This window comes from Antechinus flavipes, chromosome 1 (genome assembly GCF_016432865.1).
Source record: "Antechinus flavipes isolate AdamAnt ecotype Samford, QLD, Australia chromosome 1, AdamAnt_v2, whole genome shotgun sequence".
Taxonomy (NCBI): domain Eukaryota; kingdom Metazoa; phylum Chordata; class Mammalia; order Dasyuromorphia; family Dasyuridae; genus Antechinus; species Antechinus flavipes.
Genome location: NC_067398.1, coordinates 61,227,364 through 61,371,542, shown reverse-complemented (window position 1 = coordinate 61,371,542; position 144,179 = coordinate 61,227,364). Strand labels below are relative to the sequence as shown.

The 144,179-nt window shown below is 35.9% G+C and overlaps 2 protein-coding genes across 3 annotated transcripts in view; both read left to right on the top strand.

The window, feature by feature from the left end:
- Nucleotides 1-61,705: 61,705 nt before the first annotated feature.
- PTPDC1 (protein tyrosine phosphatase domain containing 1) lies at nt 61,706-133,941 on the top strand. Of its 2 annotated transcripts, XM_051983834.1 has the most exons (10): nt 61,706-62,628; nt 109,273-109,359; nt 119,522-119,693; nt 120,830-120,910; nt 121,120-121,238; nt 122,711-122,848; nt 124,374-125,641; nt 128,433-128,618; nt 129,631-129,741; nt 132,525-133,941. In XM_051983834.1, exons 2-10 carry the CDS (start codon nt 109,281-109,283, stop codon nt 132,639-132,641), a joined length of 2,271 nt encoding a protein of 756 aa, XP_051839794.1. In that variant the 5' UTR covers nt 61,706-62,628; nt 109,273-109,280; the 3' UTR covers nt 132,642-133,941. The 2 variants fall into 2 exon arrangements, with proteins under 2 accessions (XP_051839794.1, XP_051839802.1); XM_051983842.1 differs by lacking the exons at nt 61,706-62,628; nt 109,273-109,359 and adding an exon at nt 118,797-119,049.
- An 8,927-nt stretch (nt 133,942-142,868) lies between these two features.
- Nucleotides 142,869-144,179, top strand: part of LOC127553257 (tripartite motif-containing protein 54-like) — an 18,357-nt gene continuing 17,046 nt past the window's right edge. Inside the window, exon 1 of the mRNA XM_051983850.1 lies at nt 142,869-143,569. Within this exon, the coding sequence (XP_051839810.1) occupies nt 143,396-143,569 (174 nt within the window). The 5' untranslated portion in view covers nt 142,869-143,395. The remainder of the gene's footprint in view (nt 143,570-144,179) is intronic.

The window sequence follows — 144,179 nt, the reverse complement described above, 5'->3', positions numbered from 1 at the left end:
AGCCGAGTGAGGAACAGCAGGTGGGAGATCTTAGTGAGGGTTTCGTAATCCAGTTATATCCCTTATCTCGTATCAGAACCTTGTCCACCAATCTCAAGGACCTCACGCCCAGTGTCAGAACCCGATCGAAGAGTCGGAAATCGGGTGGTGTAGAGGGACAGTACGCGACTCTTACTACCCAAAACTATTTGGATTCTTTTTTCTCGAGTGTCTCAGCAATGACACAGCATTGAGTACCCAGGCCTGGGCCCAAAGGGTTTTCTTAGACAAGAGTTTTGAATCAATAACTCTGGAATGATTCATCTAAACCGTAATTCGTTTGCTCCGGCTTCTACAGGCACCCTCTCCTTGAAATCTCTGCGCACCCCTTCCTCAATCCTATCCTCACGCCCAAAGAGATATATTTTACGCTATTCCTGGTAAAACCGTCAGGAGAGTGGACGGAGGTGATCTTCTAAATTGCTCAAGGGCTAACTACGCGCTTGGAGAATTCAACTTTCAGCTGAAGTATTCAGATAATCGTCAATGGAGAGACACCTGGATTCTTCGATAGTCTCTAGGGCTCGAAAAACTGACCTGTCCCCCATCCTCACTGAAGGTGATCTCGGGGCTTATCTTGCCCAAGATCTGATCGAGGGGTACAGACAGGGCAAGTGACTTTAGGAGGGGAAAAAGGAGAGGAATCTTCCAGAGGCCCGATCCCAATTCTCCCTTCTACGAAATCGACAGCTGTTTACAATTGGCCTTGACCTGAAAGATCTTCGCTCAAATCACTGCCCCCCCCCCCTCGCCTCCCGGCCCCAAATTCTCCAAGGGTTGCAGGGCACACGGCCAGTGGAAAACTAGGTCCTATGACTTTTCTCCATCCCTACTGCCCGATCTTCCTTTCCACGGGCACCTCAAATTCAGGAAACCCTCAACGTGGTAAGAACCTGTGGAAAGCGTGACATCACATGCCCCATCACCCTTCCCCCCCCCTCCGCGCCCCAACCTCTTCCCCTTCCCTCCGAGGTGAAAGGACTAGCCCAGGTTTGAGTAATTCCGTCTCGGTGAGCAACGCTTGAGTGAAGTTACGTTCTTATTTACACTCATTCAGCCGATTTGGGGGCGGACACCTGGAAGTCCAGACAGTCTGCGTGTTTTGCCACCTCGGAGAATCGTGCTCGGGCAGACTACTTCCCAGGCACCAAGTTCTCCCAGAAGGAACCACCTGTCCTCGGAACCCATTTCCCCTTCCGAGTCAATCCCAGCCTTCTTGGCTTTCGGAGAGTCCTTTACTGAATCCGGGGCCCCATCACGAGCTCTCAGGACCCATGGTCCACAAATTCTCTACTAAACTGCCTCTCTTTCTAGCAACCCTAAAAAGAGGGCCTTCGCGCTGAACTTTTACAATCAGCTGAGGCGTTGGCAGACAGTGAAAACAGCGCCCTGGGCGGCGAGAACAAGGTTCCCCAGTGAGAGGCGCATTATTCGGGTTAGTTTGGAACCAAATTTGAAAGGGAGAACAGCGCTTTTCCTTAGTTTCCTCGGGGCAATCTGTCGGAGCTTGTAACGCGCGGAAACAACAGGTAGGGAAAGTGGAATCCAGGAGATCGATTCTCTTCTGAGGCTAGCGTGGAGCACTCGGGGTATGGATGTGGGGAGGCTGTCCCGCTTCGCTGCCGGAGAGCGCAAAATGAGAGCTACTTCCCGAAGTTTCGAGATTGCAAACCCCACAGTGTGTAGAGCAGAACCTAAAGCTGCTTTCCACCGCAGAATTTGTTCACCTCCCCAGTTCGAAATTAAAGATGAGCTGTTGAACTCCTTCCCCCAAATTCAAGAGTTGAATTTACCGCTCCGACACTAAAAAGGCAAAATAGTAAATAAGTGGAGAATCTATCCTTTAGTTTATTACGGTAAAAATCTATTTCAGAGAGAGAGAAAGAAAGTCATCCGTTTCTTTTAAATATGACTGATCATCAAATCAATTACTTGTTCAAAAATAATTGATCGTTAAATCATTCTGGGAAGAAGTTTTTCGTCATAATGACTTTTTAAGTTTTATTTTTTTAAATAGGAGGTGGATCTAATGTAAGACTAGTAATTGCAACTTTAAAAAAAAGAAACAACTTTCTCTTTCCTTCGTTATTAGCTAACTCGAAACAAAGACTTACTTTGAGTAACTTATTTATGCAATGATGCAATTGTTGTTTCGAATCTAGATCCTAGTTGATCAATTTATATTTAGAGACACAGAGCCCCTCTAAGATTTCATAACCGAAAGAAAAATGTATTTTTAAAGCAAATGTTTTCTCCTAAATCATTTAAAGATTTCTTTCTGATTTGCTTAGGAGGTTTCAGAATAGACCCTTTTCTTTTCTATTTTTAAAAATCTAGTAGATCTTTTAAAATTGAATTTGTAATCTCTTACTAAAGGCCCCGGTTTTATAATCTTTACATAATTCCAAGGCTGAAAATGCTTTCTCCTCTAAAGGGCTAGATGACCGGGAATTTTGAATATTAAAACTAATTAGTTTTCCAACAAATAGAGAAAATATGTTCACAACAGCAGAGCAATCTATGTCTTTTTCTCTCCACCTCAAATGAGCAAGATGACAGAGAAACCTAATATTCTGATTTCTACGATAAATTCGTCTCCATTGCATCAGTGTAATTCAAGCAAGGTATTTGGTTAGCTGGTATGTAGCACTAAGTTTAACAAAATTAAATAGCTAAAATGGAGGTTGGTTGGCTTAAATATTTGAAGCAATACACAAACTAGCTAAAAATCAGCAAATGGAAGTAAGTGTATACAATATAAACAAATATATGTCCACCACAGAAATGGCTTACATTTCTAGAAAGGGAGAGCCGTCTTTGAAATCCTCTAAAATATCCCGTTTTTAAAAGCTCCCCTTTGGGTTGCTGACAAATCTGAACATTCGGATTGCAATGGACTGTTTCAAGAAGCTTTGAAATGAAGGTTTCCCCCTCCTACCCAATTCCAACCCACACCTACCCCCCTCTACCCCGGACCAACGAGCTCCCTACCCACGCACAGGCGGATGTTCTTGAGGGACTGGAAAGCTTTTCCAAAATCAAGATTTTTCATTCTCACTCTGAGTGTATGGAAAGTTCAGATGTGAAGTTAATGTGATTTATGATCTTAGTCTAGAATAACACAGTGGGGGCGAAATCCACAACACTTGAAATAAATAGCTTATGTAATGTACATTTCCAGTGCTCTTTGGGAGACAGAACTCTTCTTGCTTTCATTCTCTCTGGCCTTCTAAAGAAGGAAAGCTAACTTGGGGAGTACGTTTATAGTCCAAGATTTATTTACAGACTGTAATGAGGCTGTCCATCACAGAGACACCTGTGCTGCTCAGGTATAGGAAACCTTTTTTGCAAGTTTATTCTTTATTAAGTTTATTTGACAGAAGTTAGAGGTAGCAGGTGTAATTGAGGCATTGAGAAAACTAGGTGACTCCTTATCATTAAGTTAGACCAGGCCAATAGAATTCCAAATTCCGTAGACAACCTCACTCAATACTTGCCCCAGTGGGTTGCCTTCTGAGGCCAGAATTCCCTTTAAGCGACAGGATTCTGTAGCTTCATCTACATACTATCTGTATTCATCAGAACAGAAAGGTTTGAAAATGAACGGTCATCAGAGCTGAAAGTTCGTATGTTTTGTTTGTTTGGGTTCAGTTTAAGAAATGTTCAACTATTGTTTTCAAACAGCACTTCACTAAGGGGAACGCTAGGAAGAATATCTCTGGAGCCAACTAAATTTATCATCCAAAGAATGGGTATGGGAGCAATGTGGGCATAATCATATCAAAACTTTCAGTTTTCAAAACTCTTTCAGCCAAGGATTGCCATAGGTCTTAATAATTATGTTATTTGTTAACTATAATAATTATGTCTGATATCTGCACAGTAAATTAGCCATGATGCCTATGCTTTATATATGCATGAGTGCTGGGCAAAAATGGTACATCAACTTTATGATGGCCTAGAGAAAATTAATTTTTTTTCTGAGGCAATTGGGGTCTCTTCCTAACTTCAAGGCTTGTGCTCTACCCACTGCACCACCTACCTGCCCCCAAACTAATTTTTTAAATATGAAAAGACTGAAGTCCAGAGAGGTAAAATAAATTACCTCAATACACCCAGCTAGTTAGTAGCAGGCTTCCCCAGTCTCCATCTAATGCTCTTTAAACTGTTTTCTATCGCCTGTGTGAATGACTCCTTAGGATAAAGGTTATTCAGTCTGAATTTATGGTTCCCAATAACTCTCTCCCTCCTATCCATTAGAAGGCAGGGGCTGGGTATTTTCTTTCATTTTATCTATTTCCAGAGTTTAGTACAGTGCCTGGCACATAGAAAATGCTTAATAAATGCTTGGAAGTGACTCAATTTGGATTTTTTCTGCCTTCTTTTCTTAGGGACTTTCTAGGCAGAAACAACAAGCACTTTATTTGCTTATCTGCTAGAAAATGTATTGACATAATAAATATCATAATTTCCATTTCTAAAGAGATACGGAAACAGGCCCAAGATGGGGTTTTCTATCCACTCTGCTACTGTAGGAAACAATACCACATCTCAGTCTAGCTCACAATAAAGATGCCATCCTTAATTCTTCATTATCTCTCCCCCTCCCCCCTCAATTGCCTGTCAATTTCATCTTTCCTACCTCTTTCTAATATGATCTTCTATCTCCTTTGTCATGATGCAGACTTTCATAATTTCACTCCTAAACTACTGAAATAACCTAGTCTGCTTACTTTAGGTCTTTTCCTATTTTAATCCACCCTTCAACTCCCTACTCAATAAACTATTGTGATTCCCTCTTGCCTACAAATCAAATATAAAATCTCTTGTTTGGTAAAGTCCTTCATAACCTAGTCCCCTTCTGTCTTCCCCATCTTCTTATACTTGACTTCCTGACATATACCCTTCCATTGAATGAAGGCCTCATTACTATTAAATGAACAAGACCCTCTATTTCTCACCTACAGGCATTTTCTCTGGCTGTCTTCCATGCTTAAAATGCTTTCCCCCTTTCATCTTTACATATTGGTTTCCCTGGCTTCATTTAAGTCCCAACTAAAATCCTATCTTCTACAACTCAGTTTCTTAAACTAGGATTCACAGGCCCACATGGGGTCTTGTAACTGAATGCGGGGGTCCTAAAATTATGATTTTTTATTAGTAAATGTTTGATTTGTATACTTATTTTATATACCCAGGTATATATCTGGGGTTCTGAAAATTTTCTGTACTGAAAAGAGATTTGAGTAAGAAAAGTTTAAGAAGTTCTGTATCTTACAGCCTTTCCCAAACCCTCTTAATTCTAGTACCTTCCCAGAACTCTTATTTCCTATTTATCCTGTGTACACATACACACCACAAACACACACACACATACGTATATACATATATGCATACTCAAGTACATGTACACATATACTGTGGTATATATATATGTATATATAATATGCCTATACATATGTATGTATATATATATATATTTATATTATACTTGTTTGTTTTTTGTCTCATCTATTAGGTTGTGAAGTCCTCTATGGCAAGAATTGTCTTTTGCCTCTTTTTTGTACAGTGTCTGGCATAAAACAGGCATTTAATAAATGGTTATTGACTGACTGACTGAAGTGACTTGTCTAAGGTTATATGTTGATTCAAAACAGTATGAATCCAGGTGACCTTCTGACTTTGTAGTTTCCTTCCTTTGATGTTTTTAAGTGACTCAAATAAGTGAGGTGCCCCCTCACTACCTTCCCCCCATTTGGACTTCCTCAGTTCCTGTTCCCAAAGGAAAACCCCTAGGAATAAGGCTAATCTTTTGGGATACTTTTGGAACACCAAAGTCTGCTCTAAGTGATGTGTTGTTATTGGCTTGTTTCCTTTGAAATTTCCTTTCTTTCTTCCTTTTTTTTTTTTTTTTTTTTTTTTGATCTACAAAATCTATCTAATTGTTGAAATGTTGAGAAAAGGGTGGTTCAGATCTTAATTTTCTGGGAGTTTCCCTGGGTTTTGCATAAGTTACAAATTTGTAAACAATAGCTTTCAAAGGCTCAGATATCAACTCTGTGAAGGAATAAGACAAAGGGAAGATATATGAAAAACAGCTATTGTAAATGAGCTACTTGTTATAGAAGCGCTTGCAAGAAATCTGTTGTGTTTCCTGGAAATTGCTAAATATAACCCATAGTCCCTGTGGGCTCCCAACACTTTCAATCACCTTTATATACAATAATCTTACGCCATCTGCTGGCAACAGTTAGCTTTGCAACTTTTAGCCATGTATCAAAAAGTTCTGGATACCTTTTACTCAGCATTGAAAGATCACATAGACGTAGAGCTGTAAGGTACTTTCGAGGTTGCTTAGTCTAATTATTTCATTTGAATGTAAGTTTCCTAGGAAACGGAACCTTTATTTTTCTCCTCTTTTCCTCCCTTTCCCTCTCCTCAGCACTTAGCATAAAACAAGCGCTAATGTTTGTTGACTTATTGATTGCTTAAAGAAATGAGAAAACTGCAATTCAAAAATTATTTATTCAGATTGGAGTAGTCAGTGATAGAATCAGAATTTGAACCCTGGTCCCCTGATTATTAATTCTGGACTTTTTTGATTATTCCAGTTCTTTGATCTACTGGATTCTCTCCCTTCCAAATGTGGTTACAAGTTTAAAGGGTAGAAATGGTCTTTCAATATTCAGTGTGTTTTGAGAGAATGAGCAGCTATATCATTTTATTAGTGTTTTGAGGTTTTACGACTTCAGCGTAAATCTTTTCCCCCTCTTTTAAAATAGCATTTTGTTTTTTCTAATTATATATAGCCATTTTTAACATGTTTGAAAAAATTAAGTCCCAAATTTTCTACCTCTCCTAATACAGTAAGCAATTTGATATTTGTTTTATATAAGTGTGTGTAGGCAGTTATGTAAAATATATTTCCATATTAGTCATTTTGTAAAAACAGACAAAAAGGAAAAACAAAATTAAAAAAAATTACAGAAAGTGAAAAATAATATGCTTCCATCTACATTCAGTTTTTTCTCCATCACTTCTTTCTCTGAATGTGAATAGCATTTTCTAATATGAGGTCTTTGGAATTGTCTTAGACCAGTATATTGCTGAGAAGAGCTAAGTCATTCAAAGTCGAACATTGCACAATGTTGCTGTTCCTGAGTCATACTTTTTTCACTGATTTCCCTATTACTTCTCTCCTTAATGAAATCATTTTCATGATAACTGGCAGGAGGTTAAGGAAAATTGTTATTTCTAAGAAAAATTGACCAATGAATATCAAAACAGACCCAAGACCTGAAAACCTATGGGAAAATCAAAAAAGTGTGTTTTTTAAAGGTCTTTTCTCTTAAAAGTTGAAAAATATCATTATGTTTTAGATTGTCATGCTTTTTAAAATAATGCAAGTTATTGAGTGGATAAAAAGATTTTTTTTGTCAATTTTTAAATTTTAAACTTAAATACAAAATGAGAAAAAGAAAGAAAAAACATTATCATGTACACAGCAGACCATAGAGAGAATTCAATATAAAACCATAAATATCCATTTCAAGAAAATCTACATAATAAATACTCCAAATTATTTTCAAAGCTGCCTAGCTTTTTTTTTGCTTCCTTGTTGATTTTCTTTTGTCCTCCACTGTGCACTTTTTACTTTGTCCCTCCTCCAAGAAGCTACACTTAAGCACAGATAAATAAATATAAATATTTGTATTTATATAGATATCTATAAGCCTACACATGTATGTATGTTTATAGATATCTATAAGCCTACACATGTATGTATGTTTACAGATATCTATAAGCCTACACATGTATGTATGTTTATAGATATCTATATAAGTACAAATATACATATATATATATAAAGCCATTCTAGGCTTATTTCCTCCTATAATCTGTTTCTTTGAAGGTGGATAGTATCTTTTTTCAGAGGTTGGTTCAGGTCTTTCTATATTTTTCTAAATCTATTAGCTCATTATTTCCTATACTATATTAATATTCCAAACCAATCACATCCTATCTGAAAGATTGTCTTATAAAAGTTTCCCCACAATTGTCTGGCAATTTTTTTCTGTTTTAGTTCCATAGGTCTTATTTATGTAAGAAGAATTTAATTAAAATAATTGAAATTATCCTTTTTACACTTCAACAATGCTCTCACCTTATAATATAGTTTTAGGACTGATACTGCTGAATCTACTAGTTCCCAATCTTTTGTTTCTTCAAATGAACTCGATAATTTTTTCTAATTCAATAAAATAATTTTATTAATTTAATTGGAATAATATTAATTAGGTAAAAGCATCATTTTAAGAATTATACCATATTTCTTATGCGACTTATGAACTGGCCCTATGTTTGGGGTTCACAGTTCTGTCAATAGAATAGAGTTCCATTTCAGAGCAGAGAGGGAAGAAAAACCTTATTACACAATTCCTTGCTTTAACATATATGACTGAGTTGCCAAGAAGCACAGAGATGATTTTAAATGGAGATAAGATCTAGAGATAATAACCCATATTTATATCTTGCCTAGCTCTTTGTGACCCCATTTGGGGCTTTCTTGGCAAAGATACTGGAGTGATGTACCATTTCCTTCTCCAGCTCATTTTATGGATAAGGAAACTGAAATAAACAAGGTTAAATGATTTGCCTAGGGTCACACAGCTAGTATGTGTCTGAAAACACATTTAAACTGAGGTCTCCCTGCCTCCAGGCCCAACACACGAATCACTGAGACACCCAGGCTCTATTATATCCCAATGTTTTACTTACAGTAGCTCTGTTTGGTAAGCTAGGGTGAATAAAGCTCATTTTACAAATGAGAAGTAGGACTCCGAGAGGATGTTAACTTGCCTATGATCATACAAGAGTATCAAAGCCAAAGCCCCCTCCAGACCTCCTTACTCTTTCTAATACTCTGCTGTTTGACAACCCCATTTCCCATTTCGATTTCCATGGTACTTGCATTCTTATCAAACATTGAACATGAAGTATTTAGAGAAGGATGAGGTTTACATGAACTGGTTTGATGTCAAGAACCAGGAAAATAATATCTATAATAATTGTAATACTATAATAGAAAGAAGAATGAAATGAAACAGTATATTATGTTATTATAATAACCAGGAAACTTGGCCCTGGAAAAGAGTTTTTTAAATGTACTTCTCTCTTTTTATTGCAAAGGTGGCAAGAATGTTAAGCAGCAGCGAATATTGTATATTTCTGCAAGGCAAGATAAATATGTCATTTGCTGAAGTGTTTTCCCATCCATCTTTCTCTATTAAGCTTTGTTTAAAAAAAGATTCACTCGAGAGGGAGAGGGGAAAGGGACATATTCAGAAATTAATAAATCATAAAACATCAATAAAGATAAAATATAAAGAAGAAAAATATGTGAATAAAAAGTTACTATGCATTTGTGAGTGCTTTTAAGTGAACTTGGACTTCGTTAATCACTACAGCATCTTCATATGTATGCAAAATATCTATCCGTTCTTCATTTTATAAAGCACTGGCTTTGAAATTCTAAGTGAAAATCAAGCTTCAGACTTTTACTATTTGTGTGATCCTTGCAAATCATTTAAACTTTTTGCCTCAGTTTCCCCCATTGAATCAGAATTATTATTAATCAGAATTAACAATTGTTTTCTATCTTGAAAAGTTATTGTGAGGATTAAAAGAGATTCATAAAAAGTGCATAGCAAACACTACCTGGCATATAATAGACTCTATATAAATGCATTTCAACATTTTCTCACTCCCCCACTTATTATACCCAATCATTACATATACTTTTGGCTGTAAAGAAAAATCAAAATGAAAATGCTCAGGGTACATATGGATTTTTTAATGTCTTGCAATAACTTCCTGTCCCCCTCTGGGGATTTTCTGTTTCATATTCCATTTAATTCAACAAGCATTTATTAAGTACTTACTATTCACAAGGTCCCATGCTAATTTTAGAGATATAAAGACAAAAAGGAAAATAGTCCCTGATCTTCAAGAAGCTTCTATTCTATTGAGGAAGTCACTACACCATAGTAAAATGCTTGTAAAATTCTCTTTAATGGTGTGGGCTAAATTTCTGTTTATCTGACACTACATAGTGGAAGCCATCTTTTGGGCATTTTTCTTCTGAAACCTATAAGGTCTCCCTGAAACTGTTAACCTTGCTAGGAAATATGATAAAATATACAGCCTCTTTTCCTCTAAAAGATAATTAAATTATAAAAATGTTGTCAAACACCAGACATAACATTTTACTCTCCAACTCTAGAAGGCAAATGCTTCTCTCCAAGACAACTTGAAAGTTTATCTTTAGAGTTGCCATCACTGCCAGGGATTGACAGGTGAGCTCAAGATTGGGGTACCACTAAAAGATAACATTTTGAAAGATATGGAAGACCTCAACTCAGCTAATAGGAAAGTGCGTCTGTGAAAACATCAGGACTTCCTCCCTTCCTCCCCAAATCCAGAGAGATTTGGGCCCTAAACTTAGATTTAATGTTTTCACTATTCACAAAGCTGAGACTAGGCAGCTGATAACATAATTTCATAACATCCAACACTCAATCTAGGAACAGGCAAAGCAAGAGACAATCCTCATGATATAATGGGTGGGTCCTAAGACATACATCCGGACTTTCCTGCTGATTGGCTCATTCTTTCTGAATGTCCATGTTGGGAAAGCTGCTCAACCTTCATTCCTTTCAAGGCTAAACTCTTGTCTTTTCTCCTGGATTTCTCTATAATGTCCTCTCTTGACTTTCAACTTCTTCTATGTTGCCTTTCCACCTTAGAATATTGGCTCCTTCAGGACAGAGATTATTTTACTTTTTGCTCGTATCTATTTCTCTAGCACTTAGAATAGGGTCTAGCATACAGTAAGTGCTTAATAGTCATTGACTTTTGTACTAAAATAGTTTCCCAAAAGTTTTGAGCAGCCTGAAATGATCACTATTCACTTCTTAATTTATTTATTGTCTCTTATTAAAAGCACATGTTTTCCAAAGATGGGGAAGAGATTCTATTAATTTATTAGGCATTTATTAAGTGCTACTATGTGCTCAGCACAAGGTTTGGCCATGAACAACTTGGTGAAAATTAATTAAATTAACTACTTTCCTAATAGAAACTAAAGGATAATAGGGAGGTGACAAGAAGAGGAAAAAGGAAAGAGATGGGAAAGTCTCAGAATATAGAATGCTATGGGATACAGAGGAATTAATGGGCCTCAGTGAAGGATATTAGCTGCCTAGATTGGACAAACCTGTGGAGAGGTACTTAAAAGAAATCTTGCCTGGGCAATGAAATGACTCTTTTATGGGCAGAAATTGTATATGTTCCTAATGGGAAGAGAGAGGGGGGTAGCATAACATACCTGAGAGCATACTAATAAAGTCCTTGACTTAGAGCCAGATACAAATGCTGCCTCTGATGCTTAACTTGACAGAGCTTAAATGTTTCTATACTGCCATAGGCAGGACACAATGTCCCTGAGCCTCAGGCAGCTCTATAAGATCATAAAGTTACAGATGACTTTGTACCTCACTGGAGGGAGTTCTTATGCTGAGGAAGCACAGACCACTACTGGGAAAACAGTGTGAAAAAATGGAATGTTCTGAGGTCCTCGAAGCTGGTAGATTTGGGTTTGAGTCCTGGCCTTGTCTTACTTAGGTAATAAGTTCTTCATGCCTCTGGGGAGCTGAGTGAGTGAAATAGGTTATTGAGAAAATAAGGAAGGCAAATGGTTTTTCAAGTTCTTTTCCCTCAGATTTCCAATTGACCATCCCATGTCATTCTTTCAAACCTGCTAATAGCTGGGCAGCCTCTTAGCTGCTTGTTGATGAAATTTTTATTTACTGAACTCACAGTGGCATAATGAAAGGTGAGTTGGGATAGATTCTAGAGAACTTAAAACTGAGATTACATTTTGTTATCATAAAATAAACCATGCATTTCCATATAGGCCCAGTTTTGCAAAAGATACTACTTTGGAAACTGCTATTAAAAAGAAAATCTTCCATTAGTGAGAGCAAGCAGGGAGAACAATACTACTCTGTCTCAGTTTCTTTTTCTTTTATTTTTTTAATGGAGTAAGTCTTGAGTGATCCCAAACTTGAAACTCTTCCCCCAGCTCTAAACCTTTAACAAATTTGGAAAAAGCAGAAAGAATGGAAAGGAGATTGGTCAAAACAATTTCTTTACAGTTTTGCTATGCAAAATATGCTATAGCATCAACTCCTTTATTGTGGTTAATAAATAAACCATGTGTCCACTAAAAAAAACAATCATTTGAGTTTTACAAATGAAGCTGGTTTACTGACAGTAAGATATTTTCCAATGGTAGAGTCCCTGAAAGAACCATGCTGATTTTTCACAATATTCATATTTCAGAATATTTCATTTTTTTCCCTCTAGGCTAAGTTTTAAAATCTGGCAAGTGAGCATGACTGAACCTATCCAGTTCAGACAGTTGTGGGAGGATAGTTTATCATAAGTTTGCAGCAAAACACCCTCTAGTGAGCAATGAGAATAAAACAGCAGTTGGGAAAAGCCCACACTACCTTCAGAGGATGCTCTTTGAGGAAACCACATAGCTGGTGCTTTGATTATATCACCACCTGGTGGACAAACTGTATATTACATTCTCCTGCTGGATTATTCATGTCTGTGGGTTGTATATAGAAAGCTAAGGGGAAAAAACCTGCTACAGGCTGCAATTGATAAAACAATCTTGGACACCCATCAAATAGACACAGTCTATGTCACAGTCATAGTTATTAACTGTGTGTTCCATGGATGGGTCACTTTACCTATCGTCTTGCAATTTAGTTTCTCCTGTAAAACAAATAACATTTTAATCAAAAATTTCCAAGGTTATTATAAAGATAAGGACTTTGTAAATCTTAATTATCTCTATGTGTGTTATTGGTATTTATATCATATTGTAAAATTATAAGATAAATGGAAGAACCCACTAAAAGTGTGACATTATCTTGAAAGTTGAGGGAAATAGGTGGAGCCAACAGCTGGACTAGTTTAGAAATGAAGTGTTTATTGGACCTAATAGACACCAGGCTTTCCAAATTTTTTCCGTAAGCTGGAAGTTAATTAAATTCTAAAACATTCATACCAGAGATCAGAGTTTGGTAGAAGATCTCAGGAGAGGCACTAACTTTGTAAAAAAAAATCTGCTAAATATAGGGGCAGAAAGGACTGGTGAAGGAAGCAGAAGATTCACGGGCATAAAATCTGATTTCAAAACTATTCCTGGCTTTGAGGACTAAGGTAGACAAGACACTACTTAAAAGTGATACAGTTGAGTACAACCTAAGGGAGAAAAAACTGCATCTATATTCAATGAATGTTCCTGGGATTAGAGCTTTGCAAGCAGAGTTCACCAGAAAAGATTATTACACTTTTGTAAACTTCATAACCAGCATTTCCCTATTTTATTTTGTTTTTATTCAATTCCCTAGCAAAAATGTTCATAGCATTTTGCTCTGCATTTTGAGCAGAGAGAAACCATAGAATTCATTGTATAAATAAGGAAACTGAGGCCCAGAGATGGGAAATAAGTAGCCTAAGATATAATTAAAGAAAGGAGACTTTACTAACTACTAAAAGGGATAACAAAAGGCAGCAATATTTAAATTCCCTAAAGAATCTTATGAAGACTGGTACCACCTGGGGAGAGAGTCACAATAAGGACTCAGCTGAGTGACCTAAGATATGTCATTGAATCTGTGTGACCCTCAGCTTCTTATCTCTATAGATGTTCTGGAGAGAGGGAAGAATTATTTGTTTTCTGACCAGTTGATTATGCTGTAGTTGTTGTCACATAAAGAATGGGTAATTAGTTGTTAATTAATTGTGAGAATATGACCATCTCTGGCAATCCTTTTATGAAATGTGAACAGTTTTGTCATTGACTAAAATAGAAAAGGCAAGACTTTTGTCTTTGTCTGGGAAATAACTGACCATGACTTGGATAGGCTCAGTTGAAGCTGAGCTGCTCAAAACAGATTTGTGACCTGTGATCCCTATGCCTATTCTAGACTGGGAAGCAGGGTTCCTCTCATATTAGCCATGACCTCTAGCATCAATGTTGCTTACTCAGTGGTGTGAGAAATTGAAGGGACTAGTCTACATTATTCCTATGATCCTATACCCGTTACAATCTCTTTCAACTCTAAATTTTTGTGTATGGCTAAAGGAATGGCTGTGATAAAAGAAAAAACTCTCTGGGAAAGGGGCTTTGGGACTAAATTGTAAGATAACTATTTTCCCAACTTCCTTAGGATCTTTCTTTATTAATTCACTTTACCAAGGGTAAATAACCTTTTCACTCTAAGTCTGGACATTGTTCATTTCCTTCCCCTATCCATATGTAGCCCTATTAGAAGTGGGGACCAAATAGCTCCTAGGCCAGGCAAGACAAGAGCTAAATGAAAGATAGAACTCAACTGTAGAACCAAGACTTTGATGGCCATCTCTGGTGTGACAGAAGTGTCTACTCCCAATTTACTATCCAGGAAGCTCACCCACTCAGCTAAGTAATCTCCATAAGGTTATGTGTGATGGAGTTTATGGAAATCTATGGCTCTCTGTGTACACAGTGGGAGAATTGTTTCCCTTCTAGATCATACTTAAGATGAAGTACTTTTTATTCAAGAAAAAAAGAAAAGTACTCACAAGTAGTGAGAAAGACTAGTTGTATATAAGCCAATTGAGCTTTAAATGACAAGAAATAAACTTCTCTCTCAAAGCCAGAGATCTTAGTAGAGAATGCTTTCTTGCCTGCTCCACTTGCTGAGACTTTAAAAACTTTAGTGATTTTGTTCTCCTGAAACGGAGGGAGGAAGGAAATAAATATTTACATAGCTCCTACTGTGTGACAGACACTATGCTAAGTATTTTAAAAATATTCTCTCTTTTGATCTTCCCAATAACTCTGAGAGGGAGGTGCCATTATTATTCCTAATTTATAGTTGAGGAAACTGAAGTAAACAGTTAAGTAACAGAGGTGTCATTGTTGCCACACAAATTGATACTTCTAAAGTACAAGTCTTAGCTCTTCAGATTCTCTTTATCAAGAAGTTCTAGAGATTCCTACTGCCTCCAGGATCATACAACTAATAAGTATGGAAACTTAATAATTGGAACCTGGGTTTCCCTGATTCTAGACCTAGTACTCTATCTATTGCAATACCATTTGTTTCCTTTTGTCTTCCTGGGATTGATCTTGAAGCCCAGAGAGTTTGGGCAGAATCACTAAAAGGATTTTAAATTCATGGCCCAAAGAAAGTGATCCATCACCTCTTTGTCCCCCAACTGTCTCTGGAAGAGAATGAGAAGTTCTTATGTGTTAGGTTTCAGAGTTCAATCAAACTAAAAACCAGCTGGACCTCTCTTATCTTCCTTCTACCTTCAACCTTTTCCCTTTTTTACAGGTTAAGAACTAAAATTCATTAGGGCTCTGGAGTAGACCTGGTTTTCCCCAAATCATGGTTACATAGAGCTAGGAAAAAACCTCAGAGGTCATCTAATCCAACACTCACAAAGAAATTTAAACTCTGATTGGTTAAGTGATTTTCACAGACCACATGGGTTGTTTGTGGCAAGTTTTCTCTTTTCACAGCCTTAGAGATTTCATGGGTTTCTACCAGAGATCCCTCCTAGTTCCTGATTTAATCATCCTTAGTTTTAAAGCTTTGCGAGACAATCTCAATCCAAACTTTTTAGCCTAAAATTCAAAGGCCTTAACAACTCTATGCCTCCCTACCTTTCCACTATAAATTCAACTATTTGCCTCTTCAGTGACAGCCATGTTGCAATGGCCATACTGAACTACTCACTGTCTCTTGTTAGTGTCAACTACCTTCCTATCTATATGTCTTTGTTCAAGATATGCTTTATACTGGAATCCATCTCTTCAGCTCCTATTTCAGTCCATCTGATAATTGACAAACTGTGATTTATTCATGGCACGGAATAAATGTTACTATATCTTTTCAATATAAGATACAGATACAGAAACAAAACTAGTACTGGGTAGCTGGGACTTTGTAAGTATATAAGGACACTGTTAGGCTCTTCTATTTCTAATTGTACCTCTAATTAGCATGGTTCTGATCCTGTCACTTCCCTGATCAAGAAATCTTTGCATCTTCCTCTATTTGTGCTCTTGTTCTCACTTCTTCCTTTCACCTCAAAAGACAGGACTTTTTGAGTTATTTTAAAGTACTATTTCAAAGAGTTTCCCAGAATGTTCAGATCAATTCAATTTAACCAAATTTTTGAGGGTCACTTTTGCCAGACAAATTTTTGCCAAACTAAAAACTGATACTTCTAAAGTGCAATGAATTTTCTTTATCAAGAATATCTCTTTATCTTTATCCAGAAGTTCCTACTGACTCTAGGATAAAATACAAATTCTTCTGTTTAGCATCTAAAACCATTCAAACCTTAGCTAGAGTTTCCCTTTTGAGGCTTATTACCCATGAATTCTACATGAATGCTACACACACACAACACTCGATTTCTGGTCTCCTTGCTTTCATAAAAGTGGTTGCCCACAGACTGGAATTCTCTCTCCCTTATCACTGCTGCCCCCAGTATCTTTTTCTTTCTTCCTGGCTCTTCTTGATAGTACCTCCAGATGACATATTTCACAATTCCCTCTAGTTTGATGTGCTTGCTACCATATCCCTAAATTATTTTGTATGTATATGTGTGTATATTTACCACTTCCATATAAGTTATTATTTGTAAAGCATTAGCATAGTTCCTGACTTGTAAGTAAGCACTTAATACTTCTTCCCTTTCTTTCCCCCTTCTAGAGTCACTCCCTCCTGCACTGGCCCTGTTGGGTTTGGTTCCTTCAGAGGAGGACACTGCTAATCCCACAATCATAGGGATAGTCCTATTGGTGACTAACTTCCACTTGTGTCCATCCCATTAAGTCAATAAACTTACTGCTGCTCTGGGTCTGGGCAGGTTGCTCTGCTACTGGGTTCTGCTGAGTAACTCTAGGCTGAGTAGGTTAGTGAGCTGCTGAGGTTCTTCACAATGTGAGGACATAGTGATCCATTGGGATTTCCTGGGCTCAGCATGTAACAGACAGCCATAGTCTTTCACTATCTCAAGCTATTATTTGGAATTGGTGAGATTGTTTCCTTTTTAGCAGGAATACTTTCTAGCCAAGGTAAAATGATCTTTAATGTAGAATTTATAGGAGCTTCTCCCCTTTGACTTCTTTAAAACTTTGACTCTTTGATCTATTACATCTGGGAAAAAGTGAAAGAACTATTTGTGTCTCCTATTGGCCAATTATGCCTTTCTCCAATCTAGTGTTGATCAGTCCTAATTAGTATGTTAGACTTCCCATCCTCTTTTGGATATGATAGATATAAGAGGAGGTAGCCCAGGGAGATTTCCATAGAAACTAAAATCAGGGAGAGGCATAAAAAGAGATAACTGAAATATAAAAAGGAAGTACTTTCAGATGAAAAATAGATATTCTTTGCCCTAGAAAGGATCTGAGACCTGAATAGTTCAGTTGCATATAAAAAAACTAACAGGAGAATTTATTTACCTCCAGAACATAGACTGGATTCCTATCTTTCTCCCTAAGCTTTAACTGAATGAGCCCCTAAAAGAAATTTTAGAATAAGATAGAATGGCTTACTGGAAGAAAGGGCTTTTAAGTCATTGAAGATTGTTTTTCAGGAGAATCAAGACCTTTTCCTATCTTCTGCTTAGAGGAGACAAGCAATCTCAGAACTGTGATTCTGAAGGACTTAAAGGAAAAAGGTTTCTACAATCCTAAGAGTGCTATAGGATAGCCAAAGAGAGAGCAATACCACACAATCAAACCAGCAGTTGAATGTAGAAAAGATAATAGCTGTTCACTGAAGAGTGAGCCTTGGACTTGCAGGTAATCAAAAGATATCTTATATCCGAGAAAAGCCCAGCAGCCAAGTACCTATTCAGCCTGCCCAAGCAATATTAACTAGCAATGGAGTAGTTTGCTTGATACTATCTGATAACCACTGTCCAATGAAAAATTGAATTGATGGGATCAATCCAGCAACAGCTGACCCCACTGAGGGGCTGGTGCAATTGTTGAATAAACCTGTTTGACTCAGTACAGAAGTGAATTGATCTATCTAAACAAAACAATGTGATCTATAGTGCCCAAGTCTAGTTTGTGTTCCCTAATTTGTGTGTAGCTCATTACCAATGCACTTTATATTCATGCCTTATCTTTTCTCTACTAACTGTGCACTTTAGATTTGGGAAAAAATATTTTGGAACAATTATTCTTCATACATCCTTGCCTTCACAACTGAGTCTAATGGCCGTTAATGTTTGGAAAATAACCATTTATAGTATCCACTCTTTTTGAAACTCTACCTGCCAGAGTAAGTAAAATGGTGGGGGGACCAATATTATAAGGCCACAGAAGGGAAGGTTTCTCCAACAAGAATCTATCCTTCTAGAGAAGTACAATGGTACAGTGAGAAGATCATTGCATTTACAGTCAGAGGACCTAGATTTGAACTCAGCACCTGATGTTTACTGATTGATCCTAGCCAAATCATTTAACCTCCTTTCTATAAAAGAAGACAATTGGACTAAGTGACCTCTAAAATTTCTTCTTGATTTATATCTTGGATCCAGTCATCAGAAGACAGTTTTAGCCTGCAAGGACCAATCAGAACAACTCATTGTGTCTTCCCAGCAAAGTAAATGTTCCTTCACAAGAGGTCAAGTTCTTCCACAGAGCAGCTCCACAAAAGTTGCTCTACCCTAACAAAAATCCATACCCTATCATGATCAGAAGACATACTAGATTAATCATGTTTCATTTAATCGTTCCTACTATAGTAGTAAAATGGGGGAGAGCCTGGGAAAGATGTAGGGAGTTAGCATGACACATTTTTTGCCCTTGTGGAACATAGAGTGACTTCATTATTTTACTATATAAGATGAAGACTTCATCTTCTTTAAAAACATCCTTATTCCCTAACTCAACGGTTTCTTTTAATCTGTAACCTAGCTTTGTGGCACATCAGCTATCCCTGAATGTATTGGAAATATATCCTTGAATTTCAGAAAGAACACACAAAATTTGGGGAACAGGAAACCCCATGTAAATTTCAATGCAAGGTTTATCCAAATCCATCTTAATAAAAAAAAAAATAATCTATCAGCCAAGTGGGACCAATAAAATGAAGACAATGATTTCTTAGGCCTTCTTGCCAAGGAAACATATCATGGAATAAAAACACAATTTGAATGTTTACATTGTCCCCTCCCTTCCCTGCACATGAAACAAAAGTTAATCACAGCAAGGAGAAGTTCACTATGTTGCCAGAGCCTGCTATGGAATCCAGATGGCCCCAAAGCACATGGCCAAAGGCTGCCCAATCCCCCTCCCTCTGACTTCGATCTGAAGGGAGGTGATTCTGAGAAGCCAGGCTGGTAAGCTCAGAAATGAAACTTTCTGCAGCCTGACTGGCACATTCTTCTGTTAGTATTTATTTTTTACCATCTACTCTGACTAGAGCTTCGTGAAGTGTGAGGAGGCTGCCTCTTCAGAGCAGAAACCTCCTGCCAGGCAGAATTTGTCAAGAAGAGAGACTCAGCTTTGGAGGGAGGGTCTGTTTGTTATTTTTGCAAGTATACAATGTGCTTTTGAGATGACAGCTTAATCTCTTTCCCAACCCAGGTTCATTTCTGCCAAATGTTTTTGATCATTGTCTGTGGAACTCAGTGAGAACAAGAACAACATGAATAAAGACTTGAGGCTGGAAAGGGGCTTTGTACAAAATAAATAAATCCCTACTATAAAAATCTCATTGGAATTTCCTTCCAGAGAAGTCCTCTGTCATTAGATATTCTGGGGGTGCTACCCTCTCTAAATAGAACCTTAGTGTGAAGAGAAAATCCAGAGGCCTAAGCTCTTCCCCAAAGAAGAAATCCCCTCAATAGCATCTTAAACAGGTTCTCTGTTTCTATTTCTGTTTCCATCTTTTCTCTTTCCAGTGTCTATTTCTAGGGATAGGTAATTTATTGCCTTATGCAACAGTTCCTTCTATCATCAGAAAGCTCTAGTTATTGAAGTTCTTTCACATATTGAGCTAAAATATCTCCTTTTAATATCTATTGAAGTTTTATTCTCTATAGCTCTAGGGAATAAGATCTACTTCTTCATTCACAGTATAGTCCTGATATTTAAAAATAGCAACCATAGGGAGTTCATGTGGTTCAGCGAAAAGATTCAGGTTTTAATCTTGGTTCTGCTACTTGTTACTTGTATTACTTTGTATAATACAAGTTTCCTGGCATATAAAAAAGGAGAGGCTTGGACTACATGACCTTGAAGAGCTCCTCCAGCTCTAGTGATAGTTCTTTTATTACCTCTCCATGCTAAACATCTCTAATTCTACAAAGAACAAGATTATAGATCATATGGATTTCTTACTTTCTGACTCATATTAGAACAAGCCTACTCATTCCTTCTTTCATCTGTTTGCTTTTCAATTATTTGGAGATAGTGATCATGATTTCCCCGAGATTCCTCTTCATCACATTGAACATCTCCAGTTCTTTCAGCCAAACCTTGGGACTCAGCTTGCATTCATCTTACAAGTCACCACTCTATGGATATGCTCCAATTAGTGAATGTTCTTTAAATTCAGGGCTCAAAAATTTTGACTAGGACCAAATTTGAAACTATTCCATCAAGGTGACTACAGTGATCTCTTATGTGCCAAATCCAGTGGTATTTCTTCAGACTTCATTCTTCATCTTTGCAACATCTGATATTGGAATGACTATTATCTCTCCTAGAAACTCCCCTACTTTTTAAAACACTGTCTACCCTCCCACTCCCCTTTGCCAGACCATCATCCATGTGCTATGCCCCTAACTCTGGGTGTTATTTGAAGTTCTGTCTTAGTTCCCTTTTCTTCTTCTTCTTCTTCTTCTTCTTCTTCTTCTTCTTCTTCTTCTTCTTCTTCTTCTTCTTTTTCTTCTTTTCTTCTTTTCTTTTTCTCTTCTCTTCTTTTCTTTTCTTCTTTTCTTCTTCTTCTTCTTCTTTTCTTCTTCTTCTCTCTCTCTCTTTCTCTCTCTCTCTCTCTCTCTCTCTCTCTCTCTCTCTCCCCCCCTCTCTCTTTATTTGTTTCTATAGATTTATTGATTTTCTCTCTGCAGATGAAAGACATCATGATATAACAGGAGAAAGCTAGGGTTATAGTCAGGAAAACAAAGTTTCAGTCTCTGGTGACCATAAGCAAATTGCTTAATGACTTTGACTCTTAATTTCCTTGTCTGTAACAAAAGATGGGATTAGATGACTCTTAGGTCCCTTTCAATTTTACCTGTATGATCCAATGACTCCCAGATCTATCAATCCAATTAATGATTACTGGGGGTAGGCAAGTTCAATGACCTGGCCCAGGGTCCACAAACCATCTATTTCATTCCATCATTGTTGTGAAAAGGTAAAAGTGGAAACTTAAGATACAATTAAGTACTCAGATGTCTTGATAGAACCCTTCAATTCCCTCCCATTACTTCCAAAGAAGTATCTCTTCTTTTTCCTTCCTTTCAATATTCCCTGACATTCATGGAACTCTCATGCCCCCAGGCTACTGCCAACTACCAAGACTTGCCCTGAATGTCACTCAACTGTTCTCCACAATGTTCCACACCCCAATTCTTTTATTTCCTCTTCTACCATCAAATTTAGCTCTGCTACATCTGCCTCACCCTTAAATTTAAACAAACTAACAAAAGTGATATTTGAGAACTAATAAATATACTTGCTAAAGTTCTAATCATACCACTTAGACAGCTGTCTTCTTTTACTTGGACTCTGGCACTTAAATGAGATAACACCATGAGATTTAGAGCTAGAAGGAATCTAAGAAATAGATCATCTAAATAATCACCTCATCATACAGGTGAAAAATTGAGTCACAGAAAGGTGAAGAAGAAATGTCCTCAAAGTCACCTGGTTAGTAGAAAGGTTAGAAGTTGAATCCAGGTCTTTTAACTCAAATTCTGTTTACTGCATTCACTCCTTGAAGAGCCATTTCAGCTCATGGGCTTCTGTCTATAAGTGTCTGGTCAGAAGGCTTTTTGTAGGGGCAAGATAGTTCTTTAGAGAGGCAGAAGAAAATAAATTAGGGGAGAAAATATTCAGCAGGGCTTTTGGCCAAGACTGCTCTAGCCAAAGCTGCTAGACTTCTGAGAAGAAAAGAATAGGCCATGGGCACAATAGAAAAGATATGGAGATATGGAGGGCAGGTCTAAATAAAATACCTTGTCTGGTGGAACTTTGGGTAGTTGGAGAGCTTGTGGGTCATTGTTTGCAGAAGGCATAAGGGAGTAAGGAAGAGTCATCCTAATTAGGAGATAGGACTGACAGAGCTCCAAAAAAACTAGTCTGTGATGCTGAACTTCTACAATGTTGTTAATATCTACAAGGACATGGCTACTCTCCCAATCGGGAAATGGGACAGAACAAAATCCTAAGTTCTACCTTGAACTTTCTACCCTTTTCTATTTTTTCATACTGCCACTAGAACATAGTTGGTATATGTATTCACCTCTATTTCTTCCCCTTAGCTCATCTAAAAACAGATATGAATTTTCAGAGTTTTTAAATTAACAATTAAGGCAAAGATGAAAAGAATCCAGACAAACAAAGAATTGTAGAATCGTTTGTTTATGAAGCCTAGGATCTTTCCTCCCTTTATTATAATTTTAGAAGCTAATCCTAAATTTCCCAGATCCTCCTATTACATTAACAATATCTGTCCTTCTTCCTCCTAAAGTCAACTTACTAGTAGAGCACCCGCAGTGTACATAAGCTACCCACTGACTTAATCACTGCTTAATTGTACATTCTTCTGTGAAGCCTCCAGCCACTATGGGATCTTCCTACTAAGTTCCATACTCAGAGCTGCTGGCAGTAATGAGACAAACAGATTATCAAGATTATTTGAGTAGCCCATGTTAACATGGTACCATTTACTTCCATAGGTTATTTGATATGTCATAGCAATTATCCTGGACACTAGGGAAAATGAAAAGGTGAATGATGCATACATTCTATATAGAATTACCCCTGGACATACATGTAATTTCTGTTCCTAGTAAGAAAAGAATCAATGGTTTTCAACTTCAACTTGTATGGACTGATATTCATACCTGATTTTAAGTACTGCTAGCTAAAGGGCACGGGGCTCTGGGCCCATTTGGAGTATCTGTCCAAAATATATGTACTGACAAATTAGCTCTATGTATTATTCATTCTACTGTGTCTATAAAAATGTTTAATATTATTCTTTATTCAACATACTAATTGAGCAACTCCAGTATGCCCAGGATTGAGCTTAATGTGATGGGAATAGAGGTTAAGATTTAGTTCCTGTCCCAGGAGGGACAAAAGATCCTGGGGGGAAAAGTCCCCTGTTCCCTACCTTAAATAGGGATGTTCTTGGGGGTATAAAAGATCATAGGAGGGCCTCATTTGGGGAACATGACAGTAGCACTCTGACACCAATCCCAGAGTTCTAATTGGGGACACAAACCTTTCTCAGTAGTCAAAGGCAGATACACCACAGGAGGAACCTCAAAACCTGCTGTCAGGATCAAACAAATCCAGATTCCTTAACTCAAGACCATGGGGCAAGCAGAGCCTAACCCTGGAATAAAATTCCAAATCACGTACTTAAGTTGGAAATAATGCAAAAGATACTGAACATTATAAAATGCACAAGAAGAGTGTCCATTATGTCTAGGGAGATAACATGTATCTTTAAGCCTTGGGAAGGGGGAGAGGAGTAGTAGAGAATGGGAGAGGAATGACCAATTATTTAAGAAATAGAAAAAAAAAAAAAGAAAGAAATAGGGAAAGAGATGTTTTTCCCATTTGGAAAGACTTTTAGGAACTGATGCAGAGTTAAGTGAACAGTCCCAGCATAATTTGTAGGAAGCTTCAACATTACAAGGAAGAACAATTTCAAAAGATTTAATAATTGATAAATAAAGCAACCACAATTCCAGAGTACAGAGAATGCTTTTCACTGGTGATAGAGAAATGAACTAGAGGTACAAAAAAGATATATATTTTCATACATGAGCAACAAGTAAATGTTTTGTGTAACAGGTTACAAGGTTACAAGGGAGAGGTTTTTATTTTTATTTTGGGAGAGGTAGTTATAATTAGGCAAAAAAAAAAGGAAGAAAGGAGAAAAGGAAGGAAGGAAGAGAGCATCAATGAAGCTTTTTAAAAAAATTTCACAAAAAAGAAGGCAGGTCAGAGAGAAGTGCAAACAAGCAAGATAGTTTTGGGAACTAATGCACTGAATTTAGTATAAATTTTATTTTTTATTTTTAAAAATAAACAAACCAGCTGTATGTAATGAGATTTGTGGTTTCTTATATAATACTTTTTTCTGTTCTTTGTATATAGAAATGTTTGGGTTTGTTGATGTTTGTCAAGTTAAAAATAACAAAAAATAAAATTTAAAAACTGCTTGAAATGATAGAAGAGTTATTCCAGGATATCACATGATTGAAGTAAGGTAGAAGGGAGTGTATAAATATATGAGGAAAAGTTATAAAAGACTAATTGTGAAGGTTCTTAAATAACAGCTTGAGGAAAATAGACTTCGTCAGTGAAGATCAGTGAAAAGGCTGAAATTTTTGTTTGTTTGTTTTTAATCAGAGTGATCTGAAAAATATTTGAGAAAGATTAATGAAAAGGATTAATTGGAGAGGAAGGAGACCAGTTAAGGATACTGCTGAAGATTTCTGGAGGTGAAGTGCAAAGGTCTAAACTGAGGATTGGAGGAAAGAAGGGAGAAATGAATATGGGAAGAAAGGGACAGATAAGAGAGCTATTGTAGAGGAAGAATTGACGGGGCTCAGAGAGAGCATTTTTATAGAAGGGATACCAGAGATAAAGATGAAGTCACAGATTGCTTCAAGAGTTTAGCATGTGTGACAAGAAAAATGGTGGTCTCATTAAGAGAAATAGGAAAGCCAGAATTGGGAGAAGTAAAGAAAAGCTTGGAATATGGTGGGGTACTTAAGTAAGAAGTCTAGCAAAGAAAACACTGAGCAGTGCTCAGAGGTGGTAAAGTTTGGTCTAGAGAAATACAGTTCTAAGTAACTAGCAAAAAGATCATAGAAATGGTTGAGATCTTCAAAGGAAAGTATAGAAATCTGAAAAAAGAGGTTCAAGCTCTGAACTTGGGAAAATGTATATATGTAGGAGACAGGAAGAGAAAAAAGACCAAGTGAAAGTTTTAGAGTTGTGATTAGAGATTATTGTGACATTAAATTGTAACATTAAATTAGGATTATAACTATAAAGATAGATGGGATCTTAGAAATTATCTAGTTCAACCCCCTAATTTTGCAATTGAGGAAACTGAGGCCCAGAGGTTTTAAGACGTATGGTCACACATGAATTAAAGGAACCAGAATCAGAATTTGAATCCAGGTTCTCTGGCTTAAAATCCTGCATTCTTTCCATTGAGCACAGAAGATATTGAGTTCTAGTTCCAGGTTGTCTCATTTGCTCATCTATAAGATAACAAAATTGGACTAAATCATCTAAAGTCTAGTCTATCTATACAAATTTCCCTAATTCATAAACTAGAAGGAAAATCAGGAAAGCCTGGCATTATTGAAGCCAAAGAAAGAAAGCATTTTAAAAGAAAAGGAGGTCAACAGTGTCAAATGCTGCAGAAAAGTAAAGGAAAATGAAAGCTGAAAAATGCCCAATAGATCTGGTGATTAGAAAATCAATAAAGACCTCATAAAACAATTTACATAAAGATGAATCTCAAGACCATGGAATACACTTTCCCTTTCATTTAACTTTTAAAATGTGTTTTTTTTTTAACTGTACCCAAGCAGCTTCTTTTTATTTTTCTATCACAGTTCTCATTTTTGAATACTCTTTTGCCCCAATCATACCCAATTGAATCTTCTCTTTTAACAAAGAAAATTAAAAGTTAAGTAAAATCATCCAACATATTGATGGCATCTGATAGAATATTTAATATTTCACAACCAGAGTTTCCCATCTCTCTAAAGAAAGAAGGAAGATACATTTTCTCATATTTTGTCCAGGGCAAAGAGTGGTCATTATAATTACAAATCATTAAGTTTTAGTGTGTGTTTTTAGATTTATTGTATTACAGTCATTGCATATATTGCTTTCTAGTTCAATTTACTTCATTCTGCATCAATTCATTTTTTTAAAAAATGAGACAAGTCTAATCCTTCTTCCATGTCAGTTCTTCATATGGTTGATGACGACTATCATGAGATTTCTAAGTAATTTCTTCCCTCTTTTCTTCAATCTCATATCATACGATACATTCTCCAGTTTTCTGACCATCTTGCTCAGCCTCTTCTGTTTGTATTTCACTGTCTCGATCTTCATTAAAAACAAGTACATGGTATTCAGAAATGAACCCAATACTCCAAATTTGGCTTGAACAGGGCAGAATAGAAAAGGATTACTTTCTTCATTCTAGACACAATAGTTCTTTTAAGGCTGCCCGGGAAAGCATTATCTTCCCTCTAACTTTTTAATATTTAATCACACTTTTGACTCATAATGAATCTGAAATCCACTAAAACCTTCAGACCTTTTTCACAGAAACTGTGGTCTAACAATTCCTACTTAGAAAATTGATTTTTTAGGGGCAGCTAGGTGGCTCAGTGGATAGAGTACCAACCCTTAAGTCAGGAGAACCTGAGTTCAAATCTGACCTCAGACACTTAGCACTTCCTACCTGTGTGACCCTGGGCAAGTCACTTAACCCCAATTGCCTCATCAAAAAAAAAAAAAAAGTTGATTTTTTAAAAATTGAAACTAAGCTTAAAACTTTACATATGTACCCATTACATTTCATCTTTCTTGATCTGGTCTACCTTTCTGATAAGGCAATTGGATCCAAACTATCATCCAGTATGCTAGCTATGCCTCCACATTTTGTCATTTGAAAATTCACCAAAACACAATTTAAGTCTTAATCCAGGTTACTGATTTAAAAAAATGTTGCATGGCACAGGGCCAAGCAAAGATTTTTAGGGTTCTCCACTAGTGACCAGTTGACATTAATAATTTCTCTTTCGGTCTATTATTTATCTAGGTCCAAATCCACCTAACTATACAATAGCTAATCCTTATTCCTCACCATTTGTCTACAAAGATATCATGAGAGAATATGTCAAGTGTACCACTGAAATCTAAGCATCTACAGCTACAACACTGCCCCGAAAAGTCTAATTATCCTGTCAAGAAAGAATATGATGTTCCTCTGATATGTCATGCTCTTCAGGAAGCACTAGTTAAAGCATCTACTTCACAAAGCTGTTAAAAGGATCAAATGAAATCATGTTAGTAAAGCATTTTGCAAATCTTAAAAGTGCTACATAAACATTCCAGTACTATTTCAATGCCTCATTATAGTCAATAATAATAATGATAATGATAATGATAAAGGAAGGAACCCACATGCTCAAAAATGTTTGTGGAAGCCCTTTTTGTAGTGACAAGGAATTGGAAATTGAGTGGATGCCCATCAGTTAGAGAATGGATAAATAAGTTATTATATGAATGTTATGAAATATTATTTTTCTATAAGGAATGATCATAATTCCTTATAGAAAGGCCTGGAGAGACTTACATGAACTGATGCTAAGTGAAATAAGCAAAACCAGGAGATCATTATACACGGCAACCACAAGATTATATGAGCATCAATTCTGATGAATGTAGCTCTCTTCAACAATGAAAATATTCAGGACAGTTCCAATACTCTTGTAACCAAGAGAAACATTTGCACCCTGAGAGAGGACTGTGGGAACTGAGTATGAATCACAACATAATATTTTCACTCTTTTTGTTGTTTGCTTGCATTTTATTTTTTCTCATTTTTTCTTTTTGATCTGATTTTTCTTGTGCAGCATGATATTTGTGGAAATATGTATAGAAAAATTGCACATGTTTATATATTGGATTACTTGCCATCTAGGGAAGGGAGTGGGAAGAGGGAAAAATTTGGAACACAAGGTTTTGCAAGGATGAATGTTGAAAATAATCCATGCATATGTTTTGAAAATAAAAAGCTTTAATTAAAAATTATAATGATAGAAGGAGGAGGAGTGAGCTGTTAATTAGTGAAATAGATAGGGCACTGGGCCTAAAATCAGGAAAATTTATCTTTCTGAGTTCCAGTCTGGCCTCAGACACTTACCAACTGTATGACTCTGGACAAGTCACTTCTGTTTGTCTCAGTTTTCTCTGTAAAATGAGGTGAAAAAGAAAATGGTAAATCACTCCAGTATCTTTGCTAAGAAAAATCCCAGAAGGGAGTCATGAAAAGTTGTATATGACTGCAACAATTTAACAACCAGAAATAGTAGTAGTAATAGAGAAAGAGTAGCAGCAGCAGTCTCCTAAGATGCCTCTTACCATTCAGTTAAGACACATACTGACTCTCACAACTTTATGCATTTCAATCCCAGGCCAAAAGAGGGCAAGGCAGATGCTTCCTGATCAGATTACAGCTTGATTTAAATTAAAAGGGTTATGTCCTGGGGCTTTGCTTGCCAAGTTCAGGATGGGACAAGATCTAGCTGGTAGGAGTTATAAATAAATAAGCTAAAAAAAAAAAAAAAGCTTGGCCAATGGATAGGCATTGAAGCTGGAGGTTTAAAGCGGGGGACTGGACAAGCACCTGGCCAGGTGAATTGAAGATTGCTACTTAAAATTCAGAACCTGAGACAGGGCAAAGGTTACACAGGTGGCTAAATTGGAAAGCCATGGGAATGAATCAGACTCCTTACTGGCAAGCCAGATGGGGTGGAGGAAGTCACCATCCAGGACTCCAGCTGGGTTGCAATGGAACAGACAGATTTGTTTTGTCTATTTGTCTTGGATTATAGAAGCTAATAGTATGGTAGACAAACTTTAATATGGTAAGATAGTGGACAAAATGAACACAAAACCTGGTCAAAGATTGCCCCCCAAAAGTAATGAATTACACTGACAGGTTTTCTGTCACCTGGTATCTTTTAATGAACTAACTCAGAGCTTTTTTGTCAGCCCCACTTTAGGAAAAGCCAGGAAGAATCTTTAGGTCTCCTGAGGCAATCACTGTATGTTCTTTGGAACCTAGAAATCCCTGGGATTTCCCCTCGAGAGGGGAGAAAATATATGCCCTTAAGATTGATAGGTGTAATGTCCAGGCTAGCTTTCTGGAGGTCGTCCGGAAGGGATAATTATAGTCCCTATCTCACAAGGTTGCTTGAGTTTCAAAAGAGAAACTATATTTCCAAGCATTTTGTAATCTTTAAATGATACATAAATATAAGCTGATCTATTAATATTACTTCCTTGTTTCCAATGTCTACAGGAATAGATAGCACCTATTCCACTTCTACTAGTTTGAGATTTAGCCTAGAAAATAGGCACATGCCTACCAACATCTAGATCAAAAGTTAACACAAAACACCTAATCAAAATTTTTCTTATGTTAAAAAAAAGCTCTGGAAGCAAAAATGCATTTTGTTTTTGGAGAAATAAGCCTGAATAGAAATATATGAAGACCTTATCTTGGTAATGTTATTGTCAAATAAAAATTTGACAATGGAAATAGAAATTTTTTTTTCAAAATAGAGGAGAAAAGTAAACCTTGAGCAAAACATTTTTGTTTCAATCAATCCTCCAATGTTATGTTGGTGTTCTTGCTTTTGGGGTTTTCTTATTTCTAATTTAAAAATAACACCCAGTTTATTTTTTCAATGCAGATTTTGGGATGCACATTTCTACCCAAGTGCTCAACCAGGAGTAAGATCACAGAACCTGAAACTTCAGGAAGGAAGGAATGGATTCTCATTGCCCTTCTGGTTTCTTTCATCTGCTTATTTCAAAGTATCAATCTATATTAATTAGTTAAGATATGAATTAAACAACAAAGCTACTTGTTAATTGGGTTTTATTTTGCTTTTGTCTAGGAACTTTCCTCTGAAGAGGAAACGACATTTTCCGAGTTGTTAAAAATGCATGCCCATGGCTTTACTCAGCAAGCTCCATTTATAGGCATCTTTGCTTATCCAAGATCAGAGAGAATATGGGCATTGGTTCCCGGTTTTCTCTGGGCTCATATTTTGTGGAAAAGAGACCATTCCTCCTGTCTCAGTGACTTATATGGAAAAATACGAGCATTCTTGTCAGATTATTATGTTTCATTATTTTTCAGGGGTTGCTTTGTTGCTTGAGGTATGATGATGTTATCTCTGTGTTCTAATTTGACTCTGTTTTCCAAAAAGAATTTCCTATGAGAAGAGGCAAATGAAGGATCTGGACCAGGCTAGTTGACTACTTTCAATCACCTTTCCCAAAAATCATCTCATCTGCTTGCCTTTTGCCTTTCAATGCCATCTAAACTTTCCCAAATACTGAAACCTTGCAAAATAAATATATCCTCAAGTGGCTGGATGCCTCTTTGAAAAAGGATCAAGGTGCAGTTTTGAATTAAAGATGGAAACACCCAAAAAACTTCATTGCCAATAGAAAATTTGAGGTATCAAGGAACATAAATGTTTCTTCTAGAAGGAATAATTTTTTCCTCTTAAAAATTCGAAAACATTTCTATTATGAAGTTACTATTTTCTGGACATCTTAGATCTCTGAAATGGTTTGATTTCTTGGGACATTGGTTCCAAATGAATTCTAATAATTCCCTCTCCTGCCACTATATGTTAATGCGCTTTACAATGCCTTTTCCCTTGTTTACTAATTACAGAATTTCAGAGTTGGAAGGGACTTTCAAGGCCATCTAGCCTAGTCTGTACCCAACTAGTAGTCATCCAACCTTCTCTTTAGTATCTCTAGGTGGGAGCAATCCATCTCTTAATACAACCCATTTCATTATTGACCAGTTCTAATTATTAGGAAATTTTTCCTTATAGCAAGTCTAAATTTACTCTTTTGCAACTTCTCTCATTGCTTCTAGTTTTTCCCTCTAGAATCAAAGTAAGTTTCATTGCTCTTTTATATGACAAGCTTTTGCATGTTTTAAGGTGGCTGTAAATACCTACCCTGAGCCTGCTCTTCTCCAGGCTAAAACTCCTAGTTCTTTTCATCTGTCCTTAGATGGAATGAACCCAATATCAAGGGTTGCTCACCCTAAAATTTCTTAGGATTAGATAGAACACAGATCTAGAGCTGGAAGGTGCTTCAGGGGTTACTTAGACCAATAATTTATTTAACATAAAAAACATCATGAAATCAAGGATATCTTAGAAATAAATTCCCCTAATACCTATGGTTCAAGGAAGCAACCCTACATTTCCCCAATCCTCATAACTAAAGGGTTGGGAATCAAGTTTTCTTTAGCCCCATTGCCTGGAGAGACTTACATGAAATGATGCTAAGTGAAGTGAGTAGAAGCAAGAGAATATTGTACACAGCAACAAGATTATGCAATGATCAATTCTGATGGATGTGGCTCTCTTCAACAATGAGATGATTGAGGCCAGTTCCAATGGACTTGTGATGGAGAGAGCCATTTGCATCCAGAGAGACTGGGGGGAGTGAATGTGGATCACAAATTAGTATTTTCATCTTTTTGTTGTTCTTTGCTGTTCTTTGCTTGCTTGTTTTCTTTCTCATTTTTTCCTTTTTGATGTGATTTTTCTTGTGCAGCATGATAAATGTAGAAATATGTATAAAAGAATTGTACATGTTTAACATATGTTGGATTGCTTGTTGTCTAGGCAAGGGTGTGGAGAAAGGGGAGGGAGAAGAATTTGGAACGCAAGGCTTTGCAGGGGTGAATGTTGAAAACTATCTCTGTATATGTTTTGAAAATAAAAAGCCATTATTTAAAAAATATTTATTGACTGAACTATATACTATAATATACATGCCTATATACAATATATATATATATATAAATATATATATGTAATACACATATACATATTTATGTATTATAAGCTCACAGCTTTACTAATAGTGGCTGTTTTTCTCCCATAATTTTTCCAGCAGTTGTCATTTGTTTTTGTCAGAGTTGTTTTTGTCTCAGTTATTTCATTTGCATGTCCATAATTATTAGAGATTTAAAATTTTTTAAATATGGTTAATTATGGTTTGTATTTTCTCCTCTGCAAATTCTCTTGACCTTTTCAAGAACACTCAAAAGATCACATTTTCTAATATGAAAAATCTCAGAAATGTCCATTAATCAACAATTTTATCACAGAGACCAGTAGTCCATAGTCTTGTCCATAGTAGTGATAAAGAATGTACACTGGAATGTATAGACTATTGAATACTAAACAAGGGAACTAAAATGGAACAAGATTCTGTGCCATGAGTTCAAGATGCCCTAGTTGTTTGCTAGGTAGCCAGTAACTTTATTTTTTTTAAAGCATTTTTTAGGAGGGCCCTGCCATATTTCGACATCTTATGAAGAAAAGGTTTGGAGATATGAACTGGACATATTGGTATTCTTGGAGTTTATCCAAGATAAACTCATTATTTTTGGGAGAATAAGAGAAATTGGTAATGAAAGTATTAGAGTTGATATGAAATCCTGGTTTAAAGGTGTCAATTGACAGTTTTTCAGACCCTCTCTCAAATCAGTATTTTAGTAGCAAGTGAGAGCCCTAAAAGAGAAACACTCATCACTTCATATTCAGAGAATTTGGGAGACTTACTATCAAAAACTTGTGAAGAATTATTCTAGGATTAATAAATTCTTCAATGGCCTCATTCATGGGTATATATTAGAAGAAATAAAAGCAGAAAGGCAAGAATGGCAATTTAACCTTACTCCGTTAGTACTATTTAGAGCTCCTTAAAACAAAAAGTATGTATGCAATAGGTTTTAAAGACCATATTGACTTATTACAGCCCAAGAAAACTTATTGTCTTACACAGTGATACTAATTTGGAAGAGTTGGTCATAAGAAATCTATCTTATTTGCTCATAAAGGACTTACTGATAATGAGATTTGTTTCACACACAAACTACAACTCTTGATTTAGATCTGTCATTGATAGGTTCTAGGACTATGCAGATAAACCTCAATAAAAATATATACTGAAAACAATCTACCAGCATCTTCTGACCAGCACTAAGTTGGTTATTATATACTGGAGATGGATATCAGTAAATCTCTCAGGGTAGACTGAACTATTTACCCAGAAAACTAACATAAATGAAAATACACTATCCCATAAGATACCTGCTATCTATCTGATATCTACTAGATCCCACAGAGGGATAATTTGTGGTATAGAGGGAGGCAGGCCAGCATCACAGATGATTACAGTTAAGAGACTGGGAAACCTGCCAGAGAAATGTCATCAGTAGATATGAACTTTATTGGGTTAAACTGATCCTCTTTATCTTAGTTGTCCTTGAATGATGTAGTAATCATCTGTAACTACATGACAAAGAACTACAAAGACTGATATAGTCTAAGAAGCAAGTGTAAACCTTTGAAACTCAAATTTTATTCTCCAGAGAGTAGTCATTGAAAGAATTATGCAAAGGGATATTATACCAAAATGACCACATAGGTGATAATTGAGCTTTTGGTACTAGCTAAGTCATTTTACTCAACGACCATGACATCATTACATTTGAACACTTTATTCAAAAGAGAATTCTAGAGATGGCCAGAAATAGATTTTTCCATCATAATATGGCATCAGATATTCATTCAAAGTGGGACTTATCTGTGAATAAATATTATATGACAAAGGAAAATGAATCAACACCTGAGGAGGCAGAGGAATCTGTGGGCTCCCAAGAGAACATGGAACCACAGAAATATGTTCCTAGATAGTTTAAAAGAGAAACAAGGAGTATAATCACAGAATTTGTGATCTACAGCAGAAATAATTGGCAGAATAGAAAAATTTGACTCCAAGGTAGCAAGTCTTACTAAAGAAACAAAGGAGAGAATAATTTATTATAAATGCAAATATGTGGGAATGAAGGAAAATCTATGAAAAGAGAAATAAAAATCAAGAATATTAAAAGAAAACCCAATCTTCTTATAAGAAAAACACCTTGATCTGACAGGATATTAGCTTAATTAGGGATTTTTTTTTTTGGCTGAGGCAATTGGGGTTAAGTGACTTGCCCAGGGTCACATAGTTAGGAAGTCTTAAGTATCTGAGGCCAAATTTGAACTCAGGTCTTGTACTTTATCCACTGCTTCATCTATCTGCCCCCTAATTAAGGATTCTTGGTCTCTCAGAAGAATATGCTAAGTCAGAAGTGTGAGACTTGTGGTAAATATGCTCAAAGGAAAATTCTGCCAATTCATATTTCATACTTGGAGAATATAAGTACCAGCAAACAGTTGGAGCTTGTCTGTAGAGTCTTTGCATTCCTTAAAGGAAATAGGAAAAATATGAACAACATCCTAGTGATAACAGAACACTTCATATGGTAGATACAGGCATAGCCAAATGAGAACCCAAACTTCTATAACTGACAGACTGTTGTGGAAGAAGTATTACTCTGTGCAAAAAAAAAATCCTTCCATGCCAGGATTAATTTTGACTAAGATAGAAAATTTAAGAGCGAGCTACTTAAGAAGATTTTTTTTTTAACAACAGTCAAGAAATCCAGCGCCATGCATTTGCATCCTCCGGGTTACCTATTGTCTAAGCATTTTCACTGTACATTATGAAATACATCGTGGACCTTGAAAGTATGATAATGATGATGAGCATTTATTTAACACTTCAATACATGCAATGTGCATCATATATCATGACAGTTGATCCTCACAACAATCCTGTGACATAGGTACTGTTAGCTCCATTTTATAAATGAGAACACTGAAGCTGGGAGACAGTCAGTGACTTAACTGAAAATGTCACAAAGCAGATAAGTACCTGAGATAGAACTTTAATTAAGGTCTTCTTGACTTGTAGTTCAACATTCTATTCACTGAACCACATAGATGCCTCTCAACAAAATCAACATGTGGTTCCTAATGAAAGTATATAATGTTCACAAGAACTTGATGTTATTTAATATTGATAATCATTATTATATTGCTTTAGTTTTTTATTTGATGGTGTTTATGTTTGCTGAATTTTCATGGTTATACTGATGACATGTAAATTTCCCCTCTCAAATTAATCTATGGTCAGTCTTCTAAGTAGTGTGATTATAGCCTGATTTAGTTTACCTGTAGAGTCTATTTAACAATGTCTCAGAGGACATATGAGACTGTAATTGCTTTTAGTTTTTGTGCCTTTCACCCCACTCCTTTGATGTCCTTTAAGGCAGATTATTATTCCATCCAGAAATCTCTAATAGATAAAGTGTTTAAATAAGTTTTTGTGGGGGCTAAGCACCTCAGGATCAAAAGGGGAAATGTTACACTAAAAATAATATGAATAAATCCATTTTGCCTTAATCTACCATTTTGTAAAGTTAAGTTCCAACTTCTTGTAAGTCATCTGATCATGAGAAAGTCATAAGACTACCTTGCCTCTCACCAATGTCTCCAAATTCCCTCCACCAATAAGTACAAAAGAGGTTCTATCCTTACATCTTGTTTTTTTTATTCCTTTAACGTTATTAACTGTATAGAAATCCTCATGCAGATAGAGAGCTTTGGACCCAATTTGTTTCTGCAAATGCATGCATTGTTAATTGTTGTCTGGATGTTGGGGGAGGGGTAAAGGGAACAATGCTATGTCTTATGTGATACTATTTATATTTGATCAAAAATCACCTTTGCCTTCTGACTTAGTGCAACCACTGATGAATTAATTGAATTCTCTGAGAAGCAGAAAGAAAAAAGTAATGGGAATTAATCCAAGTTCTAAAAAGAAGGATCCATTCACAAGTAGCACAGAGAATAATTAATTTCTCAGGAGATTATTCTTGATGTTGGTACCTATTGGAGAGTCAGAAATTCATTCAGAGTTCAGTTCTTTGCTCCTTAATACTCCAGCTAGTGACAATTTGGAATTATGCCCAAAGGATTATAAAACTGTACATATCCATTGAACCAACAGTGCCACTACTGGTTTGTATTCCAAAGAAATCATAAAGAACGGAAAAGGACCAACATGTGCAAAAATATTTGTAGCAGCTCTTTTTGTGGTAGAAAAGAATTGGAAATTAGGGAATGGCTGAATAAGTTATAGTATATGAAAGCAATGGAATACCATTTTTTCTGTAAAAAATGATGGACAAACTGATTTCAGAAAAGCTTAGAAAGATTTATGTCAATTGATGTGAGTAAAATAAGCAGAACCAGGAATACACTATGTACAGAAAGACTTGTGTAATAATCAACTGTGATAGATATGGTTCTTCTCAGTGGTTCAGTGAAACAAATCAAGTCCAATAAACTTTGGATAGAAAACTCCACATCCAGAGAGAGAGAACTATGGAGACTGAGTGTAAATCAACACATGCTATGCTCACTTTTTTTTTTTTTTTTCTTTTTCTTTCATGTTTTTTCTCTTTTGTTCTGATTTTTTCTCTCCCAACATGATTCATAAGGAAATATATAAAACCAAACCAAAGCAAAACAAAGAATATACATGTGTAACCCCCCCAAAAAAGGTTGTTTTTACATATAACTGGGAAAAATATAAATAATTTTTTTTAAAAAATAAGCCAGATAGTGGAGGTCCCTCAGTATAATGTTCTGGCTAGCTCTCTGGAAGGCCTCAAGATCAATCAGAATCAGAATCAGAATCAAAGTCCTTGGTCTTTAGAAGGAGAAGTGAAGAAGGCAGGCAAGCTGCCACGTGTCTGGTCAAAGATGAGTCCTGGACTTTGGAGTCTGGAGCCTGAAGTCTTCCCTGCTGAGCATGCAGCGGCAGAGAGACTCTGACTCTCTCCCCTCAGTCCTCCAATCCTTCCCTACGATTATCTCCCCACAACACATTCAGCAGGTGCCAAACATGAGGAAAGCCATGACATCACCTTATCATCTAAGTATATGTTTATAGAACCATTATCTCTCACTGAGTAGGTACTTAGCCTTAAGTACTCTGCTGTCTTACGTTCCAGTACACCTTTTTCAGAGTTTCATCCTTCTGCAATCATTCCAGCCCTTTACATCTCAGGAACAAAGACTAGACTTAGTGCCTGAACAAGGACATTAGGTAATTCACAAATTCATGTTTGATAAGCCAGTGAAACTAAGAATGGAGGATTCTCCTTGAACTATCAATTAACCCAAGAGTAGGACTATAGACTAACATATCTAATGAAACTAAGGGTACATAGTTGACAACATGTCATGATAGGAAAAACAGGTAGACAGTGTATTAGATAAAATGCTGGGCTTGAAGTTAGGAAGACATGACTTTGAATTCTGCCATAGACACAAGTTTTGTGAAACAAAATATAGATAATAATAGCTCCTACTTCCAGGAATCAAAGGAGAGGATCAAATGAGATAGTAAGTGTAAAGTTCTTTATAAACCATATAATGATTTGTTCATATTAGCTTTTGTTGCTGTTGTTTAAAGTTTTAATATTTTATTTTATTTTCCAATTACATGTAAAAACAATTTTAAGTTTGTGAGAAAAACAGAATTATAATAGCTCAAAAGAAATATTTTCTCACAGTTTTTTTTTTTTGAGCTAATGCAATTCTGCTTTATTTATGGAGAGTAGTATTTATTATGGACTCTGTAGAATTTCAGTTTGGCAAGCAGTCTAATACTTCTCTCCCACACTTTCCTTCAGGGACCTTCCAAACATTGATTTAGGTTTAGCAATGTGTGAACCAACCTCACCATTTATATGTATGTCCCTGGGAAGTTATTGCCAAGCCAAGTGAACTTATCCACAGCATTAACAATTTCTCCATTTGCTGTAACCAAGGGTTCCATATATGGATGGTGCGGTGTTGAATGATAAGAGAACCTCTGTTTTCTTGATGTTAATTGTTTTGGCCGAAATTAGCACAAGCAGCAGAGAAACGCTCTTTGCTCTGTCAACTCAGTTTTAGACTGCATTGAGTGCACAATCATCTGCAAACAAAAAAATCATGCACTAATTCTCTTTCTACTTTAGTCTAGTTTTGCAGCCTTTTCATGTTAAATAATTTACTTTCACTGTAGTAACTGACCTTGAGGCTATTTTCCTTCTTATTGAAGACATCTGACAATACTTCTAAAAACATGATGCTAAAAAGTATGGAAGCAAGCACACAGCCTTGCTTCACTCCATTGATCATTTGGAAAGTGTGAGAGCATCAGCTATTATCCAGGCAATCAAATTTTGACAAAATTTTCCAGAAGCCTTCATTACTGACAGCATCAAAGTCCTTGATCAGATTGACAAATGTATTCAGACCTTTGTTGCGCTCCTGGCATTTTTCCTAGAGTTGTCAGGCAGCAAACACTATATCAAACTTTCGCCAGCCCTTTCTAAAACCACACTGGTTTTCCTGTAGATGACTATCTTCCAAGTAAAGGATAAGCCTATTAGGAAAATTCTGACCAAAATCTTGCTAGCAATGATTAAGAGAAAGACACCCTTGTGATTTATTACAGGACAACCTTTTCCTTTATAGAAATGGATAATGGAGGCATCCATGAACTCCTGAGGGATACCTATTCCAGCCATATAATGCAGAAAATTTCAGCCAGTTTTTGTATAAGCAGTGAACCACTTGCCTTATAAATCTCAGCTGCAATAGAATAAGCACCAGATACTTTGCAACACAAGAGAAGCCTTATTGCATGCAAAATCTTTTTTTTTTTTTCAGTTGAAAGTTTGACCAGGGAGAGACTGATTTCAATCTGAGTATATTATTGATGGCTTCAGCATAATTGATGATGGTCTGCTGAAAACACCATGAAAGTGTTCAGCTCATCTCTTTAGAATCGCATCCTTTGCATTGTTGGTGGAGTTGTGAACGAATCCAGCCATTCTGGAGAGCAATCTGGAATTATGCCCAAAAAGTTATCAAACTGTGCATACCCTTTGATCCAGCAGTGTTTCTATTGGGCTTATACCCCAAAGAGATACTAAAAAAGGGAAGGGGACCTGTATGTGCCAAAATGTTTGTAGCAGCCCTGTTTGTAGTGGCTAGAAACTGGAAAATGAATGGATGCCCATCAATTGGAGAATGGCTGGGTAAATTGTGGTATATGAATGTTATGGAATATTATTGCTCTGTAAGGAATGACCAGCAGGATGAATACAGAGAGGACTGGCGAGACTTACATGAACTGATGCTAAGTGAAATGAGCAGAACCAGGAGATCATTATACACTTCGACAACGATATTGTATGAGGATGTATTCTGATGGAAGTGGATTTCTCTGACAAAGAGACGTAACTGAGTTTCATTGGAGAAATGATGGACAGAAACAGCTACACCCAAAGAAGGAATACTGGGAAATGAATGTGAACTATTTGCATTTTTGATTTTCTTCCTGAGTTATTTTTACCTTCTGAATCCAATTCTCCCTGTGCAGCGGGAGAACTGTTCGGTTCTGCAAATATGTATTGTATCTAGGATATACTGCAACATATTTAACATATATAGGACTGCTTGCCATCTTGGGGCGAGGGGGAGGAGGGAGGGAGGGGAAAAAAACGAAACATAAGTGATTGCAAGGGATAATGTCGTGTAAAAATTATCCTGGCATGGATTCTGTCAATACAAAGTTATTATTAAATTTAAAAAAAAAATAGAATCGCATCCTTATCACTAATCAATGTAGATTCAACATCACTGAGTAGTTGAGATGCACCATAAGTCTCTAGCCCATAAATAGTCATCAAAATATATAAAAGCACTTTAGATTATTACTATCAGCATAAAATGGAATTTCATCTGCCTTCTAACTAAACCAAGATACAGGTATCTCTAAGCTTTGCTTGTACTTTACTTTTGTTGAATTAAACTGCTTTCAGAGACATAAACTATCCTGAACCCTACGGAGTTCTTGTATTTCATTTAGCAGTCTCTGAATTTCATATAATTTTCATCAAACCAAGCTTGATGTTTGCAAGTGGTCTGATTCAGATGAGCAAATGTGATACTATACATTAAATCTCTGAAAGCTGCCTAGTTTTTTTTTTTTTTTTTGCTCCCCTGTTGCCAATCATATGTTGGCTCAGTTTTCCTTTCAAATTATCATTGAACTATTTAAGCTCAGAGAAGCACTCTAATCTGTTAACCTTAAGTCATCTTTCTTTGGGACTGCTACTTTTATTAAATATGAATATTTAGCTTGAAGAAGATATCTAGGATCAGTCCAGCCTCTGTGTCACACATCTCTTGTCACTCTTATATCCTGTCTGTCTTCTCCTTACAATGACAGTCTATTAAATACCAGTTTTTGCTACAAGGATGCCTCCATGAAGTTTTATTGCTTTTAGGTAAATAGAAGACAGTTGCAATAAGATCAAGAGACACACAAGTCTTCAGTATAAGTGACCACTGCTGTTACTGTTTCTGACTACATTCTTCTGAGTACTCCTTGCCATGTCTGGTCGTCTGTGTCTACTCTGGCATTAAAGTAAGAATGATAAGCTTATCTTCATTTGGTACATCAATGATGAGGGTCTCTGGGTCCTCTTAAAATTTTCTTTGACTTCATCATGATTCTTTATGGTGATATTACATCCACTGATGATAGTAGTGTGGTGCTTTCCTATTCCATTGTCATGAACCTGTTGTTCACTCCTTTTGGGAGGCATATAAACTTATGGATTAAATTCATTTTGATTATGAAACCTATGCCAGCTTCACGGTGCTCTCCATCACTGAAGTCACTCCAGAAAAATGTGTATCTAGCTTTTACTCAAGTAAGCTGGCCTTCATTTGCCAGCCTTGTTTTACCCTTTTCACTAATATTTGGATGTAACACATGCTGAGTTCTCTTGCAACAAGAACTCTTCATTTGGGGGGGTCTACAAGATTTAATATTGTCCATAAGCATGCACACATTTCATATATGAAGTGGAATCATTGTCTCAAAAGTTTCTGTATTTTTTTATTTCAACCATAAGTTGGGACTTCCACCTTCCAGGGCTAGCAGATCAGAGTAGGGCAAATCAGACAATTCTAAGGCACTTTTTCCAGCTCCTTTCTCATGTCAGGAGGTGAGTGAAACCTTTAAAAAGGTTTCTCAGACACCCAGAAGGCTATCAACTCCCACTACTGCTTCAGTCCAGTGAGAAAATGACTCTATGACGTAGGCTGCCTATATGAAGGGTTGTCACTATGGCTCCCAATATATACACAGGGATATATACATACATACATACACACACACATATACAGCTCCTGTATCTGCTGTATTATTACTCACCTTTTACCACAGGATTTTGAGGTATATAAAAATGGCAAAATTTATAATGACATCTTTTGATCCAAGCATAAGGTAAGTTTAACAGAGACAGAGTTGTACTAAATTTCTGGTCTCATTTTCTTTTCCAGAGTTATCAGAGTCCAGTGGCAAGATAAAAGTCAAACTGACTCGGGGTAGCTCAGGATGCAGTGTATGAGTTTGCTGTCTTTAGTATCTGACCAAACTCTTAAGCATCCACAGGGCTTCCTTCAGCAATTTCATGGCTGTTGGAACCAACTGTTGTTATCTGTCCATTCTGCTGGGGGAGGTTATGTTTGGGGTAACCACCCTTCTAATTCACTGATAGGTTTGAGAACCCTCATTTACCCTCACCCAGCTTAGCCCGTCTGCTGAAACAGTTTTATTGGAGTGTTGTCACTGGACATACACAGCTTCTTGGAGCCACTGGTGAGAGTTATTAAATCAGGTAGACACCATAGGTGGAAAGCATCCCTGAAAAGTGCCTGGAAGCTTTCATACCAGAGATACTAGTCTTCTCTGAACACGCCTACACCCCACCCACCACTTAACAAAGAAGGGATGGACTCAGAGTGCAGATTGGTGTGTGTGTGTGTGTGTGTGTGTGTGTGTGTGTGTGTGTGTGTGTTTTGACATGACTAATTTAGTTTTGCTTGACAACACATGTTTATACCTGGAGAGTTTTTTGTTGTTGTTATTATTCTTTTCCAATGTTTGTGGAGAAGATTTTGGTAGGCAGCAGAAAAAGCAGATCTAATTGAATTTTTAAAATTCATTTTAAAAAGCTCAGAAATCATAAAGATGGATTTTCAGCATTGCTGCTTAGGTACACCCCCAAATGGACATTTCTTTTATTCAGTGAGAACACATAAGTCCTTGCAGTGAATTTCTTCCTCAAATCATCAAAGTTGAATAGATCTAAATCCATTTTAAATAAAGACAATATTCTTTTGGTGCTTACTGTCATCATTAATCTCTTTTTGATAATTTGATGCTTCCACAGCACAATTTTTCTTCAGATTTGGCATATGAGAGCCACGAGTTCCTCTTTTTTCTGACATCTATTCCCTGAAGGAATTTTAACTCCTACTGACACAGCTCAAATGTGGCTAATTCTTTTCACCAAATTTAGAGGCCTAATCTCTATATGTTTTATAGAGACATGTTACATCTTTCATAAAGTAAATGGAAATAATTGTCATTTGGGAACCAGATTGCAAACCAGTCATGCGTGGCTTGTGAGCTTCTCTAAACTCAGGTAGTTTAGTGCCCTTATAACTTCCAGAAGAAAATAACATTTTCACCTCTAGAATAGTTCCAAGCCAATCTGGGTATTCATGTACCTAGGCAATTAATGGAGTATATAAATCCATGCTACAGTTTGTCATACCCTACTCTCAAATTACCTCTCAGAGTTCCTCCAGAATGCAGGTCTTGTCATTGGTATCAATAGTTGATACTCCATTTCAATTTCAAAAACTGTAATTTCATCAATGTAGATATTTCCTCCAACAACCTAGATTACAAATATCCTATAACTTAGCAGATGAAGAATTTTTAAGCTTTTACAAAGGGATATTTACTTTAAAGATTTAGCAATAACAAAAGTACAAATATTTTACACACATATACGTAGGGGACATACTTTCTTATAACCAATCTCAGTCTTTCAGTAAAGCAGGCTGAGATTTAACACAGTTTCTACATAGTCTAACCTTCATCCCACCAAGTTCATACCCAAATCCAGCATAGATGAGTTTTTTCCCATATACCCATGGGCCAGGTTCCAAAAGTCTCATTAATGTTAAGCTGAATTCAAAAATCTATCATTTGGGCACTTAGAGACTGTTCTCCTAACCTTTTAGAACTCAAAAGACTGAAGCCTTGTTAACTAATTAATCAATTAGTTAATTAATAAGCTTTAAACCTTCACATAAAATAGAAAAGAACAAACTGCATATATGAAACCTGTCTAGTGAGACACAGCTTTTCAGAATTCTTCAGGAATGGCCTTAAAAGAAAGAACAATCATATCCCCATATCACGATGACATTGTGGTAATATGGAATCCAATTATATTGTTTCCTTATTATTGAGCTATTTAGATATCTGTGTTTCCTAAATAGAAAATAAGAAAATGCCTCAGGATCAGATGTTATTCCCAATACCTTAAAAAATAAGAATAATTCAATCTGCCACAAAGATCATCTCCTAAAATTCTCATATGATAGATAATCCCTTTCCTTAAAGAGTCACAATGAGACCAAAGAGTCATAGGGATTGGAGTCTTTAAAAATTCTCCTAAAAAGAAAACTCCTTGATAATATACTCTAATATTGTATAACTCTAACATAAATTCCTTTTTCTGTAATATAAATCCATTGTCTATATTGAAATAAAGGTTCAAGGGGATGGAGTACTAATTATTCATTAGAAAAGTCCTTCATCATTCAGTAGGGGCTTTATTGTATTTCTTTACAAAATTCAAAAACTTATATTTGACTATCTACATGATGTCAAAAATAGGGATAAAAATGATGTATAACCCAGATATTTTAAAATTTCTAGACATTTGGAATTATAGACAAAACACTCAGATTATTGGACTAGATGTTTGCATTTTCCAAATGTATGTTTGTGTAGACATAACTAGTACTCCAGCTCCATTCATTCCTACTGAAATTAGGAAAAGTAATAGTAACATTTTTCTTGTCTTTTACCCTTCTCAATAAAAGAAAAAATTACTTCTTAAAGAAGGAACATCTGTGAAAATACAACTTAGATACATAATGTCTTTAATGGAAGCATAATGAAAGCCTCAATCAAGTATGTGCCCACAACTTGCAAATATCGTTCAATGATTTAATTCATTCAACCAAAATAAAAAAATTTAAACACTTCCTGTATATTTTGTACTAGGATCTCTCTTAGTTTCTAAAAAGAATAAAGAATCTGTATATAATTTAGTTGCCACAAGGTGGCACATGTTTCTACTATCAAATTCCCAACTGTATCAAAATGTGACATATCAAGTAATTCATTTGATTTTTCTTCACTCTTTCTACATTATTCTAATTAAGATGTTGCATTTTAAAACATTTTATAAATATCATTTAATTTGTTAATATATTACATATAGTTACACGATAACAAAATTTCAAATTGAAAGGACCACAGAGATCACCTAGTTCAAGAGTCCCCAGGCTGTGCAGGCCATAAGTAGAACTAGGATTTAGACCCACATTCTAGAGCTCCAACTACAATGTAATGTCAAAGCTGGATCATGTCTTTTGGCTCTAAAAATTGATCCTAAGAAAAAGTCTTCATATACCTATATCTACCTCCCTATGCTATCTCTTTTATTTGCCAGTAATATTTATAACTCATTAGTAAAAATGGGCAAGCAGAACTTTTAGTGAGATTGATAATAACAAAAAAGAGACTGGAAACCTGGTCTAGGAAAAGTCCAAGTTCTACTAACTGTATGAACTTGGACAAGTCCCTTTTTCTCTCTGAGCTTCAGTTTCTCTATCTATAAAATGAGGTTGATTCCCATACTAGACCAAGACAGATAGAGAGCATATGTAACTTCCTCTATAGGATCAGAAAGTGATCATCAAATTAACATAAGACCTGGGTCCTGACACAAAACTGTTCTGCTGTCCAGGGAGAGTAAATCAATCAATCATCTCTATAAGCAAAATAGATCCAGACACTAAGTCTCTTGCTACTTGGCCCATTAACCCACCTTCTCCTCCCAATGAGAAAACTCATCATACCTGGCATCTGAGATACAACCTCCTTTGCTATTGGATAAGGTATAATCCTAAGGAAAAATTATGATTCTCATAATTGTAACAAGATGATATGTGTAATGAATATGCTAAGAATTTAGATCTCTCAGAGTTGCCTTTTCTGGCTTGGGAATCAAAGTCTTACTTGAAATGATCAATCAATTCTTGACGATGCTCTCCTATGTATGTTAAATGAAGTGAATCAAAGATTGTAGAACTTGTTCCCATCACAGAACTAAGGTCTAGTCCCCCCCCAGCCAAGCAATGACCCCCACAATTTGAAACAATCACTTATGAACTATTCCCACAGGCCTGGAGAATACCCATATTGTCCTACGTTTGTGGGCTTGTCAGGGGAAACCACTCAGACTCTGAAAATGATTGTATTGTAATCACCTTCCCTCTCCCTTCCTACTTATGAGTTGTGTATAAAATCTTTGCCTTTCCCGCAGCAGAAAGAGGTCCCCTACCTTGGAGAACTTCCAGTGTGCAAACTGTATTCCTCACTCTGAAAATGACTAATTAAACTGCTACTTGATCTCTAAAACTTATAACTTGGCCCTGCTTTGTGCAGCTCCAGCTAGTCATAGTTTAGAGACCAAGTCAGTAAAGTTTTGTTAACAAAATCTATTTTGTCATGGCTTCACAAACTCCCCTTTTAAAATTCAGAACTGAAAGCTGTTTAAATAAGTCTCCTTTCTGTACTAGCATTCCCTACTCCTTCATTCCCAGCCAGCTCTTCCTTTGCACCCTCTGAAATTCCAAAGCTGTTAATAATAAATTGGACTTCCTATGTAACATTTCTTCCTTTCACACTCCTTCTATATTCTTCCAATCAAACAACTTTAGCTTATCCCAGATGATGTGTTCTTGACCACTCTCTCCAATACTGGATACATCTTCTTTCTAGTCTCTCACACACTGGAGGAGGAAGAGTTAAGATTCTCCTTGCTTTGCATAGTTAATTCCCATTATATCCACAGTTGTGCTATCTATTTTGTGAACTTGGGCAAGTTAGTCAACTTCCCTGGACCATATTTTCCTTGTCTGTAAAATGAAAAGTTGGATTTTGTGGCTATTAAGGTCATTCAAGTGAATTGGATTTAAGTGAGGGAGGGCTGTGTAAGGTCATCTGCCTCACTTTCCCCTCCAGAGCCATCTGGGTCTAGTGGCAAGATATAGATCAAGATGACTGGAGGTTGCTCTGGATGAAATAAAATTAAGATTTTAAGATTAAGTTTAAGATAAAGATCTTCAACAAGTGTCAGTTTGACTGAGGTCACACCCATTCATTGATTAAGGCTAGATAGCAATTGAGCCAAGAATTTCCTCTTTCATCTAATCAAAAATAAACAGATAGATAGATAGATAGATAAATGAATGAATAAGTGAGTGAGTAAATAAATAAATTAATAAACAACAACAAAAGATTTAAACAAATGAATAAATGGGAAATGAAAGGGTTTCTGGCCAAAGCAAAAAGGGTTGTTATTTACATTCAATCTGAGTCAATCAGGACCCAAACAATGACCAAGTGGGGCTTGGATTGGTTTTGGTTTAAGGTATGGTCTATAAGAAAGAAATCTAGCTAACCCTCACATGTATAATGCTATGATTCTAAATATCTCCTACTACTCTCCCAGTTTTGCAACCATCTCACAACCATCTTCACTTTCACTACACCTCTCCTCTCCCTATTATTATTCATCAATCAATAAACATTTACTAAGAATCTACTATGTGCCAACCACTGTGCCAAATGCTAGAAATCTAAAAAGAGGAAAAAGGCAGTCTGCTGGAGTTTAGTCTAATAGGGAAGACAACATGCAAACCAATATATACAAAGCAAGGTATATACAAAATAAACAAGACACTGTTAACAGAGAGAAGGCACTAGAATTAAGAGTGGTTGGGGAAGGCTTCCTGTAGAGGGGGGATTCTAATTGGGACTTAAATGAAGCCAAGAAGGCCAGTAGGCAGAGCAGAGAGAGGAGAGCATTGTAGTGTAATTCTGGAGAAACTGAGGCAAGATAGAGATTAGAGAATATTTAATATTTTATTTAAAAGGGAGATATTCAAACTGTGCATACCTTTTGATCCAGCAGTGTTTCTACTGGGCTTATACCCTAAAGAGATACTAAAGAAAGGAAAGGGACCTGTATGTGCCAAAATGTTTGTGGCTGCCCTATTTGTAGTGGCTAGAAGCTGGAAAATGAAAGGATGTCCATCAATTGGAGAATGGTTGAGTAAATTGTGGTATATGAATATTATAGAATATTATTGTTCTGTAAGGAATGACCAGCAGGATGAATACAGAGAGGACTGAATACAGAGAGGACTGACGAGACTTACATGAACTGATGCTGAGTGAAATGAGCAGAACCAGAAGATCATTATATACCTCAACAATGATACTGTTTGAGGATGTATTCTGATGGAAGTGGATCTCTTCAATAAAGAGAGCCTTAATTGATCAAAGATGGACAGAAGCAGCTACACCCAGAGAAAGAACACTGGGAAATGAATATAAACTGCTTGCATTTTTGTTTTTCTTCCCGGGTTATTTATACCTTCTGAATTCAATTATCCCTGTGCAAGAAGAAAACTGTTCGGTTCTGCACACATATATTGTATCTAGGATATACTGCAACCCATTCAACATGTAATGGACTGCTTGCCATCTGGGGGAAGGGGTGGAGGGAGGGAGGGGAAAAATCGGAACAGAAGTGAATGCAAGGGATAATGCTGTAAAAAATTACCCTGGCATGCGTTCTATCAATAAAAAGTTATTAATAAAAATATATTAAAAAAATAAAAGGGAGATATTTACTGGGACCAAATGGATCCATGGTTTGGTCCCAGGACTGAATGAGACTATCATCTTCAAGAAATCAGCTGAGTTCTCAAAGACTCATATACACGTGGCTCAAACACAGGGGGTACTTCTAGGCAGGAGTGGAGTCCAGATGCTGAGAGCCAGAATGGGACTCTGACAGGGTGGGGTGAGCCATGGGAGATGCGGGGAGGCATCTTGATAAGACAGTATCTGATATTCTGATAGCTTGGGATGGAGAGAGGCATTCTGATGTTCTATCCTTATCAAATATTCTGATTAAGAGGGAGGGGTGGGTTTGCAGGATTGAGCAGAACAATTATAAACTGAGGCAGAACAATTAGGGAAATGGAGGCAGGACAATTTAGGGAAATTGAGTCAGGACTAAAAGAGAACTGTGGCATAACATTAGGCAGGTAAAAGCCAGAGGGAATACCAAGAAGCTAAGAGATGGAGTGTCCTTTTCAGTGTCACTGATTCAGAGTACATGTAAGAATGTAATATCTAAAAAGACTGGAAAGGTAGGAAAGGGTTAGGCTATAAAGAGCTTTGAATGCCAAATAGAGCATTTTGTATTTGATCTCAAAGGCAACAGGAAGCCACTGAAGTTTATTGAATAGGGAAGTGACATAATCATATCTCTACTTTAGGAAAATCATTATAGTGGATAATTGGAGAAGGATGAACTGAAGTAGAAAGAGACTTGAGTTAAGTTAATATACCAGTAGGTTATTTCAGTAGTCTAGATGTGAGGTGAAGAGGGATTGCACTAAAATGATGGAAATGTCAGAGGGGAGAAAGAAGTATATTCAAGAAATACTTTAAGGTTGAAGCCATAGCCCTTGGAAACAAACTGGATATGGAGGGAGAAAGATAATGAGGAATTCAGGATGAGTCCTAGTTTGAGAATCTGAGAGGCTGAGAGTCAAAAAAAAAAAAGGACTCTATAGTTATGGGAGAGATAGGAGGGTAGGAGGGTTGGGGGAGGGGGAAATAATGGGTTCCATTTTGGATATAATGAGTGGGAGGACTTAGGGGGAAAGATGATGCTGATAGTCTCCCACTCTTTCTCCCAGCCCTGATCCTGTCCCATTCATCTTTCACACAGCTGTCACATTCCTAATGCACAGGCCTGACCGTGTCAATTTCCCGCTCACAAAGCAAGATATACACTTTGGACATACTGAGCTTAAGATGTCTCCTGGACATCCAGTTCAAGATGGAGATGCAAGATTAAAGATCAGCCAAGAGACTGGGGCACAATAAGATCTGAAAATTAACAGCATTGAGACTGTCATTAAGTCCATGGCAACTAATGAAATCATCAAGTAAAATAATATAGGGGAAGAAGAGAAGAGGATGCAGGAGAGAACTTCAGAGACACTGGAATCAGGAAGGCTCATCTAGCCTCAGACACTTAATTAGCTGCATAAACCTGGGCTAGTCACTTTACTCTGTTTCCTCAATTGTAAAGTGAACTGGAGAAAGCCAGTATCTTTGCAAAGAAAACTTCAAATGCAAGAGTTGGACACACATAAAACAATTCAACTAAAACAACACATATGAGGCACCAAGTGTATAAAGAAAAAAAATCTAACAGTCCTTAGCTCCAAATTGCTTATAGTCTATCAAATACATCTCAGCATATAAAGACATACAAAGTATAAGGGACTCTGTGTCTACTCTGTGCCAGACATTATGTTAAGTGCTAGAGATATATAAAAAGAAGCAAAAGACAGTCTTTGCCAAGAAGCTTAAAGTCTAATGGGAAAGACAATATGCAAACAAATATATTCAAGGCAGATATATATAGGATAAATAAATCATAGGCTGCATCTGGGCCTATGATATCACTGGTATAGCCCCCTTTACCAATGCAAGTTAGCACCTTTTTTTTGCAAGATATAGTCTTAGAAATCTGCCTAGGGAAATCAAGTCTAAGTGACTAGCCCCGGGTCATACAAGTAACATCAGAGGTAAGATTTGAACTAGACCCTTTTAGTTTCAAGCACAATCCATTATCACCCTGGCAATCTGCTAAATAGGATACAATTTTGATAGGATTTGAAAAGGGAATGAATCAAGAAAGTCCCTATGTAGGAGTAGAGTTTAGAACAGAGGTGAAGAAGGAAGGAGACACAGGCCATGTTAGGGTGGGGTTAGCCCATGCAAAGGCATAGAGTTGGCAGATGGCATGTTGTGCTCCAGAATCCAGGAAGGAGGAATATATGACCTAAGTACAACAAGGCAGGCTAACCTCAGGTTGGGAAGGGTTTTAAAAGTCAAACAGGAGTTTATATTTTAATCCAGAGCAATAGGAAACCAGTCACTGGAGTTTTGTGATCAGGAAACTGACATGGTCAGGCCTGTGCATTAGGATTATGAATGTGGCATTTGTATGAAAGATAAATTGGACAGAATTGGGGCTGAGAAAAAAAGTGGGAGGCTATTACAATAGAGCAAGCTAGAGGCAATTAGGACTTGAAATAAAGTGGTTACTATGTGAATAGAGAAAAAGGGAGAGATATGTAAAATTCCATGGAGATGCAGGAGTTCTGAGCTAAAATGGGCTCAGCCAATGAGGAGGAACAAATTATCCTAGGTCAGAAATTAGAACAAGTCAAAGCTCTGGGATGATCAGAAAAGGGACTGATTAAATATGGCAGACACCCTTCCCCCATCTCTTAATATCAACAGCAAACTTCTTTTTCATATATTAAAAAGATAAAAAATTAATTATTTAATTTTGCTGATAAACATCCCTGATTAAAATGGGTCCCAAGAAAGTGTTGTCTTTAAATGCTACCTTCTATTTACAGGTAGGATGCTATTTGTTTTCCCAATTTATTTTGTATTTGGTGTTAATGTTGCACTTGTTCATGTTCTACAGTGTTTATGAGATCCTATAATCAGGATGCCTTTTTTGTAGTTATTTCTGTAAGGAAAAAAATGGAATCTACAAGGAAGCAGAATTAGGCTCATTGGGGTGGACTGGACTCAATCTAAGGGAGAATTTCCTCATGGTTAGAACTACTAGAAATGGAAATGACTGTGTTGTAGGACACCGAATACCTCTATTATAGAATATTAGAGGAGATGTTTGGGCAACTGCTCGTTCAGAAAATTGCATTCTCTCTAAAATTCCTTTTTAGGTCCTAACAACGCCTGCCATTTGTCTGTGTCATACATACTTGGGAGGTGCAATGTCTGCCCTGCTGAGAGTATGACTGACACACATGATGGGAATCACATAAGCACAGACAGCCAGGGAGTTAAATCAGGCTCCATATGGGAGAAAGCTACTTTTGTCTGCATTTTAGCTTTTCTGAGGACTCAAAAGCCCATGTCTTGGCTCTGGGGAAGGCTAAGTGTGCCAATTCCAACAGTCTCTGGAAATTCCAAGCTGGCTCAGAATGTTGCTGAAGACATCCCCAGAAATAGTGCAGCACAGGAAGTGAGCAACAGATCAGTCTTCTGTCTCTTCTTGAGGGAGCTGAATTTAAAAAGATTCCACGGAGACCAAAAACTTCTCATACAAATGGTCTTGCTATCTTACAGCCTGGTCACAAGTTACTGGTATAGTACAGATTACTTCAACTAGTTAATGGTTACAGTTTCATTTAAGAAGATTAAATGCCCCTAAATACTTACAGAATAAAAAAATTTCAGATCTGGAAAAGATCTTAGATATGAGAAATAATGTGGTGAAGTAGAAAGAGCAATAGAATTGAAATCAGAGGACCTCTGATATAATTCTGGCTCTGTGGACTTCAATTTCCTCATCTAAAAAAGGACATGGATGGACTAAATGATTTCTTCCTAATTCTAAATCCTATGATCCCTCTGGTCATTTAATACAAGTTCCAGAAAGCTGAAGCAAATTATCTGATTGTATAATGGATTTATTTGCCTTAGAAAGCAGTGTGGAAGGTAGAAACAATGCTCTTGTTACTATGTATCCATGTCATCTCCCTGAGCCTAAAGTTTCCCTATCTGTGAAATGGGCATAATATGTGTAGTACCCTATATGGTGCTATCTGGGTCCAATGAAGTAGTATATGTAGACACATGCACACACACATAACTTTAAAACTTCATCAATAAATTCAACAACACATTATATTGCACTGTTCTAGGGGCTCAAGGAGTGTACATGTTCTTGGAAAGAAATAGTATATACCCTCATAAATACAAGGTCATTTAAGAAAATGTTCTAATGATTTGAGAGAGTTGGGGAAACTCCATGAAGGAAGTAACACCTCAGTTGAGCCATGAAAACATTTTAAAGATTTAAAAGGAAATGTATGTCAGGCAGAAGGAACAGCATGTACAAATACAGAGGTGGAAAACAGACTGTTCACTTTGAAGAATAGTTATTAGACAGTCTGACTGAAATGCCAAAAACATAAAAATGACCAGTAACTCAACAGTAGAATGGCAAATTGGAGTCAGATTGTGGAAGATCTTAAACATTTTAGCATTACATAAATTCCAGCTATTAATGTGTTACATATCTTAGCTTGCCTACTAAATTATAAATTGTGAGGGTAGCAATTGTGTCAATATTATTTGCTCACTACTATCTGCATTTTTGTTTTTCTTCCCGGGTTATTTTTACCTTCTGAATCCTATTCTCCCTGTGCAACAAAAGAACTGTTCGGTTCTGCAAACATATATTGTATCTAGGATATACTGCAACATATCCAACATATATAGGACTGCTTGCCATCTAGGGGAGGGGGTGGAGGGAGGGAGGGGAAAAATTGGAACAGAAACGAGTGCAAGGTATAATGCTGTAAAAAATTACCCTGGCATGGATTCTGTCACTATAAAGTAATTATTAAATAAAAAATAAAAAAATATATTATTTGGTCACTTCTGTATAATAATTTTTTAAAAAATCTGTCTCAATACTTACATGAACTGATGAGCAGGACCAGGAGATCATTATATACTTCAACAACAATACCATATGAGGATGTATTCTGATGGATGTGGCCTTCTTCAACAATGAGATGAACCAAATCAGTTCCATTTGTTCAATGATGAATAGAACCAGCTATACCCAGTGAAAGAACTTTGGGAAATGAGTGTAAGCCACTATATAGAATTCCCAGTCCCTCTATTTTTGCCTGCGTACATTTTTGATTTCCTTCACAAGTTAATTATACACTATTTCAAAGTCCGATTCTTTTTGTACAGCAAAATAACTGTATGGACATGTATACATATGTTGTATTTAACTTATACTTTAACATATTTAACATGTATTGGTCTACCTGCCATCTGGGGAAGAGGGTGGGGTGAAGGAGGGGAAAAGTTCCAACAAAAGGTTTTGCAATTGTCAATGCTGAAAAATTACCCATGCATATATCTTGTAAATAAAAAGCTATAATAAAAAGAATTGTCTCAACATATTTTTGAATCTCTTCTAGCAATTAGAACTGGATATTAAATTCTATGTTAAATAGGTACAAAATATATATTTAATAGATGAAAGAATACTGACAGACTGCTTGCTAATTTACAATGTGGTCATGAAATGAAATAACTAATGAATTTTATCTGCTTACTCAGGCAAAGGGGCAAACTGGAACCAAAATAAGTAGCAGGTAGGTTTAAGTTTTTAATCATCAAAGAATGAGAAACCAACTTAAAGTTGGGCAAGTTTTCTCTTAGACTTCTCTTTCCTTAAGGACTTAGTAACTCCACTGTGTTAACCATAGGCCTAATTCTTAAATGTACTAAGGCTAAGGGGTAAAAAGGAGCAATTTTAGGCCTCACTGCATTCCCCAAACTTAGAGAGAGGGTATAAATCATTAAAGAAAACAAAAAAAAGAGAAAAAACCCATGAGATTTAATTAAAGAGGGTGAAGTGTTTTCTCAATTCCACCCATCCTGCCTGATCCTCCCAAAGGTGAAATGATTTAAAGATTTCCTTTTCCTCTTTCCTTCTTTCCTCCAATTAATATTTTAAGTATAGATAGTACCAATGATCCTGGTTCTGTGAAAAAGCTTAAGCTACTCTCAAGACTTGAAGTTGAATTTAGTAGAGCTAAGGGATTCTGAAACTAAAGAACAGAATGTGTTTGAGAGAGAACATCCATCAAACTGTGCATACTCTTTGATCCAGCAGTGTTTCTATTGGGCCTATATCCCAAAGAGATCTTAAAAGAAGGAAAGGGTCCGACATGTGCAAAAATGTTTGTGGCAGCCACTACTTTTCATAGTGGCAAGAAACTGGAAACTGAGTGGATGCCCATTAGTTAGAGAATGGTTGAATAAGTTATGGTTTATGAATGTTATGAAATATTTTTCTGTAAGAAACGATCAGGAGGATGATTTTAGAGAGACCTGGAGAGACTTTCAAGAACTGAAAATGAGCAGAACCAGGAGATCATTGTACATGGCAACATCAATATTATACAATGATCCATTCTGATGAACGTGACTCTTTCCAACAATGAGATGACTGATGCCAGTTCCAATGATCTTGTGACTAGACAGCCGTCTACACCCAGAGAGAGGACTGTGGGAACTGAAAGTGAATCACAACATAACATTCTCACTCTTTTTATTATTGTTCGATTGCATTTTGTTTTCTTATTCATTAACTTTCTTTTTTGATCTGATTTTTCTTGTATAACAAGATAATTGTATAAATATGTTTACATATATTGGATTTAACATATATTTTAACATGTATAACATATATTGTATTGTTTGCCATCTAGGGGAGGGGATCAGGGGAAGGAAGGGAAAATCTGAAACACAAGGCTATACAAGGATCAATGTTGAAAACTTATCTGTGCATATGGTTTGAAAATAAAAAGCTTTAAAAATAAATTTTAAAAGAGACAGAGAACACTATTTAGGTTTACTGTTTCTCTCTCATCTCTCTTACTCTTTCTTTGTTTTTTTAGTCTGGAGAATTTCAGAAATACCTTCTGGTCTCTGTCACCTTCCTTTTTATTTGTACTTTAAGAAAAGAAAAATTTCAAAATGCTTTCAATTCCAGAAACAGTCCAATAAGCCTTACAAAGATATAATATATATAATATAATCCATTTTCTTTCTGTAAGTGTGCTTCCTTTATATGACTAGGGGTTCATAGGATTTAATAGAGCTAAGTTCCTACCCTTACACATTGGACTACAGATGCCAATCTCTTTTCCTTCCTAATCATCAAGGAGCTAAGCCTCAGCTTGCCTCTTCTCCCTCAATGATTTCACCTATTCTATCAATGCTGCCTAGCTTCTATTACCCACCCCTATTTCCAATCACTGCCAGACTTCTTACTTTGAGGATCACTTCTCTTATCCCTCTTTAAAAGCTTCCATCTTGTTTATTCATTGAAGTCTTTCTGTGATGCTTTATCACGATAAGGAAAAACAGAATTAGAGTTGGAAGTGACCTTAGAAGTCATTTAGTCCAACTTGTATGTCATTTAGCTAAGTGATCATATAAATCTTTGCTTAAAGACCTTCAGTGAGGGGATACCCATTATATACCCAGACAGTCTTACTATCTTTAGATAGCTCTAAGAGCTAGAAAGTTTTACTCAATCTCAACTCTGAATTTCTTCTACTTTCACCACTGTTTTATGTTCTGCCCTCCAGGGATAAGCAGATTAAGCAAATTTCTCTTCTACAGGATAACTCATCTGACACTTATATTTTAACTGTGCTATTTACTACTTGGTGACTCATGTCCAACTTTATAAAATAAGACAATGTGGCATAACAGAAAAAGCAATGGATTTTGGAGTCAAAGGATTTGAATTTAGAACCCATCTCTGCTATTATTAATAGTGTGATCTTGGACAAGTTGTTTTCTCCACACTCCCCCTACTCCCACAACATATTCAACTATTTTTGCTCAAGGTGAAAATATTCCATTTACAATTTTGACAGGCACTTCATAAATGTTTGTTGAACAGAATCACATTGTTGAACAGTGAAAAATGACCATGAATACTGTTAAGGACAACACTCAAGTTTGAGACAAGTCAGATTGGAGGAAAAAGATATGGCCTATATTTTTATCAATACAGCATATCTGTGTGTGTGTGTGTGTGTGTGTGTGTGTGAATGTTTAAAAGAAACATATGCACAGAGACATTAGGGACAATTTGTCCAAATAAACTACTATCAAGGTCAAAGGATCTGAGTTGACAACAATCTTGGAATGTATCTAGGCCAAGGGCAGCTAGGCGTTGACATAGTACACAGAACACTGGGCCTGGAGTTTGGAAGACTCATCTTATTGAGTTCAAATCTGGTGGCCTCAGACACTTCCTAGCTGTGCGATTCTGGGTAAGTAATTAAACTTTGTTTGTCTCAGTTTTCTCCTCTGTAAAATGAGCTTGTTTGGGATGAAGACACCTACCCAAATTGACTACCTAGGAATCACTCCAAGTGAAGTGCAGAAAATTTATTAGAATCTTGAGAAGTGGACCACGCAGTTCTGTGAGCCGAAGGACAGTAAAGATGCTCACAGCAGGAAGGCCACTCGCTTGAGAGTGCTCACAGTTTTTATATATTTCAGACAAAGAACCCCCCAAATCCCACCCTCTATTCATAGACATAAGTCTCTATTCCCCTATTTGGTCAGTGAAATGCATAGATAAGGTGATGGCATAGCTTTTTTGCCCACATATACTTTTTTTTTAATTCCTTCTTTGGACAATGGAATGTAGTCCAGGCCATATCTAAAACCACGTGTCTCTGGAGAAGCTGAAACTGAGGCCTTAAGGCTTCAACTAATTTAGCTAACAGTCACTGATCAATATGTGCTTGATCTATAAGTTCTTCACCTTTTCCACACAACCTGGAGAAGGAAATGGTAAAGAACTCATGTCTAACAAAATAACCTTAAAATGGGGTCACAAAGAGTCAGACAAGACTTAAATGACTGAAACCACATACACACAAAACAGATTTTTTTTTTCACAAAACAGATTTTATAGAAAGAAGAAACATTCAAACTTGTCTTTCTTCCTTTTCACATCTAGTACTTCTTAGTAGTTATGAATTCCTAAAATTGGTTTGTGATTTGAATCTGTACGACCTTTAATATAGTTTAGCTATTTCTTCCCAGGATAAGATACCAATGGGGTAAAGCATCTTCTGCAATTTACCAAGTGCTGCCTGATTATCAGGAACATAGAAGGAAAACTGAACAGAAAATGAAAATGAAGTAACCAGGAAGCTACCCTGGCTTTCCTTTGCCAGGATTTTAGATGATTCTCTCTCTGAATTTGTCTGCCTTAGGGCAGAACAGCTGAGTCAAGAACTGACATATTAATCAAATAAGAACTCAGCTTCATTTATCTATTATGATAATTCCTAGTGTATATCTTTAAGAAGAGACTCCTCAGGCCTTACGGGCCTTGGATCTCAACTGTAGCTCTTCAAAAAATAACATCATTGTGTGAAGAGATTAAGGGTAAGAGCCCTAGTGTTTTTAGAGCATTCTGTGCTAGTTTCCAGGCCAATCATGCAAATTTAATCCTCCCCCACTGCCACCCTCACCCCATAAATTATTATATCACTCAAAAGCCCTCTTACTGAATCTTATGGTGTGATTACAATGGGAAAGAATTTTGATGAAATTTTAGACAAACAGGATATTACAGAAAAATAGAGCTCTTGGGAGAATTATGTAAAAAAAGAAGATACTTTGAAATTGTGATACTTTGAAATAGTGATTTGTTCATCCCAAATTCCCTATGATTAAAGTACTTGTTTGTCAGAAAGATTTGGGTTTTCTTTTCTTTAGTTCAAGAAGTTCACTTGTAGAATAAAAATCAAATTAAGAAACACTTAGCATTCATGGTCACCAAAGAATCATCATACAATTTCATTTAAATTCATCCTTTCAATGGATCACATCCCACAACATTATGACTCAATAGCTCTAAAACCTTGAAAATCTTGGAAATGAAACTGGAGCCAAAGAGGTCAGCAAATTCAAACTATTTCATGACAACTAAAATTAATCTTACCATTGAGATTATTTTGAGACTTACTTGACTTAAGGTGCCAGATGAACAATAACCTGAGAGTTAAGAAGATTCATAGGATTATAGATCTTGAGCTAGAAATAAATCTTAGAGGCCATCTAGTCCAATTCCCATTCTCACCTCCATTTTACAACTGAGAAAACTGAGGCTCAAAGTTTAAGTAATATATCCTAGGTCCTGTAGTTAGTAAGCTTTAGTTGGAATTTGAATCTGTATCCTCTGGCTCCTGAATCAGTGCTTTCTATTGCACTCTTCTAGAAAGTCTAATTCTCTCTTTTGTCACTAACTTCATATGACATTGAAGAAATCACTTCATTTACCTGATCTTCATTTTCCCCATCTATAAAATTAGGCTGAAAATGAACTTTAGGTACCTTTCAACTTTAAAATGCAATATTTTAGATTCAAGACTAGGCATAACTGCTTTATAATGCTGTATAATTTAGTATTTGGGGACAATAATAGCTAGCATTTATATAACACTTTAAAGTTTGCAGAGTGCTTTATATATGTTGTTTCATTTGACAAAGAACAAGGTAGACATTATGTCATAAGATTGTATGCTATAGAGTGAGAACAATTTTATCCTTAGGGCAGGTTTGGGAGCCTTTGCTAAAATACTGGTGTTTGAGCCAGTCAATTCTGCTTCTTCCTCATTCCCTTTTGGATATTGTTTCTCCAAGCAGCTCTGAGATAATTTGCAAACTCGTTACTCAAGAGAAGACAGGTGACGGTAAAGCAAGGTAAAGGTGAAGGGAGAGCTTCTCTAAACTCGTCTCAATGGGACTCAATCTTTCTTAATTCTCCAGGTTCTCTGCTAAAAGATTTAGCCCCATTTGGAACTTAGTCCCATTCAATTGGCATTACAATTACAATAAACTTTGCCCCTCGACTTGGAAAAGGGTTCAAGCCAGAAAGTTCTTTTGCGATACCTTGCAGCTCCTGTCTTCAACCCCAAACTTTTGGGTCTCCTTTTGAACCTCAACACTCTGATTGACCTGGATATTTTGAAATGGATGTCCCACAGCATCTCAAATTCAACATCCCTAAAACAGAACCCTTCTTTCCCAGAAACCCAACCACTCTTTTAAGCTCTCCTATTACAGACCAGGGCATTCCCATCTTTTAAGAACCATCTTTTTGTAACTGAAAGTGAGGGTCTTAAAATTATGACATTATCAATAACTGAATTGTATGTCTATTTTATATATCTGTATGCCTAGGGTCACATATAGATTTCTTGGGGAGGAGGGGGAAGAATGAGTCACAAATAGAAAAAGTTTTAGAAGCTCTGCTTTATTTAATTCAGATTCTAAAATAGTGTCATTTTCAACTCACACCCTTCCTCACCCCACATACCCAAAGTTGTCAAATACTGACATTTTCCCTTTATTTTATTTTAAAAATACATATTTCTTTATGAATCATGTTAGATGAGAAAAATCAAGACACACACAAAAAAACCATGAGAAAAAAACAACATAAAAAAGAAATGAACATAGCATGTGTTGATTTACATTCAATCGCCATAGTTCTTTTTCTGGCTGCAGATGACATTTGTTGTGCCAGAGTTTCCTTTTATTGTTCTTCCTCAGTTTCTTTAAATTGTCCTCAGTTCCTCTAAATAGTCCTGCCTCAGTTTCCCTAAATTGTTCTGTCTCAGTTCCTTGAATTGTTTTGCCTCAATCCCCCTGATTGCAAACTCCCCTTTCCTATTCATTTGGGCTGAATTAGGGCTGTAGAGATCTGGCCACTCTAGCATTCCAAAAGATAACATTCCAGATGTTCTATCTCAGATATCTAATTGGGATCCTCTATCTCTAAGGTTCCAGACTTTCTATCTCTAACTACTCCCTTCACTTCCAGTTTATCAGAATTTATGGTTCTACCCCAAACCTGTCAGAACTAGATTGATGGTCCCTTCTTGGAAATTTCCGTTCTCGGTGTTTGGACTCTACCCCTTGCCTTTATCTCCCGATTGCTAGAGAGCCATATATAACTTATTGGATGCTGATGCTGAATGCTTTAAGACATAACCCCTGGAATCAAAATGGATCCTTTGGTCCCAGAAAATCTCTCCCTCTCAGATATTCAAATAAAATATTTAAAACTCTCTAATCTCTATCTTGCCTCAGTTTCTCCAGCATCACAATTTTCTATCCAAAGTTTGTTGGAATTGCCTTGGATCATTGAACCATAAATACTGTCATTTCTAAGTCCAAAATGCTTCCCAATATGTTACTTTTCTCCACTTATACTGTCATCACCCTAAAGCCTGAATTCAGCCCTTCAACACCTCTTGTCTGAATTACTCCAATAGTCTCCTAACTGGCCTCCTTCCTTCAAAATCTCTCCTCACTAATTCATTCTATACACAACTACTAAAATTATTTTCCATAAGTATAGATCTATGTCACTCCTCTACTCAATAAACTTCTATGGAGTTTTATTTCCTCTTGGAGCAAATTTTAACTTCTGACATTTAAAGCTCTTCACAACCTGGCTCCATCTGTCTTTCTAACCTTATTTACAATCTCCTTATTGCAATCTACAATGCAGTCTATTCCTTGCATTATTCCATTAAGTCTCCTTTTCAATGGCTATCCCATTTGGAATGCATTAATTACTCTTTACCTATGACTCTAAATATTTCAGTTTCCTTCAAGACTTGGCTCAAGCATTATCAGAAATATCTTCTCCTGCCTCCCTCAAGCTTCCAACCTGTCCTATTTTACACATATTTGTTAGTCAGCTGTGTCCATTCTTTTTTTCCCTTTAGGCAATTGGAGTCAAGTGACTTGCCCAGGGTCACACAGGCAAGCAGTATTAACTGTCTGAGGTCACATTTGAACTCAGGTCCTCTTGACTTCAGGGATAGTGCTCTATCCACTACACCAACTAACTGCTCCAACTATTCTTAACCCCATTTAGGGTTTTCTTGGCAGAAATTTTGGAGTGGTTTCTTTCTCCAGCACATTTTACAGATGAGGAACTGAAGTAAACGGGATGAAGCGACTTACCCAGGGTCACACAGCTAGTTAAGTGTCTGAGGTGAAATTCTGACATAGAGTCTTCCTGACTCCCAGGGCCCACACTGCATTACTGCACCACCTACCTGCCCTTGTATATATCATCCCCAGAAATAGAATATAAGTTCCTGAGGACAGGGACTTTGAATTTTCACTTTTTCTTTTGTATTCCCAGTATTGAGTTCTGAGTACACATTTTATTAAGTGCTTTATTGACTTTCTTTAAACAAACACACACATCCTCTGGGTCTCACAAGCTATGGTTTTGAGTAGCTGCAGACCCCAGCATATCCTCAAACCTGAGTTAGAACATCTAGGGAAACTGACAAAGAGGGTGCCTATCAGTACCACATCAATGTCAGAAAAGCTCCACTCTAATGCTTTCCGGTTCATTGTCCATTTATAACTTTGTCCCCATTGCACCCACTTCAACCCTATCCCGATATCTAGGCCAGTGCAGTAGTTTTTGCACAGAATCCCATATAGGAGACAAGGTCGAGTGACATCGTTTGACTCGAGGGCTGTCCTTAGTAGATCGGGCCTAGAAAGGGAGCGCCCTCAGGTTGGGAAAGGCTGAGAGGGGGCGGGGAAAGGGAGTTCCTATTTGGCTGTGACCACGTGCTGTTCTCCAGAGCGGGACCCAAGTCTTTCCAGGCAATGCTTCTTAAATCGTGGTTTGCATAACTAAAAGCATGATTTGTTATCGGTAACCGTTTCATTTGTATCTAGCGGGGTCGCGAGGGGTACCAGTTAGAGAAACCCTTCTCTGGGGCACATTCCCCGGCGCACGCATTGGCGCTCGAATTCACTATGAAGACCCAGTAAACAAGTTCGGATTTAGCAAAATGCTGGGGATACAAAGAAAGACAAAAGCTCCTACGGACTCAACAACGTACATTTAGACTGGAGATCCAATCGCGGACTCCCCAAAATACAAGTATGAGCGATGGGGCGGGGCCAACCTCCGCCAAGGAAAGGGGGCCTAGGTTTGGAGTAAGAATATCTGAGTTTGAATCCTGACTCTGCAACTTACTAGCTATGTGACCTCAGACAAAGGTCCGAACTTTTCTGGGCCTCAGTTTCCCCATATGTACTGTTTGAAATCGAAGACCCTCTGATTGCGATCCCACGTTAATTTGAAAACACCAAAGAATTCAGAGCTCGCTGTCTCGAGCTCGGCTACGGCAAACCATTGGCCAGAGTATATCACGTGCCCTTCTCCGGGGCTCTGATTGGCTACAAATTACATCATCACACCGTCCTTTCCGCTTTGCTCCCCGCCTCGGGCCCCGAAAGAAGGGGGAGGGAGAGAAGGGGGGGGCGGGCCCAGGGCCGGCGGGGACCTAGCTTCAAATGCGGGCGCTGGTGGCTAAGCCTGCGGGCGGCAGCTGTGACGGCGGAGACAGAGGAAGAAAAGGAGGAGGCGGCGGTGGCGGCGGCGGCGCCTCGCCGGTGGCGGCCCTGCCCTATGTAGCACAATTGAGGCCGGGCGGGTGAGTCACTCGGCCTCCCGTCTATCCGTCAGTCACCCCGGCAGTTAGTTCGGCCGCACCCCTCGGGGGGAGGGGAGGGACGGTGCGTACAGTCTATCAGCCGACCCGGCGCGCGATCCCAAGGAGGCAGAGAGGGAGGGGCGGGAGACTCGGGGGAGGGGAGAGGGAGAAGAGAGGTAGTCTGCAGGAGGGAGGGGCAGGGGGCGGTGCGTATGTCACTTGCCCATCCCTGCGCGCGATTCCGAGAAGGCAGGGGAAAGAAAGGCCCGGGAATCTAGAGAAAAGAAGGACTGGGGGCGAGGAGAAGGGGGTGATAGGTATTTTTATCCCACCCGGCTACGCAAAGTGGAAGAGAGGAAGGAAGCGAGGGAGGGAAGGAAAAAAGGAGAGAGAGGAGGGAGGGAAGGAAAAAAGAAGAGGGCGGGGCCTTGGCCTTTCTGAGGACCCGTCGCGATACTCCCCCCTTCTCCCTCCCTCGTCCTCCGCCCCCTGCGCAGTCTCACTAGCCTGCTCCCAGCTGGAGGAGATCAGCAGGGACAGCTCCTCCTGTCCTCCTTTCCCGGGCGGGCGAGGATTGATCCCAGAACTCCATCCCAACTGCGAGTTGCTGCTTCGAAGTGCAGGAGACTCCCAAGTTCCCGAGGGCCGGAAAAGCCATCGCTGCTTGTTTAAAAACATAATGATTAATAAAAGTTAATCACTGAAGTTCACCCAATAGCAAACCGGTAAATCTGGGCTAATCTTGAGTAGCTGGGCTAATTTCAGTAAAAGCTTTGATTTGTCTGTTTAGATAGAATAAGGCAGCGAGAACTTGTGTTTAAGCTATGGGGTCCCCATGTTGATTGATGGACTGAATCGTGGTGCAAAAATACGAAAAAGTCTGCTTCCAGGGCTCTAGTCTTAATTAGACACCCTACCTCTCTTTTTAATATCATTATTCCTGTCTCCCCTCCTTCAACCCCCACCCTCACCCCGTGTGGATTGGCCCCATCCTGGAGGTCCCAACCATAACTTAAGTGAAGATGCTTTTAGGTAGTTAACCTCGGTTTTCTGTGGCGGCAAAACTTTTCATACAGCGAAAAAGATATTAAATCATTTTCTACAGGAAGTCCTTATTAATTCCTCTTAATTCCAATCTTAATTTCTAGCGTTATTCCTCGGTTGATTGTATCCTATTTATTATTTATGCAGCTTGCTTGTACTTTGCATGTACTTGCCTGATAGATTGTGAAATTCTTGAAGATGGAAACTGTCTTTGTTTTTCTTTATATCCCCAGTGGCCTGGCACATAATATGCCCTTAATAAATGCTTATTTAGTGTGTGGCATATGAGTTTATCCTTTTTTTCCTGCTAATGTTTAATAGGAGGCAATATTTGTTGTTTGCAGTTAGGGCCATCTTCTGATAGTTTTTTTTTTTTTTTTAATCTAGTACTAACTGTACTAGATGTGCTAAGCAATTACAGATCCCAGAATCTATTACTGAGATTCTCTTTCATTTCCAGTTATGTGATACATTTTAAACATATATTCATTTTTTTGTTGTTGGGTCGTGTCTGACTTATCCATTTAGGGTTTTCTTGGCAAAGACACTGGAGTAGTTTGCCATTTCCTTCTCCACCTCATTTTACAAATGAGGAAATTGAGGCAAACTAGATCAAGTGACTTGCCCAGTATCACCCAGATAGTGAGAAGCTGAGTCTGGATTTTAATTCAGGTCTCTTGACTCCTGGTCCTGCTCTATCCATTAGGTCACCTAGCTGTTCCATTAATTTTTTCTTTCAAACATCTCTCTTACCAGTTGCAGACTTCCCAGTGAATCATAAAAGGAACTGAAAATAAAACTTTCAAAACAAGATTTTCTTTCCTCTCTAGTGGTCTAATACATTTTAAAAATATATATATCCTGTCGTTTTTCCCCAAGTGCTTCTAGTATTTACAACTCTAATCTCAAAATAGCTCAGTGAAGTAGGGGAAGTGAATTTTATTTCTCCAGTTTCATATGGAAAAAGAATCTTCTACAATATCCTTGACAAATTGTGCAGCCTCACATTCAACTCTTCCAGTAACAAAGGCTATCTGTTGTAGTCACTGCTTCTGATACTCAGGCGCAGGATTGTCAAGGATCAGATGAGATAGCATCTGATAATTGCTTTGCTTTATTGTTACTAGCCTTCATCAAGAGGGACATTGCCATCTTTGGACAAGTGTCGTTTTTTCAGACAAGCTGGGAAAAGATCTAGAACCCATGTCATCTCATGAACTGATGAAATAACTCATGTGTATTCTAAAAACAATCTTCAATTATTTTAAGGGTTGTTATATAGAAGAGGAAGGAGAATGTTCTGTGTAGTTTCTACAGGATAGGACTAATGCAGTGACCAGAAACTCATTTCAAAGATCTGCAGTTGGAGCAGACCAAAAGCAGTGGCATACTGAATGCTCCATTTCTGAAGCTTTCAAGTTAGTGCTGGATGTCATTTGTTAAAGAATGTTGAAGAGGGAATTTTTACATTGATTAGAAGATCAAGTTAAACTCCTGAGAACTTGTGCTCTAAAATTTTATTACTGTGTTTTGTTTAAAGAAAACATACAATTCATTTTAAAATTCATTGGGAAAAGATTTTCTAAATCTGTCTCACTACCAGTGTGATTTTGTGCAAATGTCTCAGCAGTAAAAAGTTGATGCAGCTTCCCCTGTCCTACCCCACTAAAATCATCACAGTTTTGCTTTCTGAAAATTGCTGAGGCTAACTCCTAACTACAGCCCATTGAAGCAGCTACTTGTAGCTTGGTCCCAATATGCTGGAACTTGCTCCACAGCAAGGTATCACTTTCAAGGACCCAGAGTTGAAATAGGACATTAGCCAGTGATGCAGAAGAAAAATAAGTTATGCATATTAATTTCTTGGAAAAATAGGGAAAATGTTACAGATTAGTTTTTATGGAAGGCAAAACACACATGAAATTAGTCTTAGATATCCTGTACATTATTAGCACCTGATTAGGTGCTTAATATTTGACCTTTTATCAGCGGTCTGGTTTGACACAATCCTGCCCTGAAAGTAGCAATATCAGAAAAATAGCATGATTTTTATAATCATCCTCATCATGCTGTAATGATCTAATTACTTCTATATAAGAGAATTTAAATATGGAAAGGTTTAGCTGATGTGGGAAAGAAATGTTCAAACGATTTTTCTTCATTTTCACTGACAACAATTCAACCATGATTTATTGTCCATTTTAATCAATGCTCTTTTAAAGGTCTTAGGGACATAAAGGCAAAAACCAAATGATACCTGTTTTGAAGAAGCTTATACTATAATGGGATGTGGCATAGAGAGGGGTAAATAAATACAAAACAATAGAAAATTATTTCAAGAGTAAAGAGCATTAACTACTAAATGGATCAGGAAAGACTTCCTAGAGGAAGCTCCTGAGCTGGGTTCAGGAAAGAAAATCTAAAAGAATTAATGATACCTGAAAGGACCCTTTAAAAAAAAAAAAAGATTATCTTTTGAGGTAAAAATTCTGTGCTTGACTTAAGATTTCCATTTGAACTTTTTAAAATTCAGTGACGTTCCACAGGGGGAAAAAAGTCAACATTTTGTGAACTTGATCTATTTTATATGATCAGAATGGCATTGGAAAGAAATGAAAGAAAATTTAGGAGACAGTCCGTACAAATTTTTAATGAGATCCTGACTATTAAATTAGGAAAGGAAGCATGCTGTTGACTATAGCAATAACTAATATTTCCCAGACAATTAACAAGTGTTTATTAGGCAGGAATAAATAAAATGCCAGGCATTGCATCTACCATATTTGTACATAATTTGTAAGTTCCTTGAGGACAGGAAATGTTTTACTTTGCTTTGTATTCGCAGCATTTTAGCTCAGAGCCTGGAACAATGTAGGCACCTGATAAAATGAGTTTTGACTTATTGACTTCCCTGTGTTAAACATTAGGGATGCCAATGCAAAAGTGAAATGGTTCCTGCCTTGGGTTACTTAGGTGTATTTATGTAGCTTTAAGGTTTACAAACCATTTACATATATTAGATTATTTGATATTCACAACTCTTCTTTGGATACCATTATTACTATTTTACACTTGGTGGAAACTTGGAGATTGAATGATTTATTTGTCCATATAGCCATCTGTTAGAGACCAGACTTGGCCTGGTGATCATTCTGACTCTCAATCCTGTGAAGACTGAGTTAGCACCCTGCATACCTCAGAACCAACCAGAGTCAGAATAGGCAAAAGTCTTTGGTTTTTATTATTGGTCTTTAGGAATAGAAGTGAATTGGATAGACGCAGGATCTCCATGACCTCTCTGCTTTGTCTCCCGCCCAAAAACTGACTCTGGCTAGTCTTACTCCATCCCCTAGTTTCTCCTACAATTCTCTGTATATACCAATTATCGAGCCAGCAGAGAATAGTGGAAAGGGCCATTTTCCAAGCATATGCTAATAGAATATTGTCCAACTGGTAATTAGCCTTAAGTGATCAGTTGTCCCACCTCAGTGCATCTTCTCAAGAGTTTCAGCCCTTTACAAATCCAGCATGATTTCCACCATAACTTACTGCCTTTGTTATTGGAAGAATTCAAGGAAAGATTTTACATCTATCAGAGATGTGGGAGGATTTTAAACTTTATTCACATGAAATAGAATAAGAAGAAAACCTTCCGCCTACTTCCCTGGGCTCTTTGAGGATTAGACTAGAAACACTTGAAGTGATGCTATTTTAAATATGTGTGTATGTATGTATATATGTGTGTGTATATATATATATATATATATATCACATACATACTTATATCCCCATTGAGAGGAAAGAAAATCTTGGGAACTATTCTAGGATTTGCTTGGCCAGTCTATAGCTATTAGTAATTCAGAAAAATTCATAAAAGAATAACCTGATCTTTCTAGCAGCATTCTACATAAAAAATGTCTTCAATTAAACTGTAGCAGCAAAAGTGGGGTGAATGCTACTATTCCTTATTGTACTTGTCACAAAAGTTCTGATACTACCATAACAAACTAAAGTATCTATCTACAAATAACACCGCTAAGTTCCAGGTCCTTCTCCCTGCTTTAAAAAATAAAAGCTCTTACTTAAACTAAAATTAAATTGGCTCTGATTCACACACACACACACACACACACACACACACACACAAAATAATATATACCTATATATATAGATATCTATATATCTATATCTATATATATGTATATATAAATAAGGGACTTGAGATTCAATAATTTAAAGTCATGTAGTTTAGTTTAGTCTCATAGATTAAAAATAAATGTGGTTTTTTTTTTGGTTGGTTTGTTTAGGAAGGTACCTTCATATACTTAAACCTGAAAGTCATGTAAAAGCTGGAAAGATAATTTATTTTTGTATCTTTTTAAGTCTAAGATCTGTTTTACTTTTTCTACTGCTTAATAAAGAGTTTGGCACATAATAGGCATTTAATAGATGTTTTTTAATTGATTTTCCATCTGTATTCCTAATTGTATCCTATTGCCCTTACTTAATCACTTCTATGATTATGTCCCCATGAATATTTTATCTTTTTCTTAAAATGCTTTTTCTCCTGTCTATCTAAATCCTTCCCATTTTCCAAGACCCCAATTCAAGTTCTTTTTTCTCAGTCACATCTTTTGTGAACTTTTGTATTACACAATTTAGTGCTTAAGTCATCTGATATATTGTTTGATAATTGTTCCATGTGTTAGTTTTATTTTCCCCAACTTACACTTCTTATAATCAGGGACTTCAACCGCAGATATTTATCTTATTTTCTAATTGCTTCAGTAATTGGTCCTATAGTTATAGTTTTCCATGGAATTTTAAAACATAATATAATTAAGTTTTGGAAAATAAAGTTCTGTATCCCCTGCAGTATCTAGCACAATGCTGAGTACAAATAATCACTCAATAAATATTTTTTCAGTTGGTTATTTTGGCAGTTAGGACAAAGTAATTCCACCTTGGGCTTTTTAAATAACTATTAAGCATTAGGAGAGCCTTGCTATTATATAATTATATAAGATGATCTAAATCCTAAATTAAAAGTGATTAATTATTGTTTGTTGCACATCATCAGGCACAGAGACCTAGTGTTAGAGTGCAGAGATCTTGGTCATTTTAATTTTATTAATTCACATTTTGATTCCCAGTCTGTAATGTTGAATACATGATAGGAACTTTGGATTTCATGATGCAACTTAAAAATTTGAAAGTAAATCATTTTTCTAAGTGCTAAAAATATCTATATGTGGAAGTGAGGGGAGTAATCTAAAAATATTAATATGGATTTTGCTGCAGTTTCATAAATCTCAGATGTTTATCTTGATAATCTATTTGCTTTCATGATTGGTTCCACAGATGCTCTAGTTTTCCATGGAATTTTTAAATCTAATATAATTTTCTCTTATGTGGGAAGTAAAGTTCATAACTGTAACTTGTGCCTTCTTGGGTAACAACTAAAACCACAAGGACAACATGAGACTTCAACAAAAAGACCCATGACCTTTTTGTTTTGTGTTGGGATGACCAAAGAGCAGCTTCTAGGACAGATCTGGAAAAGGCACAAATGGCTGTTTTAGGCAAGCATTCCCCAGTGAATTATTTCAAGATGGTGCAGCCAGAGCAGTGTTGCTTATTCAGCTTGATGTCTATTTATCCGAAAGCTTGAGAAAGGTGTTTAGTTTTACATTGGGACCAGGAATAGCAGTGTTCAAGAACCTTAGCACAACACTGCAAAGCAAATCTTTGTGGGTTATGCGGTATCTAGAAATTTTTCCAGATCCTATGTAATCTTTTTCTTAACTAAAACATAAACAAACCTTTATAGAATAGCCTTCTTGATAATTAACTGTACAACTTTGAGTATCTGAAGTTTTTATATATAGAAAGTTCCAGAGAGCAGAGATTTTCCTAATTTTCTATAATCTTTTTTTTTCAAAGAAATAAAATACAGCTAAAGTTCATTACTTGTGTATTTTTGTTTTAATTTCTCACACTGGAATTCATTTTCCTATAATATATAGGTTGTTAAATTCTATAAGCATTTACTGAGCATCTGTGCTAGATGTTAGAGATGTTGTAACAACCTCACAGTGTACTGGTATGGACTCTAAGATCTCTTAAACCTTTCTGATTCAGTGAGTCTGAATCTACTTATAGCTCTTAAAAGATGAGCTATTGCTTAAGGCATTCTTATATTTATTATCCTTATATGGATTCTTTGCAATAAGAATTCTCTGGTGGTTCAGAAGAAATGTCAAATGTTCTTTATGTGTTCACATAGTCTTTCCTGTTTTTAAACATAATTTTCTGTCACAATATCAGGATATTAGTATTAGTTGAGCTCTGTTAATTCAACTTGGGCAAAACTTAAAAAGTAGACTTCTCCCAGCAAACCTTAGTTAAGTAAGCATCTTTGCTGTTGTTATTTCACAAGCTTCCTTCCAACTTTATATTTTCTACTCTAGAGTGGCAAATTGATTCCTCTTCTCCTCTTAACACAGCATCCAGATTATATTTATGCACTATTTCTTTACCTTTAACAAATTAACTCAAGCAGCTCCTTCAGTTCTTTTGATGTAGTCTGTGTTTCTGGTAAAAACAAAACAAAACAAAACCAACTTTTTTATAGCAAATGTCTTAACAAACAATATCCTGTGGTAGCATTTTTGCTAACAATTCAATGGATACTTTATGCTATTTCTTTATGATATTTCTTAGTAATATTGACCTATAGCTTTTTTTTTTTAATAACTATGTTAAAGCAAGATCCTTTTGTTCCTATGTTTTTACTGTTGTTTTTTCCCCTGAGGCAATTGGGGGTTAACTGACTTGCCCAGGGTCACACAGCTTGGAAGTGTTAAGTGTCTGAAACTAGATTTGAACTCAGGTCCTCCTGACTTCAGGGCTGGCGCTCTATCCACTGCCCCACCTAGTTGCCCTTTTTACTGTTATTTTAAAACAGAAATGGATATTGTATTTTGTTAAAACCCTTTTCTTCATCCATTGAGATAATCTTTTGCTTTTGGTTGTTATGTTTTGTTATCCAGTTTCTTAAGAGGTCATGAATGGAAAAAGTTTAAGAAGTTCTGATCTATTTGTGTTTAGAGTTTTCCTAATATTGAACTAACCCTGCATTCCTGGTTTAAATCTAATCTTCAGGAAGCCTTTCTTAGCTTCTGTACTCTGACTTCCCTCTCTTTTTCAGGTTAATTTATTACACTGTCTATGTCTGTTTATACATAATTATTTGCATGTAGTTTTCCTCTGTTAGAATGTGAATTCCTGGAGGGTGGGAAATGTATTTCTGCATTTCCTTGTACCAACAATGCTTAGCACAGGCCCTGGAATATAGTGATTAATAATCACTATTATTATTATGATGATATAAATAATAATACAGGAGCTGGATTATACAGTGGGTAGGGCAGTAGGTCTAAAATCAGGAAGATATCTTCCTGAGTCCCCTTTCTTGGGAAGTGACCTTGGGCAGGTTACTTAACCCTGTTCCCCTCAGTTTCTTCAACTTTAAAAGAAGCTGGAGAAGAAAATTGGCAACTACTCTAGTATCTTTGCCACAAAGAGTTGGACACTACTGAAACGACTGAAAAACAACAATAAATGCTTGTTGATTTGTTGATTAATCTCATGTACTTCTTTGTTTTATAATTCTTTAATGTCCTATCATCCAATATAGTGTATTCTTGTTTTCTTTGTTTTTATCTTATTCCATGTTAGTCAGGGAAGATATTTAGTGTCTTATTATATTTTTTCAATTATATATATATATTTATATATCTTATTATATATAATATATTATTATATGTTACCTTATATATTATATATTATCTTATATGTATATATATATTATATATAATATTATATTTTTCCAATGTTTAACACAGTTTTCACAGAGGTGATTCATGTTTGTTCTGTAAATAAATAAATGAATGAACTGATTTAAAATGAAAGGATTGACCCTAAAAACTTATATTAGTCAAAAGAAAACTGTTACAGTGAAGAAATGTTATCCTGCCTTTTGCCCATGCCTTCTCCACCCTACCCCCAGTATTCTGTAATTTCTTTACTAAGAAGTTTGAGTATTAGGTCACTGTTTTATTTTTAAGATCTTCCTGACAGTTTCATTGTCACCAGAGGTGTCACTGCTGTCTGTAAGAACTTGTGCAAAATTAATTCAGGTTAAAGATTCCATTTTTGTTCTAGACATATATATATATATATATATATATATATATATATATATATATATATATATATATATATATATTTAAAGATCAAAATATTTTTAAAAAATACTAAAAAGCCCTTGCTTTGCACAAGGCATTGTGCTAGGTGTTGGTGTTATAAAGATAAAAGCTAATTGATCCCTGTCCCCATGGAGCTAATGTTCTATAATGTGCAAACATAATATCATGAATTTATGATAATTAAATGGCTAACTTGTTTCAGAATATTTTACCTTTAAAAATCAAATTATGATCATCATTTATTTTTAAATTATATTTGGTCTTATAAATGGAGTCATGATTTAATTTTATGATCTTTTCCTCAGTTCAGTTCCACAGATTTTTATCAAACATCTACTATGTCTAGCAGAAAAAAAAACATTTTGAAGCACCCAATAGAAATAGAATAATCATTTAAAAAGCTAGGTCCTTTCCCTAGAAGTGAATTTTTAGTGGATTTTTGTAAAGATTTGGGCTTGGTTTATATGTTTAACAATGCCACACATAGAGACAGTGTATTGGCGTTAGAAAGACCTTAATTAAGATATAGACTCACACCTATTAGCTGTGTGACCAGGAGTAAATTACTCTCTCTATCTCAGTTTTCTTATTTGTAAAATGGAGATAATAATACCTTAGAGTGCTGTTGTGCGGATCCAATGAAGTATTATTTAGAAAATGATTTGCATATTTATAGCATATAATCACTTAATAAATATGTTCCCTTCTCCCTCTTCTCCCCTAAAATCATTCTGCAGGAATAAGTATTAACTGTTTTCTGTGTGTATTTTTCAGAGCTGTGCTTAAAAATGTTGGGTAGTTTCTTTCCTTTGGGCATATGCCCAGTGGGAATACAAAGTACGAGAGGAAGGCCATTGGGAAACTTTTCTTTACTCCATGATTGGGGAATGTATACTCCCTGGTGTACAATGAGCTCATTTAGAGGACTTCTTTATGTGACGCAAATGATTAGATATACCAAAACACAGAGAATGGTGTTCTGGTGCTGAATAACAAATCATCTGGCTGATGCTAAAGATGATTAACAAATTCAGACTTGCAAAAGTAACAATGGTGATATTTTAGTTATGACTCTATTTGGATGTTAAAAGTATAAATACTCATCGCCTTTTAAATTATTATAGAATTACTGTAGAGTAGTAGTTTCGTCTTCAGCTATGCTTTTCCCTCTTAAGTCAATGGAAGGCTCTTGACAGTCTTTGAAATTACACACAAAGGAAGACTGTTGATAAGGCTTCTTTGTAGAAACACTTATCTTCGGATTCATATTTGGGTCACCTCAAATTGAGCACATTTTATCTTATCCAAATAGATCTGGCTATCCATCTTTCATCCATACTTTACCTTGGCCATGTGACTAGCCATCTTCTCTTTCTATATGTTTGATTGATGGTATCTTTTACTTCTGGCCTTCTGTGAGTCTTCCTGATTCCAAGCTCTGTGCTCTATCTACTGTACCACTTAGCTGCCCCAAATAAAGTGTTATTTTAGTCCTTATATTTATGCCACAGTTCATTTTCTATTCAAAACTACTCAAAACCCATTTGAAATTTGTTTCTATCTAATATGAAGTATGTATACATATACTATTTAGAAATAGTTTTTATTAAAATAAGATTCACTTTTCACCCATTTTAGGCATCAAAATATTAATTAATAGGCAGCAGTATCTCACATCTTTTAAAAATTGGTTTAAATCTTTTCCTTTACATAAAACTAAATTTTATGCCACCTTACCCCCTTTTTAGCACTAAACTTCTCAACATGAAAAGTGCCTTAAGAAGGCAGGGACATTACATCTCACTGGCATATAACAACGCAAGTAGAAACAAAGTTGGGCCTTTGTTTCAAGGAAACCTTAAGATTATTTTAAAAAGGGCTTTGTCTTTCCCAAAGGCAATCTAACCTGCTCTTCTATTCAAATCTGGTCCTGATTCATTTTCCAACTTACTGTCTGTATACACTGATATAAATACTGATAGAAAAGAGATGTTATCCATCAAATGCATACCATTATCTGAGCAATAGATAATCCTTCATCGACCCTTGGTTTTTTGTTTGTGGGTGGTGGGGACAAGCTCTTTTGAGTGATTCCATTTTATTTTAGCCACCAAAAGGATGTTCATCAACAATCTCTACTGAGAAATAATAGCATTCTTATTTTATGAGGTAAAACTAATTGGATTATAAATTATGTATTTAGTCTGAAGATAAAGGAGACAATTCTTAAAGATTGTAAATTTGGGGGCAGTTGCTGATTTGCATTAATTGACATTTGTTGTTGTTTTTACAGAGAATTCCTAATACCAATAAAATCGTAGGTCTGGACATAAAAAAGTTTGACTTTCTTAGTAGAAGTCTTTTTTTTAAATCAAGTTACTATTCCAGTGCAGCAAATCATACTCCCAGGGTTAATAGTAATAATAACAATAAAATCGTATTTTTAAGTTTTGCAATGCCCTTTACATTTGTTAATTCATTTGCCTGCCCCTCACAAAATCCCTGTGATTCAGGAGCTATTATCTCCAGTTTTACAGATGAGGTACAGAGAGGCTATATATTTTCCCAGGGTCACAATTATCTGAGAGGCAGGATTAAAATTCAGTCTTCCTGACTCCAAGTCCAGAGCTCTATTCACCCTGTTAAGAGTAGAATCAAAATAGTAGTCAGGGCCTTTGACTAAAGTTTCAGCTATGCAATTGTGGTAATCATACTAATTTTTAAAAGCAAAACAAAAACAAATCTAACTCATTTTTTTTAAAGTACCAATCTACATATTGACACGTGTTCAGTGCTAAACTAAATATTAAACAGACATTCTGTCTTGGAAACTGATAATTTAAAGCACATAGTTGAAGTTGACTAACATAGCATTTTGGGGCTGTGGCATAAAATCAAATATCTAACATTTGTATCATCTATTGTTAGTTTTCATATTTGTGGTGTCCACAAGGAAAGAAAGGAGAAAATAAGAATTTGTTAAGCATTTACAAGTGACCATATAATCAGAACATGAACTTTTGGGGAAAATACTATCTTCTAACTAATTGGATAAAGTTTTGCTAAGGAACTCAAGTCTTAGAAACTAGAATTTAAAAAATCATTTCAAGCAATGAATATGGCCAGGAGAAGTCTTTCAGGTAGGATTTTTTCCTTAGGGTCTTTTTATTTCCCCTCAGGATTTTGAAGGAGACCCATTTAAGATCTCATTTATCTTTGTATTTCGTTGTCCCTTCTGGTAGGAAAAAAAAAAGAAAATTTGTATGACCACTATTGGTCTTCAGAACAAACTGACCTGCTATATAACCAAGATCTGTGTTCCTTTGTACAAGGCAGTGAATCACTATGACTGGAGCTCATGTTTCCTATTGTCTTAATACAAATGGGGATTTTATTAGTGAATATAGGAGAGCAAATATAGTACATTTTTCACATAATAGACATATTTTATCACATTTTTAGAATTTAATTCATACTGATTCTGTTATAATGTTTATATACATTATTATTATTGTGTTTTTAAAATTATAAAAATTAAGTTTGCAGGCTAGAAAAAAGTTCATTTCAATTATTTTTGAAATATTTAAATTCCTTATTTTATTCATGATATCCATAAAACAGACTAATTTTACAGTGATTGATTTATCCCTGAATCATATAAATTCATTCTACCCAACTCATTGTTTTATTTCAGAATATGACATCAAGGAACATTTTGTGGAGAAGAATGTGTGTGTATGGGAGGAGGAGAACAAGATATTATATAATTCATAAAAGAATAGTTTCTTTTTGTTCCAATGTGTTTAAAGCTTTTATCCTACACCTTTACTCTCCTATTCACCTAAATTCCTAGAAAAAAAAGTTTCCTAACATTGTGTCTACTTTTTCATTTCTGAATGCTTTTGCAGTCTGGTTTCCAACTTCATCACTCAACTTAAATTGCTGTCTCCAAAGTTATCAGAGATCTTTTTAATTGTCAAATCTGATAGTCTTTTCTTGTTACTCATCCTTGATTCTATAGCAGTTAAGACTTATTGACCACCATTCTTGCCTGACTTTTCCTACCTGTTTGATCATTTCTTCTTTGGCTACTTTGCTAGTCCTTATCCATATTGGCCCCCAACTGTGGGCACATGCCCCAATTGTCTTATGTTCTGGGCCCTCTTCTCATTTTTTTTTTACAATACATTCTTTCACTTGGTGATCTCCAATCAGCCCTCAAAGGATTAATTTATGTGTCTGAGTCCTATATCTTTGTATCTCACCTCAGTCTCTCTGTTGAGCTCCAGGCCTATATCAGCAATTTCCTATTAGACATTTCAAAGTAGGTGTCTCATAGACATCTCAAACTCAGCAAGTCCAAAATTGAATTGATTATATTTTCTCCAAAACCCAATCCTTTTCTAAGCCTCCTACTCTATTGAAGGGATTACCATTTTTCCAGTGCACTAAGTTTTCCCGCTATCATCCTTGACTCTTCCCTCTCCCTTACATATCTAGTTCTCAGAATTTAGCCATCCTTCTCTCTGTTTACATAGCTACCCTCTTTATTCAGTCCCTTATCACCTCCAGTCTAAACTATTGCAGTGGCCTCCTAATTTGTCTTCCCGCCTCTTCCCTCCCCAAGTCATCCTTCATACAGCTGTCCATATGATTTTACTTAAGCCTAGTTCTGGCCACATTGTTCCCATACTCAAGAAGCTTTAGGTTCCCTATTGATTCCAGATCAAATATAAAACCTTCTGGTTGGCTTTGAAAAGCCTTTTCAACCTGACTCCAATCAACCTTTCCATCCTTGTTTAAATAGATATTCCTTGTCTTCCTGAATTCTCCAATCTAGCCAGATTGACTTTATCAATCAATAAACATCTGTTAAGTGCCTGCTTTGTGTCAGACACTGTGCGTAATGCTGGAAATACAAAAACTGTCCCTATCCTCAAGGAACTTACAATCTAATGGGGGGAGACAACATGCAAAGAAATATATGCAAAGCAAGCTCTAGACAGAATAAACAGGAAATAATTAACAAAGCGGAATTAAGAGGGGTTGGAGAAGGCTTCTTTTCTTGTAGGAGGTGGAATTTTAGTTGAAACTTAAATGAAGCCAGGGAGATCAATAGTTCTAGAGGAGGAGGGAAAGATTTCCTGGGTGACAGCAAAGAAAATGCCTAGAGCTGAAAGGTGTAGTATTTTGTTCATATTGAACAGCCTGATGCAGGCCAGTGTTATGGACTCAGAAAGTGGCAGAAAGTGTGTAAGAAGCCAGAAGAGATGGAGGGCTAGCTTATAAAGGGCTTTGAATGCCAAATAAATCATTTTGTATTTGATCCTGAAGATGATAGGGAACCCCTGAAATTTATTTTGGAGGGGTGGATAAATAACCAAGCTGACATATTTAACCACCATGCTTTACCACTAGGTATAAAACTCTTGATCCTTCTTGAACTGGCATAGGTACAATGAGTACAGAATTCATCTGATACAAATCTGGATTATTATTTTTTTAGAATACAGGGGAAAGCAAAAAAAATATGGCAGAACAGAAATGACAAGTTTACCAAACATGTTTTTTATCCTGAAAGTATGACCATAGATTGGCTTGACTAGCATAGGGTGCCCATTTCCTGTTCGTCATCTTTTTATGTTTCCCAGATTTTAGACTATTTTATATTGATCTTGTGGTTATATTTTGAGCTTTCCAGAGGTCTCATTTACTGACCTTGAAAATTCAATTTTTGGTTAAAATATTCACTCATTAGTTGTTAAAATTTTCCTACACTTAAATGATGCTAGCACATCACCTGGCACATAGGAAGTGTGTGTGTGTATGTGTGTGTGTATACACATACACACAAACACACAAGCATGTACACATACATACATACATATACACATACACACATGATTGATTTTTTGTTTTAGATTAGCACTTAACCATAGTCTTTCTAACAACCTGACCTTGTCATTTCTGGAACCTAGCTATGATGTATATACTTCTTCCTGATCGATGGTAGCCAGAAGCAGACTGCTCCCTGACTCTTTTTTGAAAATTTTTCTCTGTTTTCCTCCCAAGTTGTCATATGCATTATGGAGGGATGCCTCTGGATCTCTGTTGGCAGAGCAGAAAACAGCACATTATGAATGCTATAACCCTCAGAATTCCTTTCCTATTCAAGTTAGTAGCTCTGTCTACTTTTCTATGTTCTCTTTATGATGTGTAGCTTCTAGAATTTTACCTTTGAAATTTTATAATCTCAAAAATATCTTTAAAACAATCATAAAGATAAAAAATATCCTTAATCGTTATAGCATGGTTTATTTGATGGTTGTCAAGTCCTACCTCTGACTCTTACTGGTTCTGTGATTCTGGGCATTTCTTAGCCTCCCAGTGTCCAAACCAACTCTCTAAAACTGTGCAGGTTGGTTAGGGTTCAGTTTTCTTGGTGTCTGTTTCAGAAAGGCGGGCTGCAAAGCCTCTTCTCAGTTCTCCAAATCTTCCATTCTCTGAAGTGGTAAAGGAGTGGTGGGTTCTGTGTTGATGAAGAAAGTTGAAAACCCAGGTCTGTGCCTCCTGCGCCTCCTGCTCCGGGCCTCCCCGCTGGCTCTGAGGGAGTCTTCTGACTCTAGGTCCACCCTGCACCCACTGCCCCGTGGCTTGGATGCCCCCTCTGCCAAGCAGACCTGGCAGCAAACACAAATGTTAACAGGCCATCAGATCAGAATATATTGTTAAGAATTATACGGGACAGGGGCGGCTAGGTAGCGCAGTGGTAGAGTCCAGCCTAAAGTCAGGAGGACCTGAGTTCAGATTTAGCCTCAGACACTTAACACTGCCGGCCTGTGTGATCCTGGGCAATTCACTTAACCCCAAGTGCCTCAGCAGAAACAAACAAATAAATAAAAGAAATTTTTAAAAAATTTAAAACCAATCATATTTCCAGGGCAGGGGGAGAGGGAGCATCTCTTGATACCTTGTGTCTTAATTGAAATACTGCTTATAATTATTGGAAACAGTCTGGCAGTGCATCAGGGCTGCCTCTGCATCCAGAGTGGGCCTTCCTAAGCTGTTTGCTGGACCTTTGCAACTCTTCTGTGTGTGTTATATTGGGGGCTTCTTCTTCAAAGAGAGCATCAGAGTGTGTGTGTGTGTGTGTGTGTGTGTGTGTGTGTGTGTGTGCGCGCGCACTTGTGTGTATGTATGTGTGTATGTATGCATGTATTATGTATGCATGCATGCGTGTGTGTATGCGTGTATGTGTGTATGTATGCGTGTATTATGTATGCATGTGTGTGTGTGCGAGCGTGTGTGTGTGTGTGTGTGTGTGTGTGTGTGTGTCTACCTTGAAGCCAGGTGTGGCGTGGCTTGCCTGTGGCACTTCTGCTGGCCAGGCTGAGGCTGATGGGTGGGTTGTCTGAGTTCCAGAGCTTCACGCTACAACAGCCAAAGCCCAGCACGGTGCTCCCTCAAGAATAGGCTTCATGCCCGTCAGTGATGAGTGGTCCCTGCATCCCAAGCCTGGGTGAGATCAGGAGAGACAGAGGCCAAGACTGTTCTGGACAATATGCATGAGGGTTAATCAACACATTTGTAGTTTTGAAGTATGTAAGTAGCTGTGCCTCGCTGCACACAAGGGCCCCTTAGGACTAACTTACATAATCACCAGCTCTGTTGATGCTAAGACCCCCCCCCCAACTTCCTTGATAGTTTAGAGTGAGCAGATTATTCCCAACTTCATCACGCCCCGCTACCTTTGACCTGCACTTCTATCTCTATACCCCGGGGTATGCCCATCTTCTTTATGTCTTTTTCCATATAATTCCAGAGGGTAGAAGTATGAAGAAGAGTCAGAGAAGAGGCCGAATTCAGGCTTTAACTCTGCATCCCCAAGTTTCTCATCTTCCTCTTAGGCTCAACTCATATTGCACCTTCTATGAGAAGCGCTTGCTGATTTCCCTCCCTTCTTTCTCCTGATGCTCCGTTGTTAGCGCCCTTTATCCCCTCACCCTGATGATGCATGAGAGACAGGAGAGGGTGGCTCGAGAAAGAGGGCCTGAGAGTATTCCAGTAGGGAGACGTTGGGAAAGGGAATGACAGGAGACAAGGTTAGTCAGGGAGTTTGAAGTCAGATTCTGGAGCGCTTTGAATGCCAGGATCAGGAGTTTGTATTTTGTTTGGTAGGTAATGGGAGAGGCTGAGGGTTTTTGAGTAGGAGTAACATAATCAGAGCAATGACTGTAGTTGGAATGAAAAAGAGAAAGAATGAATGAATATAAAAAAGCACATTATAGTAAGTCAGCTGCTTTGCAAAATGGGGAGCTGGCACTGGAAATGCCTGAGTAAAGACTAGCTGATCATTTTTCAGGAATTCATTGTATCCTTGTCTTAGATCTTCCTTTCAGCTCTTAAGTTTCTATTTCGTTTATACATTTATGGCTATTTTCTGCCCACTGAAATATCCTAGTGTAAGGTGCTCTGCTATTTCCTGCCCTTTTAAGTATTAATGTAAGGTATTCTGGAACAACATACCATACCAGAAAAGGTAGAAGGCCTAGGAACACATGTTTCAGCATTTACTGATTGTGTAACTATTGGCAAACCATTACCCTCTTGGAGCTTCGTCATCTGCAAAACAAGAATAAAAACATGTACCACTTCTGTCATAGATTATTATGGGGAAAATACAAATGAATTCATTAGTTTTATTATCTCTATTCTATATTTTTGGATTGGGTTTGGAAAGGAATGATCATTGGACAAGTTGCCATCCTACTACTATTCTTTTATATTTGCTCTTGTATGGACAGGTGGAGAAAATAACTGCTTTTTGTAATTAAATAAAGGTGGTAGTATAGAAGTTCATCCTCTGTTGACTAAAAGTATTATCAATACAACTCCATTAGAAGACAGAGGAAAATAAGGATTATATCTACCTCATCCTATTCTAACATTCATTTAAAAATATTACTACTGTCATCACCATTAATTAAAGCTTAGAATTTCTCTAGCTAGAAAAGGTCATTTTAGACTTTGGGAAGGAGTGATATCTATTGCCTCTTTATCACTGCCTAGAACAAAGACCTACATATCTATCTTTTGCTCACTTTGAAACCCTACTCACATGCCAACTCTTTCCTGAAATCTTTCTTTATATAGCTAGAGAACAGTTGTGATGGCATTAGGACAGGGATTTTTTGAGTCTTTTCTTCCCAAGAACTTGCATGGTGCTTTTCAGAAAGCAGGTGCTTAATAAATATTTGTTGAAGTATCCAATTTCAGACAATTTCCAACTTAGGTAAATCTAGTCCCAATACCAATTCCTATGGAAATTTAATGTTTTCTTTACTCATTTTTTTTATTTCACATCTTAAAAAATTTCTTGTCCTTAAGGCAATTATCTCTTATAAAACATTTTCCATAATTACATTGTTTGGTATTGTAATTTCTTTCACATTCTTTTTAATTTTTTATATATAGCCACCACCTTATTGATTGTTAAGAATTTATTTCCCTTTATAAAAATATTGTTTTTGTTTGATTCAATTTCTATTTTAGGGTACTTCTTAAAGGATTCATTTGGTTTTCATTTATTCTTTTTGAATAAATAGAAGTAGGAATGTGCCTAACATTGAATTGTTTTCTCCCTAAATCCCTTCATTGTTTTGGCCTGATTATCAGACTTGACCTTTAAGACATGGGGGTGGTCTCATCATTCATAGAATAGTAGAACCACTTTTTCTAAATGCTGATTAAGTTTCATGCACTTTAATTATAAACTTATTCACTTTATCCAAGTCTTCATATTTCTGTTTTTTAATTTGTTTAATATATTCTACTATTACTTCCAACCTGGACTTTTTTAGGGACATCTTTAACAGTGCTGAGGAGGAGAAAGTATGTCTGAGACTGGAGAAGGGTGGACAAATATGAAAAATGTGCTTAAAACAATTGTTCTCTTATTTTGGGCACAGACTGAAGTAATTGTGTGGTTTGCTTTATTTTTAAGTCTTTGATTCACTCTGATTCCATAATATAGTGGAAATAACCCTGCCTTGGGAGCCAGAAAATATGGGATCTAGACTTATGGTACCATCTGTATTTACTTATCTGCAGATTGAAGGGATATGTGTCTTCTAGCAACCATTCTGACTTATAAAGTTCTGTGGCCTTTTTGTTTAATTAATATCGCATATTTTCAATAATATTCAATAAGTATATCTTCACTACTAGCCAATATAGAAGATAAAATTTAAAACGGCCCCAGCCTTAGGGAAATTATGATGTAGTTGCAGATGTATCCATTATCTACCAAGTTACCTGAGTGCTTTTTCTTAAAGCTCAGTTCTTACTACATCATTCTCTGAGTTCAGGGAGCCAGCCAGACTGGCTTTCTTTTACCTCCAGAATCCAATATTGAGCTCTCTGTTTGGGATTTAAAGCCCTTCCCAACCTGACCTCTTTTTACCTTTCTAGTCTTTTTACACTTTACTCCCCTCCATATATTTTATGAATCAGCTACACTAGCTGCCTTGCTATTTTTGAAGGCACAAGACATTCAACTTTGTGCTTTTTCATTAACAGTCTATACCTGAAATATTCTCATTGCTTCTGCCTTCTAGCTGCCCTGGTTTCTTTCAAAACTGGGCTGAAATTCCACCTTCTAAAAGATAGTTTTTGCCAGTGCCCTTGATTCTGGTATCTCCAGCACAGGGATGGGAAGCATCTGGCCTTAGGGCCATCGAAGCCCGCAAAATCATGTAGTCTGGTCCTGCCAAGGCAACCACAGGTGGGCCTTGAAATTAATAAAGCGAGGAGCTTTTTTCAAAGCAACATAGATTTATATTAAGTGAATAATTATTATTATGTAGATATTGAGGGATAAGCAAGGAATGTCTATGATAGATAGATACATACATTACAAGATGGGACAGACCTGTATGCTTCTCATCAGCTGGCCCATGTTGAGGTGACTCAGAGGACAGTCAGCGTCAGGCAGGCTGAGTGTACAGATTGCAAAAGTGTTAGCACGTGGTGGCAAAACTGATGATGGGAGGAGAAAGAAGTGAATCCTCTCTGTCTTGATCCAAGTGATTCAATTACGTGCTACTACATCATACACCAAGAAAGTCTCTGGGCACAGTTGTTGTGACCCAACAATGTGATGTCAACAGCAGTGTGTCGTGCATAAATGTTATCAAAAGCAGAGGGTTTGACAATCGACATTTTAAAGAGTTATTAAATGATTTTGACTTTGAGCACAGTGATCTTGTTTATATCATTGTGATCTGCACTGTCCAGGGAACATGCTCATGAGGCTTTACAAACTTGAGGATGAAGTCAAGCAGTTCATGGAGGTGAAAGGAAAACTTGTCAGGAAAAGCAGTGATAGCAAGTGACTGAGTGATCTAGCGGTCAATTAAGGCTGTGGAAAGTGCAACTGGAAAGGAATAACGCAGTGCATTTCCCTCTCTGGGAGAGCAAAAACCTTCTACAATACTTGAATATGCTAATTAATGTGCCATACTAATTGAGGCATTTATTGAAAGATTCAAGAATGTGAAAAGTAAAGAAATGGAACTGAACATCTTTGCTACACCATTCCATGTGAAATGAGCTGATGTGCCTGATAAAGTGGAACATGAAATCATTCAGCTATGAAGCGATGATGAGCTGAACTCTAGGGACAACCACCTTGCACAGCCTGAGTCCTATAAACATTACATAAGTAATGATGAAGTTTTCACTTTGAGGAGACATTCATTTAAATATCCAGTTATGCTCAGAATAACTTAATGGTAAGAGCAGTTCTTTTCAAAATATAGCATTGCAAAGGTCAGCTGCCCTCAAGACTAACTGACAGAAACCTGGAAAAGCAATTGTGAGTAGCAACTAAATCAATACCAGCTAACATCACTCATTTCACCAAAGACAAACAGCTCCAACCATCCCATTAAAGGGCCTTCTTCACCTGGGAGTTCTTTATACCAAAGAAATCACTACTCCATTTCCAATGTGTCAAATATTATGCTAAGTCCTTGGGAATGGAAAGGAAAAAAATACAACAGTTGCTGTCCTTAGTAACTTACATTTATTTTTAATGAAAAACAACAGAAAATATAAATATGGAATATAAACAAAGTAAATAATATGATATTATACATATAATTACATAGTATTAAGTATGTAGTACTTAAGAAGGCTAATAATTGCACTGACTTAAACTGAAGACATTGGTACCTGGAAGATCTTGTCTAGACAGGAAAGCAAATAGTCATGTACTGTAAAGAAGCCAGTTGGGAAGTCTTGGGATAACTAAGGAATAGGAAGTTGTATAGAGACATAACTTCCTTAGAAAGGGAATACCCACAAAGTAATGATACATATCTGTGCATGAAATATGAAAGAACAGCAAGTTTATTCACTATCTTATTCTAAAGAATAATCATTTACTTTTTTAGCTTTAATCCTATAAATCCTATAAATATTAACACTTCCTAATTTGTTCCAGATATTATAAATGGTAGCACATAGTATATAATGCATTGGGATAGAGGAATATAGGAATGGTCTTTTCCTATATTTTTAAGATTTTAAATTTTTTTGTTAGCTTTTCTTTTTACATTCCTTTCATTTTTGAATATAATTTTCCCCTTCCTTACTAATTGAATCATCCCTTGTAACAAAAAATAAAAATAGGAAGGGATTAGAAAGCAATTCAGCAAAACTTACCAACACATTAAATAAGTGTGAAGTTTCATGGGTTTCATATCCACAATCCTTCACTTATACCAAAAAAAACATGAGATTTAAAAGGTACATTGTTGATTCATTTTTAGGAGTGGATGTAATTTCACAATGTTTAGTTTACTTTTTTCTTTCCATTATATTGTTTTTCTGGTTTTACTTAATGTAATTTTTTATCATTTTATATAATTTTCCATACTTTGTTCTTATTTTAATTTATTATGCTGCTGTAACAATCCATTAAATTTATTTGTAATTGTTTAGCTATTTCCCAAGGAATGGACAACTCTGTTCCTAATTCTTGGCCTCTACAAAGAGTACAGCTATCAATATTTTTTATTTCTGAATCCTTGCTTTCTTTGAACTTCTTGGGGTTATTTGCCCAACAATGAGATCTTAAGAGGTATAGCTTTCCATCAGTTTTCAGTTTCTCCAGTATCAAGTTAGTGTGGTTGTCTTTCCACAGTCCCTGAAGTATTGACTATTCCTATCTTTGCCAATTTAATGGTGTCAATTAAAAGCTCAGAATTATTTTTGAGTTTCTTTATTTGCTATTGGTTTATCTGCTTATGTTTAAAGTCTTTTACAATTTTATTCTTCTTGAGATCTTTGATAATTTCCCCTTATTTTTTCATATTGCTTATTTTCTGACCACTTCCCTTTAATGGTGCTTAACTTGGGGTTGGAACCTCAGAGCTTTCTTATTTCTTCCTGTGCTGGAGAATTCATTTTTCATTGACCTCAGTCTTTACCTCAAGTTATTTCTAGGGAGACAGAACTAGCTTCTTGCTAGACCCCTTCCCTCAGACTTGGTTGAGGGTCACGTACATTGGTGCCCTGCTGCAGTTTCCTCTGTTCCTCAGTTCTCCAGTTGAAGACTTTTGCAGTATAACCTAGCTGCAGTTCCAGCCAAAGCTTGCTCCTGTCTTTTGGTTTTCCCCAATACAGGGAGAAGGTTCTGTTACAAGCCTACTGAGTTAGCTTGTGCAGAGCATGTAACCTAGTGGGTTAGATGTGCTGATAATATTAGAAGTTAGGGATTAGTCTTTTCTACTCTTAGTTCATCTGGTTTTTATCTCATTAGGGTTTTTGGTTCCTTAAACTGTGGAGACACCTGAATGTTTTGACCTTGCACATAATACCTGTTTTGGAGAGTTTTAGAGGTCCTAAAGAGAAGTGTTTAGTCCTTCATTTTTTGGGTCATTGACCCAGAATTCAAGGCTTTGCAGGATTTTTAATAATTTGTTTTTGCATTTATATAATCATTTGATTTTAATTGCTTTTGTTTTCAACATATTATTTGCTTTTCTAAAATTGAATCACTTTAGCATCTGCAGTAAAAATTCCTCTTAGTCTGGGTAAATCTTTTTGGTTATATCACTATCAAAAGCATTTTTAAAGCTCCAATTTAACAAGAAATTTTGGTTTTGGCTAGATATGTTCTTTTTTTTTCAGCACATTTAAAGCAAAAGCTAGCTAAATTAATTAGGAAATGAAGTAGACATTTAAGAGGAATGGGTAGTCTCTGACAAACTGTTAAGTCCATTTCTCAGAATCTCCTTATTTTGAACCAGTTTTTTAAAAAGCTGTTTTTGTGGTAACAATCCATCCAGCCTTATGGGAAATGGCTATGGCTATGGGAAAAACTGGATTGGACTTGCATCAGTAATTTGGAGAAGCTCATTATAATTACTGGGTTAAAAATGAAAGGAATAAAATTCTTTGTTCGTTGCTTATAAAGCTATCTTTTCACATAAAGCCAGTGACTATAACTGTCCTTTTTTATTTTTCCTGAGTAAACAGGTAAGGTGCAAGAAGCAGAAATGAATTACTTATGAAAATTGAACTATAGCAAATGAACACCATGATTTTATTCTAATTACTATGTGTATTACAATAAGTGCAGAACATAGATTTACAGTTAGAAGGGACCTCAGAGGCCAATTAACACTCTTCATCTGAGAATGTGTATTGCTTTTAAGTTGTACCAAATATAGAACAAAATAGCAAATTCAGACTTTTAAAATGTAATTTGTTTTGGGAAAAATTGAACTCTGCATGTATTATTCAGTGTTAGACTGATGAGTCAGTGCAACTGACGAGCATTTCACTAGTTCAGATTGGTTTATCATGTTTTTTGTAATATATGGGCAGTGACCTAAATATTGTGCCATAATATCAGTTAGAGTCCATATTTGAAATGATAGCCATGGTGAAAATAGTTAAGAATTTAATGCTGAGCTGATGCCTGCCTTAGACTACGATTTGATGTAGAGCCACCTTAAACCATACCTGTTTACTACCTTAAACCACACCTTCTTTTCAGTTGAGTTCTGTATCCTTTTGTTCCACTTGAGTATCTTACTCTGTGTTATTTGATTCTGTTGTATTTGTCCTTTCCTCCAAAGCGATAATTACTATTCTAATGTGAAAGAAAGGTACAAATGTGTATCAGTCCTGTTTTTTAATATTCCTCTTTTAAAATTGCACTTCCTCACTAGTATTACTTTGATGTAGCTGAATATTGCTTTTTATTTTTCCTTTCGCTGTGAACTACTGGAGAAGAAACTAGAAAAAAAAACTAAAGATAAAGGTCAGTAAGTTTATTGTTCTATGCTAGAAATGCAGTTTTTTTTTCTTTTTTAGAAATGCAATTCTTGCAAAATATACCCATTATAAAAGTATTCCTTTTATAAATCTCTTGTTACAATAATGTAACTCTTTAGGATGGTGATATTTGGGATATTTGGCTAATATTTAAAATATTTGTATTTTAGGCTTGAAATTGACTGAAAATGCAATGTATCTATCATGTATTTTGAGAATAATTTCCAAAAGTAATAATTCTTGATATTTTAAAATATATTCTTTTAAGTTTTCTTTTAAAAGATTGGATGCTTTGTAATTTCTTTACATGGTCTTACACTGAAGCAAAATTTACAATTTTTTCCCCAAAATTTGGTATCATTAACATTTTAAGAACATTGTGGTTACAATAAAGAACTCTCCTATTTGTGAGCAGTGATATAACTATTCTACTAAAGAGGAATGATCTTCATTCATCTGCATATGTTATTTGCACACTTCTAAGCTGCTTTACTTAGAATCCAGGGTTAATGGACCTCTTTCAGAAGGTGATGGTTGGTTAAGAGTTTTGTAAATTTTCAGCAACTGAGGCAGCTGCCTGGGACCAGAAAGATGATGTTAAGATAAACCTGATTCTAATTCTCTCTCTGCCATTATGTGACTATGGATAAATCATCTGAGTTTGTTTTTCCCCTGTCAAATATAAATAATGCATTTTAGTTATTTACTTAACTGTTAGGAGAATTAGTTGAGATACTGAAAACTTATTTTATGCCATAAAATAATTGAATATTTATTAAGCAGTGTGTGTGCGCACATATAAACTGTAATTGCTTTCAAGGAATTACGCTCTATATTATTAAAGAAATAAGTGGAATTGTTTTTGAGGACCACAATCCATCTTTGGAGGATATATTTCTTTTGATGGGTGGGAAGAAACTAGTGAGTCAATCTTTTTTGTTCTGTGGAGTGCTGTAAAATATTCTTTAAAAGAAGCTCATTTGCCTGCTGTTAACTTTGGCTATATACTGTTATTAAGGAAAATATTTGTCTAGTTCCTGGCAGACAAACTAGGAATTTTTGTGTCTGCAGCAAACATCATGAAGTAAGCTCTGTGTTATGGCAGGGACTGGAGTTAAAGGAATGGGTTAGGAGGCCAGAGTAGGGTCTGGCAGTTAGCGTACATCAGCCTGATTGCCATCTGGTTTCCTATTGTAACTGGTTATTCTTGAAAACTAGATATTATTAAACACCCTTATATCTATGTTGCTGAAGAACCACAAGTTCTCTAGTTTTAATGCTTTTTACCTTTCTTGTCATGGGAATACCCCATTAGCCCCACCATTTATAACATTGCATATTTCAAGGGTGATAATTCATTTCCGAGGATCACATCCCTTCCTTCCTTAATGGTTTCAGTAAGTTTCCTATGTTCTGTTCCTGTCCTTTTGAATAAAATAACAAAGAGATAGAAGAAACTGGGTCAAGAGAGACTTCCTAACAATTAGACCTGCACATAAATGAACTGGCTGCTTCCAAAGCTGGTGAGTTTTCTCCTTGCCTCCAGAGTCAGGATGACCACTTACCCAATGTGCTCTAGTGAAGATTCCTTCATGTATGGGCTGAACTAGATAGCTATATAGGATGGTCGCCTCCATTTCTCAAATTCTATGATTCTTTGAGTTTAAAATGCAGATTAATGATTAGTCCAATGAAAGATGGAAGGCTTTGATAGGTGGAAGGCTGCATTATGAAAAAAGCACCAGATGTCAGAGAGCCAGGCCAAGTACATTTGATGATATGGCTGTTTAATTACTGTGTTTAGCTTAAGCAAATTACTTAATCTCTGATGTCAGTTTTCCCATCTTTAAAATGAAGGTATTGGATAAATTATCTATAAAGTTGCTTCTGACTCTAAAATTGATCAATTATTGATCGATATGTCAATTATTTTCACCCTTCAAAGGCTTTTCAAGTAGAACAAAGTGAGATTCTCATAATGTTATCTTTCTTCTTCAATTAAAGACAGTTTAACTTTGGTTGTATTAATGTTATATTGCCTCATGCTTTTTTGGGGGGATAATAGCTTGTTTATTTACTCTGTTATTGCCTTTAGAATCACATGTTTATCTTGTCTCTTTTACTCCCTTGAGGACAAAGACTGTGTCATACTTTGTTAATAACAACAATAACAATTATTATTAGCCTCATACTACCTTTAATGAATGATTGAACAAAAAACATTTACCAAGTGCTTTCTCTGTGCTTAATGTTATACTAAGTGCCAAAGGTACAAAAACAAAAGTGAGACTACTGCCCGCAAGTAGCTTATGTTCAAATGTGGGAGATATAAAAGGGAGTGATAGCTATAAAAGGAAATTTTGATCTGGGCAGGTGCAAAGATGGTGAACAGAACAATGAAACAATCCATTAACAAATTTCTTTTCCAGAAACAATTGTGGTTATTTGATTATAATTCTCAGAAAAGGAGGTGGAAACTGGGGAGGAGGTAAAAGGGTACCCAGAAGATAACAAGGCAAAAGAATGACCAAGAGGATATTTAGTTCCAGGGAGTACAGAAGGGGTTTGGCCCCTCCCAGGAATGACCTCTGGTGTATGATTTGAAAAGTGGAGTAGCAACAGCAAAATGAAAAATGGATGGAGTGATTTAACCCCGCCTAGGCATGGCTTTGACATCTGTTTCATCTTTGATTTAGGTAATATCTAAGTAGATATTATCTAAGAGGTTCTTACAATAGAAAATAATAAGTAATGATTAGTTTTTTAGGAAGAGGTTTAAATAAAAAAAATTTTAAGATTTTTGCTTGGAAATTGACTAGATAGTAAAATTGATTGTGTCCCTTTTGATCTGTTATAGCCCTTTTGATATTTCCATTTCATTTTTTAAAAAAATAAGGCTATTGATATCTTTTAATAGGCTCATATAATGAGTTCAAATTTCAGAATATTTTAAATGACTTTCTTAGAGTAGAAATGAAAAATATTATATGTATAGATTTAATTAATTGTGAACAGTTGCTTTTAAAGAATAGTTTGCAATTCACCAAAGGAGAAATATAAATTATTAGCAGCCACAAGAAATATCAGTTCATAATATATAATATGTAATATCATTAATAATAAAGGAAATGTAAGTCAGCACAAATGCAGAACATTGGCAGAGATGACAAAGGAAGGGCATATTGCATATTCAATGTTGAAGGAGTCACAAAAAGACAAAGACTAATAGGTATAGCTTGTTTTTGATAAAAAGGTAGTAAGTTCATAAAATCACTTTTAAATCTTATTATTTCCTTTATTAATGCTTACTATTGGATTCCCCATCAGTATTGGTCTTTAAGCTAAAGTTGAAGTCTACTTGTCAAATATGTTAATAAGATCATAAATCTAGAACTAGAAGATACCTTAAGACATCTTCTAGTCGGAGTTCTTCACCTTTTTTTGTTTCATGGGCTCCCTTTGGCAGTATGGTGAAATATATATATATATATATATATCCCTTCTTGAAATAATGTTTTTAAATGCATAAAATAAAATGTGTAGGAGTGTGTGTGTGTGTGTGTGTGTGTGTGTGTGTGTGTGTGTGTACAGACACACATATCTATATACCTAGCAGTGGAATCTCTGGTTAAAAAAATAAGGACATTTTAGTTCCTTTAAAAAAATTCATATTGTTTTCCAAAATTGAGGAATCAATTCACAACTCCACTAGCAATGTATTTGTGTGCTCCTCTTTGTAGAATTGTATTGTTAGTGCAAAAGCTTTTTTTCCCTTTCCAAATGATTTTTTTTAAATGGTCATTTATATTCCTTATATGTCCAGAGGCAGCTAGGTAGTGTGGTACATAGGACACTGGGCCTTGAATCAGGAAAAGCTAAGTTCAAATTCAGTCTCAGATAGTTATTATCTTAGTGACACTAGGAAAATCATTAAATGATTGTCTGATTTTCTTCAAATGTAAATTGGGAACAATAATAGCACCTACATCACTGGGTTGTTAGAATCTACCGAGGTAATATTTGGCAAGCACTTAGTACAGTGTGCATTTATTCAATATTTGTTCCTCTTTCTTTGGCTAAGAACTCTCCCTCTAAGCATGACTATGAAATAAGTGTATATAAGGGGAGGAGAGACATGGACACACACACACACACACACACACACACACACACACATAAATAACAAGAAAATCAATGATTTTTTTTAATCTCCATATATACTAAAATATTTATAGCACTGCTTTTGTGGTAGCAAAGAAAATGAGTACTCATAAATCAGGAAAGCACTGAATTGTAATATATTTTATATATAATTGTAAACTAAAATATTTTTTAAATTAATTTTTTAAATCAGTAAAAAAAAAAAAATCCACTTTCTCTTCTTTCCAATTCCCTTTGTCCTTTTTATTGAAAGTGAAAGAAAAGCAAAACACTTTTACAGTTGTGTGTTGTAGTCAAATTTTTATATTGGCCATATTTAAAAGAAAAAGGTGTGTGTGTGTGTGTGTGTGTGTGTGTGTGTATAGCCAACTAACTATCTTGTGAGTATGTATATGTGTGTGTGTTTATTTATTTATTTATTTGCATTTCTCACTTGAGTCTTTCATCTCTCAGGAGGTGAGTAACATGTTGCATCATTACTCTTCTGGAATTGTGGTTGGTCATGACACTGATCAGAGTTCCTCCTCTTTCAAACTTATTTGTCTTATATTGTCATCATTATATAAATTATTCTCTTGGTTCTATTCACTTTACTCTATATCAATTCATATGCATCCCAGGTTTCTCTAAAACAATGCCCTTCATCATTTTTTTTTACAGTACAATCATATTCCATTACATTTATGTCCTGTAATTTACTTATTCATCCATTTCCCAATAAGCCATAAAGAGTTGGATATGACCAAATAACCAAACTGCTGCTACAGATTCCCATTCTTTGTCAGCTCAAAAAGGGCACAAATATTTTTGTTAGAGAGTTTTGCTTTAGATTAGTCCTTCCCTTACAACTATCCTTTTTCTCATTCATGTTCTCTCCTTTCCTATCTGAATTTTCCTATTGAATGAAATGTATTCTTGTAGACAATTGTCTTGAGTCTCAGTAGTTCCTTCCTTTGACCAATTCATATGAAAGTGAGGTTCAAGTGTTAATTGCTCCCCCTACGTCGTCCTCTTTTATTTAGAGACTTGTGCTTGTATATCCCAGTGATCTAAGTTATTTTCCCCTTAACGTCCTTTCCTACTCTCACTAGTTTATTCTTCTTCTCCTATCTTTTTTCTTTTTCATTTGGAGGTTTCTTTCAGGAGATGAACTGTGAAACCTTTCTATTTTCACTTTGCTTTCTGGTTCTAAGAGATCTATGCATCTTTCAAGATTTCTTGAAATATGATATCTAGGCTCTTTTTGGAGAAGAAGAGGTCATCATAGCTTCAGGTTGTTCAAAGATTTTTAGTAGTTTTTTTCTACATCTATTTTTTGAATCAGCTTTTTGTTGTTATTGTTTTCTATGAAATACCTTACATTTTCTTTTACTTTTTCAGTCTTTTGTTGTTGTTGTAATATTTCTTCTTATCTCATGAAGTCATTAGCTTCTAAATGTCCTGTTTTAATTATGTTTAAATAATCTTTTTTATAATAATAGCTTTTTATTTTTCAAAATACATGCAAAGATAATTTTCAACATTGAACTTTCATGGAAACAGTGTATCCAAATTTTTCTCCCTCCTTTCCCCCAAACCCCTCCTCTAAACAGCAAGCAATCCGATATAGGTTAAACATGCAATTCTTTTAAACATAGTTCCATATTTATCATGTTGCACAAGGAAAATCTAATCAAAAAGGAAAAAAAATAAGCAAGCAAATAACAACAGCAAAGATGAAAATATTATGTTGTGATTCACATTCAGTTTCCATAGTCATCTCACTCTGGATGCAGATGTCTCTCCATCACTAGTATATTGGAATTACCTTGAATCACCTCTTTGTTGAAAAGAGACATAATCACATCACATAATCCTATTGTTTTTATGTACAATGTTCTCTTGGTTGTATTCCCTTCATCATCTAGTATCAGTTCACATAAATCTTTTTGGGTCTTTCTAAAATTATCTTGCTAATTCTTTTTTTCTGTTTTATTTTATTTAATATTTCCCCCCAGTTACATTCAAAACAAAAATATTGTTTTACATTTGTTTTTAAAATTTTTGAATTCTAGATTTTTTCTTATCCCTACCCACAATAAAGAAATCAAACTTGAAGTTATGCAAAATAGTTCCTTAAAAGTCATCATAAATAAAAACCTTCAAGAAAAATTAAGTTTAAAAAATAGAGAGAAAGAAAGAATGCTTCAATCTGTATTCAGATACAATCAGTTCCTTCCCTGGATATGGATAGGATTTTTCATCATAAGTCCTTCGGAATAATCAGGTATAATTGTAATAATGAGAACAGATAGCATTGTTCTGAGCTGACTTAATATGAATGATTTTGCTATTACTTTGTACTCAGTACATTTCACTTTGCTCGAGTTCATGGAAGACTTTCCAAGTTTTTTTTTTCCCTGAGAGCATCCTGCTCATCATTTCCCATAGAACAATCATATTCCATCATAAACACACATCACAGTTTATTGAACTGTTCCCCAATTGATGTTCATCCCCTCAGTTTCCAACTTTTTTAACCTGAGAAGAGAGTTGCTATGACTATTTTTCATACATATAGGTCATTTTTCTTTTTTTCCCCAAAAAATCTTTTGGTATTCTTGTTAAGTAGCAGTGTTGTTAGGTCAGAGGAAATTATAGCCCTTTGGGCATAGATCACATCTTTTGATCATTTATCAATTGAGGCATGACTTTTTTTTTATAAATTTGACTCATTTTCCTTTATGTTAAACAATCTTTATTTTGAAAAAAAACTTTTGAGTTCCAAATTACTTCCCACTGAAAAGGCAAGCTATATGATATCAATTATACATGTGAAATCATTTTTTAAAATTTCCATGTTAGCCATATTGCAAAAAATATGTAACAAAATGAGAAAATTGTACATCAATTTGCACTCAAGAATTCATTAGTTTTCTCTCTGGCAGTAGATAAAATTTTTCATCCCAAATCATTCAGAATTGTCTTGGATCATTACATTAATTAGAGTAGCAAAGTATTTCCCAATTGATGATCATTAAATATTGCTGCCATTGTGCTTGCTTTTCTCCATTTTTTGTCATAAATTATTTTTTCCCATAAATCTTGACAGGTAAGATATTCCACATTCCTTACAGAATCGCACTTTATACCTAAATCATGAACCTATTTTGATCTTATCTCAGTATACAATGTGAGATGTTGATCTATACCTAATGTCTGCTAACCTATTTTCCAGTTTTTCTCCGCTTTTTTTTTTAAACCTCAGCTGAAGTATAATAGCTTCTTCCCAAGCTCCTGATTTTTACTCTTTGTGTCCTGTCTCTGTTTCAAATATGTTTCTTATAAACAACATACTGTTGGATTCTGTTTTTTAATCCATTTTGCTTGTGAGAAAGTTCATCCAATTCACATTTATAGTTATGATTATTAACTGTGAATTTCCTCCTATTCTATTTTTCCCCCTACTTGTCCTCCTTTCATTTTTATCCTGTCTCTCTCTGTTTTGTTTTCAAAATCTACTAACTATTTTAATCTACCTTCTGTTCTATTAGTCTCTCTTCTCTCTTTTTTTTTTTAAAGATTCCCTTCCCCTCCTACTTCCCCCTGTAAAATCGATTTCTATACCCAACTGAGTGTGTATGTTATTCCCCCAGCCATTTTCAGTGAGGGTGAGGTTCAAGCATTGCCTGCTGCCATCACCACCCCCATCTTCCCCTTTATTTTAACAGCTCTTCCTTTCATGCCTCTTTTATGTGAGATAATTTTCTGTATTCTTCTTCTCTTTTCCTTTCTTCCAGAGAATTTCTTTCTTACTCTTTAATTTTAAAAAAATCATCCCATCAGAGTTATCTCACAACCATGCCCTTTATTTGTTGATACTCCTTCTAACTGCTCTAATGATGATAAAATTCTTAGGAGTTATAATTATCATCTTCTCCTTTAGGAACATAAACATTTTAAACTTATTGAATGCCTTGTGATTTCTCTTTACATATTTACCTTTTAATGCTTCTTTAATGAAAAAACTTTAATGAAAAAAAAACTTTAATGAAAGTTTTGTAATTGAAAGTCAGATTTTCTATTCAGTTCTAGTCTTTTCATCAGGAATGCTTGAAAGTCCTCTATTTAATAAATATGCATTTCCTTTTAAAGAATTATACTGTTTTGCTGGATAGATTATTCTTTGTTGTAATCCTAACTCATATGCCTGCTGGAATATCATTATTCCAAATCCTTCTGCTGCTGAATCTTGTGTGGTCCTGACAGAGGTTTCACCATATTTGAATTGTTTCTTTCCGACTTCATACAATATTTTTTCCTTGACCTGGGAGCTCTGGAATTTGACAACAATATTCCTAGGAATTTTCATTTTGAGATCTCTTATTAAGAAGTGATTGGTTGATTTTTAAAATTTCCATTTTACCTTTTATAAAGTTCTAAGATATTGAGGCAAATTTCCTTTCCTTCCTTCCAGATTCTTTTTTGGTCATGGCTTTCAGAGAGTCCAGTAATTTTTAAATTATCTACCCTTAATCTGTTTTTCATGTTGGTTGTTTTTCCAGTGAAATATTTCATATTTTCTTCTATTTCTCCCCCTTTTTTCAATTTTGTTTTATTGTTTCTTGGTATCTCATAAATTTATTGCTTCCATTCTAATTTTTAAGGAATTTTTTTTTCAGTAAGCTCCTTTCCATTTGGTCAATTCTGTTTTTCAAGGTGTCTTCTTTAGTGGATTTTTCTGATTCTTTAACCAAATTATTGATTCTGATTCTCTTTTCATAATTTTCTTGTATCATTCTCATTTCTTTTCCCTTTTTTTATTTTTAAAATCCTTTTTGAGATTTTTCCAGGAATTATTGTTGGGTTTGTATCCAGTTCAACTTTTCTTTGAGGCTTTGCTTGTAGTGGCTTTGATGAAGTTTTTTGAGTTTGTGTCTTGATTTTCCTTGTCATCATGTTAATTATTATTTATTCTTTGTTGTTGTTTGCTAATTTTTCCAGCCTTTTTCCTGATGTTTAACTTTGTTAAAGTTGGGCTCTGCTCCCAAATTAAAGGGAGACACTGTTCCAACTTTAGGCCTTTCTTGCTGCTTTTTTCAGGGAGTTTGTAGGTTTTTGATGTTTTCAAGGTGGTATGGAGGAGGTGTAGTGGTTATTCTCTCTGTCTATGCTCTGGTCTTTTCCCAGAAGGGAACCCTGTTCCCTTGCAGCATCAATGCTAGCACTTCTGGCCCTGGGATTATGACCAATTCCCCTGCTCCCATGCAGATGCAACTGCTTGAACTCTCCTCTGTCCTGAAATTGCAACCAGGGTCCTTCCTCTGCCATGAGCAGCCAGAGGCATTTCCTCCCTGCTCTGGAAGCACCACCTCAAACCTCACTCTGCTAGACAGCCAATCTTATTACTCCTTTTGGCCCAGCTCCAGCAAAGGGTCCCTGGCAGCCTCTTTCAGGTCTAGCTCCAGCCTCCTTGCTGTCTGAAGGCCCACCTCCCAGAAGTCCGATGCTACCAGTGCAGCAGCCTACAAGACATGGTTTGTACGTCTCGGGGCCTTCCACCAACTGGTGTGACAGATATTTTCTGCTGACCTTTTGGGGTAGAAAATAGCCTCACCTGACTTTGAAGTGATACTTCAGAGTTGTTTGGAGAGAAATTTTGGAGTTTGCTTGAATGCTTCTCAGCTCTGCCTCTGTACACTTCTTCATTTTTAATGTGTTCACCCTAATAAGTTCTTAAGCAACTCTGAGCTTAGGAAATTATACAGGCTAAGACTTGGCTTTTTCCCAGTTCAAAATGTGAAATCATTGGATTGCACAAGATCATTAATAAATCCACTGAAATGTAATTCTCTGTCCATAGAAAAAAGCATCATGCTTAAATGGGATAATGGAGGAGAAAATATTTTGTCAGCTCAACAATTACTATACCAGGATGACAATGTTTTATTAGCATTGTCTCCATCCATTTTTAACCACTGCTTTGTTTGTGTAACTTAAAACTTATATAATTCCTCATTCTACCCCAGAGCCTGATTTCTTCTTTGAAGTAAACATCTAAGCTGGAGGGGCTTCTCTCTTCTTACAAAGTATTACATAATTTATCACTTTAACAATGAATATGTCTTATCTTTTACTTCCTCCCTATTATTTTGAACTGTATGAGTAATGTTCTAAGTACAATTAGTTAAAAATATTAGGTTCCAATTAGTAAGCTTATGACTAAGCTTAAACAGATGAAACAATAATGGGCTTTAAAAAAAAACAAAATTGAAATGTAGTTTACAGGGGAAAGAATTTTTATAATTTGAAACAGGAAGTTATTAAATAATGTGATTTGTATATACCAAGAAGGATGAGGTTTATAGTGATAATCTCCTTTTTACTCAGCAATTTGGCAGCTTTAAAGTTAATTTAGTATATAAATGAAGACAATCTATGTTCAGTAAATCTTCAAGAGGAGCCCCAAGTGAAATAACTAATTACCAGCAAGATTTTCCTACCATGCTGTTAAACATTTGGTCAATCTCAGGAGATGCCTTTTAAGATAAAAGACAAACAAATAATGGAGATATGAAGGATATTTTTTCTTGATCTGTTTATTTTTATATAAAATACATGAAGTCTATCTCTAAACTGAAATATTTTAACATTGCACGGGAAACATAATTTCTAATAAATATAACATCTGAGTTCACCATTGAGCCAATGTTGTGGAAAGTGCCAGGCTTAAAATCAGTAAAGACTTGGATACAAACCATGTGTTCAAAATTTTGCTAGTATTACTATCTTACAAAATTTTACAAAAAATTTTTACTCATTGATGAGTTTCTGAATCTGTCTTGTCTGAAAAATGGGTATAATAATTCTGAGAGTTGATGTGAGACTCAAATGTTATGTAGGTAGAGAGCTCTGTAAACTTAAAAGCACTAGAACCCATTATTGATTCTGTCTACATGGCATCTTTCTTTTTTTTAAAATTTTTTTTATTTTTTCCTTAAAAATTTTTTTTTCATAGCTTTTTATCTACAAGTTATATGTATGGGTAATTTTACAGCATTGACAATTACCAAACCTTTAGTTCCAATTTTTTCCCTCCTTCCCCCCATCCCCTCCCCTAGATGGCAGGATGACCAGTAGATGTTAAATATATTAAAGTATAATTTAGATACACAATAAGTATACATGACCAAACTCGTATTTTGCTGTACAAAAAGAATCAGACTCTGAAATATTGTACAATTAGCCTGTGAAGGAAATCCAAAATGCAGGCAGGCAAAAATATAGGGATTGGGAATTCAATGTAATGGTTCTTAGTCATCTCCCAGAATTCTTTCGCTGGGCATAGCTGGTTCAGTTCATTACTGCTCCACTGGAACTGCTCATTTCACTCAGCAATCTCTCCAGACCTTTCTGAAATCATCCTGTTGGTCATTTCTTACCGAACAATAAAAATATTCATATACTGCAGTTTATTCAGCCATTCTCCAATTGATGGGCATCTATTCAGTTTCCAGTTTCTGGCCACTACACAGAAGGCTGCATGGTATCTTTCCCAACATATCCCTTCTCTCTGTACACACAACCCTTCTTATTCAGATCCCTATCACCTCTCATATGGACTGCTCGAGTATCCTCCTCCCATTCTTTTCTTTAAGCTTCCTCTAGGATAAAATATAAATTTCCCTTGGCATTGCAGGCTGCCTGCAGGACAGTCCCATCTGCCTTACAACTTTATTTCATACTACTCACATCACAGACTTTATGTTCCTTTTTAGGTGGGCTGGCAATTGTTCCTTGACTTCCTCTTTGGTTTCATGTGCCTGTGGTACTCCATGTTCTGTAACCCCTCTCATGATCCTTGTCTTACTCCAAGGCTGCCATTTTCTCCAGGAAACAACTTCTGATTGCTCCTCCCAAGTCACTAGTGCCCTTTCCCTCTTTAATTTTCCTTATACTACACTTACCTGCTTACTTATTCTTATTGTACTATGCTTATTTATATGCTCCTTTCAAAAGAAAGTAGACTCCTCGAGGGAGGTACTGTTTCTGTTTTGTCTTTGCAGCCCCAGCATCTTTAGCACAGAACACGCTGTACAGTACACTAAAGTAAATGCAATTTAAATTAATGTTGCCTATTAAACTTAGTAAAGAAAATTACTTTTAGAGAACATTTAAGAATTTTTCTTCTGAAAATAATGGAAATTTGGTAAACTGAAACCAAAATGCAGCAACTATAAGATGATTGTATCCAACTGAAATTAGTATTGATTCTTCCACTAATCAGATTGTACTGAATCCCCTTTGAAGGATATGTTAAAGGCATCATATTTTAGGGCTAGAAGCAAGTATAGAAATCATCTAGGCTAGACTCTTAAGATAATTCAGGATCTATATAGTTCCTTACAAGCAGCATGGAGAAATTCTGTGAATCAGTGGTTAATGCCTATTTGAGATACATGCTAAGTGAATAGTGGACAATTTACTATTTCCATGGGCTTCCTGATTCTGAGGAGTATTTTATTCACTACTCACTCTATATCTCAATAGATACAGAAACAGTTGTCAATAGACAATTTGTGGACATAATACATATATACATACATATACACACATACATACATATATCTGTAATTATAGATCACTTGGCAGTCTGTCAGCTTTATAGTAATGATACTCATGAACCGAGATTAATCTTCAAATGATATAATCAGTCCAGTATGTAAAGCCTTCCTGGCTGGAGTATGACCTTTCAGATCTTCCACTCTACTGGCACAGTCTTTGAGAAACCAAGATCTCGTCTATCCCATAGTGTAAGTTTTAGAGTAGGATTTAGTAGAATAGGATTTCATTAAAAGAACCATATAGTACATAAAATAAAATGTCCAACTAAAGGGTTGGGTATAGTAAAACAGAGAGTTTTATGACATCAGAAGAAGTAAATTGGGTATATTACTTGATAAGGCAGTAGATAAAATATATGGCTAATATATTGGATTTCTAGGAACGTCACAAATATCTATTAGATGGAACATTGCAATTCTTTAATGAGTAGTTTTTCTTACATCAACTTTGAATCAAGTCAGAAAGCATATGTTAAGTGTCTACTATTCTGCTAGGCATTGGATAAGTAGTGGGGTTGTGAAGAAAAGCAAAAAGCAAACGGGAGCTCACAGTCTAAAGGGGAATCCAACATATAAGTACAAACAAGATAATTAGGAGGTCTAGCATTAATGGCTTTTAGAAGCGATTTCTTGGGGTTGGTGATATTTTAGTTAGTACTTTGAGGAAGTCAGGGAATCCCTGAGGCAGATTAAAAGGGGGAGATTTCCAGGTGACAGACATAGGCATGAAAATGCCCAGAGTTTGATTTTTTCCCCCCAAGGAAAGTAGGAAGACCAAATAGTGTTGTTTTAAAAAAATCAATGGTACTTTCAGCAAATGCTATAAGAATTCAGGAGAGATTGGATTAGTAAGGGAAGACTTCATAGAGAAAGTGGAACATTGGTTGGGCTTTCAGGGAAGGCAACTAAGAGAGGGCTCAGGGATTACAAGAAAGAGAGCCCCAAATCTAGGCTAGACCCTCCTTGCTTCCCCATCTCCTTCTTGAGCTTCCCACATCCTATCCTTCCCTTCTCCACTTCATTTCCCACATATCTTTACAGTGATCCTCCTAAAGTACCTGTGCTCTAGAAGCTTCACTGGCTCCCTACTGCCTCTAGAACCAGTCCTTTACACTCTGCTGCCCACCCAGCCTTTCAGACTGATTATGCCTTACTTCCACCCCCAGTCATGTCCTCTGTGCGGTGGGCAGGCCCATGTGGTGTCTCCCATATTCCCACCTCTTGCTCTTTGCAGGTCTGCCTTTTGGATCTGTAGTTTCCATTAAGAAGACTCAGCTCAAGCACTCTGTCCTTCATGAGGCCTTTCTTAATTCCCTTGTTTAGTACCCAACTCACCCAAACACTGCATATTTATTTTAAATATATCTGATAGTTACACTTCTGTGAATATGATGCATCTTTGGTAGAATATAAGCTCTTGGAGCTTCTTTTTTACTCTTATCCCTAGCACTTAGTACAAATGCTGCTTTGCTGATTAATGATGGTCCCTCACTTATAGTAGAGAAGAACGTGGGAGTATTGGGGTAAGCATCAAAATCTTGGTGGGAAAATAAAAAGTATCCTGGAACTCAATCCTTTGCCTTGCTGATAATTTGGCAGAGTGAGAGATGGGAATTCCCTTAAGTGGCTAGGAAGATAGTTGGATGGTAGTAGGAGCATTGTTTCTGATCATTAATATAAATTTCTGTCCCTGTGCCCTGAGACTGAAGTACACTGAAATCAAAAAGAGTCATATACAAAGGAAGACACAGACAATTTTATTTACCACAAACATGGAGAAATCACTCCAATTTTAAGGTTAATTTCCTTGGCATTTCCTTTGGATTAATGTTGGAGAAGTCACATGCAAATTTTTCATCATTAGACCTGCCTTCTTAACTGTACTTTATGGGGTTAGGGTTTGAAATTTTTTTCCAAATGTATTTAACATCTAATATAAGTAACACAGCAAGTTCTTCTCTGATTTTTTCCCTTAGATTTAGTTAAAAGAGGCTTCCCTGGAAGACATAGCTTTGATGTCTTAGCATTTTTGCCAGGGGCCCAAAAGATTACATGAAGTTCAAAATGGAGCCCTTTTGGTTTAAAATTTGACAATGTAGAAAGAAGCAGTTCTGTATTCAACAAATGGTTATTTTATGCATTTCACCAGAACTGTAATTGAAACCTGATATTTCATCTCCTCATCTTCCTGACTTTAAATTCAACTTTAGACATGTATTAATTGTGTGACCCTGGGCAAGTCACTTAGAAAGAAATGGCAAACCCTTCCAGTATCTTTACTAGGAAAATCCCAGATGGAGTCACGGAGGGCCAGACATAACTGAAAAAACTGAATGACAACAAAACATAACATGTTTTTCCTTACCTTAAGCCAAAATATGCTGCTTTGTAACTTCTGGACATTATTCCTGAGTCTTCCCTCTAGGGACAAGCCACACAAATTTATCTTCCTTTTCACACAATTACTCTTCAAATGCTTGAAAACAGTAATCCTTTCCCTACTCCCTCAGCATTCTGCTTTGCCAGGCTAAATATCCCCAGTTGTTTTAGCCTAAGATTGAATTAATTTTCTTGACTGCTATATCACAGTTAAGTCACATTGAGTTTTTAATCCTCTAAAATCATTAGATTCTTTCCAAGTGATAAGTAATACTATCTAGTTATACCTTCTTTATTCTGTATTTGTGAAACTAGTTTTTTAATCTTAATATATGATCTTATATTTATCCCTAATACATTTAATTTTATTGGATCCAAGCCTATAGTCTAACCTCTCACTATCTTTTTAGAGCCTAATTTGTCCAATGTGTTAGCTATCATTGATCTATAAATATGAAAACCATTAATTTTTAAAGAATTGATCTATATGGAATATTAGTGTTCTTTGGGAAATGATGAGCAGAATGCTCTTAGAGAAATCTGGAAAGTCTTCCACAAACTCAAGCAAAGTGAAAGGTACTGTGTACAAAGTAATAGCAATATTATGGGGTGATGAGCTGTGAATAACTGCTGTTCTTAGCAATACAATGACTACTCTGAAGGACATATGATGAAAAATGCTATCTATACCCAGAGAAAAAACTGATTATATCTAAATACAGATTGAAGCATACTTAAAAAAAAAAAAACTATCTTTTTTGAAGTTTTTTTTTTTTTAGGGGTGGCAAGATTTATATTTTCTTTTACAACCTGACTTTTATGGAAATATTTTGTATAACTTCACATGTGCCTTAATGGGAAGTGAAAATGGAGAGAAAAAGAATGAATCTGGAACTCAGTGTTTTAAAAAAAATATAAAAAATTGTTTTTACATATAACTGGGGAAAATAAAAATATTAAATAAAAAATTTGATCTATAATTTTGAAAGGTATTCTTCTTTATATTTATATTTGATTTATAGTTTCAAAAGGCATTCTTTTTATTTTTCTTTTTTATTATAGCTTTTTATTTACAAGATATATGCATGGGTAATTTTTCAGCATTGACCCTTGCAAAACCTTCTGTTCCAACCTTTCTCCTCCTTCCCCCCACCCCCTCCCTTAGATGGCAGGTAAACCAGTACATGTTAAATATGTTAAAATATATGTAAATATAATATATGTATACCCATCCATATAGTTATTTTGCTGCACAGGAAAAATAGGACTTAGAAATAAGTTAAATTAATCTGTAAAATTAACTGAGGTAAAATTAACCTAAGGAGGAAATCAAAAATACAAGCGGACAAAAACAGAGGAAGTGGAAATGCTATGTTGTCTCATTTCGCAGAGTTCTTTTGCTGCGTGTAGCTGGTTCTTTTCATTATTAAACAAATGGAATTGATTTGGTTCATCTCATTGAAGAGAGCCATGTCTATCAGAATTGATCATCATATAGTATTGTTGTTGAAGTGTCCTGCTCATTTCACTCAGCATCAGTTCATGTAGATCTCTCCAGGCTTTTCTGAAATCATCCTGCTGGTCATTTCTTACAGAACAATACTATTCCATAACATTCATATATATTCAACCATTCTCCAATTGATGGGCATCCTTTCAATTTCCAGTTTCTAGTCACTACAAAAAGGGCCATAAAAGACATTCTTTAAAAAAAAATTGAATAATTGATAAAAATTTTAGTTGTCACAGGACCAAACACAGCTCTCTACACTAGAGACCTGTATATATTCTGTTCATGTCATAGCAAAACTTTCCTATTCCCTATATTTAATTGAAAGGAAGATAGTCTTTTTCTTTTTTGTTACTAGTTTTCCTGGACCACAACTATGTCATACTACCTTAGGGAATCTCAATTCTAGAGTGACCATTCTACTTCTCCCATGGTAATTTGAAATTTGTACTCAACTTCCTTCCCCTTCTCTTACTAGCTTTTTATTTTATCTTGGCTTTGAAACTTGTTTTGTTGTCCCTTAGTTATAACTCTTACCACTTTGTCTTCCTTTTTTCCTCTTTTAATCTTTTTTCTTTTATCTTAAGTCCTTCTCCTTAAATCATTTATTCTTGTAATCCTCGTCAAGTTATTTCATTCAGGTTCTTCTCCAGCATAAGTCCTTCTTTTTTTCTTCCTTCAATGTTTATCTTCAAGTTCTCCTAATTTCTTCCTCCTTAAATTCAGTTTCTGGCCTTTATAATTCCAAGGCCCTCCAAATCACATTCATAATTCCTTTCATCATCTCAAGTCATTTTCTTCTTCCTTTATATAAACTCTCACAGAACCTAGAAGAATTCTCAATTGCAAGATAAAAGATGTATTTTATGTAGCAGTCCTTTTTATATTGGCAAGGAAGAGGAAACTGAGTGGATGCCCATCAGTTGGGAGTGGCTGAATAGGTTATGATATATGGATGTAATATTCCATTACATTGTTCTATAAAAAACAATCAGCAGGATGATTTCAGAAAGGCCTGGAGAGACTTACAGGAATTGATGCTAAGAGAAGTGAGCAGAACCAGGAGAATATTGTACACAGCAACAGCAAGATTATGTGATGATCAAATGGCATAGAAGTGGTTCTTTTCAACAGTGAAATGATTCAGGCAGTTCCAATAGACTTGTGATGGAGAGAGCCATCTGCACCCAAAGAGAGGATCATGGGAACTAAATGTAGACAACAACATAGTATTTTTAACCTTTGTTATTTTTTAGAAATTTAGATTTGAGACAGTTCCCTGGCTTAGTACATTGACTATATTAAATGCACAGTAGGGATTTGGTGATTATATGCATGAATGAGTAAATGATTCAGTAGACAAGAAGAAGTCACTATAAAGATAGTGCTTGAAGTAGAAAATTTTGAATTTATATGTAAATTAGATTGAAATAGGTAGAAATGCCAGCTGGGAAAACTGGTTAGAAAACTGTTTCAGCAATCCAAGAAGATGACAATAAGACCTCACCTCAACTACATTCATAGAAAGCTCCATGGGCTTCTTGTAGTGTCCTGTACAATTGAGCATTACATTGCTAATAGTCATTAAGCCCTCTCCATTCTGTTGTCCATTCAGCCATGAAAGCTTAGATTTGATCACATTACTCCGGTACTCAGTGACTCCCTATTGCTTCTAGAATCAAATACAGAATACTGTTTGGTGTTCAAAGCCTTTTCTAACCTAGGCCCCCCAAATTTTCCAGGCTTCTTACACTCCCCAACATGTACTCTTTGACTCTGTGACACTGGTCTCCCAGATGTTCCATGAGAAAAACATTTCATCCCTCAGTCCCAGGCATTTTCTATGACTGTCCCCCAAGCCTGTGATGCTCTTCCTCTTCCATTCCACCTGCTGACCTCCTTAGCTTTTCCTAAATCCCAACCAAAATTTCTTCTACTGGAAGCCTTCCTCAATCAAGCTCTCCCCATTCTAAAATCTTTCCTCTATTAATTACCACCTATTTGTGTCTTATGAAGCATTTACTATGTGCGAGGCCCCATTCTTAATGCTGGAGATACAAAGACCAAGGGGTAAAACAAACTCTGCTTTCAAGGAGCTTACAATCTAATGGGGAAGATAGTAGGCAAACAAGCTTAAAAATACAGGATAATTTTGGGGTAGTGTGTAAGTACAGTTAAAGAGGTCTTAGAAAGGCTTCTTTCGAAGGTGGGACTTCAGCTGAGCCTAGGAGCTGGAAATGGGGAAAGATTCTAGGCATGGGCAACAGCAAGAGTTGGGAAATTTTTTAAATTCAATTTTATTTTAGGGTCAAATTCTCTCCCTCTCACCTTCCTTTCTCTTCCTCTCCCACAGAGAAGGCAGCAAACCTATATGGTCAAGGAAAACAAATTCCCATGGAGGAAAAAATATATATCTCTATCGACATAATCCATCACTTCTCTATTTGCAAGTGTGTTAGAATCCTTACAAGTTGTTAAGTCATTAGAGTTGATAGAGACAATAATTATCTAATTTAGTATGGTTCAGTATCATTGATCTGATCTTACAAGGAGATGTTATGGGACAGAACTTGAAATAAGGTACTACTGTGTTTCCCTGATAATAAGACACTGCACTGTCTTATTATTTTTTTGGACAGAAAAAACACCAGAGGGCTTATTTTCAGAGGAGGGCTTATTTTAATGCTCTCAATGGCGCCAGCAAGCAAATCACTGGGGAAGAACAGCATGACGCACTCACTGCTGCAGCTCTGATTGGATGCAGCTCGGAGCGCGCCGTGCGTTTCACGGTGAGGGGGGGACGGGGGGGGCGCGGGCGGGGAACGGTGCATACAGAGGGTACCGTAATGTAGCGTGTAGCGCAGGGGATCACCTTCACTACAGTAGCAATCTAAATAGGGCTTATTTTCGGGGGAGGGCTTATTTTAGAGGAACCTCACACAGTAAGGGGAGGGCTTATTTTCGGGGGAGGGCTTATTTTAGAGGAATCTTACACAGTAAGGGGAGGGCTTATTTTCGGGATAGGTCTTATTATCGGGGAAACACGGTAAGTGGAACTGATAGAAACAATGCTTGTGTTCACACCTTTAGAGAGCTCATATAAGCAAGAAGCTCTTAGGGCCACAGAGCACTCTGGGAGGAAGCCCACAAGCCCATTCTCGGAGGGGGAGTCAGATTCATTCTAACTTTCACCTTGGTGCTAGCTGGAGACATTTGGAAGAAGAGACGCTGAAGCGTGGAGAGGCAAAAGATTAGCAGCAAGAACTCTCGTAACCAAGGAAAGAGATAAGAAATAAATGTTTGGATTTTATCAGCTGTCTGTATTTGGAGTGATTATTACTCTGAACTGAAACTAAGACTGCCTCCAGAAAACCTCCCCAAGAAACCTGCTCCCCTAGAGAACCATTATATTATACAAAAGAAGAAAAAAACCACACAAGTGGGTGACATTTCATCATTAATCCTTTGGAATTATATCTGGTGATTGTATAAATCAGAACTCCTGAGTCTTTCAAAGTTTTTTTTTGTCTTTACAATATGGTTTCTATTGCATAATGTATGATAATTTTGCCCATTTTCTCCCCCTTTTTCTCTAATCCCACTGTATTCCTTTCTCCTAGTCTTGGCATTCTTTTTTTTAAACTTTTACTTTGTTACTTTTAGGAAATCTGTTTGGATTTGTGCACAAGCTAAATTTTTCTTTGAGGCTTTTAAATATTTTGGAAACCTTATTCAGAATTTGTTTTTAAGCTTCTCTTTCATCACAATAAATCTTTGTAGTAGATCTGTCTGTCTATTCTTCTAGCTTATTTTTTGACTTTGAATTTTATATTAGAACTGAGTTCTATATACTTTCAAGACATTTTTGGGAATGTCTGGGCTAAGCTTCTTTCTTCTTGGGTCATTCTTCTGCTTTCTTGGGGCTATTAAATGTTGTATTATACCAGGTTCTCAGTGGTAGCTCAGGCTGGGGAACCTGCAAACTTTTGGTGTTCCCAAATTGACAAAATCTGCTCATTGCCTTCCAGGTCCGAGCTCTATATGTCTCTGACCCAAGTTTGGCTCTCAGTAAGACCATTCCTTGTCCCAGGTTGCAAGTAAGAACCTGCTTAGTAAGGGATTTTTGGTCATAATTATTCCATTGCAGACTTCAGCCTGGGCTAAATGCTAGAACTAAATGGCTACTGTGCTCCCAGAACCAGAGCCATATAGCTACTTTTTATTGTTGAACTTGTTCCTTACCCAGTCTACAGTGAGTGCCATTCTTGCACTCTGTACCCCTCCTTGATCTGCCCTGGAACTGGGTAGTAAGCAAAAGAACTGCCACTTCTTGCACTAACTAGTTCAGGAATACCCTAAGACTTCTTTCATGCCCCAGGACATCTTCTGGTGGTCTTTTCAGTCTCTGGGCACTGGGTTGCTCTGCCCAGCATGTCCATTCAGACTCTTGTCTCCCATGACCACTGATCTATTTGTTTGTATCCATATGGAACTACATTGAAAAAATGACTCATTGATTTTTTTTCTTGAAATTTCTGAACCAGATAATTTATTGTTATATATTTTGAATCCTTCCTGATGTTCTGCTGCGCACATGATAATGTTATGTTTTGTTTTGTTTTATTTTGTTTGTTTTCCTTTTGTTTTTCTTTTAATTCTTTTTTAATTTAAAAAAAAACTTAAAAAAAAATTTCTCAACCAGAATTCAATCTAGTATATCTTGCTCTCTGTGGAAAAAAATGGTGAGGGTAGGGAAGCCGGGTTGTACCTTTTCTTGCGTCTGTTCCATCTTGACTCTACCTACCCTGGAGAACAGAGTTTTAAAAAACAAGCAATTTTTTACTATTTTACTACAATTTTAACTAACAAATTAGTTACAAAAATGTCACTGGAGTAAGTAGCACTAAATATGCTTTTAATTTGCTTTTTTAAAAAAGTTAACTTAGTTGTTCTCTTGGGATGGGGAGTTCAAGTCAGGGAATAATACCTCTGGAGATCTTGGGGCACTAACCTGGCAAGAGATAAAAAAAGAGGGACATGGGTTTTTTCTAAAGGAGGAAATGGGAAGGAACTTACTTGTACAAGGTGCTAAGATAATTCCGTTGTTTGAACCTACAAAGGGGTCCTAACTTTTGGGATCTTGGGTAAAGGCCCATTTATTCTAATCTATCATTTTTGGTCAAAAGGCAACAATAGTAGGAATTGTTGAATGTCAGCAAGAAGCTACAATTTCACTTGCCTTGTTTTTAGGTATGTTCTATACACTAAGTAAACAGTTGTCTTCAATAAACAAAAGAGATCAACTCAAAAATTACTACTATTTCAACAGGAACTGCAATGGCTACAGGAGTCTTGTCACAAAGTGAACAGCTTTACTTCTCAGTAAACAATAATGTTCCTACAACAAGCATGGAAGGTAAGGTTTCTTTAATTCCTTATTTGTTGTTTTTGCTAAAAAAGGCTATAGGAGTTTCAAAAAAAGAAATCAATCTGAGTGAAACAAAAATAAAAGAGAAAATGCATTCAACCGTATCTTAAGTTGCAGGTTAACATTTTTTTTCTTACTTTACCTTTTCCATTCTAACTTGTCTTGAATAGAAAAGATGGTCTTTTGAGGAAGAAATTTAGTAATAATACCTGCTTTCTGTGTCTTCTTCTCAGAGTAAAACTATGCATTTGCCTCTCTAATCAAATGCTTGTACATGACTCAACCTCCAATTTCCTTATTATTCACTTTTAAGTGTCTCTTTTCAAGCATCCCCCACATTTAGCAGCTCTCTAACCCCACTCTTGCTAGATTTCTTATTCATGCTTTTGTCACCTTCCCACACTACTGGAATTCTTTCTTAGGAGGGAGGCTCTTGACGTCTGTCACCCCAGACTCTTCGGGTGGCCAGGATCTGTCCAGGTTCTCTCTTTTTTTTTTTTTTTTTTTTTAAATTTTTATTTAATGATTACTTTATATTGACAACATTATCCCTTGCACTCGTTTCTTTTCTGATTTTTTCCCCTCCCTCCCTCCACCCCCTCCCCTAGATGGCAAGCAGTCCTTTATATGTTGGATAGGTTGCAGTATATCCTAGATACAATATATGTTTGCAGAACCGAACAGTTCTCTTGTTGCATAGGGAGAATTGGATTCAGAAGGTATAAATAACCCGGGAAGAAAAACAAAAATGCAGATAGTTCACATTCGTTTCCCAGTGTTCTTTCTTTGGGGGTAGCTGCTTTTGTCCGTCATTTATCAATTGAAACTCAGTTAGGTCTCTTTGTCAAAGAAATCCACTTCCATCAAAATATGTCCTCATACAATATCGTTGTCGAAGTGTATAATGATCTCCTGGTTCTGCTCATTTCACTTAGCATCAGTTCATGTAAGTCTCGCCAGTCCTCTCTGTATTCATCCTGCTGGTCATTTCTTATGGAACAATAATATTCCATAACATTCATATACCACAATTTACCCAGCCATTCTCCAATTGATGAGCATCCATTCATTTTCCAGTTTCTAGCCACTACAAATAGGGCTGCTACAAACATTTTGGCACATACAGGTCCCTTTCCCTTCTTTAGTATTTCTTTGGGATATAAGCCCAATAGAAACACTGCTGGATCAAAGGGTATGCACAATTTGATAATTTTTTGGGCATAATTCCAGATTGCTCTCCAGAATGGTTGGATTCGTTCACAACTCCACCAACAATGCATTAGTGTCCCAGTTTTCCCGCATCCCTTCCAACATTCATCATTATTTTTTCCTGTCATCTTAGCCAATCTGACAGGTGTGTAGTGGTATCTCAGAGTTGTCTTAATTTGCATTTCTCTGATCAATAATGATTTGGAACACTCTTTCATATGAGTGGTAATAGTTTCAATTTCATCCTCTGAAAATTGTCTGTTCATATCCTTTGACCATTTATCAATTGGAGAATGGCTTGATTTCTTATAAATTTGAGTCAGTTCTCTATATATTTTAGAAATGAGGCCTTTATCAGAACCTTTAACTGTGAAAATGCTTTCCCAGTTTGTTGCTTCCCTTCTAATCTTGTTTGCTGCATTAGTTTTATTTGTACAAAGGCTTTTTAATTTGATGTAATCGAAATTTTCTATTCTGTGATCAGTAATGGTCTCTAGTTCATCTTTGGTCACAAATTTCTTTCTCCTCCACAAGTCTGAGAGATAAACTATTCTATGTTCCTCTAATTTATTTATAATCTCGTTCTTTATGCCTAGGTCATGGACCCATTTTGATCTTATCTTGGTATATGGTGTTAAGTGTGGGTCCATGCCTAATTTCTGCCATACTAATTTCCAATTATCCCAGCAGTTTTTATCAAATAATGAATTCTTTTCCCAGAAGTTAGGGGCTTTGGGTTTGTCAAACACTAGATTGCTATAGTTGACTATTCTGTCTTGTGAACCTAACCTTTTCCACTGATCCACTAATCTATTTCTTAGCCAATACCAAATGGTTTTGGTGACTGCTGCTTTATAATATAATTTTAGATCAGGTACAGCTAGGCCATACAGCTAGGCCACCTTCATTTGATTTTTTTTTCATTAATTCCCTTGAGATTCTCGACTTTTTATTGTTCCATATAAATTTTGTTGTTATTTTTTCTAGATCATTAAAATATTTTCTTGGAAGTCTGATTGGTATAGCACTAAATAAATAGATTAGTTTAGGGAGTATTGTCATCTTTATTATGTTCACTCGGCCGATCCAAGAGCACTTAATATTTTTCCAATTATTTAAGTCTGACTTTATTTGTGTGGAGCAGGTTCTCTCTTGCATTTGGCTCCTGGGTCTCAGCTTTTCCACCACTATTCTCAATCTGATTGCAAAGGATGTGTACTACTCTTCTCAGCAGGAAGTGGCAAGGACCTTAGAGGTCATCTAATTGGAAAACTGAAATCCAGAAATTTTCTAACTTCTCTGTTCTGACTTATCATTGCTAGAATATTGAGATTTCCTAAATATTTAATTCTAAGGAGAAAGAGATATCGGTCTAGCCTGAGAAGGGACTTGGAGGCTACCTAGTGCAATTGCAATAGTGCAATTTTGCACACTCTGGACCTTGAGAGGGTAACAAACAATAAATGGAAGAGCCAAAATTCCAACCAAGTCCTCTCACTTCAAATCCAAGAGTCTTGACGCTATACATATTCTCCTGGCTTCAGGCTACCTTGTATAGTAATGGCTAGTGTCCATAGTACTTTAAGGTTTGCAAAACACTTTACAAATAACTTATTTTATTCTCAAAATAACTCCATTAGGTAGGGAAACGAGGCTAATTGTGCCCAGGGGCACGCTGCTAGTACACCGGCTGTAAGCTGCCTCGCAGCTCCAGGTCCAGTCCTTACACTCACTGTCTCATCTCAACAGCAGCCTGCAGATGCTTCGTTCCTCTTGTTCTCGATGTGGTGTTGTTTATAATGCAGGCCTTGCTTCTGTTCTGTCAGGATGCTTCTGTAATGTTCATTGTCAGTTCTTCTCTTTGGTTCCTCCGTGAGGATTCAGGCCCACTTCTTTTGACTTAGTCTAATCCCAGCAGTCTGCTCCCCGTTGGACCTAGGCTCTTACCACCTCCCAGAAGGAAGACCTTCCTGCTTCGCAGCTCGTGGGCCTTCCTGGAACTGAGCTGCCTTCTTTTCTGGCCTTCAGCGTGTCTTCCAACCAAAGGCACGTCCCTCTCCGGGGTGTAGAGAGAATGGAGGCTGCAGACCTGGTTTTCCATCCCACCTGTGTTGCTCATGTGACCTTGTATGCTGCATTTCCCTTCTGGAGCCTCCCCCTCCTTCTCTTTTAGCAGATTAGATTAGAGGGTCAGAATCTCCTTCTATTGCTGGATCATGGTCCTTTGGCCTGTGCCCATTTCTATGTCATGTTTCCTGCATAAAACAAATTTCTGAGATGTATTTCTGCATTTTGTTGCTCTCTTGTATTTTGTTAGAATGTTTACACATTCACATTTAAGATTATGGTTTTCCTTCCTATGTTTCTTTAGCATTGATTTTTATCTCTCTACTTTTTTGAGTCAGTATTTTGTCACTACAATTAGTTTTGTTTACATGATTGACTTATGCTAATCTATTTCCAAAATGTCATTACTTTTCAATTTAACTCTATACCCTAAGTTCCTTGAATTTAACTGACATTGTTCATTTCCCTTTCTTTTTGTTTATCTATGTCTTTCCCTCTTTTGACCCTTCTCTTTCCCTCTGCACAAATGTGACATCCTGCATTTTCCTTCCCACTCTCCAGCTTCTTGCCCTTTTCCAAGAAATGGTCCTTTGCTTTGCTATTATTTTTCTTTCCTTTTAGTCTTTTTGGACTTTTTCCTTCCAGTTTGTGCACTGTATATCCCCTTTTGTGTTTCTTTTTTATTGTATCCTCATGAAAGGAGGGATTCCAGTGGGCCAAACTGGAATTCAATCCCCGTCCCATTTTGATGTTATTGCACAATATGCACACAATTATGTACAAATAAGCTATGTACAGGATAAAGAGCATGTGATTAACAGAGGGGAAGCCCTGGAATTCAGAAGGCTGGGGATGGCTTCTTGTAGGAGGTGGGACTTAGAAGGAAGCCAAGAAGGTTAGTAGTTGGAGAGGAGGAGGAGAGTGATCCAGTCTTGGGGGGCAGCCAGAGAATGCCTAGAGTAGAAAGGAGGGTCTTGTTTGTGGAACTGCTGGGAGACCACTATCGCTGGATGAAAGAGCACATAGCAGAGTGTAAGGCATTCGACTGGAAAAGAAGGAGGGTGCAAATCGAGTAGGCGTCTCACAGTGAAATAATGTTAAATTCATACCAAGTAGTCCAAAGTTCCAGAGAGGTTACTGAGGCTAACTTTCTCGTTTTACAGATAAAGAGCTGAAACCCTAAGTAAGTCAAGAAGCCTGCCCAGGTCCCAGAGTTATTATGTGAATAGGCAGTGCAGAAGACAGAGTGCTGAGCCTGGAGTTCAAATCCAATCTGATTTACTAGCTGTGTGATCCTGGGCAAATCACTTAATCCTGTTGACCTCAATTTCCTAATCTGTAAAATGGGAATAATAATAGCTCCTGTCTCCAGGTTATTATAAGGATGAAATGAGATTGTGTTGGCCATCATCATTTTTATTTGAAATAGAATTTGACCCCAGGTCCTCCTGACTCTCAAGAGTTTAGCATCCTATCCATAATACTACCCAATTTCTCAGTTGTTGGGCACATAATTTGTTTCTGGTTTTTCTTTTACTATTACATATAATACCTCCATCAATATTTTTGTACAAGTAGTTATTTTCTATTGTTAATCTTTTTATAGTATTACCCTAAAAATAGGATTGCTGCATAACTTCCTCTAACTTAAAAAAGTCAAATCTTTGCAAAATTACTTCTTGATCTAAAAACATCTCATCACAATACATAGTTATACAGAAATTAAATAATTTTATCTATTGATATTTATCTAAACAGACCATGAGTATGCTATTTTTAAAAATTCTAATTTAAATTGAAATCAGTATGTACAAAATATATTCACCGTTAACATTCACTCAGAATAATCTTGTATCAGATTTTTCTTTCTTTTTTTTTTAATTTTATTTTTTAATTTTTTTTTTTTAGTGCTTTAATTTAATATTTTATTTTATTTTATTTAATAATTACTTTATATTGACAGAATCCATGCCAGGGTAATTTTTTTACAACATTATCCCTCGCACTTGTTTCTGTTCCGATTTTTCCCCTCCTTCCCTCCACCCCCTCCCCTAGATGGCAGGCAGTCTTATATATGTTAGATATGTTGCAGTATATCCTAGATACAATATATGTTTGCAGAACCGAACAGTTCTCTTGTTGCATAGGGAGAATTGGATTCAGAAGGTATAAATAACCCGGGAAGAAAAACAAAAATGCAGATAGTTCACATTCGTTTCCCAGTGTTCTTTCTTTGGGGGTAGCTGCTTTTGTCCATCATTTATCAATTGAAACTCAGTTAGGTCTCTTTGTCAAAGAAATCCACTTCCATCAAAATATGTCCTCATACAATATCGTTGTCGAAGTGTATAATGATCTCCTGGTTCTGCTCATTTCACTTAGCATCAGTTCATGTAAGTCTCGCCAGTCCTCTCTGTATTCATCCTGCTGGTCATTTCTTATGGAACAATAATATTCCATAACATTCATATACCACAATTTACCCAGCCATTCTCCAATTGATGAGCATCCATTCATTTTCCAGTTTCTAGCCACTACAAATAGGGCTGCTACAAACATTTTGGCACATACAGGTCCCTTTCCCTTCTTTAGTATTTCTTTGGGATATAAGCCCAATAGAAACACTGCTGGATCAAAGGATAGGCACAATTTGATAATTTTTTGGGCATAATTCCAGATTGCTCTCCAGAATGGTTGGATTCGTTCACAACTCCACCAACAATGCATTAGTGTCCCAGTTTTCCCGCATCCCCTCCAACATTCATCATTATTTTTTCCTGTCATCTTAGCCAATCTGACAGGTGTGTAGTGGTATCTCAGAGTTGTCTTAATTTGCATTTCTCTGATCAATAATGATTTGGAACACTCTTTCATATGAGTGATAATAGTTTCAATTTCATCATCTGAAAATTGTCTGTTCATATCCTTTGACCATTTATCAATTGGAGAATGGCTTGATTTCTTATAAATTTGTGTCAGTTCTCTCTATAGTTTGGAAATGAGGCCTTTATCAGAACCTTTAACTGTGAAGATGTTTTCCCAGTTTGTTGCTTCCCTTCTAATCTTGTTTGCATTAGTTTTGTTTGTACAAAGGCTTTTTAATTTGATGTAATCAAAATTTTCTATTTTGTGATCAGTAATGGTCTCTAGTTCATCTTTGGTCACAAATTTCTTCCTCCTCCACAAGTCTGAGAGATAAACTATTCTATGTTCCTCTAATTTATTTATAATCTCGTTTTTTATGCCTAGGTCATGGACCCATTTTGATCTTATCTTGGTATGTGGTGTTAAGTGTGGGTCCTTGCCTAATTTCTGCCATACTAATTTCCAATTATCCCTGTATCAGATTTTTCAACAAAAAGTGTTGGCATTTATCTTCATAAAGCTCATACAATTAAGAGTGCCAGAAATTAGAGGAATGTTTTTAGACGGTCTAAAAACTGATTTTTAGCACTCTCTGCCCACTTTTCTGGTACTCTGCCACCATCACAGTGGAAGTAGAAGAATGTTGCATGGAGACACTTTTAATCAATCTCTTTTCATGAATTATTTTGGCTAAAATGACTCATCATCTAGTGTTCAAGTTTATGGCAATGAGTTTTTCCAAACTTAGCTATCTAGTCTTGGATAGTCTTTCACTAAAACAGTACTTGAAGCCTTTCCAGGTTGGTAGAGCCTGGTGGAACTTATGTGCAACTGGCATGTCCTTCAGAAACCCATCTTTTTGCTACAATGATGTTCTGGAATGCTTGTGGAGTCAGACAACAAACATTAAGTTCCTACCATCTGTCAAGTCCTGGGCTGAGTCCTAAGGGTACAAAGAAAAGCAAAAAAAAAAAAAAAAAAAGAGCCTCTGCTCTCAAGGAATTCACTGTCTAATGGGGAAGAAAACAATAGTATAGACAAGATAAATTAAGCATAGTATCAGAGGGAAGACATAGTTGATAATGAAGGATAGTTTATAAAAAATATTTTTAACATCAAAGGATTTGACTCAGCCAGCTTATCAGAAACAAAAGCTACCTCTCCTGAACTTTTTTCTCTTTCTGAATTTTCTGTTCTTCCTTGTATGGTAGTCAGTAGTATATGACTTTCCTCCATTCCTAAATTATAAGCTCTTTGATGAGATCACATCTAGATCACATCTTATTCATTTTGTGTCTTGAACAGTTCTAGGAAAATGTTGAGTAGGGGGTGACTTTTAGAGCATATTCTGTTACCATTAGGTATAATGTGTTAACTTGAACATTATAAGTGAAAACTGTTTACTTTAGGGGGGAAAGTATCCTCCCTGATCTATTGACTTCCTTAAGGGCTCTGAAAAAGAGGTATGTTTCTTGGTTAATCAAAAATGAATGACCCATAACTGCACAGTCTAATATTCCACATATCCTTTCCTACTCAAATAGACTCTTTATCTCCTAATTTTTTGGTTTTTTATAGGAAAGGGAAATGAGGAGTTCTTCAGTATGTCTAGAAGCAGACAATGGAGAATATATTCCAACATTTTTATGTTGGAAAATAGAATATAATCTTATTGTGTGGTATGTGGTCCACTGGAAAGAATGGATTTAAATTAGTTTTGCTGCTTACTCCCTGTATTTGTATCACCTTGAGAAAGTCATACCTCTCTGAGCCTCATTTCCCTCATTTGTAAAAAGAGGAGTTTCACTAGAATGACAAATGCAAAAGTTCTTTTCTCCTCTAAACCTATTATCCTGTGTTCTACTACAGGAAGTAATAGGTTTTCTAGCACTTAAGGTCTTACTAGATGCTGGATGAATACTCATTAGAGATGTTGTAGGGAGTCCTAGTCATATATGGGTTGACTGTAGGTGATTCTAGAGTCCCATCCAGCTCTGGGATTCTGTGAAGGAAAAGCTAAGACTGTTCATTCAGTGGTGATTCATTTCTTTCCTTATATCTTTCTCACATTAGAGTTCTCAAGTTTTTAGCTTCCTGAAAATATAATGATTAGTAAATTTTGGGAAATGTATCTGTCGAAATTAAGAAGGCATTATTTAAGTATCTTTCTCAGTGTAGTAATAAAAGGTAAAATATTATTCAGTATATCTAACTATTAACTAACTATTAACATCATGGCAAGTACAAAAATTATCTATTGTTTTCTAAAAAAAAAAAAAAACTGAGCCTATACTACCCATATTTACAACCTTTGAGATTTTAATTCTAATATATGTTTATATGTGAATCAAAATGCTTAGTGAGGAGCTCGGTCAAGGAAATACCATTATGGGTTATTGTATGGCCCAGTAGAAAGCGTGCTGGACTTGGAGTTAGAGAAACTAGGCTCAATCTTGATGATGCTGATTGCTTTTGTGACCTTGGATAACCAGAAAGAAATCTTTGGGCTTCATTGTCCTCATCTGTAAAATTAGCAGGCTGGATTAGACAATTTTTAAGCTTCCCTGTAGCTTTAAATCTATTATCCTATCATTCCTATAAATGATCCATCAGTTAATAGCCCAGGTTTTATAGTACATTGTACTGTATGCTAGTGAATTCTTCTTTCCTTTTGAAGAGTCAGCAGAAAAGTCTAGCATGTTCTAAAATAAGGTAGAGAAAAACAAATGGTTTGGGGGGGTGGGGAAGGAAAATGCATGTGTATTTAAATAAATATGCATAAATGTAAATTTTAGAAAAAGCAATGTGTTTTATAATTTCTAGACTCCTGATAGCACCCAGGCTCAGAATCCCATTCTGATATAGGATTTTTGTGACAATGGACACATTATCTTACCTTTCAGGCTTAGTTTCTTCATCTGTAAAATGATGGCATAGACTAGATAATCTGGAATGTCCCGTGATTTATAGATGAGCCTCTAACAGCCTTCTGTGTTCCTCTTATTATCAGATTTTTTCTGTATGTACCAGAAGCAAAACAAAATAATCCAAATTTGGACATGTTTAGTTTGAAATACAAATTATTATCAACATTTGAACAATTTGTCCAAAACTAAATCCATTCATATAGGATTTTGCTTCCACAGAGCTAATGGGAATCAGTGGTTTCATTGTTTGTCACTATGGAAACCAGTCAGCCTATCCTGAATCACTATTAGATCATACGGAATGATGCACATATCTCTGTGTAACTTCATCATTCAGCAAGTTGGTTTCATATACACTTGCTCCAACAGTGTGATCTGTCCATAGCAAGTGGGACAATGCAGGGTTCGCCTAGGAGGCTCTCAGCTGTGAATTTTCTGAGCACTTTTTTCCAAGGTCGAAGGCACTCTACTTCTGATCCTTTGCTTCGTTTGCACCAGAGACGACGGAATTCAGTTATAGAAGTGCTTTCTTCATCTTCCCATCGGGTTATGGTGGCTATATCTTCTGTCAGCACTGCAGAAATAAATCCAACTTTTCCTGAAAGAAAAAGTAAAGCCTTTTTCTTTTAGATTACTAACATCCTTGTATTTCAGTTTGCATGCTATGTTTGCTGTTTTGCGTATGTAAAATTTGAGTATTGGCTACATGTAATTCTTGTTGTCTTTGATGTACATATTTTAAAAGGATTTATGAGGAAGTGATGGAATAGTATTTTATAGATTCTCTTACTAATTACATTTCCTGAACTGAGCTCAATTTCTTGTGAAACATCTAGTTTTTTTAAAATTTTGTTTAAATGGCAGTCTGAATGAGGTAATAAGTACTGTTGTAGGTATAAGCCCTTTAATAGAAAGAATGCCATACATTAAAGTTGAAAGGAACATAATTAAAACATAGCTAGCTGTCTTAAATGTTGAAATAACATCAGTCTTTTTTTTCTATTGCTACATCATTTGGTGAGCTAACATGAATTTTTTAGATATTATTATGATGTGATATTTTCTTATGTTGGTTTTTATAGGAAGTTCACGACGTCCAACACCAAAATATACTAAAGTTGGGGAACGTTTACGACATGTTATTCCTGGACATGTGGCATGTTCAATGGCATGTGGTGGTCGAGCATGCAAATATGAGAATCCAGCACGCTGGAGTGAGCAGGAACAAGCCATCAAAGGGATTTATTCCTCCTGGTAATGTGGTGGGCTGATTTTCCCAAAGCTGTCATTGAAGAAACAGTATGAATGCATTAACATAACCCTAATAGCTATTGTATTTTTGAAGCATAATGTCTTTGAAATTAAGTTCTTGGAGACGTTAACAGCTACTAGTTAAGAGATCTGAAATTTTGTTTCTGAAATTATTAGTAATATTATTAATGTCTAGACAAGAATTCGATAAAATCTTGAAGCATCTGTCCTAAAGATATTTTTTAATCTTTGAAATAATAACTTTTATTTGATGTTACCAAGTTCAAGGAATTTCCCTACTCCTCTACATTGAAGATGGCTTGACTTAATGGAGAGAGTGTGTGATTAGTCAGAGGTCTTGGGATCAGATTCTAGTTTTGCCACTTAATTTTTCTTTGGGCTTGTTTATAAATTGGATAATTCACTATCTACTTTAGGGAGGTATTGTTAGGCTCAAATGAAATCATCTTTGAAAAGTATTAATGATATGTCAATTTTTATTATGCCTGAATATATATCTAAACATGTTGACGTAGTTGGTAGTGTTTTTTATTCTTAAGAAATGACAATTATTGATACTGCTTTTGTTAGGTAACAGAGAGATGTATGCAGATAGAAAGGTGGATAATCATACCTTGCTCTGTGCATTAGCAACATAACTAAAGAGCTATGAATAGAACTTTTGTAAATTGAATAGTATACATGCACTACAGGAATATGTGGTATTTATTCTGTATGTGATATTTAATCATGATGAAACATAAGAGGAAGAGTGACTGGAGCTCTGGACCTGGAATCAGGAAATCACTCCTCTAATCTCTCTGGGAATCACTGATGATGACCTCTGAGATCCCTTCTACCTTTAAAGTTCTGATAGTAGGAAAGGTTTCTGGGCTTGTTCTTTTTTTTCCTTTTCCCCAGGATATTATGAAGCTAAAACATAAGATCTGGGTACATTTTTTCCTTTTCTAATCATTATGTAAAACTGAAATCAGATTGGTATAGGTAGCTTCTTGCCTAATAAAGGGGAAGAGGAAAGACTTGAAAAATGGGTTTGTACTCTATCTCTGGGGTCCTTTCCAGCTCTAAAATTTTTGGGTTCTCTGCATTTAATAACTGACTTCCTCCTGCTTCTTCAGGGTCACAGATAACATACTTGCAATGGCCAGACCATCAACTGAGCTAATTGAAAAGTACAACATCATTGAACAGTTTCAAAGGTAAATGACCTCATTGCTCATAAATTCAGGCTCCTCAATTTGCCACCAACATCACTTTTGATATGAGGTAAAATAAATAAATAAATAAAGGTGTAGAAGCTTCATTTTAAACAAGAAATTACAGATGCAAAGGTTTACTGATCTTAAGGTATAAATAAGAAATTTTTTAAAATTCCTGATCATAATATGATTTTTCTTTTCTGTTTAAGCTATGGCATAAAAACAGTAATTAACCTTCAGCGACCTGGAGAGCATGCAAGCTGTGGGAATACACTAGAACCAGAAAGTGGCTTCACTTACCTCCCTGAAGCTTTCATGGAAGCTGGCAGTAAGTTTATTCCTGCTGATTTTCTTCATTAATTAGCAAATATAATGTTTAGAGAATCTTTGTTGTTATGTTCCTTAGTTAAGAGAAGCCTGGAAAATGCTGCTTAAACACAAAATCTCCTGAAAAAAAAATGAAAATAAATGCTTCAGTCTTTGAGGTGCTGCTGTTGAGAGCCCAAGCTCATTTTTACATGTGAGAGAGATTTCTTTAGGCTAAGTCCATTAAAGCTAACAACCATAATTACATAGTCATATTTGTTGTGTTTTACTAAGAGAACCAGAAAATGTACTGCTTGAAACTGACAGAAATGTAGTTTCAAAATTGCATTCTCTTGAGGGTTTGCATGTAACAACTACTTTTTTTTTTTTTTTAAAGATTTGCTCCAAGTAGAAATAAAATGTAGATTTATACTTTGTTGTCATTCAGGCTTTCAGTAATGTCTGCTTCTTCATGACCCATTTGAGATTTTCTTGGCAAAGATACTGGAGTGGTTTGTCATTTCCTTCTCTACATTTTACAGATAAGAAACTGAGGCAAACAGGGTTAAGTGACTTGTCTAGGGTCACCTAGTTAGTGTCTAAGGCCAAATTTGAACTCAAGAAAATGAGTCTTCCTGACCCCCAAGTTCAGCAATCTATCCATTGCATCAGCTAGCCATCCAGATTCATACTAGGTTGTCTCTTGTGGCCTCTTGTGTTTTCATGGTGAGACAGCATAAAACATTTTCTACCTATGATTTAATAATTTTTGTATGAATCACTTCACTTGTTAAATTCATAGTTCTACCTTTTCCTAAGTTATTTCAACAGAGCTTCAATTGGACAAGTCCTTTTTTTTTTTTTTTCCTGAGGCAATTAGTGTTTAGTGACTTACCCAGGTTCACACAGCTAGGAAGTATTAAGAGTCTGAGGTCACATTTGAATTCAGGTCCTCCTGACTTCAGGGCTGGTGCTCTATCTGCTGTGCTACCTAGCTGCCCTGACAAGTCCTTAAAAAAAAAAAACACACACACAGTATTTTTTCCAATTACACAATTTTTAACATTCATTTAAAAAATTTTTTTGAGTTCTAAATTTTTTCCTCTTCCTTCCCCATCCCTAAAATGTTAAGCAATTTGATATACTCTGTGTCTATCATATAAAACATTTCCATATTAGACATGTTGTAAAAGAAGAAACAGACCAAAAGAAAAAAAAACACAAAAAATAAGAATTAAAAAGACAGTATGTTTCATTCTGTATTCAGACTCCATCAGTTCTTTCTCTGGATGTGGATAGCATTTTTCTTCATAATTCCTTTGTAATTGTAATAGGACATGTCTTAAGCAAGACCAAAAAAAACTATCAGGACAACATACATGTTAAATGTAAATCTAATAAGACAGCTTCAGGATCATACTTTGTCCTGGTTTAATTTTTATCAGAAATCTAAATAAGTAGTTGATTTTTTCCTTCTTTCATTTTTTTTTTTAGTTTACTTCTACAATTTTGGCTGGAAGGACTATGGTGTAGCATCTCTTACTACTATCTTAGATATGGTGAAGGTGATGACATTTGCCTTACAGGAAGGGAAAGTAGCTATTCATTGTCATGCTGGGCTTGGTCGAACAGGTAAATTGATGTCAGTGAATGTTATGATTTTAAATATATCCATATAGATATTACTGTGATATTTTCTAAGTATAAAAATAAATACTCTTTAAGAATGCTTCCAAATTTTCACTGCATTTTACCTAAAAGGTCAAATGAGATGTCTGATGCATTCAATATAATCTTACTGCCTAAAATATCTAGAACTTTGGGACTTTTTATGGAATCATAAAACTCCCTTGCAACAGATTCTTTTTCTTTGTCTTTGCTCCGAACACTGCCTAACATTTGTACTCTGCAAATGACCACATTAAATCATTTCATAAGTATGAGTTTGATGGGTCTTTAAGTGATGTGACTAAGGGCTTGCTTTTTGCAGTAAAGTAGAGTCTAGAATAAGCTAATTTCTATTTTTTTCATTCCTATAAAAAAGAGCTTCTGAGCTTCATAACCTTCTTAGTGAAAACTTCGTGTTTCATTTCAGTAGTTCTCTTTTAAAGCATGACTTCCTTTGTAAATGCTCTCTTTGTGGTCTTTTCTGGGAATGAGGATTTTGTTTATGAGATGCAATTACTCCAAGAAGCAATAATTTTACTTAAAAATAGTTTAGAACCAGCTGGTAGCAGAGGGAAGAAAGAACATTTGCACTGTAGTCCAACCATCTATCACCATGCCCTCTGGAGAAACAACTAGCCTTATAGCCTGAATTGATCACATTTACAATTAGCAGCTTTAAGGGCATATGTTGGCACAGGATAGAAAAGATTTGTGTATGACAATTCAAAGACCTTCCCTAAGGCAAAGTTTGTTTCACGCAATTAAAACAAACTCATAGAACATAAAGAACCACAGTGATTGTTATCTCCTTTGCAGAACAGGATTAGAATTATGTGGGTTCAAAAAACATGTATTTTTTTTTGAGACAAATGTATTCAGAAAAGTAAAGCAATGTGCTGACCCTAAAAGAAGGATAATGGGGACAAGCACAAGATGGTCTAATGGTCAGGAGAGAAAGTGGGTTGGGAATGTGATTAATCCAAAAGAAGCAGTGATAAGTGTGGGAAGGGTTAGAAGGTGGAATGTCTCAACACCCTGAGTACAGTAGAAAGGGCAAGAAACTAGACACATAGAATTCTCAAGAGAGCAGATCAGTGAACTATCAAGAAGAGGCATTGGAGCCCAAAACCTCAAGAGACAAGAATGGAAGTTTAAATCAGATGGGGAGGTGCTAAATCTCTTCTTCATCCAGGGAAAGAAATGAGAAGATAAGAACTTGAACATTATGGCCCAGTAGTTTTGTTAGCTATTAGTCATGCCAACCATAACTATTTGATGTTGGTTAGTAAAAGACCAAAATTTATAACTGAATTTACATAGTTATCATTATTATTATATATGTAATGATAATTATAACTAAATTATCCTTGAAATGTTCACATATATAAGTTTCTTTAAATATATTATTTACATTTTAAATTTAAAAAATATGGTAAATAAATGGTTAAATTTTCAGATGTTAAATCATTCTCTTCCCCCACTTTTTTAGGTGTTTTAATAGCTTGTTATTTAGTTTTTGCAACAAGAATGACTGCAGATCAAGCAATTATTTTTGTTCGGGCAAAAAGGCCAAATTCAATACAAACAAGGGGCCAGTTATTATGCATAAGAGAGTTCACTCAATTTTTGATTCCTCTTCGCAACGTGTTTTCTTGCTGTGAGCCCAAAGCACATGCTGTTACTTTATCACAGTACTTAATTCGCCAGCGTCATTTACTTCATGGTTATGAAGCTCGACTTCTAAAGCACGTGCCAAAAATTATTCATCTGGTTTGCAAACTGCTGTTAGACTTAGCTGAAAACAGACAGGTAATAAAAGAAGACATTTTAAAGATACCTGATCTCTCCGCTGAAATTGAAAAGACCGTTTCAGAGATGGTCACAATGCAGCTAGATAAAGAGTTAATGAGACGTGTGAATGACGCATCCCTTCCATTCACCCCCTCATCAGTGGCAGTAGCTTTTGAGAACCAGGATGCTGTTTTCTCCAGTGAACATGACTTTGATCCTCTTTGGAAGAGGAGGAATGTTGAATGCCTTCAGCCTCTGACTCATCTGAAAAGACGGCTCAGCTACAGTGACTCAGACCTAAAAAGAGCTGAATTTCTTTTGGAGCAGGGAGAGACTCCATGGACAGTGCCTACCCAAGTAGTCCTGTGCTGTGACCTCAAGCAGCAGCAACAGCAGCAGCAGCAGCAGCCGCTTCCGCCGCAGCCTGTGAGCCAAGCTTGTATTCAGCCATCGCCTCCTCTGGACTTTAATAAAGAAGCTTTGGTCCGCAATACATTTACTTTCTGGAATCAACCTAAATGTGGTGGTCTAGAGGGATCCAGAGATGAGGGGTCACCCCTTTTCCTTAGGAGAAAGATTCCAAAGGAAATCCAGCGGAGTAGAACCTTTTCTTCGGGTTTTTCAGGTGTGCACAACATTGGGGAGTCAGTCCCAGCCAAGGTTGCCAATGTACCTGGGCCACCAAGCAACCTGTCCCAGAAAGCTGACCACTGTAGGTATGACCCAGACAGTAACTGGGGACAAGATCCTATGGCTTGTGGTGGGAATTACTGTGTCCCTCAGAATTGTGACATTGCTCCTGGGGCAGAAGGCTTTGTCAAATCTGAAAACCAAGAGAGTAATACCCCACCACAAGCAATGCCCCTGAGTGTGGAAGCTCGAAGAGTGTTGGCGGCAAAAGCCCTGGCAAATTTGAATGAATTTATAGAAGAGACGGAAATAAAACAGAAGGTGGAAATGTGGCAGGTATTTTTATCTTCTTTTTTCCCTACATGAAATAAATTTAGCATCAAAGCAGAATTTCTTTCTGGTTTCCAGTAGTCCCTTCAAATCCTCTGCTGAGTTTGGGAGACAGATTAATCATGCTTAGTGCTGATTTGAGGGACAAGGCTGTGTATGAAGTCAGATTTAGAAGAGGTTAAGATTCAGGTTTACTTACTACATTGTGTTCATTATGTGCTACCTGGCAAAAATTACATAAACACTCTTTTCAGTCTTGAGTAAGTTTAAGAAAGATAGTCTAGAATTCAGGGGTTCTTTTTCCACTCATGACCCCTTTTCATCCAAGAAATTTTTACTTGATCCTGGTATATAAAATAGCTATACAAATCAACCATTTACTGATAACAAATCATAATTTCACAACCCCCACATTCAGTCATGAGAACCCTCTGTGGTGTCAAGAACCACAGTTTAAGAAGCTGAGTTCTAGATAACTGGATAATTCCTACTCCAGGCCTTCTCCAGGTGTTCTCAGTGTACTCACAACCTGTCATAGCAAGGAACAAGGGTTCAGTTCACCTTCATAATGCTCTGAAGGTAAATTGAGGTTTCAGCAGAAGGACCTTTCTTTTTGAAAGGTTTTCTAGGAATTTAATTTTGGTCTCACTTTATTGTACTTATCAGTAAACTTTCACAATGTGAATTTTAAATTTCTATAATGTAACTACAAAAATTCAATAACAAACAACAGCTAATGTTAAATCATATCAGCTTGGTTTATTACCTTACAGTCAGTGTGATATAAATTATTCTTTCATACAGCTGTTTTTCCATAAGAAGGGTTGTATATTAACATAAAAAACTTACTTAAAATCACTTAGATAGATAAGTAGGTGGGTAGAGCATTTATGAAGTGTTTACCATGTACCATGATACTGTACTAAGTGCATATATATGTCATTTTTGTTTTAAAGTGTCAGTATCATTTTATATCCCTAGATTTCAGAAATAAATAGGCATGACTCAGTGTGTGGTCTCAATGAGACACATTAATAATTAAAGCAGTTCTCATAAAACTAATGGGAAAAAAAGCCCTTGCTGAAGTGAAGCTTTCTTCATTCATTAGAAGGGGCAGTTTTTTTGATTATATGAACTACCATCTTAACAGATTATTTAAGTTTAGAGTCGTCTTTATTTCCTGTTCTAATCATCTTGTTAAACTGTAGTTTTGCCTAGAACGTCCCTATTTTTTCCTTAGCCCCATTGCTCATTATTTCTTCAAGTGACATCATGAGAGATTTAGAGATTGGGAACAGTTATAGAAAGACTTTCCCTAAACATGGCTATGCGGCATTGATACCCCACTGAAGATCTTTTGGGGGTATTGCTATTTCTTTTGCTTCAGCATCTAATTAGTCCTTTCTTGAATTGAAGAGAAAGTAGAAAAGTCATTCTGTTCAAAGGATAATTTATTGTGATTTGGGGAGATTATTTTTTAAGATGTTTGACAGATTTTTAAAATAGATTTAATAATATATTTTTAGCTAACATAAATCCAGTTTCATTTCAAAAGACTTAAGAACATATCATAACTATACTAAATTTGCCAGGAAAATTGCTTGGTAGAAATAACCACGTGATTCTTTTAGCTGATTTGAGTCTTTGGAAATTGATATTTTATTTCTGGCTCACTAACTAGGCTAGATTTCTTAATCTCTTTATGGTACTAAATAAAGAGATTAATAGATTAAAGCTCAATAATTAACAATGAGTTAAAAAATTTGGAAAATGTGAGAGTAATTAAAGAAGAACCCAGGACTGTAAAACTGAATTTTATTTTCTAAAACAAATATTTGGATGTGTCAAAAATATATTGAAATTTGTATATCACTTATTTCTAATGTGTTCCCCTTCACACTCTATCCCCACTCATAGCTTCCAAATGGAATAAGGTATAAAGCTTTCCATTTAGGTTGTTTCCAAATTTATGCAGCTTTTTCTGTCAAAGTTTTCAAGTTGTTTTCATCCTATGAGAAGATGATATGATTTTCATCATGTTCTAAATGACTACATTATGATTCTTTAAAAAAAATTAGTACACAAAGATTTGCTACACTCCCTCCCAAAGCATTATTAGACAATTGAAAAGTAAATTTAATCTGCTGTTATTTTTATTCACACTCAAAAGCTATTCCATAAATTCCACTATAATTTACAGAGACTCTGAATTTTTAATACTCCTTCAATATGAATTCCATTTCGAGAAATTTTATACTCTCCAGAATTCTACATAGAGAAGGAACAGTTTCTTCTTGAAAGCCTCTAATCAACAAATGCCAGAGTAACAAAGGATATGGACAGAACTATAGTTTGGATTCCAGAACCTTTGGGCTTAATCCTAGAGTATGAAATTTAGATGATACTGAAAGCACATAGGTAGAAACAGTCGAGTTTATCACCTATTTAACAAGAAGAATTAGTTGAAATAAGGATTCACATAGTACTGTTCTTCCCCGCCCAATGAATACCTCTCATTTTCCTATCTCCCTTTGGATGCTTGAAGGTACCCCACAGTTCCAATCTGTAGGGCCCACAATTAAAGCCCCAATTTATATCCTACTAGAGAAATTTATGTCTCAAGGTCTGAGATCCCTCCTGCTCACCATTCATTTGAATTTGTCTTAAAAAATTGATTTGAAGAGAGTCTTTCATTTTTTGACTTTGCTGGAGGCTCTAGGATTCTTTGTTATAGATCCAAAAACATAGATTATTAAACTTCAATCATTTCCCCCTTTCCCTCGTTTTTCTTTTTTAGAAAGAATTAAATTCTAGAGATGGAGCTTGGGAAAGAATATGTGGAGAAAAAGATCCTTTCATACTGTGTGGCTTGATGTGGTCCTGGGTAGAGCAACTAAAGGAACCTGTTATAACCAAAGAGGATGTCGACCTGCTAGTCAACAACTGTGCTGATGCCTCAGAAGCACTTTCCTTATTAGAAAAGGTAATGTGGCCTTTGTGTCCATTTCACTGACTGTTTCTCACAGAATCCCAGACCTGGAATGGACCTCACAACCTAATAGTGTCTCCCACAAACTATTGGCCCCAGCCTTTCGGTGGTTTACTGGACATATACTGTTTTCTCAAGTAATTTATAAGCATGAGCAGCAAGAGTGGTTTCTTTCCTCACCCATTTCTCCTGTGTTCTCCTTAATTCCTTTCCTTCCTAATCATAGCATCTGGTTCAATCACACAGGTACTTCAAACATATTTGTTGACTAACTGATTAAACATGAGGTCTATATCTAATTTTAGTATGATCTGCCATCCTAATAATTACTTAACTGAAATGATTTACACCCAAGAAAAATAAGAATGGGGGAGGGGAAATAATCATATTCATGGGGGAAACCACTTAAAATTCAATGAAACTCAGTAAATATGTAAAGCACCTACTCTGTGTAAAGCAACATAAGCTAGGCATTGAATATAGAAAGACAAATGAAACCATCACACCCTCAAGGACTGTTTTGGGTATTTTCTAATGGATAATTATTAATCTTCATATTGTTTTGGAATTTTTAAATAATATTCAGTCTCATTGATCAAGCTAGCATATATTCTTCAAATTACACTGAAAAATATTATTAACTACTTAATATCACTAGCCAAATGGAAGAAGTGATAGAACAGTAGGCCTGACATCAGGAAGGCCTCAAGTGAAATCTAGTAACAGGTATTGTCCAGGTGAGCAAGTCACTGAACATATTCCAGCCTCAGTTTCCTCATGTGCAGTGAGAATAATAACCCACCTACCTGACAGAGTTGTACAGACCAAAAGTTAATGTATAAAGTACATTGCAAACTTTAAAGATCCATATAATACTGGCTAGATAACATTCATGGCTTATTTTAATTTTTTAGAAGGTAAAGTTTGGTTACAGGCTTATTCAAATCTCTGCCACTAATTTGTTGAAGATTTTTAAAAAACTTGTATCTGTTTTTGCTAAAAACAGGGGCAACACCAAACAATTCTTTGTATCTTGCACTGTATAGTGAATTTGCAGAACATTCCAGCTGATGTAGAGGAAGCCTTCCTTGCCCATGCCATTAAATCATTCACCAAGGTAAATGATACTCCCTCTACTCCCTGCCAAGTAATTCATTTTTGTTCAACTCATATCAGATGAATAGTAGGGTCTTTGAAGTGATATTTAGGAATTTGTCATTAGTTATATTCACTTTAAATGAAATATGTTTAAAATTTGTAGTCACTATTATACAAACTTTTGGCCAAAGAATAGGTAACTGATATTAGGAAAGCTTTGAAGTGTAAAGATAGGGTTATTTATTTTTCTGGAAAACTTTAGAAGAGTTTATTTTTTAGTTTAAGGGAGAAGCAAATGGATATTCAGTATTTTGAAAATACATTGAAAATAATGTGTTCAACAGAAGTCAGAATCTTGTTGATCCATTCTGCCTTGGATTGAAACAAGGAATAATTTTTTTGAGTATTTCATATTCAACATTGATTAAGCAATATTGTATTTTGGTTTGGAAAATCTTAATTTAAAAAAAAAAAAAGATTTTCCTGCTCACACAGATCCTTTTTGTCTTTGAAGAGAGACTGCTTTATTTATTTAGAGGGGAAAGTCTCAGAATTAAAGGGGGAATTTTTTTTTTTTTTTTCTCAAATTATCTGGTGCCTCCTAGTGGTTGATATTGAAAATTATATTTTATACTATCTACATCCAGAGAAAGAATTATGGAGTCTAAATGCAGATCAAAGCATACTATTTTCACTTTTTTGTTTTTTCTTTCTTGTGTTTTTACCCTTCTATTCTGATTCTTTTTTCATGACATGACTAATTGGAAACATTTTTAACATGATTATATATGTATAACATATAAGATTGTTGTCTTGGAGAGGGGGCAAGGAAAGGGGAAGGAAAAAAAAACTTTGGAACTCAAAATCTCACAAAAAGAAATGTTGAAAACTATCTTTACATTTAATGGAAAAAGTGCCATTAAATGCAAAAAAGAGAAAATAAAATTTTAAAGAAAGGAAACCCTTGGTGTTGCTATGGTAGATAATTTTTAAACATTATATATTTGGGGAAACGTAATAATGAATTTATGTATGAATCTGCAAAAATACAAGTCATTCTTTAAATTATGTATATCTTTATTTTTAAAAATCACTGTTGTTAAAAATTGAAAATTTTACTAAAAACATATATCCCTCATTTTTTATGAGTACCTTCTCTAAGGTCATTTGCTGAGTAATTCTGAGAAAGTCATGAAAGCTCTCCGGATCTGAGCTTCTTTATCTGGACACTTAGTTGTATTAATTTAGCTTATCTCCAAAATTCCTTCCAGCTATAACATTATCTATTTCTGTTCATATTTAAACTTTAGAAAACTTTCAGATCATCTGTTATACATGGATAGTTGTGTTTTGAATTAAAATGGTAAACAGAACCAGATTGAATCAAACCTAAATGATAATACAAGAGAAGGTAGAGAGGAAGATAGTCAGTAGTAGTCAATAAGGATTAAGTGCCTGCTTAGTGCTGGGCACTGTGCTTAGTGTTGGGCATATAAAGTTAAAAGACAATCTGAGGAGCTCACAATCTGACTGGCTAGACAACATGCAAGTAGCAATATGTGAATAAATACTGGATACATGAGTATATAACAAAAAAACAAAAAAACAAGTAGAGATTACTTTTAGATTACTAAAAGTAAGACAGATGTAAAGATTTCCTGTAGAAAAGCAACTTTTTAGTTGTGATTTCAGGGAAGCCAGGAGGTAGAGATATGAAGTAAGATAGAGAAGAAGAGGATAACTGTATATTGGGGGGTAGCCAGGAAAAATGATTAGACAGGAGAACTGAAGTATCTGGTTCAAGAAACAAGTTATTATTGTTAAGGTTTAATTTTCATTTGGAGTGTTAAGTCAAAGAATTCATAATCTTTAAACAATCACCTGTATGTTCAGTCCTATTTATTCTCTTATCCATGTGGTGCTAAACATATTAGATTAGGTTTTTTAGTTTTCATCCAAATGTTTGCTCTTTCAAGAAACCTAATCTGGTATAGTTCTTGATTTAAAATGATTATGTGCAGGTACCTCTCTGACTCATCATAGACTGATTGTGGGATACAGATGAAGTCACTTCACCTTGAGATGCTTCAAGCCATTCCTGAAGAGGCCTGAGTAACTGTTAGGGAACCTGCAATAATTGATCTTCATTGTTACAGGGTGCTTCTCACCCAAAGCTCTCTCTTCCATTGAAGATCATAGGTATCTGTGGTGACCTTGCTAGCACCCAGGATACCTTAGAATCAATCAGCCAGAGTAAGGATAAGCAAAAGTCCTTAGTCTTTTTCTTGGTCTTTAGGAGTAGAAGTGAAGGTGATGGAAGCAGGATCTCCACAACCTCTTTTTTCCTTGTCCACTGCAAAAGTGACCCTGGCTAGTCTTACTCCACCCTTTAGTCCCTCCTACAATGCTCTATATACACCAATCATCCAGCCAGCACAGGATAGTGGGAAGGGCCATTTTCCAAGCATATGCTTATAGAGTATTGTCCAATTGGTAATTAGCCTTAAGTGCTTGGTTGTCCGACCTAGGTGTATCAACTCAGAGTTTCATCCTTCTACAGGTATCCTCTAACTCCCCTGTATTCCCCCCCAAAAAAAACTCAGAATCTATGAAATTCATTCTATTTATACTTTAGGAAAATTGTATATAATTTTGTATGAGATTTGGAAATAGGTCAGAAAAGCATTTTCTTCATCTCAAATAATTTAAAGGCAGAATATACTTTTCTTTTCCTTCATTGGCCTTAACTAAGAAAACATTTTATAAATGAGCTCTATTAATAAAGTTTTTCTTTGTTACCAGATTAATTTTGATTCTGAAAATGGACCAGTGGTTTACCACACTCTGAAAAAAATATTTAAGCACGCATTAGAAGAAAAAAGAAAGATTACAAAAGAAGGATCAGAACACACCTCTTAATGTTTACAGTTCTATGTTGGGGGTCTTCTGTGGATCCCAAGAAGGATCTGTTTAATCAGCTACTTTTTCGCCCTTCAATGTTTATTTTAACTTAACCTGAAGACCATGATAACATTTATGTTCCTATGTGAATGTGTTGAAGTTCTTAAGAGCTGCTTTTTTGTGGTTTTATTGTGGCATTTCATTTAAAGTGATATCATTTTATATTATGTATGATATTATTTTGAGGCTATTTATTGATTCTGAAAAATACAACCACAAGCTTTATTTTTGTTTTTGAACAATTGCCATAAAGTCAGTGCCATTTCCTTTTATTTAGTGAATTGAACTAATGTTATTGTATTAACATTTGAAGTACATGATGTTTACATTAATGTTTTTCTGTTTTATATTGTTGTAGATAACTGACTCTACTTTCCAAAACAATTGTCTTGATGACTAAAATGTCTTTGGAATTTAAAAAATAGATACTTTAATAGTAAAAAAACACTATATAGCCATTCCTTCCTGATATGTAACTTAAATAAGTCACCAAGTGTCTTGAAATGTTGTTTTATATTTGTGACTACCTATGTTTCTGTGGCAAGATTTTTAAAGAATTTTTTTCATTTGTTTGAGTTTCTCTTGTTTTTAATATGGCAAAATATTTCAAGGTATATTTTTCCAATATAAGTAATTTGATGTTAAAAGATTGAATGTAATTTGGTTTGGTAATTTTGTATTTGGGAAAAGTAGATCTGCTTTATTTGTCAGGACCATGGATGAACTTTGCCGCACACCAGCCTTTGCCATCCTAGGAAGGCAGTATCCATTCTCAGGACCTAAAGCCTTATTTCCTCTGTACTGGGTAACTGCTTAGCCAAATAGCTACAAGCTTATCTTCAAATTATCTTTAATAAGAAAATAGGATAAGGGACTGATTTGACAGTAAGAGACAGAGCTAGGTTTTCATAAAATGTGTAGGCCCATGACCACTAAGAACATTTTTCATAGTAAAGAAAATTGTGGTTCAGGAATTTCTTATAGAGAATATGGAGTCCTAAAGGAGTTTCATTAACCCAGCATATTCTGTCCTTTTGAGTGAGGGCATGATTGAAAGGTTTTAAAGATTTTTTTTCCTCTAGAAGTTGTTCTAGAAGTATGGTTACTCCACGTCATCTAGAGCTCCTTTTATAAATCCCTAATTCCATTATGGAAACACCCATATCTTGAGATAGGAGGTAATAGGCTGAGATGATGATGATGGGACTGAGAACATTAGGCACAGTGGAAGAGATATTGAAGGGAATCTAGCAGCAAAGCTTTCTTGTCTTACCATCATTGTCTTCTATACCATTTCTAATTCTGGGGCTTTATGGACCCTATCTCATCAGGATCAAGTAGTTCCAAAGGTTTGCCCTATTAAGATTTTATCATCTTGGGATTATAATGGATTAAATTTGGTCCAAACAGAGTACTGTTTTTCAGTTAACAACTGAGTGATGTTATGTAGAATAAGTTGACTTCTTACCCTAGTTCCTAGCAAAGCAAATTGTCAGGGTTATAGAAATGTCAGTTATCACTGGCATTGTTAATTGTAATTGTAATGAAGACAAGAATTGAAATGGCATCCAGGAGAAACTACCCCTTATTTTATTGATATTTATTAAAATAACTCCAAGGGGGAGGATACTACCTATCTTAAAGACAATTTCAGGGAAAGCTCAACTGAATTACAGTAGTTGAAATATTCCCTCTGACTTTTATGTTACAAATTTACTGTTCATCAGAAATAGTGGTCATTTTCCACATTACTAACTTAGTTGTTGGATGTTAAATTTCTTGAAGGGACAATCCAGTAATTTGTAATGAACTGGATTTGCCTCCATTTGTGTAGACCAAGTCATGCCTGAAATTATTCATTTTCAAGTGCCTGAAAAGTGGGAAGAACAACCAAAATAACCTCTGTTTTACTTAAAAGGAGTAGCAAGATTATAGAAGAATAAATTTTTAAATCAAAATGTTGTAAGCCCTATACTGTCTATATATATATATATGTGTGTGTGTGTGTGTATGTATATATGTATACATACATATATACACATACACACACACACACATATATATGCAAATGACAACCATGACTCATTTCACAAATTGATCATATAATTTACAAACACAATGTTAATTTCAATTTGAAGAGCAAGTATGGTATGTTCCTGATGCTATTGTAGTATTCTATGGTTAAAAACAGTTGTGAAAATTAGTATATGCCAAGGACCTGAAAGAAATGAATAGCTAAAAGAAATCAGGCTGTAGATGAGTATTGTATTAATTTTAATAAAAATGGAAAATAGAACCCCAAATAGTAGCAGTGTACTTCTTTAGTCTCCTGATGTTTCCTTTCACAATGAGCATCATGATGACACTGGTAAGCTCAAGATGGGGGATGGGAAAGTTGATAAAACCTTTAAGGGAATACAAAATGATTTGGGATTAAAAAAATTAGCCAAGATGATGGAAACATCCTCGGTCCAAACTGTACCTTTTAAAAGATTATCTTAATTGTCAACATAGAGACAATATTTGCCCACCATCTAAATGAGCTTTTTGCTGTGTCTTTGCCTAAAGTCACTTCCTCTCATGGGCCTCAGTGTACTTATCTGCAAAATAGGGATAGGGGTACAAATAGTAGCTATAAAGTTCAAGGAATCATCAGTTGGAAGGTTTGCAGCTGGGAGGGATATTAAAGTTTATCTAGTACAAATATCTTACTTTACAAATGAGAAAACTGAGGCTAGAAAGGTAAATCATTTGCCCAGGGTCATAATAGTAAGAAGCAGCAGAGGGAAGATTACAGAAGTAGGGTTCTTCCATCACATTCAGTCACCCCATTATACTCTACCAAATGTGAAAATATCTTATTTTCTGACCAAAAGGGGAAACTTTGCTTGTATTTTGTTTGCAGAGGCCTTCAGCATATCCCTTTTGTTGTAACTGATAGAACTTTCTCCTTTGGGTGATTATTGAGCTATACTTCCAGAATTTGCTGTTGTCTTCTATGACAAACCACCTCTATTTTAAACATTCCAATCAAGAATCCATTCAATGACTGCTTATCTCTGCTGTTAGCTTAGCTCAAAAGCACTAACAGCTCTGCTGATGATATTTTTAGTCCTATCGAGATTGGCCTTGAGAAATAGTCTGTAAATTTTGGATTAGATTCACTATAAAACATGAACCACCATTCACTCCTTTATGCAAATACCACAAGCCAATTTAGACATAATTTCTCCATTTTCGTATTAAGTAGAGAATGCTTATAGATAAGCTCTGGTCCTATTCTATTTCAAACTAGTCCTAAGTTGTTTTAAGATATTTTTCTCTTGAGTTGTCCACTACTTTCCTCTTTTAAACTCATTGAGAGCTTTGTGAGTGCATTGTAAATAGCCTATCCTCTGTACCTTCAGCTCCCTTACAATCTCTCTGTGTACCATCATTCCTAAACAATTCTGAGCAAAAAGCTTAGTTATGGAATTCATTCAGAATGAGAGTGTACAGAATCTTTTTTGTGTCTGTTCCAAATTAGCTAGCAATAATAAATTTTGAATGCAGATAAACTCAAGAATGTAGTTTAAATGTCCTTAATGCTTTATCGGGAAATTGGCAGAAGATTAGTTCTCTAGTAGAAGTTAAGTAGCCACTCACAGTGCTAGATGGCTGATCATTATTTACTGATAAAAATGGCAGGAGAAGAATTCAGCCAATCATAAGCTTTCTTATTTACAGTGCTGCATTATATTTTAATTGTGCTTTTATGGATGAGCTGATCTCTGATTAGCTGAAATACACACAATAAGACTGATTTATAAGCAATCACAATGGAGCAATTATTCATAATGGTCCTGTGGTCAACCTTTCTACTATGCTAACATCCATTAAAACAACATGATTGAATCTGTTTCAGTCATTTTAGGGAGGTAAAAATAGAGTCCCCTTTAAGAGAATAGTGTCATAAGATACCTTTCATTGAAAATGAAAAGTTTCATATATCCTTTGGAATTTACATAGCAATAGAAAACCATTATCTTATGCTCCATTCTACTGGCATTCTTTCTTAATTAAATGCTTTCTTTTAGGAAAGATGATTTACTCAGGGAATCCGAGGAGGGAAGAATTATTTTATACAAACTCCACAACAGTTTCTTTACAAAGAATATACCAACACAAGGTATTGTAACTGATAGTTCCTATTAGGGGGTCACAGAATCACAGAATTTCAGAATTGAAAGAGTTCTTACATGGTCATTTAATCCAAACCTGAAAGAGAATCCCTTCTCTACAAGATAGCTGACAACTGATCATCCAGCTTTTGCCAGAAATTCTCGAGTGAGATAAAACCCACTCTTCACTAAGGCAGTTCATTCTATTTTTGGATAGCCCTAATTGCAGAATTATTGAGTTTGAAAGTTGGAAGAGGTCTTAGCAGCCATCTGGAGTAAACCCTATCCAAGTAGAGCTCCCACTTCAACAGACCCACAAGTAAGACCCACAAGTAACTATCCAAGTATCTCAAGTGACAGGTAACTCACTACCTCTAGAAGAAGCCCATTCTATTTTTGAAAAGCGCTAATTGATAGGAAGTTTTTCCTTATATCTAGCTTAAATTTTCCTTTTTTTTTTTTTTAAACCATTGCTACCTTATTGTTCCCTGCCCTCTGGGGTTAAGCAGAAAAAAAAATTAATTCCTCTTTCATGTGACACTCCTTCAAGGTACTTGAATATATCTATCCTGTCCCCTTCTTGTCCTTCAGACTATATAGTTCCCTTTATTTTCATCTGAATGCATAACTTGGATCCAGGGTCCTTCACAATCCTGCTTGCCTTTTGAACTCTGTCAAGTTGCTTGTTGTCTTCTTCACCCAGAACTCAGTACGGTATTCCACATATGGTCTGACTATGGCAGTATCTTCTGCCTGGAATATAGAGCTCTCAACATAGCCCAAGGTTGCATTTTCTTTTTTGAAGTAGCCATTGAGCTTCCATATTGAGTTTCCAGTTCACTAAAGCTCCCAGATGCTCTTCAGATGAATTGCCACCTAAATACATTTCCTTCACCTTTTATTTGTAAAGTTGAGCTTTTGAACTTAAATGTAACATAAAATTTTATCAACCTAGGTTCAACCCATTGTTCTGGCCTGTCAAGATCTCTTTGGAACCTAACATATGTAATCTCTGTAATCATTCCCTGTTTTGTGTCATTTGCACATTTGATAACCATACCAAGTATTTTTTTAATTCATATAATTGATTTTTTTTTTGAAAACCTAAACAGCACAGAGCCAAGCACAGGTAATTGTGATATTCCATTAGTCCTCCTTCCAATTTAACATGAAAATGTTTAGTGGATTATTCTTGAGTTTCTTCATTCAACCAGGACTGAATCCAGTCTATATCTTTCCACAAGAAGAATATGAGATACTGTAAAATGCTTTGCCAAAATCTAAGTAAATGATATCTCTGGCATTCTTCCAGTTTACCAATCTAGGAACCTTGTATTACTTTAAAAATTGGAGAAAATAATATGTGTTTGTTATAGAATGTCAACTGGGCCTTCACTGCTGTTAGGCAATCCTGATATCCCTCCCATATCAACCCACTGTCGTCCTTTTCATACCAGCTCTTTCAAATCTTTTTCTTTCTTCTTAAGTCTCCCAAGGTTCCCCTATTCTCTCTGCTTTATTTGACAAAATTATTCCATTCCTCACTGTCTCTTATAACATTACCAATCCCTCTATCATCCCCACTCTCAACTATTTTCAATCTCTCCTTCTCTGCAACCTCATCTCCTATTGCCTACAAGCATGAAAACCCTCATTTGATCCTTCTCTTCCCACTAATTGTCATCCTATATCTCTTCTGCCCTTTGTAACCAAACTCCCCAAAAAGGCTATTTACTTTCTTGATCCATTACAATCCAGCTTCCAACTTTATCATTCCACCAAAGCTGTTCTCTCCAAAGTTGGAGAGAACTGTTAATCATTCTTTTTGCATATGCCCTTCAAGAAGACATATAGCAGCAAAACAATAGTATGTCCAGGTGATGGTAATCTTCTGGGCCCAAAACAACAACATACTTCTGTTCCTTCTCTAATGGATAAGAGCAAATATATTTTTGACCTTGTCTTGGTACTCTTAAGGCCACCATTTTATTGTGATTGTGAGCTCTTTGTCCCTACATTAAACAACCCCAGGCTGTTGTATTGTTTTAATTTCTTTTGCCTGCTTTTTTAGGATCATCTTTTCCATGACCAATGTCATTTCTTGCTTCTAGGAGTGTATCTGCCTCAAGACTTTCCTTTTCCTCCTTTCTCCTTCCATCCCAATTCTAATTCAATATTAATAATTTTAAAATTTGGCAATCAGATTACCAAACTGATTAGGATTAGACTCTTAGTAAGAATCAAAAGGTTTTGTCCTCGGGGAAAAAAAAATCAACCTAGACTTAAATGCTCAGGATCTTTTTGCTTCAACAATTAGATAAACACTGTGCTAGACAAGAGGGGATTAGCCAAAGTTTAAATAATATATGGATCTCCATGCCCTTATGGAGTCTCTATTAAGACTTACTGTAATTGTTTACAATGTTCTATATAAACATTCTCCATATAATTGCAGTATACTGTACTTTCCCTGATTTTAGCAGTGAAAAATTGCCAAAATTAGTAACTTTAGATTGACCTAGGTTAGGCAGTCCAAAACCTTCTCATTTCTAAATCCAAGTTAATTATAGTCAAAACGTCGTCAGTGGAAGAAAGGCAATCTGAGATCAGAAATGAAAAAATTCAATCTAAAATCAATATCTTAGGAATGATTGAGTCAAAGATTTGTTCACTAATACAGCTCTTCACTTAACATGAGAATGTAAACACTATGAGAGGGTGTCCTAAGAAATTTCTTAATGCATTTCTCACATGTTGCTTGCAGTAGAGAAATGAGTTGGGATATTTATTGAGGGTTTTATAATCTTTCCTCATCAGGTATTTTGATTTAGTCTTAGGAAATCTAGGTGCAAAAATTTTCACAAGTTTTTCTTTTCTAAATACTAACTCTGCATTATGAATCTTGGAACTAGGTATTAAATATCCAGATTTCTCATTTGCTACTGAGACTTTAAGATGCTGTGTATGAGAAAAAAGAAAATCTGTCTTTTGCAGATGCCACCAAACATGCTCCTCAATTCTCTCTTGTTAGAAGTAAAACATTTTTCCTAGCTTCTGACTAATGCTTGTATTTTGTGTTGGTTTTTTTTTTTTTTTTTTTGGCTACTACCCATTCAAAATACAAAATAATTCACCAGATATTTGTTTTCTATATTTAAAGGTTAAAAAGAAATTTGTTGGTCACAGCCACATAATAAGCCACATGCTTATTTTTGTTCATGGACTTCTTTATTTGGCAAATGGCTTTTATTAACTGCTAATTATAAGACAAAAAATTTAGATTTTTAATCTACAGTTTTATTGAAAGGCTTTCTGTTCATTTGACTTAAATTTTTAAAAAAGACTTACTCTTGTTGGAGGTCCCAGTTAGAACAGTCCACAAATTCTTAGACATAAAAAAGGTTAGATATGATATGATATCTAATAGTATAGTAAAATGATTAGAGAGCCAGTCTTGGATCTAGGAATATCTGGATTTTTCTAGGCCTGCCTTTGAGATATAATGTTGTATAATTGTGAACAAATCACTTAATGTTGATGTTCCAAGCAACTCTCTAAAACCATAACTTATGAAGAAGTTGCCTATCTGAATCAGTGTCCACAGAGAATCCTTCCAATAAAATCACAGTTCTTAACCGATGGGAAAAATTATGCCCAACAGTTATGGCTCATGAGAAATTATCTTGGGTCAAATAAATCCTCTAATAAGGAAATGTAAAATGATACTTTGGTGAATATTAAGCAAGAGATCATAAACTTCTTTTAATCCATATAAATAAACCAAATTCTTTCTTTGTGGACCACATAAATCAGAGTTCATGAAACCAAATGGGATGAAAAAGATGATCGTTATTTTTATATTTTTTAATTGACTAAGGGGAAACTTATCTTCAGGAAATAGCCCTGTGGCACATAATTTTCTACACTGGTTTGGGGGAGAGGAAGCAATCTGAAAGAATCTCTTGAAATGCATAATCCTTTGCTCCTATCTTCACAGAATCACAGAATTTCAGTGCTGGAAGGCATCTTAGTGATCATCTAGTCTAAATCATATCAGAAAAAAAGACTTCCCTCTTCAACATGCCTCCAAAGTGGTCATCCAGACTTTATTTGAAGACCTTCAATGGGGGGAATGGGGTAAACTCACTACATCTTTAATCATGAACAAGTTATCTATGAGACTCATCACTCTTTCAAGTTGCAAACATCCACCTGAAAAGCCCTTACCTTCCTGTACACAGACATATGAAAGAGACCAGAGAGAGTTGTTAGTCAAATCTGAGAAGATTAATGAAATGCAATTTTAAAAGTTCTGGGAGCTCTTGAGAGATAAGTGGTGGTGAAACTATATTTAAATGTGTGAATTATCAAGGACAAGGAATGGAAGTTTCTTATGGATATCTGAGTGGCTTACAAGAAGACAAAATAGTGGGTAGATATGACAGAAACATCTCAGAAACAAGATAAGAAATGGGACAAAAGCAAGGAAAGAAGTTATCAATATAGGGTGAAAAGGGAAAATGGGGAAGGATTACATATAATACAAAATCAAAAGCAACTACCTTAAAAAAGAAAGCTTGGGTTAAGAGAGAAAGAGATCCCATTTGTATTTTATAGACTCACGAGATTTTAAAAGTAGGAATCTCGGAGGTTATCTGGTCTCACTCATAGCCAAAGCTTGAATACCATCTACAGAGTTCTTGACAGTCATAGAGCTTTCAACTTGAAGCTCTCCAGTGATAAGAAACTCACCATCTTTCAAAATAACACATATTTTTGCAATAACTTCAGAAAAGTTCTTCCTGACACATAGTAAGTGTTCAATAAATGTTCACTTTATCAAAAAATCTGCCTCCCCTTGATTTTTAATCATTGGTTTTAAGTCTCTGATATCTAGAACAGAACACAGTAAGTCTCATCATTTTACATATAACTTTAGGTAAGGGGTTCTTAACCTGGGGCCTGTGAATTTTTTTGTTATAATGCCTTGCTATCTATTTCTTTTGTAACCCCGTGTATTTAATTTTTTTTTTTTTTTTTTTTTTTTTGCATTTAGAAATCTTATTCTTAGGAGTCTCTGGGTTTCATCATATTGCTTTAAAGAGATCCATGTTCATGAAAAATCCAGTGAAGAAATCCTGATTTTGTGATTTAAAGGTGGTGATCATGAACATACTTTGTCCCCTATCCCAAGTGTTCACTTTTTCAGCTAAATATCTCGTGTCCTCAGCTGATTCTCCTATCACATGGTTTCTACTTTCCTAATTGTTTTTTTAAGATATATTTATTACTTTAGTTAAGAAGGTTAGAGTTAAATAATTCAACAAAGTTTTCAAGAACCACTCAGTGGATGCATGGTGAAGTTTTTTCCTGTGAACACAGAAAAGTAATACTGAAAAAAAAATCTTTACAGAAAATTACTCTGACAAAAGTCTCATTTTGAGAATATTCAGGGAAAATGATTCAAATTTATAATAAGAGCCATTCCCAAACTGGCAAAGAGACAAAGAGATCTCAAGCTATCAATAGCCATATGAAAAAAAGTTTTAGATCGCTAAAAATTCAAGAAATGCACATTTAAACAACTCTGAGGTACCACCTCATTACATTAATCAGATTGGAAAAACTGACAAAAATAGAAAATGACAGGTGCTGAAGAGGCTGTGGGAAAACAGGTCATTTAAGGCACTATTCCTGAAACTGAACTGGTCTAGTCACTTTAAAAAGTAATTTGGAACTATTCCCAAAAAGCTACTAAATATATGCATAGCCTTTGACCCAGGGATACTTTTTCTAGGTCTACATATACTCCAAATATATCAAATATGTTAAATATGTGTAATATTTGACATATTGCATATATCTACATATAACATAATTATGATATATCACATATATCATTTAATATAATCAAAAACTGAAAAAAATTATAGTATTTGAATATGATGGAATATCACTATGCTGAAAGGAAGAATGAAAGGGATGGTTTCTGAGAAACCTGATATTTGTATGAAATTTTGAAACAGACTTAGAAGTCCTAATCAACAGAATGACCAACCACAGTTCCAAAGGATTCAAGATGCTACCTACCTCTAGAGAACTGATCAGTTTAGAATACAGACTGAGACATTGAGGATGGGGGGGGATAGAGGAGGAGACATGACCAGCATAAGCATTTATTTGCTTGACTATATGTTTAGAACTTGTTTTATTTTTCTTGCTTTCTCAGGAGAGAGAAGAAAAAAAATGCAGACCTTAAAGTAAAATAAAAATTAAAAGTATATATACCTAACTAGCAGGTTACCTTAAAAAAAAAGTGGGGAATTGGGTTGGGATTCCACTTTATAGCGGATATGAGAAAAAAGAAAAATTCTGCCTCCCCAGCTGAGTCTGAGAAGCCCATCAAGGTTCTTCTAAACTTGAAGCTTTGGTATCTAGTCCTGCTGTTACACTGTTACTGCCAGTCTCCATGGAGACGCATCCCAACCCTATTCTAGAACCCTAGATCATGACAGGACCACTTGGTAAAGAGAATTGACTTCTAGGTGTGTCATGGAGGCTTTGGGGAAGGTACTCTCCTGTCCGGTGTGTTTGGATCTATTCACCCCACCTGTTCTTGTCCTTTCCTGTTCTCACAACTTCTGCAAACAGTGCCTGGAGCAGATCCTTCTCTGCCAGAATTGCACCCACGTGAATGGGCAGTTTTGCTGTCCAGTATGCAGGAAAGTAAGATTCACCTTTCTCTGAACTACTTTTAACTTCAAGCTAATTTTCTCATATTTAATACGATAGGGAGCCCAAGACAGAGTAAAGGTGATACTATTATTTTCGTAAAGCTGCTAGAAACCCAAAATGTCATTCCCACTTAAGTGGAGACGGGATACTTGGAGAAGTAGCTCTGTGAGTTTGTTAGCTTGTGAATAATGTTAAGTACCCAGATGTGTGGTTACCAGGCCTCGGAGTACAATGTTCTCCTCTAATCCAGAAAGTGGGTGTAAAACACTGAGTGGACTGAGTCATGCTGAAACCAATAATTTCCATCAGCCACACCTTGGTAGAAAGATGAGAGCAGCCATGGGTCTCTGTGCCAACAACTACTTTTTCTTTCCCTGCTTTATAAGGATTGGGAAAATAGATTCACACTGGAATGTTGGAGATAAGGAGTTAAGGGCTGCAGAGACTGAGGATGGGGTTTGGAAATTAAAGTGCATAAGTCAATGAAGATGAGCAATATGGTTTTCCCAATGAAAAAAACATACAACATAAAATAGATTTACTGAACATAAAATAATATAATAACTTATTTGATTTGCTACCCATGTTCTATGTATGGTAT

What these genes read in the sequence shown, in the direction of transcription:
- PTPDC1 (XM_051983842.1), top strand. Translation starts at nt 118,836, where the DNA reads ATGCAGGGTTCGCCTAGGAGGCTCTCAGCTGTGAATTTTCTGAGCACT. An exon ending in AACTTTTCCTGAAAGAAAAA is followed by an intron (nt 119,050 to 119,521) that starts GTAAAGCCTTTT and finishes TGGTTTTTATAG; the next exon opens with GAAGTTCACGACGTCCAACA. An exon ending in CCATTAAATCATTCACCAAG is followed by an intron (nt 129,742 to 132,524) that starts GTAAATGATACT and finishes CTTTGTTACCAG; the next exon opens with ATTAATTTTGATTCTGAAAA.